This window comes from Coregonus clupeaformis, chromosome 30, assembly GCF_020615455.1.
Source record: "Coregonus clupeaformis isolate EN_2021a chromosome 30, ASM2061545v1, whole genome shotgun sequence".
Lineage (NCBI taxonomy): Eukaryota > Metazoa > Chordata > Actinopteri > Salmoniformes > Salmonidae > Coregonus > Coregonus clupeaformis.
Genome location: NC_059221.1, coordinates 18261461 through 18405639, shown reverse-complemented (window position 1 = coordinate 18405639; position 144179 = coordinate 18261461). Strand labels below are relative to the sequence as shown.

Sequence of the window (144179 nt, the reverse complement as noted above, 5' to 3'; positions counted from 1 at the left end):
TGTGGAGACAGAAACATGAGCACTAAGGCAGTCATAGGCAGGACATGACAGCGCTAGCTCTGATTGTTCTGACAGGGAACTGGGCTCATTACTCTGCTAATACCCCGCCAGAGCTGGAAATTGGTGTCCTGCCGAAGGTGTGAAATTAGATTTTGGGATGGTGGCGGGCATGGAAATAGTATTTTAGTGCCCGCTCCACGCTCCGGGCTGATGCTAATGAGAGAGGTCTCCTGAGAGGTGGACATCTAGACCGTGACAGGACCCCTCAACTCACACACATATTCACAGAAACACACGCGCACACTAACAGGCGTTGAAACACACACAGGCACTGACATAACAAACACACATACCTACATGCGCACGCACATATACACACACACACAGACCCCCCACACACACACACACACTAACCCCCTCTCCTCTCCTGTCTCCCCCTTCAGATCCTGAACTGTGTGAACCCAGACAATGAGAACAGTCCTGAGATCCCAGTGAAGGTGTTAAACTGTGACACCATCACCCAGGTCAAGGAGAAGATACTGGACGCCTGCTATAAGAACATGCCCTACTCACAGAGGCCCCGTGCTGTCGACATGGACCTGGGTAAGACAGAGATACACACACACACACACACACACACACACACACACACACACACACTCACAGGTAGATAGATACACACACATACACCCTCCCTAGTCTGTGGCCTGACTGACTGACTTAGGTAAGAGCTGGTCCACCATGCCAGGCCCACCCCTTCCCAGACAGTCTGACACCCCAGCCCTAGAGAGCCAACACCGCCTCTACCACCTCCTCCTCCTCCAGCCAATGCCTCCTCCTCCTCCTCCTCCTCCTCCTCCTCCAGCCAATGCCACCTCCTCCTCCTCCAGCCAATGCCTCCTCCTCCTCCTCCAGCCAATGCCTCCTCCTCCTCCTCCAGCCAATGCCTCCTCCTCCTCCTCCTCCTCCAGCCAATGCCTCCTCCTCCTCCTCCAGCCAATGCCTCCTCCTCTTCCCCGCCTGGAGCAGTGCCACAAAGTAATAAAGTCCAGTCAACAGAGGAGAAAATCAATGATCACTACCCAGTGATGTCCGACGCTGCCCGTCTATTTCCCCATCAACACCCTTATTATCTTTTCATTATCGGGTCAACGTGCCCCCTCCATCCCTCCTCTTGCCCTTTCCCCTCTCGCTTGAGTCACTTTTCTGGAAAGGATTTTCTCTCTTAGTGCTTCTCCGGCTACGTTTCTCCCACTTCACCATCACCGCGCCGACCGCGGAATGCGTATGGTTATGCAACGACGTATCACTGACACAAGTGCCGATTAAGCCGGCGAGGCTGACTGTGCATACATCTTGAACTTGTTTGTGTGTAATGTTTCATTAAAATGCAAGTCAATCCGGGCGCTGTCTCTCGTCTCCTAACCTAGCGGAGTACACAGAGTGCTCTGTGTGTCTGTAGAACAGAATGGCTGTTGATATAGCTTCATTTGGATAATGTGTTTTCTCAAGAGTCCTTTGGAAGCTCCTGATGTGTGCCTCTTCGCAGTGACACAGAAACACCAATCCAATTAAGTTGCAGTCAGGGAATAGCTTAAGAGTTTGTGACTCATCTTGCCTGAGGAAATAATGGCTGTTATAAACTGGGTGGTTCGAGCCCTGAATGCTGATTGGCTGACAACCGTGGTATATCAGACCATATACCACAGATATGACAAAACATGTATTTTTACTGCTCTAGATATGTTGGTAACCAGTTTATAATAGCAATAAGGCACCTCTGGGGATTGTGGTATATGGCCAATATACCACGGCTAAGGGCTGTGTCTAGGCACTCCGCCTTATTGCTTAATTATAGTACTCATAGAGACAGACAGAAAGACAGACAGACAGACAGGGTTGTGAAGCTCTTTATACTGTAGACCAGTGTTGTTCATTTGAATTGGTTATAGATAACTCAGCTCACACCATATAAAAAGGGCATTACAGTAAGATACAAAGGCTTCAACAGTTAATGGATAACACAGACTAGAGAATACTGTATGTGTGTATGTTCATGTGCACATTATCTGTGTGTGTGCGTTCGTGCATAGATGTGCTTGTGTGTGTGTGCGCGTGGGATTGTGTTTCTGGCAGTGTGACTGACGCCGCATCTCTTCTCTCTGGTTCTGTCAGAATGGCGTCAGGGGCGAATGGCTCGCGTGGTGCTGCAGGACGAGGACATCACCACCAAGATAGAGAATGACTGGAAGAGACTGAACACACTCATGCACTACCAGGTACAGTGAACGGATCTATGTTACGTATATCTAGACTGAACACACTCATTCACTACCAGGTACAGTGAACGGATCTATGTTACGTATATCTAGACTGAACACACTCATGCGCTAACAGGTACAGTGAACGGATCTATGTTACGTATATCTAGACTGAACACACTCATTCACTACCAGGTACAGTGAACGGATCTATGTTACGTATATCTAGACTGAACACACTCATGCGCTACCAGGTACAGTGAACGGATCTATGTTACGTATATCTAGACTGACCACACTCATTCGCTACCAGGTACAGTGAACGGATCTATGTTACGTATATTTAGACTGAACACTCTCATGCGCTACCAGGTACAGTGAACGGATCTATGTTACGTATATCTAGACTGAACACACTCATGCACTACCAGGTACAGTGAACGGATCTATGTTACGTATATCTAGACTGAACACACTCATGCACTACCAGGTAGGGTTACATCACATATACATATATTGCAGTTCTTTGTGTACAGTATCCATATAAGTCTCCACCTGGAGTTGAAGGGATTCAGCTACATTATGAACACCCATTCTAGATAGTAGCATAATGATAGTTTATAGAAATTTAATTACCCAGGCCCACTCAAATGTACTGTAGGTGAACTTTAATGTTGAGCAGCTCCTGACTTTGAGACGTTGAATCCTCCTCCTCCAGACTCTCATTAGAATTCACTCGCCTGGTTTCATCTGATCTGCATGACTCACACAGAATAGAGGGCAATTATTCCTCAGGTGGTGAGAGAGAGAACAGACACCTTCTATAAAGTGTCTTCCCTGGAGAGATACAGTCTCTCGCGCTCTCATTCCCGTCTTTCTCTCTCCCTCTCTCTCTATCTCTCTCTCCTCTGAGGCCCTCTACTCCTGCTATCTATATTTAATCTCCCTCTGCTCAGGGACTAGGCTGTCCTTTACCTGTTACCGTGGCAATTAGCCCTGCCTCGCGCCACACTGAACTTCTCTCTATATCTCAGACGCTCAGACTTGACCTGCAGTTCCCTGCCACCTTCATGGTCAGAGAGAGAGAGAGAGAGAGAGAGAGAGAGAGAGTGAGAGAGAGATGCTAGTCTTCTCCAGAGCACATGAATCTTTCAGCAGTGCAGAGGGTCAGCAGGCTCCCATTACTCAGACAAGGACACCATCTGCCCAGAGCTGCAGCCTTTAGATCTGGAGCCTTCAGCCGTGGTGCTGTGTGTGTTACTGAGGACTGGGTTCCGTCGGTCATGGAGGGGGGCTGGGGCTGCAGCCTTACCATGGGGCCTTTCTCTCTCAGACCTGCTTCCCCAGAGGAGGAGAGAAGAGGTAGAATCATTCACAAGGTGTCAGGGTTATTAGATAGGACATATCATAGTGTCCTTCATAAAGGACTTGGTCCCATGCCGATTTACTGTATGTACCCCCCTCTGTGTCTCCTTCCCTAGTCCTCTCTTTCCTTTTTCTTTCTTCTCTTTTCTCTCTTTTCCTTTTCCCTCCTTCACCCACAGATAGTAAACAACGGTCTCAACCTCTCTCTCTCCCCCCTTAGCACCTGAGAGTGCTCTCTATGGTATCGGTACTACTCTGAGTCTCTATGGTACTACTCTGAGTCTCTATGGTGCTACTCTGAGTCTCTATGGTACTACTCTGAGTCTCTATGGTGCTACTCTGAGTCTCTATGGTACTACTCTGAGTCTCTATGGTGCTACTCTGAGTCTCTATGGTACTACTCTGAGTCTCTATGGTACTACTCTTTGAGTCTCTATGGTGCTACTCTGAGTCTCTATGGTACTACTCTGAGTCTCTATGGTACTACTCTGAGTCTCTATGGTACTACTCTGAGTCTCTATGGTACTACTCTGAGTCTCTATGGTGCTACTCTGAGTCTCTATGGTACTACTCTGAGTCTCTATGGTACTACTCTTTGAGTCTCTATGGTGCTACTCTGAGTCTCTATGGTACTACTCTGAGTCTCTATGGTACTACTCTGAGTCTCTATGGTACTACTCTGTCTCTATGGTACTCTGTAATTGTTGATGGAAGACGTGCAATATGTTAGCTTCCATCCTCTGACAGGTCTCTCTGTTGTTGTTCTGTCGCTTTGTGTCACTCTCTGTCTCCTTCATTTGCCGTGGGAGACGCTGCAGGGTACAACGACACACACACACACACACACACACACACACACACACGCACACATTTGTTACAGTGATAGAGGAGCGTCTCTCAGCGCTCAATAGCACATCTGAAGCCTGCCTATTGATCATGGATCTGATGCCCTAACACAACACCACAACAGAGGAGACGCACACGGGCTGGACACGGGGTGATTGGAGGGAGGGGGGATGAGTAGAGACAAGAAAGCAGGGGAAGAGAGTAGATGGAGAGAGAAGAGGGGAAAGAAGGGGAGCGATGGAGCATCTTGTCTATCATTATGGCTGTGATGAACTAGGTAGCTAGGTGTGTGTGCGTGTGTGTGTGATGCCACTGGCAGCTGCAATGCCACTTCTGGCAAGTGTGCACCTTCTGGCACGAAGAGGGAGCACAACTCATAAAGGCCCAGATTGAGAGAATAGAGAGATGTAGATGGTGTGTGTTTGTGTGTGTGTGTGTGTGTGTGTGTGTGTGTGTGTGTGTGTGTGTGTGTGTGTGTGTGTGTGTGTGTGTGTGTGAAATATTTACATATGCAGAGTTAGTGAACCTCACCCCTGTGACTCTGCTAATTCTCACACGTAGGAGAGGAACCAGACAGAGACACATTCAAATTCATGGTCCTCCTATCAACCTTGGAAGCTCTGCTATTTATTTTCCCTACCACAAAGGAAATGGTCATTTACATACCCTGGATATGGAAATACTCACCTCCTCCTCACCTGCCTCCTCCAGCTGAAATTAAAACTTTAATGCATGCATTTAAAACGAGACAGACTGTACGGAAGCATCTTTATTCAGTAGCTACCTTTGCTACACTCTCAGAAAAAAGGGTACGGTTAGGGTACAGTATTGTTCCTGGGGGTACAAAAAGATTAAAATACAAATAATGTACCTTCAGTTCAGAGGTACGCACATTATCTCACATAGCACAGCGGTCTAAGGCACTGCATCACAGTGCTTGAGGCGTCACTACAGACTCTGGTTCGATCCCAGGCTGTGTCACAACCGCCTGTTACCGGGAGTCCCATAGGGCGGCGCACAATTGGCCCAGCGTCGTCCGGGTTAGGGGAGGGTTTGGCTCGGGGTGGTTTACTTGGCTCATTATGCTCTAGCGACTCCTTGTGGCGGGCCGGGCGCCTGCAGGCTGACTTCGGTCGTCAGTTGAACAGTGTTTCCTCCGACACATTGGTGCTTCCGGGTTAAGCGGGTGGGTGTTAAGAAGCGCGGTTGTTGTGTCCATGTTTCGGAGGACACATGACTCGACCTTCGTCTCTCCTGAACCCGTTGGGGAGTTGCAGCGATGAGACAAGATCAGAATTGGAGAGAAAAAGGGAATAAAATAAAAACCAAAAAAGAAGTGGGATGACAGAGAAGAAGAAGTACATTTTTGCCACTTAGATGGAACAGTGTGGTGGTACCCTAAAAACGCTAATTTTAACCTTTTCTAAAGGTACGGTTTTGTATCTGTGGACTACATGGTACACTATTGGCTCTTTTAAGGTACTAACTGCAAGGGTACAACTATGTACCTATAACTAATGGTACAATGACGTACCTTACAGGGTATCACTACAGTGAGAAAGCGTGTGAATGAATCTCCACAGACACACTTTCTCTCTCACATACACACGGACACACCTGGACTGTCGGGCCGGAGCAGGAGGAGAGCAGATCAAAGATTGATGAGATAGGAGAGTGCCTGGCTGGTTGCTGATTTTGATCTCTCTTTGTTGATTAGTCTTCCTCCTTGTCAAAGGGAGCTTTTCATCAGCCAAGCTCTTACCTTCTCTTTGTGCTCTCTCTATCTCCTACCCTTGCACCTCTTCCTCTCTCTATACCCCTCTCCTTCTCTTTTCATCAGCCCAACTCAACTCTTTGCACTCTCTGTCTCCCTCCGTGTATCTCTCCTCTACCTCTCACAATGTCCCTCTTACCCCCTCTCCCTCTCCCTCTCTCCCTCTCTTTGCCATCCTCCGAGGTGAGATTTTTAACCTTCCATCTTGTGAATAGCAATACTGGTCTAGTAGCTCCCAGGGGAGCAGGGCCTAGAACAGGCTAGACCAGAGGTGACACACTCACATCCAATTACCATATGATGGGTTTGAGTGGCATGAGACATAGGGCAAGATTAACAATTCAAATAAAAAACTGTGTGGGAAGGCTGGTGTTTAGAGCTGTGAATGCTTGCCTGTGTGAGGTGTTGGTGAAATCTTAAGCTGCAAATAGATCACTTCAAATGCATTGCAGTGAGGTGTTTGCAATTAAATTAATTGCATCTTTGGGAAAAGTGTAGTAATATGGTCAGATTTGCTTCATACTTACCTTGGTTTTTCCTTCGTCTGCTGAGCCTACGTGGATGGTAAGGGTTTTTCCAGGGGGAAATGGCTGCAGGAAATTACTTGTTCCCATCCTCCTGCAGTGTAGTGGGCTAAACTGTGCCAAGACATTAAAGCCCTGTCACTGTACCTCCATTTTGTGTTCTGACCTTGTGTTGTCCTACTGGTGTTGTTTTGTGGAGGAACAGACATGACTTCACCAGGAGCTCCAGTTTCTCACCACCCAGACAGAGAACCTGCACTGGGACGTTTTGGGTCTATTTTCGATCAACCCAGACAGACACTACGGATAGTTGGATACTGCAGAAAGGTATCTTTCGATCAATCTGATTCTCTGTGGCGGCTCGTCCCCTGTTGTCATCTGAACAAACAACGCCCCACAGGCAGAGTTTGAGTTTGAAAATATGCTCAGACAGAAAAGGAAATCTAGATCAACATTTTGGCAGGCATAGTGAAAACAGTGTTCCTCTGCTCTCCACAGATTCCTTTATAAGCCAAGAAAGTTGGTAGGGGGTCTGATGACAGCTGGTATTGCTGCAGATTGAGTCATCTTCTCATAGGAAACACAGTGGGACTCAACTCTCATTGCATTGTCCCAGCCAGTATACTTTTAGTAGAAAACTCTGAGTGCCTAGGCCTATTTCTATTTAGTTTGATAAAAACACAATTTAGATTTACCTTCAATGTATGTAGTGTACAAATGACCCAATAACCCTTCCATCTTAATATATTAAAAACTTGTCAGTTAGGAAGTTGTGTGTGGCTAAACTACAGCCCAGCGGAGCTCAGTCCAATCTGTGATAGATAGGCATCCTAAGCTAGGCTGGGGCCAGAGGATCAGGGGATGAGAGATAGGCAGGTGTGGGTGTAGGAGGGAGGACGTCTTATCACAGTGTAGCGCTGGCCCCTTATCACACCCGCAGGCCACTGTCAGGCTCACCTCACCTCCCTGCCTCACACTGTGGATTAGCCCTGAAGGACGAAGCTGCACGCCTTCAATCATCTACACTATCACCACAACCTATCGCTATCTCTAAGCTAACACAGCCCTTCTGTCAGACTCTATAACATAAAGGAAGAGAGGAGAGATGAAGAGAGACAATGCTCAGTGTAGAAAGGAACAGGTGTCACTACTGTCAGAGCTGGAGGAACGAGAGTAGAGGTTTCAGAAAAGATGGAGAGGGAGAGGATAGGTTAGGGTCGGGAGGAAGGAAGGAAGGAAGGAAGAAGAGAGGGCTTCACAATCCATTGCCGACGGCGGAAAGAGGTTCCAAAGAGCGTTTAGTCGTTTCCCTCTAAGAGGGACCCTGGCTGTGACCCCAGCTAATGGCCTGTTAGAAATTAGTGGAGGAGGGGGGTTTGAGGGTTGCTACAACGTGGGGCCACGTCATTAGCCGTGGAGTGCTGAGAGGAGAGAAGAGGGTGAGGAGGAGAGTAGAAAGGAGGTGACAGGAGAGGAGAGAAGAGTGACCAAGCTGAAGCATTAGAGAGGCTAACAGTGAGGAGGGGTCGGGGGAAAGCTTATTTCTCTCTACTCCTATATGACATGAAAATAAGGATTTTTCTTTATTTAAATTGTATCTCTGAGGTTTTCTTTCAGCCTGTGGCTGCTTGGTGATTGCATGTCCTTCTATTTCTCTCACTCTGAAAACTCAAATCCCTTCACTGGGCTGGCTGGAAATGCCAGAGAGGGCTTTGGTTGTTTGGTTCTCAAAAAGGAAACAGTGGTTTTGTATATTTGTGTGCAATATTTTGTTTATCCAGATTGAAAGAGTGCACACCCTCACAGCTGTGATTAGCAATGAAATGTACAGCAAATTACTGTAGAAAGTGGCATGGTTTAGAACACTAACTTTTATGGCTGTTGCTTGCTGAGACTGTGGACAGAGTCAGCAGTGTCTCGTCCATAGACAAAGACAGAGAGGTTGTCAGAGTGGTCCTGGCAGGTACAGAAGGGTAAAGGTGTCCTATAAGGAGGACTATTTCATGTGGAGAGAGCCCAGGTTGAAAGGATTCTCCTCTGGAGTAGAGCTAGATCCATCCTCCCATACCTCAGGGTAGTTGAGATCAATGGGAGAGATCAGACACACCAAAGAAACCTTTGTAAGAATACTGTAGACAATAGAGCTGGATTGGAGGGCTGACTCTTCCACTGTGCCATTCTTCTCTGTCACTCTCAATTGCTCTCTCTCTCTTTCTTATCATCCATTTTCCTTCCTTTTTTGTACAATCCCTCACCCCGTCCTCGTCCCCTCCCCTCTGAACTGCTTAGAGGAAGTGACGCCACCGCTGCTGTGATGACAGTGAGGCGGAGGAGGTTGTTCGCTAGACATGCCAGTGGGAAGCCCTCACTCCGCCGTGCTTTAGCTCCAGCTTTCTACCCACTCCCGCCTTCCCTCTGTCCTCTCCTCTCCTTTTTTCCCTAATGGCTGGGAAGTGATGGGAATGATGATGCGGATAATCGCAAGTACAGTCATCACAGAGGCATTTGAGTCGTTTCTTACAGAGAGATGCTCTTCAGAGAGAGACCACAGGGCTTTAGAGATGAGAGGAAGCTAAATGGAGAGAATGTGACACAGGACAGGGAGGGAGGGAGGGAGGGAGGGATTAATGGAGAAGGAGAGGAAGGAGATGTTGTGTCATGGCGTGTGTGTGAGGATGTGTTCGTATATCTTGGAAAGAGGCGGGGTGTGATAAACCAGCCTTGCAGATCAATGTGTACTGCATACGTACAACATGTTATCTGTGAGCAGTACGCCTGTAGGTGATTGAACATGTTCTCTTATCAACATTTTCTCTGTTGTGTTGTTGCAGGTGTCTGACCGCTGTGTGGTGGCTCTGGTGCCCAAACAGACGTCTTCCTACAACATCCCCCCATCAGCCAGCATCTCCCGGACCTCCATCAGCAGATATGGTGAGTACCATAGAATTACATAGAACATTATACATATATCTCTATGGTAAGTACTGTACTTAGCTCCTCAAACCATGGGACCATTTCAAACAAACATCATCAACATAAATATTAACATAGGAAGAGGAAGTCTGAGATAAAAGTGTTCAGTGTGTAAGCCTATGGGTGTGAGCAGACCTGATATACACATTAGACTTTAGATCAGTTTGTAGACATTTTAGCAGACTCTTTTGTCCAGAGCCACAATGTGAGCAAAAATAAAACCCTCCTAACTAGGACCAGCTCTGTTTGGAGCGTCTATGCTTTGCTGCGGAGGCATTGTTTACCGTACTCTCTCCTCCCGACGGTGTTTTCTGCAGTTTACCTCACAGCCCAGAAACTGCAGGGGTGGTAGAGGGATGGAGAGGAATAGAGGGGGAGAGAAAGAGTGGGGGAGAGTAGAGGGGGCCGATGGGAGACATGGAGAGAGGTGTTTGTTTTTACCATCAAGTATAATAATGAGGATGCCATACTGAGCCTGGAGCCAGGGTGTAATGGTCCGACACACACACACGCACACACGCACACACACACACACACACACACACTGGTGACAGTCACAGGGGTGAGCCACAGGGCATCCCATCTGGTTCCATGCCCAACCCCAACGGCAGTGTGTGATTGGCTAATTATTCACTGTGAATGATACTTCACACCAATAGAAAGTGAAAACGGAACACGGTTGGCCAATTATCAGGGCTGGGATTAGATGAGAACCCCCATAGGTTGTTTTCTGTCACCTGGAGACATGACCAATTGGGCCAGAAACACCATCATCCCTCTCCTTCCACTATTTACTAAGTCCTCATTTACCAATCACAAAACCACCAGTATATTGCAAATTAGCCCTGGACAGTCTCAGACAAACAATGAGGATGGTTTATGTGTAATGTGGAATGTGCAATAAAAGTCCTATAGGACTATTACTAATTCATAAAGATGGTGACGTTTACAATGTCAGAGAGAGCATTACCAACTCCTCATAAACACAGCCGCATTAAGAATGTACTGTAGAATGGAGTTGAAGGATGGGACTAATAACAAATAACAACAAATAATAACAAGATAACTAATAATGTAAGCATACTGTGTCCATAATAAGTATATAGGTTGTGTGTTGGGAGCTTTTGGGAAAGAAAGATATTGCATATAGAAGCCATCCGGATGGACATCATGAAAATGATTGGAGAGGTTGAGAGTAGAAGAAGTTCAGGAGCAAAAACAAAAAAAACAAATAAAATATAATTATTGTAAAATTTACTGTGTCCATAAGGTGTAGATAGTAAGTATAGCCTGGAAGTAGAGGCCTGGGCATTGTTGTTCACTAATTTACCCCAAGTAGGGAAAGGATGGCGGGGTTGAAAAGTAATAAAGGGGAGTATATATATAAAAAAAACATGGGGGATTGGAAGTGATGCAGACAATTACATTGATAGAAGTTACAATCTATCTGCAATATTAAGCTGATCTACCCCCCCAAAAAAAGAAAAAAAATGAATGTACTGTAGAGAGAGTGTGAGATACAGCAGTAATAACTACATAACCAACAAAGTAGTATTATACTCTAATGTAGTAGATAAGTATTACACTGTAATTTCTGAAACAGAGGATCTGAAGATTAATGGCCAACCTAAATGATCTAAAGTAAACTAAACACATTATGTTAGGTGTCTCAGTTTGGTTCAGTGGCTGGTAAAGCATACAGTATTATACAGTGGTTCAGTGGCTCGTAATTCATATAGTATTATACAGTATTCCATCCTGAACAGCATACTGCTTAAATCTGTTTTATTACAAAGAGCTTGGTCAATATTTGACCAAAGTGTGTGTATGTGTGTGTCTGCATCCCTGTGTGTTTGTTTTGTGCATGTGTGTGTTTTGTACGATGCTGCATCAAAAACAGCCTCTCCTCCTCTGGCTCCAGCCCGGTCCCCCATCAATCACAGCCTGGCACAGCGGGCACAGATGTGCCCCGACACCCAGCTGATTGATTCATATCAATTTAACATTCAGCATTTAGCATCTTGCCTCAATTTACCGTTCCAGCGCCCTCCCGGCCCTGAATAACCTGCTACACACTCCCCCCTGATGCCTCACACCCTACCTCACACACACAAACACACACACTCACACCCCTGCTACCCTCACACCCACCTCCGGGAGCGTGAAGCCTGTTGCAGTGGTGACTGAGCTGAAGTTGGGAGGAAGGTAGTCATCTGCCCTCCTGGAGAGGAAGGAGTAGAGAGAGAGAGAGGGGCAGGGACCTGCCAGTGGCTTAAAATGGGATTTGAGACCTCAATCCACCCCACTCTCACACACAGAGAGAGAGACACACACAGGGGCTGACAGACACACCCTCCCCCCCACCAGACTCAAAGGTCCCCAGTGGCCACCCTAGAGACCCTTCTCGCTGCTGCTGGTCTTTAGAAAATTCCACATAGAGCTGTAAGTCGCTGTAGAGCTCTGGGGCTTTGTTGCCCCACACTGCCCTTTGAAGACAGGTGAGAGGGATCTGACAATGATCTAGAACCCCTCAAGACCTCTCACACACTCAGTCAGACACACACACACCGCCACTGGGGAGGAAAGAACTGCTAATTAAGAACACTGGAGAGGAAGAGAGGAGGAGAAGAGGGAAAGTGCCATTCCTTAGTGTCAAAGGAATGAGGGAAAGGAGACGGGAAGGGAAGAGAGGATGGCTGTAGTGCTTTACATTTTAGAGATCTTTTGATGCATTGATTAAGACTCTTTCAACATGGCGACAGCAGGAAAGAGACAATTATGATTCCTTTTAAGAGGAACCCAGGAGAGCCACGTCTCTCTCTCGCTCTCTTTCTCTCTCTCTCTCTCCCAATTCAATTCAAAGGGCTTTATTGGCATGGAATACATATGTTTATATTGCCAAAGCAAGTGAAATAGATAATAAACAAAGGTGAAATAAACAATAAAAAATGAACAGTAAACATTACACTCGAAAAAGTTTCAAAGGAATAGAGACATTTCAAATGTCATATTATGGCTATGTACAGTGTGGTAACGATGTGCAAATAGTTAAAGTACAAAAGGGAAAATAAATAAACATAGATGTGGATCTCTCTCTCTCACACCTCTATTCAGAGAGAGGGATAATATGAAGGAGAGAGAGAAAGGGGAAGAGAGAGAGACAGAGAGAGATGATATGAGAGAGAGAGAGATGGTGGGGGGAGAGAGAGATATGAAAGAGAGAGAGGGGGGGCACTGTGCTGGCAGCTGCCACTCCTCCACTCTCTGGACTTAATGAAATATTAGAGGTGCATGGCTCCTTTCATCTGTTTAAACTAGTGAGAGGGAGCTGCTCCTGCAATCCAGAGGGCCAACAGACACGTATTGACATGGACGGACGGACAGACAGACAGATAGAGACCTAAAGGATTTATTCCCTTCATCACATCTCCGCCGAGCTAATATGAAATGATCCAGCGCTGCAATTTACTTTACGGAAAGGTTAAAGAGGAACAAGGGACCAGGAGTTTTAAGCTTTGTAATGAGACTACAGAGGAGAAGGGCAAATTAGACAGGAGGAGGTTCAGTGTGTATGTGGTGGGGGAATATGCGTGTGTGTTTGCGTGTTACTGAACAGGACAAGGGAATAGAGCACAGAACTAGGAACATAGTGGCTCATTTAAAAGTGTCTAATTTATCTCTCCCCTTCTCTATCTCTCTCCCTCCATCTCTCTCTCCTTCCCTCTTTCCCTCTCTCTCTGTCTAGATTCGTCCTTCCGGTACACAGGTAGTCCAGACAGTCTGCGATCCCGTGCCCCTATGATAACCCCTGACCTTGAGAGTGGGGTCAAAGTGTGGCACCTGGTCAAGAACCACGAGCATGGAGACCAGAAGGAGGGAGACCGTGGCAGCAAGATGGTCTCCGAGATATACCTGACCAGGCTGCTGGCCACCAAGGTAACACCCAGCTTACATATTTCTTTATGTACCAAGCGTTGTCCCTCCATATTTCAATTATACTACAGTATATATTTCAATTATACTACAGTATATATATATATATTTCAGTGGTTTTGGTTTACATAACTGGTGGTACGGTCCTGTATTTTGGATCCCATGGTTAGTGACAGACTTTCATCTGCTTAGGTTATTGCCTATTCATTTAGTAAATCAGTTGTTGTTTAGTGAGTTTATGTATGTCTGACCTGGTGTGTCCATTGTTTTTACCCAGGGTACACTGCAGAAGTTTGTGGATGACCTGTTTGAGACGTTGTTCAGTACCGTCCACCGGGGTAGCGCCCTGCCCCTCGCCATCAAATACATGTTTGACTTCCTGGACGAGCAGGCGGACAAACACGGCATCCACGACCAAGATGTCCGCCACACATGGAAGAGCAACTGGTGAGGAACCTGGAGGATGTAGAATAGGAATGATAGGATGCATCAATAGGCTGTATAATGTATGATGTGATGTGTATCAATCAGAGGATGATACACTGAGTCATCTGTAAGAAACTTTCCAAAATATAACAGTACTGGATTCTACCTGACTAATACTGAGAGGGGATTACTGAGAAAAAATACTGAGAGGGGATTCTGACTGACTAATTTCTGTGCCCTCTCTCTCAGCCTCCCGCTGCGGTTCTGGGTGAACGTGATCAAGAACCCCCAGTTTGTGTTTGACATCCATAAGAGCAGCATCACAGACGCCTGTCTGTCTGTGGTGGCCCAGACCTTCATGGACTCCTGCTCTACATCAGAGCACCGCCTGGGCAAGGACTCCCCCTCCAACAAGCTGCTCTACGCTAAAGACATCCCCAACTACAAGAGCTGGGTAGAAAGGTAAGAGTGAGACAAAATATACACATACAATTCTATTTCCTAGTTTTCTTACCCCTCATGAACAATTTTAGTCCTGGATACACTTGCAGTATGTTTAAGCAATAAGGCATGAGGCGGTGTGGTATATGGCCAATATACCACAGCTAAGGCCTGGTCTTACGCACGACGTAACACGGTGTGCATATATCACAAACCCCTGAGGTGCCTTATTGCTATTATAAACTGGTTACCAACGTAATTAAAAAATAAATGTTTTGTCATACCCGTGGTATACGTTCTGATATACCACGGCTGTCAGTCAATCAGCAGTCAGGGCTCGAACCACCCAGTTTATAATAAGTATTATATATGTACTCCACAGGAGGTTGGTGGCACCTTAATTGGGGAGGATCGTGGTAAGGGTTGGAGCGCAATAAGTGGAATGGCATCAAATACGTGGTTTCCATGTGTTTGATGCCATTCCATTCGCTCCTTTCCCGCCATTATTATGAGCCGTCCTCCCCTCAGCAGCCTCCTGTGATGTACTCGTAAAATGTGAGGAATATGTAGAAGAATGAGGCTCAACTTTCCAGCAAAGAATTCTGGTGTAGATTGTTTCGCCTCTCTGCATCTTGAAACTGAGTGCCGCCCCCTGTGTGTGCCTCCAGGTACTACGCGGACATTAACCGTCTGCCAGCCATCAGTGACCAGGACATGAATGCCTATCTGGCAGAGCAGGCCAGGCTCCACTCCACAGAATTTAACATGCTCAGTGCTCTCAACGAGATCTACTCCTATGTCTCCAAATACAGCGAGGAGGTGAGTCCTAACACACACACATAGACAATAATGGCCATTCTTATAACAGGCTAGGACATGCTACAGTCTTATCGCCTCTCCTCTTCAGTCAAGTCTAGTTCAAGGTCATTCCTAACTAATTTACAGTGTTTCAAACACTTTCAGAGATGCCAAGAGTTTCTCTGATCTGATGGTATTCATCAAAATAACCATACCCCCCTCCGCCACGTCACATAACCCATCCTAAGTGCCATATGCCCTGGGCCAGTGAGAGCTGTGGGTGGATGATATGTGGAGGAGAGACAGGAACAGCGGCTGTACAAGCAGCTCAGCATGCTACTCCATCCCCTGAGTGGTGTGAAGGAACACAGCCCTGTTCTCTCTCTCTCTCTCTCTCTCTCTCTTTCTGTGTGGCTCTCTTGAGCAGAATCAAGACGTGGCAGATGCCTTGTCTCAGATCACAGGGAGAGTGGAGAGGGGGGTTGAGGGAAAGAAAGAACGAGAGAGAGAGAGGGCAAAGAGAGAGAGAGAAAAATGGAGAGAGAAAATTTGGGAGAAAATGAGGGAGAACATTTGAGAGAGGGAGAGGGATGGGAGAGTCTGACAAAGAAGAGACGGAGAGAGAGAGAGCGAAAGAGAAAAGGTTCTGTAATGGAAACGTTCCGGATGTAATGTCAGCACCTCTTCTGAGAGCCATTAGTCTGACCTTTATATGAGACCACATTCACAAGACTAAGAGCCCACTCCCTCTTCTCTCTCCCTTTCTATTCCATTTATCTATCTCTCTTTCACTCTCTCCTCTCTGTTTCTCTCTCTTCTTCCCTATCTGCCCTAAGAGCTTGAAGCTGCTGCCACTAGAGCTAGCGCTCACTTCTACTCTCTCTCATTTTACCTCTCAGAGACCACCTCTCCTACTCTCTCTCGTTTTACCTCTCAGAGACCACCTCTTCTACTCTCTTTTTTTACCTCTCAGAGACCACCTCTCCTACTCTCTCTTGTTTTACCTCTCAGAGACCACCTCTTCTACTCTCTCTCATTTTACCTCTCAGAGACCACCTCTTCTACTCTCTCTCTCATTTTCCCTCTCAGAGACCACCTCTTCTACTCTCTCTCGTTTTACCTCTCAGAGACCACCTCTCCTACTCTCTCTCGTTTTACCTCTCAGAGACCACCTCTTCTACTCTCTCTCATTTTACCTCTCAGAGACCACCTCTTCTACTCTCTCTCTCATTTTCCCTCTCAGAGACCACCTCTTCTACTCTCTCTCGTTTTACCTCTGAGACCACCTCTTCTACTCTCTCTCGTTTTACCTCTCAGAGACCACCTCTTCTACTCTCTCTCATTTTACCTCTCAGAGACCACCTCTTCTACTCTCTCTCATTTTACCTCTCAGAGACCACCTCTTCTATTCTCTCTCATTTTCCCTCTCAGAGACCACCTCTTCTACTCTCTCTCATTTTACGTCTCAGAGACCACCTCTTCTACTCTCTCTCATTTTACCATCTCGCACTTTCTTCCCGCTTTGTTTCCTTCTCTTTTATCTCATGCTCTTCCCCCACCTCTAGCTTTCTTTCTCTCTCTCTCACACACACAGACACACACAAACACACACACACACACACACACACACACAAACAAAGACACACAGACACACACACATACACACACACAGACACACACTCATGCCCTCGCTCTGTCTCTCCTCTTCTCTCTCTCTCTCTCTCTCTCTCCGGGGCACAGTGTGAAAAGGCCCTTATCGTTGGCCGTCGGTTGTTTGTTCCATTCCTGGCTCCTTGTGCGGCCCCTCTAGCAGGCTAGCGCAGTGCTAAATGGATTTGTGGGATGGCGGAGGGAGGGAGGGAAGGAAGGAAGGAGGGAGCTGAACCTGCATACATCACAACAGATTAATAATAGATTGATATGAGGAGGAGAGGAGAGGGGGATGAGGAGGAGAGACTCCGCTGGGCTCTGCTCTGCCAGCTCTAAGAGCACTTAGGCAGATGAGAGGGAGACAACAGGCAGGGAGGCATGCAGTGTACTATGGGACAGGCTGCTGGAGCTATGTACAGACTGCAAACAGACCTTAAGAGAAACTAGTCTTAATTAATGTCCCCACAATGTTTTTAGAACAATGCCTAGTTATGAGAACATTGTGGATTCCTGGGGGTGCATAGAAACCTTTTTCATCCCTTTTTCTTGTCCACGGTTCACAATCACATACAATACATTTCTGTCATATAGAAAATGGAGAGATGTGCTGCATTAGCATTGATCCATACCTTTAATCAGTGTCACTTTATATTGACTCACTGTGTGGCATGGCCCGTACCTGTGATCTTATTGGGTATTATTTCTCCTGTTTGATATGAGCACATGAAAAAGCACCGCCAGCTCCCGCGTTGTCACCCTGGCGTACATACAGCGTGTTCTGACTCTGTGACACCGCAGACAGCAGAGAGGAGACCCTGTTGGTGGATTCCCCTTTGAATAACTTGACAAATGGCACGTTTTTACAGAGGGACAACAGCATAAGATGATACAGAGAAAAGGCATTTCATGAGTTGAATTCCTCGGTTATGTGCTACTCTCTCTGACAGAGACAATTATATTTCCTCTTTAATGTTATATTCAGGAAATAAAAATCCCACATGATCCCACCCATCCAACAAACAGTGAAGTGTGGATATTTTGTATGGTGACTGGCACAGACCAGAGTCATATATGAAGACTATATGAATGTGATCCCTTACTGTTGAGTCAGCGTTGACTATGGAGCTAACTCAGAGTTGTAAATTCAGCATTGCATGAGTTAGCATACTCTAAGCCAGTTGACATACAATGGACATTATGGAGTCCTAATTCAATTTAAGTCAATACAACTTCATTTATTCCCATCAGGGGCATTTAAGAAAAGCAAAGCCAAATTACAAATGTCAACGTCCTCCACATATAACACTGTAACAGACAACAGACATCACATTCCTCAATACATCTGTATGTCTTCCCTGGGTTGAGTATGAAATTGAAGCATATTATTGGCCTGGGTTCACAGTAGGTTGACTTCCTGGTTTGACTGTGTTAGGAGTGACACTAAAGCAAGTTGTTGTCCTGTCTTCCCCCTCCCAGATCACCATGGCCCTAGAGCAGGACGAGCAGGCTAAGAAACAGCGTCTGGCCTACAAGGTGGAGCAGCTCATCTCAGCCATGTCCCTGGAGAGCTGAGACAGACCACGGGATTGGACGACTGGACCGGCCCGGGATGTCTATCAGCCACAGCCACCCAACCAACAGTCCCGATACTCACCGTGGGGGGGACAACCAACCACCACTGACCTGGGACCTTTTAAATCCAGAAATAAAGAGTTTTGTTATTTTAATCAAATTTTCCTCCTATGCCATACTGCCACCAACTCACTAAAAGACTCCATAGGCTCTGGAGACATGGGTGGGGATGATGATAAAAGGTGGGACGACCACAGACCTCCATAAAGGCCACATGGCATCTTTCTTTCCAGCTTATATTATTTTGGGTTTGACGGGCAGTGTTGTGTGTATAGCCCTGAAGGAGAGAGATGTTGAGAGAAGGAACGAACAGAGGGGAGATGTTATAGTCTGCTGAAAATTCATATTAGAGACAGTGAAAGAAAAAGCGATAGCTAGAGCGATAAAGACTTCTCATGATGGATTCCAGAGATATTGTTGTTGAGTTTTGCTTCCAAATATATATGCTTTATTTTTGTATGTGTACATTTTGATCTTATCAGTTGCAGTGGAAACATCTTCCTCTTGTTACATATATGGACATTGTTGTACTGTACAAAGGCATAGGTTGTATTATAACAGGTCTTATAGGGTGCCGTGGCCATCAGAAAGACATGGTTCTATGTCATGTCTTCTCCTGCTCTCTGTTCTCCTCAGACAGTATTACCATTAATTATCGACATGATACTCCAGACAAAGTGGACAGAACCCAGCTCTGACTGTAACCCATCAGCCCACGAACCCACGAAACGCATCCTCATCGTACGAGAGCGAACGGACCTCAGAACGGACCTCCTCTGAAGGGGTCAAAGTTCAACCAGCATGCTTATCGACCCCAAACCCATGTACCCTGTGTGATAAGAGGAGATCCACAGGTCCACAGAGGGTTTAGGTTATAAGGACAACAACAACCAGCACCATACTGGTTTCTGTAAGACTCTCCTCTGCAGTAACGCCATCTGTATGTACTGTGAATATACAAATGCTGATGGTTGTTTTTCTTTTTCATTTGAGTTTGTTTTTTAAACAAAAAGAAGTTAGTTGAACTGAACTTTAATGGCAAGATAGATGACCAACTGAACATCCATCCAAGTCCCTTTACCCCTCTCACCATTATTTACCCTGCTACCAAATCCTCTATCTCTACCATAAGAGGGTGTGTGCTATACAGTCTGTATTGTAGCCGTAGTTGCCGTGGCTACGCTGCTCTTAACGTACAAATACCATAATATACTGGAGACTAGATTCTAGAGACCTGCTAAGCTGGGGACTGAGGCTGGCGGCAGTAGTGAAAACACTCCATTATATAACCGATGTTTGTATCACTTTTGGGGATCTGATCAAATGTGTGTGTAAAACTTGCATGCATCGTATCACATGTCAGAAGAAGTGTTTTCAAGGTCCATCTTTGTTTGTTTTTTAAGTGCCAATGGATCAGGCTAGCTGGAGATGGCCAGCGGCTAAATGCTAGCGAACTTAGTTTCCTACCCAACTATGTACCAACAACGTCTTTCCAAAAGAGAATAAGAAGCCTGTGTAGTGCCAAAAGATCCCGTCGTTTTAAATGATTCACTGACGTGTCAAAATCGGTTAATGCTTTACAGAGGGGGCCAGCCAAGTAGAGAGCCTCTAGAGAGGTGCTCATGTAACTGGAAGCTTGTGAACAGGCAGCAGGTATGAAAGCACGACAATAGCAGGCTCAGGAGAGAGACAGTTCTGTAAAATATATAGTTACTTGTCAAAAGTTGTCCTTTTTTTGTTTTTGGCAAGAAGAAAATATCTGAACCGCTAGCATGGTCAAAAGAGGATATAAACGTCAAAGATAATGTGTGTTACAGTACCAGGTAGATCTTTGGTAAGATTGGATTGTCCTGTATCAAACTGAACCCATTTATGAAAGGATAGATAGAGGGAACCTTCATGTACTCATCCTAGCTGGATGACAACATACTGTAGATTCTCTCTGCTGGATTGGTGACCACCACCATTCTGTTTTCTCCAGACTTCTTTGTTGACTAATTGTTTACATCAAGTACTTGAAACTAGGTAGTATTAAAGGTGTACAGTATAATGACATTATTTATGGAGGGAGAGAGCATAACACCAATGTTAATGAATGAAAGGTGCTTGTTTTCTCTGTGGCCTTAGAACACCAAACTAACCAATCACCCATCAAAGCACTGAGTGCTCCTGATTCTTCTTTACGTTGAACACTAATCCACCGCCTCTGTTGGCACCATTTTGTTGAATTTGACACTGTCCTTTTGATAAGGTACCTGTCCTGCCACGGTGTGTAAAGACCTGTTTGAGAAGGATAGGAAAGGTGAAGAGGGTATGGCCTGGCGGTGCTTCAGCAGTCTCGCCAGAGCTGTTTGAAGAGTAGAGCTCAGTCAGAAATGAGAGAGAGAAACCCCTTTAGCTGTAGTTTCCTGCTCCCTGCTTTGAAGCAGTGCTTTGATCTGAGTGTAGTCGTGTGCAGAGTCTGATCGGAAGATGAAAAAAACACATCAAAAACAGACAAAGAGAAATGCATGGCGATCATATGATTGACATGGTATTAATGTTTCCTGCCGGCGGGGGCTGTTGGTCCCCTGCTACGCAGTAACCGCTCCTGCCCAACACAAATATCTATAGGTACACTCTAAATCCTGCTCAAACACAAATATGAAGCTTCCACCGTTGAACAATGGTGTCCTCCCTTCTATTCTCTTCATCTCATCCAAGAGAACCATGCCCCTCTCATGCCTCATATTGCTTGTCTGTGTTCTGGTGTGATGAAACCTCCTCTACTATGTGTTCCACTATATTCTCCATTTGGCTTAATAGGAATGGTTAAATGAAAGAGGGGCATATATATATATATATTTAATTTTTTTGTGATACAGTCTTGTCCTATCGCTGCAACTCCCGTATGGACTTGGGACAGGTGAAGTTCGAGAGCCATGAGTCCTCTGAAACACGACCGCCAAGCCGCACTGCTTCTTGACACACTGCTCTCTTAACCCGGAAGCCAACCACACCAATGTGTTGGAGGAAACCCCGTACAGCTGGCGACCGATCTCAGCGTGCATGCACCCGGCCGCCACAAGGAGTCGCTAGAGCGCGATGGGACAAGGACATCCCGGCCGGCCAAACCCCCCGGTTGCGGCCGGCTGTGACACAGACCAGGATCAAACCCGGATCTGTAATGACGCCTCTAGCACTGCGATGCAGTGCCTTAGACCGCTGCGCCACTCGGGAGGCCTCTTAGAGGGGCATAGTTTGACTGAAACAAAGTTAGTTTTTCTCTTGAGGGAACATTTATGATTTGTCTTTTATTTCATAAACTGCCATCCACTGATTATTCCATTACAGTTCTTAAAAATCTAAATCCAACATTGTCTTCTGGCCAGCATGTCATAACACCATTACATTACTAGTCAATAGAAAATAAGTTTCCACATCTTATTATTATTATTATTATTATTATTATTATATCTTATTATTAGTCTTAACTCACAGCTGTCTGCACCTTCCGTTTTGTGAAAGAGATTTTAATTCATTTTAACAGATTGATTTCATACTGTACACTCTGGAGATGATGATGACATTCAATGCAAAATGAACGTTTTTATCATTATTTTTTGTTTACTATTCTGCAGCTCAGAATTTAATTTCACAGCCAGTTAGTTGTCTCTGAGACATTTTGCAGTTGATACACGTTGAAGATTATTAAATGGCAACTTAATTTCCACTACAGAAGAGATGGAACCTAGATACAGTATGTTGTGCACTTTTCTACTCTTGGCGTACATTGTGGTGTAGTGGTTTACTGGCATGTTTTATTACTTACAGAAATTCAAGATAATAATTCACCTTTTTTATTTTCTCATGTCATCAGTCTGGGGAATTGAAAAGTCAACTGTTATTCTCAAGGCAAAAATATCACGGAATATGAAATGAATAACCTTCTTCCATTTTAAACACAACACAATGTAGACAACCCTTTGTAGACACTGGAGTTCTGTAATTTGGTAAATACAATGACGATAATGATAATGATAATAATAATAATAATAATAATAATAATAATGGCTGTTCTTGTTGTTTTATAAAAGTGCTGTGAAAATTCTAAGAAAGTTTAAAGTATTTAAAGTTGTTCTCGTTTTTTTATTTGCTTTGGTTTTGTTATGATAATATATTATTGTGTACCTATTGTAAATATGAAGCACACCTATTTTGCAAGCCAGGAATTCACTTTTTACTGTTGTTATATATAAATAAACTTTGCTGGTTAAGAAAATACATAGCCCTGAAATACACTGCCTTGTCTCATTGACATTAGAATAAACTAACTGCCTCAGAGGATCAGACTAGGAGAATCCTTTCAAAGCAGACTGTATGTGTTAGCTACAGTATAACAAATAGAGAGGTAATCAGAAGTAGGTGATATTGGTAAAATTCCTGTCTGGACAGTTGATGTAGCTACTGTGATATATTCCTATAGTAGCCTAGCCACTCCACTGTGTACCCTTTCCCCAGGCTAGCTGGCCCTGCGGCAGCCATCAGCCCCATGGAACAAAGGGCTGCTATCTCATTAATCCCATTTAGCCCGGGTTAATCCTGGGATGCAATCTAAACCCTGCCATCAATGCACACACACACTGAGGCTAGCCGCTTAGCCGCTAACAAAATAACCCATCAATGGACACTCACACCATGGCTCTTAACAAGATAACCCATGCCTCTAATATGGGGAAGTGCAACCGTTTGTCTTCTTCATGCAGCAACATTAGCTCAGGCTGCACGATCCTCCACAACACCGGGGATGGAAGAATCACATTAGAATGGTAATAGATGGCCCCCGGCTAGTCTAAGGCTGAGGTTGCCTACGCTGCTCCAGTCCTGACAGGTTCAGTAGGCTGTTGGTCATTACAACATCATTAGAGGACAAGGTGGGAGACCGGGGTGGAAGGATCTTCATACTCATGAATGAAAGCAGGATGTCTCAAGCTTTGCATAGGTATTTTATTCATTCTGCACATTTTCTGATGACAACAGATTAGAAACAATGCATCTGAATCTGTCTCAAGCACATTACTTGAGATGAAACAGTCCTGGTGGTTTGGTCCCTAACAGTTAGAGATATGGATCTGGCTCATCTGATCCAGCTCTATGTAACTGAGCGCTTTGGCTGAAGGTGAGGTGTCAGTGTCAGCAGCTCTTAGCTGATCCTCAGTGGGATGGGATTCAGACATGCTTTATACCCCATACCCCATACCCCATCCCCATATCCCCCAGCTCCAGCCCCATATCCCCCAGCTCCAGCCCTATCCCCCAGCCACCCAGCCCAACCTTATCCCCCAGCCCCTGGGCCACCCCTGTTCCTGTATTTACTTTAGAGGGCTAATCCTCACATACTGTATCCCCCGTACCCCAGCCCAAACTCCAACCTCTATGCCCCAGGCCCACGGAGGGCTACTCCCATCCCCAGTTCCCTATCCCCCAGGCCCACTGAGGGCTACTCCCATCCCCAGTTCCCTATCCCCCAGGCCCTGGGCCACCCCTGCTCCTGCCTCCTGTATTTACTTCAGGGGAGGGCTAATCCCCACAGCGCCGTAATCCTGTACTGCTAAGACCAATTCAAACCCACATGGGACTTAATACCCTGTAATGCCTTTACAAGGATGTTGCATAAAGCTGACATTCCATTTGTTCTGGGTGGGATTCCCTGCTAGGATTACAAGACAAATTCTGAAATAATTAATGCAAGATGGCAGAAGGGGTAGGCTATGCTATTTCAACCTGGTTTTTCATGCATGGGATATTAACTTGAAAATGAAACCAAACCAGACCCTTCTACTCTTTGTACCTTGTTAGCTATTGTCAAACAACTTCCTTTTGTTGGGGTTGCATTGCCTTGGCATCCTAATTCAAGGATGCCTTGAAGCGTTGTGGCACTGTACTTACCACCTGTCACCTGCCTGCCACCTTACCTTTCAGAACCAGTGTGCACAGTGCTCTGAACACGTGTGTTGTTGATAATTGTATATTCCACTGACACTCGGAATTACTGCTGAAAGTTTCTTGCATTACAGCAAACCGAACAGCTAAGAGTTTCCTGTGTGTATTCCATGGCTTTCTCAGTAAAAGCACTCAGATCGTTGAGGGCTTTTTGGAAGTTGATCTGGCCTGTTTAACTTTGCATAAGACTCCTCCACTCCAATGTCCATGGCTATCAACTCTCACTGTCAGTCAGAAAGGATGATAGGTCCGCTGGGACCTCTAGTAAGGATTTCTTAGAGAAGGAAAGTGATGCTCTTCCTCATGAAGCTCCTCTCTCACCTCCTACCTGTCTGAATGAGTGACAGACTTGGAGAGAGAAGGACATATAGAGAGGAGAGAGGGAGGAAAGGAGAGATGGAGTGAATGGTGTGAAAGGGAAAACCGTCAGAGAGATGAAGAGATAATGATTTGGAAAGTGAGAGGAAGTGCAGTAGGAGAACTTTTGGCACTGGGTCTATTTATAGTGTTGTGTCCCGATGTTTGTCTGTCACTCTGTGTGCTCTCCAGCCCTCTCGCCTGGTACCTGCCAGCCTCTCTCTCTCTCTCTCTCTCTCTCTCGGCTTAGTGCGGGCGGCCAGGAGAGAAACACACGCTGACTACATTTGTGTGCACTCTGCATATTTCACAGGTCAGAGGCTCCTCCAGCAGCACACGCCCACTCCACACACAAACATGCACGAAACACACAAACAGACTCACAGATGCATATAAAAATGAATAAAATTATTGTACTGTAGCCACATAAATAATGCACATGATGTAAACACACACTTATATGCTCAATTTCAAACGTAAACAAACATTTGTATAAGTACACAGACAGACACTCAGGGATAGGCACCACAAGCAGGCCTTATGCAGCAGGACTACTTTTCACATTGTAGGAATGTTGACCAGGTACATGGATGGACTATAGGAAGTGACTGGCTTTGTAGGGGTTACAATTTGTTTCCCTCTCCTTGTCCCTTCTCACCTGTTAGTGTCTCTCTGTGGGTGACTTGTCTCTCCTCTCATTGATGGTGATGAGGAGGTCCTCTCCTTTAGCACTGCACAGGAAAAACAAAGAACGGGTAAGGAGGCACACGACCCAGTCCCCCTGGCCCTTAGTAAACTAAAACTGAAAGTAAAACTAAAACTAACAATGAAAATCTATTTAGTAAACTGAAATAAAATAATTAACAAACCCATTTGAAAAATGAAAACTATACTGAAACTATTATCTTTGACTCCAAAATGAACAAAAATAGAATAAAAACCATCATTAATTATGTTTTTGTCTTCTACATTTTGGGCAAAAATCGAATGTGGTTATCAATGGGGTTTTCAACCTTTTTTTCGAATGGGTTTTCAAGCTTCTGAATCTGGAAGGCCACATTGAGATTTACTTTAATTTAAAGGTAAACTCAGTGAGATGACGTTGCCACAAGCAGTACCTGAGATATTGGTAGCGTTCCCCTGCTCGGAAGTTGCCGATGCATGCCAGTTCTTACAACGCCTGGACAGGTATTTTGCGTATCAGCTAACCACATCATATGGTATAGCAGTCTGGTGCCCGACTGCACAGTCGATGACATGGCACCATGATGTGGTTACCTAATACGTAAAATACCTATCCAGGTGTTGTAAGATCTGGCAGGCGTAAGCAACGTCTGAGCAGAGGATCGTGCCCATTGAGATGAGCGCAATGCAAGACTTTGATCTCACAGAGTCACACAGAGTATCTATCTGCACATGTGCATGGGTGCGCTTCATGCTGCTACAACGTGGTAGCTACGGGACAAGAACAGTGGGACAAAACAGCGTAGAAGTTTAGCCTCACGCTTCCACTACTACTGTTTACTTTGTGCATCTACTTCATCTCGCTTAGTCTATATTTAAAGCTAAGCTAACACATGAACTGACCCATCACCTTATGCATTACTGCCCCACAGTGGCAAGAAGTGACATCCCCAAAAACACACAAACTATGCAACACATACCATGGCTCCTATCCTCCCATAGATAGGCTGTTTTCTGTCCCTAACACTGAAACTGAAACTGAAACTAAATAATATAAAACGAAATATACATTTTAAAAAAACTATAGAAAAACTAGTAAATCAGATCTGAAAACAAACTGAAACTAAACTGAATTTCAAATACAAGTCTTAAAACTATTAGAAATAAAACGTATATAAAAACTCTAAACTATAATAACCTAGCCCTGCCATCTGCACTCGCTGCAGAAAAAACGCCAGCGTAGGTATTTCTCAGCCACGCAAATATGCACAGAGACAGAAACACACACGCATGCATGCATGCACACACTTACACACACACACACACACACACACACACACACCCCCACTGTCAGTCGAGACGCAGGTGAGAAGCGCCTGCCAAATTTCCCCTGCCGGCGCCTCATTTACATATGCAGATTTTAATTACCACTGGAACGTGTCTCGGCCAATCAGCAGCAGGTCGAGCCGCAGGTCGTCGTTTCTACAGTTACTCCCCTGGCTGATAATAAAGATAATCACCTCAGATTTCCTTCATGCCTAATTTCTCCTGTCCCGACCGGTCGCTACAGTGCAGAAAGGTTCTAGTCTAGCCTGCCTCTCTCTGATTCTGATTCTCAACAGCCAGGCCTTATCAGTATACTGCATGACAGGGCCAGGGTAGGGCCACACCATACACAGACACCAGAAGAGACCGTTTAGTCAGCGTCTCAGAGGCGGGGATGCGATTGGCCTCGGATTAGCCCGGATCGTTTGATGTGGTTGTGATGATATTATGTGGGTGAGACACAGGCCAGATGAGATCTGGTACTATGATGGGCTGGCAGCTGGTGTGTAGTTAGTGCCCAGGCTGGGAGAATATTTGCCTGACAACTCATCCTGAATTTAATTCCGCTGCTCTTTCGATCGCTCCATACATTCAGTCTGAAACTGCCATCTTAGAAGTAATTTGTGCTGACGTCATATGAAGAGTGTTGTACACAACAAATTCACCAGCGATTTGATTGACTCTAACAAATCAGAGTATCAAAGCCAATGACGGCTCTGGCCCCGGCTCTGACCCAACCCATCGGGATCTGGGACCAATCAGAATGGTCAGAATGTGTTCGCATTCTACATGATGTCAGGGAGGAAAGCAAATCCAGATTCATTGTGGAGAAGAAATGCTTGGCGTGGCATTTAGCCGGAGCGATGTAGGTGGGTAGTCAGGCTAGGAGAATATGGAGACACTGAAGGAGGTTTGAGGTTCTTTTGGTATGGTGTTGGTCATCACTGTGGTGTCACAAGGTTTGTCTGCCTTTAAATGGCTGCCAGTTGGAACACTACACCTCCCATAACCCCCTGCTCTACAGGTCACCCGACCAATTAAGCATCAGGTGTCTGTGTGATGTGTTAAATTGGCAGCACCTGTGCCGCATAGGGAGCCAGCCACAAGAAGAGCAGTATGGCCTGCTGAAGGCTCTCCAACAGCTCTGTGGAAGGACATTTGATGTTTTGAGTTACATGCTCTGACAGAGCTAGGCCTGTTAATTTTCAGTTTGTCCCATGTCACTAAAAGCCTTTTTGCCCCTGAACTCTTTGTGCTGTTATCATCTTGCCTGTTCATGGTCCTGGTGTCTCTGTGGTCAACCCCTGGCTACACCACAGCCACAATGTAGGTAAATATTCCAGAGCTCTGGACAATTTGTTTTATTATACACTACATGACCAAATGTATGTGGACACCTGCTCGTCGAACATCTCTTTCCAAAATCATTGGCATTAATATGGAGTGTAATATCGGCGTACCAATTCATCCCAAAGGTGTTCGATAGGGTTGAGGTCAGAGCTCTGTGCAGGCCAGTCAAATTCTTCAACACTGATCTCTACAAGCCATTTCTGTATGGACCTCACTTTGTGCATGGGGGCATTGTCATGCTGAAACAGGAAAGGGCCTTCCCCAAACTGTTGCCACAAAGTTGGAAGCACAGAATTGTCTAGAATGTCACTGTATGCTGTAGTGTTAAGATTTCCTTTCACTAGAACTAAGGAGCCTAGCCCGAACCATGAAAAACAGCCCCAGACCATTATTCCTTCATCACTCCAGAGAATGAGTTTCCACTGCTCCAGAGTCCAATGGTGGCAAGCTTTACACCACTCCAGCTGACACTTGGCATTGCGCATGGTGATCTTAGGCTTGTGTGCGGCTGCTCGGCCATGGAAACCCATTTCATGAAGCTCCCGACAAACAGTTATTGTGCTGACGTTGCTTCGAGGCAGTTTGGAACTCAGTAGTGAGTGTTGCAACCGAGGACAGACCATTTTTATATGCTACGTGCTTCAGCACTTGGCGGCCCCATTGTGTGAGCTTGTGTGGCCTACCACTTCGCGGCTGAGTCGTTGTTGCTCGTAGACATTTCCACTTCACAATAATAGCACTTACAGTTGACCGGGGCAGCTGTGGCAGGGCAGAAATTTGACGAACAGACTTGTTGGAAAGGTGGAATCCTATGACGGTGCCACGTTGAATGTCACTGACTTCTTCAGTAAGGCTATTCTACTGCCAATGTTTGTCTATGGAGATTGCATGGCTGTGTGCTCAATTTTGTACACCTGTCAGCAACGGGTGTGGCTGAAATAGCCTAATCCACTAATTTGAAGGGGTGTCCACATACTTTTGTGTATATACAGTGTATCTTGTCCACACTCACTGTTCCTCTCCTACCCTAGATGAGACCTACATGTGTCCTATGCCCATAGATATATTTATTTTTTGTCAGTAGACAACAGGTAGCTAGTTTTGCTTTCAAGCCTTTATTTCAACCATTCACTATTTGATAAACACAGTATGTTGCTCAGTTCCCCCCTCAATTACTGTTCAAAGCAAGCCATCTGTAATATACAATGTGAAGAATACATGTAAACCCAACCCTCCTTCTGTCTGTTTCTCTCCCTCTTTTTCACTTTCTCTCTCTCTCTCGCTCACTTCTCTTTCCTTCTCTTCCTTTCCGTCATTCCCTCTACCGTTTCCCTCTGTGCTCCCTTGGATCCATTGTCCAGACAGTGAATGTGCCTGGGGTAGTAAAGGCTTGCTTTCGGCACACTTCTTTGAGAATTATTTAAGGCTGAGGAGTTTCTGTGAAATGAATATTTGATGTGGAGGACCTGAGCGGCGTGCCTCTCCCCTCTTTACTAGCCCAATGCAACACTTCAGAGATGGGTTGAGGTGAGATGCCACACCCCCTCGCCTCCACCTTCATCCCCACTACAAACACACTCCACCCATACCTTTTTTAGTTAAGGGTAGAGTTACATTCTCAACACATAGGCAGAGCTGTGTATGTATGCTACACATGGATATTCAGTGCCACATAAATGTACTGATCCAGTTCTACTAGATCCAGTTCTACTGCTTTGAGAGCAGTCTATTTTCTTTTGTCGCTCACACTTCTTCCCTTTCCATTCCTCTCCAGTTCTTTGTTCACTACCACCATGTGCACACATATTGTGTTGTCTGTGTCAAGAATATTGATGAGGAACCATGGCATAATGTCAGTGTTTTAACCATTATGCTTTTTATGGACTTTTGATTTCTAGAATGGCCACAAGAGGACAGTAATGAGTCAGACAGAAATGCCTTTGCTTCCTATTAACTGCAGCTTGGTTTTAGAAACCTAGTCTTATAGTGTCATCTTGTGGCCAACTCAATAATTGCCCTTGTTTGTACTCAAATTCTCTATAACGTATCACACGGTTATGAGCAGAAAAAGCCTGAAGCAAAGAAACCAAACCACACAGTGCCTTCAGAAAGTATTCCCACCCCTGGACTTTTTCCACATTTGTTATTACAGCCTGAATTTAAAATGTATTAAATTAAAATGTTTGTCACTGGTCTACACACAATACCCCATAACGTCAAAGTGGAATTATGTTTTTTGATTTAAAAAAACAAACAAATTAATTAAATGAAAAGCTGAAATGTCTTGTGTCATTAAGTATTAAACCTTTTTGTAATGGCCAGCCTGAATAAGTTCAGGAGTACACATTTGCTTAATAAATTGCATGGACTCGCTCTGTGTGCAATAATAGTGTTTAACATGATTTTTTTTAAACTCCTGAACTTATACACATACAATTATCTGTAAGGTCCCTCAGTCGAGCTGTGACTATCAAACACAGATTCAACCACAAAGACCAGAGAGGTTTTCCAATGCCTCGTAAAGATGCACACCTATTGGTAGATGGGTATAAATAATAATAAAAAAGCAGACATTGAAAATCCCTTTGAGCATGGTGAAGTTATTAATTACACTTTGGATGGTGTATCAATACACCCAGTCACAAGGATACAGGTGTCCTTCCTAACTCCGTTGCCGGAGAGGAACGAAACCGCTCAGGGATTTCTCCATGAGGCCAATGGTGACTTCAAATCAGTTAGAGTTTAATGGCTGTGATAGGAGAGAACTGAGGATGGATCAACGTTGTAGTTACTCCACAATACTAACCTAATTGACAGAGTGAAAAGAAGGAAGCCTGTACAGAATACAAATATTCCAAAACATGCATCCTATTTGCAATAAGGCACTAAATTAATATGGCAAAAAATGTGGCAAAGCAAGTCACTCTGTGCTGAATACAAAGTGTTATGTTTGGGGCAAATCCAATACAACACATTACTAAGTACCACTCTCCATATTTTCAAGCATGGTGGTTGCCTCATGTTATGGGTATGCTTGTAATCGTTAAGGACTGGGGAGTTTTTCAGGATAAAAAAGTAAATGGAATGGAGCTAAGCACAGGCAAAATCCAAGAGGAAAACCTGGTTCAGTCTGCTTTCCACCAGACACTGGGCGATGACTTCACCTTTCAGCAGGACCATTACCTAAAACCAACTAGACTGGAGTGGCTTACCAAGAAGACAGTGAATGTTCCTGAGTGGCCAAGTTAGTTTTGACTTAAATCTACTTCAAAATCTATGGCAAGACCTGAAAGTGGAAATCCACTAGACAACTTTGTCTAGCAATGATCATCAACCAATTTGAATAATGGGCAAATGTTGTACAATCCAGGTGTGCAAAGCTCTTAGACTTTCACGGGTGTAATAACAATAATCCATGCCCTTCATGTCTAGGAACACACAGTAATACAAATCAAATTAAGCTTTATACAGCACAATTCAGACATGGAATGCAACGCAATGTGCTTCACAGGAAAAAACAAAACAATGAATATAAAAAGTGAAGTATTTACTACACAACAAACATAATAGGATAAAAAAAACAAAATAAGAACTGAAAGACTAAAAGGCACCCTAAGGCTATTCCAGAGGCTGGGGGCTGTGACGCGTACTGAGCATACGAAGAAGCAGGACGCAGGAATTAACAAGGTCAAGGTTTACTTAACAATGAGCAAGAGAAATAACAAAGATAGAATAAACGACACGAAGCTTAACAATCACACACAACATCATCCAGAACAGTCCAGGGCTAAATAGGGGTGGTGATGAGATGATGAGGTGCAGGTGCGCTGGAGGTGATTAGGGTGCGTTGGGTTTCCATTCCGGTGTTGCCGAGGTGGTGCGCTCAGACCGGTGGCTCAGTAGACTGGCGAATCAGAGCGCCGGAGGGGAGCAACGGGAGGAGACGTGACGGGGCATAATAACTAAAGGCTGCCTCTCCATGCCTCTTGGTCCTAGGCTTTGGGATAGTTAAAAAGCCAGTGCCAGAGGACCTGAGGGTCCTACTGGGTATATAACTTATGTCTGACATGTATTGGGGTACACAATCGTGGATTGATTTAAAAACCAATTGAAGAATCTTAAAATTAATTCTAAAACTCACAGGCAGCCAGTCCAGAGGCCTTAAAATCAGTGTAATGTGTGCTCTCTGCCTAGTCTTGGTCAGTACCCGTACTGCAGCATTCTGTATGTTTAGCAGTTGACCAATAGCTTTCTTGGGTAGACCAGACAGGAGAGCATTACAGTAGTCAAGCCTGCTTGTAATAAAAGCATAGAGGAGTCTATCAGCCTGAGAGAGAAATGGCTGCACCTTGAAACATGAGTCATTCACCAGAGACAAATGACAGCCCTTTGTATTTATTGGGGCTGAAGTCAAACTAAGCAATGACCTAACTGACACAAGGCAAATTATCAGACATTCAAAAAATGTATAAAGTATATACACTGAACCAAAATATAAACGTAACATGTAAAGTGTTGGTCCCATGTTTCATGAGCGGAAATAAAAGATCCCAAAAATATACAAAAAGCTTATTTCTCTCAAATTTTGTGCACAAATTTGGTTACATCCTTGTTAGTGAGCATTTCTTCTTTGCAAAGATAATATCAAGATGCTGATTAAACAGCATGATCATTACACAGGTGCACACAACACAATGCCACAGATGTCTCAAGTTTTGAGGGTGCATGCTGACTGCAGGAATGTCCACCAGAGCTGTTGCCAGAGAATGTAATGTTTATTTCTCTACCATAAGCCGCCTCCAATGTCGTCTTAGAGAATTTGGCAGTACATCCAACTGGCCTCACAACCGCAGACCTCGTGTATGGCATCGTGTGGGCGAGCTGTTTGCTGATGTCAACGTTGTGAACAGAGTATCCCATGGCGGCGGTGGGGTTATGGCGTGGGCAGGCATAAGCTACGGTAGTGATGCGTGGGTTGACTCAGTCCCCGCGGTTATATCTGTGGGGCGGGCGGGTTTAGGGTCATGAAACATTGTGTTGATGAAGGGCAGACGGGTATAATAAAGAGAAACAATTCATTTAAAATATCCATACATGTATAATTCTGGTGCAATTCATAATTATTGTGCCAATCTATATGATACATTGAGTTGTATTTATTTTTTCTTCATAATTTATATCTGGCATTAGTGCCTAACAGTATGCGTGCCAAATACACACACCAATCGCCAAATTATTTTGGGGAACTTTGGCAGAAAAACTTAACGTCAATCAACTGAGGCAAAAAGGAAAATGTCGGAGTTTAAGCCAATAAGAGAAAAGCTGCAGAATGGTGAGATGAAAATAAAGAGAAGGGAGGTGTTTGGGAAAGATTTGGTGAAGTGGTAAAAGAGGATGGTGGCAGTGCCGGCTATGTCATGTGTGATGATTGTGAGACGCTATACAAATTCGACAGTCACAAGACGGGGACTTCAAATATGGCACGTCGTACCTGCAGACAGGGCAAGCTCAACCTGCCAAACCACATACGAGCAAGACAGGTCTCCAGCCCCAAGCTAATCTTACATGTACGCTGATAGCAAAAAGATACCACTGCAGGTGAAATCCAAGTTCGTTGATTGTGTGGACTTTTGTTGTGCGTCCCTTTGACATTGTTTCGGTAAAGGGCTTCACCTCCATGGCTCAGGGACTTATTGACATTTTTCACAGAAGATTGCCAACTGAAAAGTTGTCATCACCACCGTGGAGTTTGACCCAAACCTGAGGAAGACAGCAGAGAACATCCACGAGCAAATCAGCAAGGAACTCAACGACTTTGGAATTCCAGGTGACCGTCTCTCCAGAATGGTCTTTGTGAGTGACCAAGGCGCAAACAAAGGCAGCGCTGCGTAACTACCACTGGATCCCTTGCACAGCTCATGTGCTAAACACAGTCCAAAAACATACAGTCCAAGAAAAGAAGGCACCACAATGTGTTTGTGAAGTTACTGAGCTGATGGAAGCATGCAAGAGCCTTGTGAACTACATGAAGAAGAACAGTGCTGTCACCAACTTACCCTGTGCAGTAATCCAAGAATGCAGGACTCGCTGGAACAGCAAGGCTGACATGCTGGAGTCGGTCAGCAAGCAGTACCCAGAAATACGCAAAATGCTTGAGGACAAAGACCAACTGGATCGAATGAAGGGTATTTACCAGGATGAGCTGAGTACACTCATCGACTTTCTGTCAATCTTCAAGGCAGCATCTGTAGTGCTAGAAGGAGAGAAGTACCCCACTCTCCATTTGGTGATGCTCTGGTTTTACAAACTAAAACACTGTGAGCCAAAATATGGAGATCCACTCTATATGCTACACATCTGCGCACAAGCATCAAAGCTCCTCAGCGAGAAGATTCTGCTCACTCCCACTCAAACTTGCCTTGTTCCTGTGCCCAAAATTCTAAACACTGAAGATGCTCCCCAACGAAGAACGAGTTGCTGTGTAAGACCAAGTCAGGAGACTGAAAGAGCCAGCCCCTCCACCCCCTGTCAAGTTTCAGCACCATGGACCTGTCCAGCCACGGAGCCTTGCGCTGACGCTGATTTCAGCCAGGGTAACATTTATTTTTATTCGGTATTTTTAATGATTTTTAGACTGCTATAGGCCTAAATCATTAGGGAGGCCTATACTAGTAGGTTATAGGATATTCGTAGGCCTATTATTTACTAAGTGGTGTCACCATGCCCCAGGGCGTAATAACTAATTTCTTGAAAAATATTAACATTACAGTTGGAAGCGCAAGCAACTACTCTGCAAAGAGACCAAGATTTAACTTCACGGAGTGGAAGGAAGAGACGGAGGACGAAGAGATCGACAAAATCTACTTTTCCCTGAGGATTATGTGGAGGAAAGTTTGCTTGCTTTCTGGGAGAAGCAGGAGCGTATCTTCCCTCAACTCCGGTCTATTGCAAAGAGAATTCTCTGCATTCTGGCATTAAGCACATCGAATGAACACGTCTTCAGCACTGCCAGTCGCTTTGTTGAATCCGGGCGCAACCGAATGAAACCTGGCACAGTGGACACTATTCTGTTCCTTAACAGCCCAAAAAATTTAAGAACTGTACAGCGCATTTTTGATATTTGCGGGTTAGGGTCTGGTGCGGGCCTTAGATTTTCAGTATGTTACATATAGTCTGCCGGTTGCGGATGGGTTATCAATTGCAGGCGGGTGCGAGTGAACAAACAGCTGACCCGTGCATCACTAAGCTATGGACAATGAACTAAATTGCATTTTATCGATGGCAATTTGAATGCACAGAGATACCGTGACGAGATCCAGAGGTCCATTGTCGTCGATGCCATTCATCGGCCGCCATCACCTCATGTTTCAGCATAATGCAAGGCCCCATGTCGCAAGGATCTGTACACAATTCCTGGAAGCTGAAAATGTCCCAGTTCTCCCATGGCCTGCATACTCACCATACATGTCACCCATTGAGCATGTTTGGGATTCTCTGGATCGACGTGTACGACAGAGTGTTCCAGTTCCCGCCAATATCCAGCAACTTCGCACAGCCATTGAAGAGGAGTGGTACAACATTCCACAGGCCATAATCAACAGACTAATCAACTCTGAGATGTTTCGCACTGCATGAGGCAAATGCATTTCGCTACACCCGCAATAACATCTGCTAAATATGTGTATGTGACAATACAGTTTGATTTGAAATGGTGGTCACACCAGATACTGACTGGTTTTCTGATCCATGCCCCTACTTTTTTTTTTAAAGGTATCTGTGACCAACATGCATATCTGTATTCCCAGTCATGTGAAATCCGTAGATTAGAGCCTAATGAACTTATTTCAATTGACAGATTTTTCCTTTTTATGAACTATATTGTTGAGTTTTTATTTTTGTTCAGTATTGAACAAAACAACCCTGTGGAACGCAAAATAAGTTGTGGTTTATTGGTGACCACTGATCTATAGGCAAAAAATATATAAGATGAGAGAGGACTAGATTCATTTTTGAAGGTCACCTGATGGTCTGGTCGAAGGAGGCACTGAGCAGCTGGCTGCTGTCCTTGCAGGAACTGAGGCAGGTGACACCTTTTTACTGTGGGCGCTCTCAAAGCGCCGCAAGCACTGGCCACTCTGGATCTTCCAGACCTATCAGAGGAGAGACAAGTTAGGGAAGGTAAAGTGAGTTCACTCAACCCAATGTAAGAGTTTGAACAAAGTTGAGGTAAAAGTGACACTTCTATAGCGTCAGTACAGACCTTTTTATTTTCCCATCCTGGGCCCCTGTGGCCAGCATCTGTCCCCTGCTGGAACACACAAACAGCACTGTCATCCATCATCATGAAGTTATCCTGGGTCTCACACGATATGTGTGAGGAAGCGTTCCTTCTCCTCGTCCTTCACGGCAGCCTTGCACCTGAATAAGTCAGTTATTATACCTGGGGGCAGGAGACCCTGGTGCTGCTGCCATTTTAGGGACAGAGAGGGAAGAGGTTAAAATGCTAATCAGTGGTCTCAAATGTGAGAAGTCAAGCTGCTGCAACAGAATAATAACCCTGGTCGCAGATCAGACTGTGCCGAATTAATGTGAAAAGACCCTATGGGTGCCCAGGGGTATAGGAACATGTTACCCACCTTTCCCAGCAGGGCCATGAGATGGGAGGGTGGCACTACGCTGACCTCCCCAGCCAGGGCCTGAGCGATAGCCACGTGATACTTCTCTTTCCTGCTGCCATCTGGGTAGGACTGGAGGACACACACTGAGAAATGACATAAACACAAGACTGCAGGAGCTCGTAAGAGCCCATAACAAACAGACCAAGGTCATTTCTGAGTGACAATGCACCGGGCTGGTGTGGGATATGTCTACTTTTTGTAGGATTTCAAAAACCATTGATTGCAAAGTTAAGCAAACCATATAACTATGCACAAGGACTAATTTTAACAATTTCCACAAAAGTTTACAAAAACACATTTACTTGAACAGTGGTAACGGAATGACATTCTGTTACCAAACTTTGCATCTGCACTGTTCAAGTAAATGTGTTTTTGTCAAAATGATCCTTATGCATAGTTGTATGGTTTGTTTAACTTTTGCAATCATTGGTGTTTGTTTGACATCTACATTTTAATATAAGAAATTATGAGTTTCGGCATCACACTTCACGTGGACTTGCACTTCTAACATGGGGCTGCCTAATTGACTGACTGATGTACAGTATGACTTACGTAATTGTAGTGAAAGGGCTCCAAAGATGAATACATCCAGCAGTAGAATAATCAGAGCCATCTGGGCGTTGCTTAATGAATTAATCCCACAAGCCTGATCTGGCAACACGGCCAAAGTGGAGTCAGTTACAGCCATCTCCCTTTCTTTCTCTAGTAACTCACAGGATGAAACTGAACTGGAAGTATTGTATTCGATACGGTTGCTAGAGTAGTTTCCTCCAAAACCAATCCACACAAAGTATGCCTTTTATACTGCATGTACTCTTATACTACATGTATAATCAAATCTAACTTTATTGGTATATGATATAAAGGTAGATGGACGTGTAGTAATTCAAGACAAAGGGTATGACTAAAACCACATTCTATTGCGCTGACATGGGGGAGGAATCACATACTCAGGTTCGTATCTTTTTCATGTTGCTCTTTCTCATTTTTTTCATCCTTTAGTTCTTTCTTTTTCCATTTTGTTCTCTGCTTTCCTGTTCTTCTGTAGAGTTTAACCCCATAGCTCAAGTCCTCTGTGAGACCAGAGTGAAACCCAGAGCCTTTTTTCAACCCTACACATAAATCACTTCTAGAAGTCGGCCCAGCCACCAAATCACAGCCAATTAGTGGTGGTTATGAGACTCTCAGCTACTCTTTCTCTCTCCCCTGGCTCTGGCCCTGGACTACAGGGAAGGAGGGAGGAAGGGAGGGAGAGAAGTGGAGACAAGATGAGTTATGGAGAAGGATGGATGTAGAGTGAAGGTGAGAGGTCCAAAACGATGATGCAGTCAAACTCACACAGGTTAAAATTGGCCAACTTTCTAGAAGCAATTGAGAGAGCTTAGAGTTCCCAGTAGTAGCATGTTTGTTTTTTATCAAAGTTGATGTGCTTATTTTTCCATGCTTCGTAGAATTAAGCTGTGCAGACGTGTTTGCTGTTTGGTTTATCTTATCTTTGTTGGAGTTATTTTAATTTTGGTGTACGTGCAGGGCTGGGGTGTAACACACTGCCTGTCTGTGTGTGTGTGTACGTACTGGCGGGGCTCTCTGGATTGGTTTTATGAACAATCGCAGTATGCGCTCTCCTGAGACGCAAGTTTTATTAAAGTGGAACATCTGTAAGGAGAGTGAGCGGAGGACAAAGAAGAGAACTTGGCTTTACTCTTCCCTGTTTTGGGAAGAACATTCCAGCAGACTCCAATAGATGCAGATCGAGAGAACAAATCACTTGGACTATATTGCAACATTGACAGGCGCCAGGTCGAGTGGTCAACACTATGTTTGGTTTACAATAATAATATTAAGGTAACATACACTTTGTTTAGAATACATTTAGATTATATTTACATTCAAAAGCAGTGCTGCCTTCCAGGAACATAATGTTATACCATGGTCGTTGCTACAGCGTCTTTTCTAGCTTCCTTTTTGCCTCGGTCTCCCCTCAGAGATAACGCCAGTGTGACATGTCCCTAGTCGTCCCTCTGTGTCAGCAGTGGCATCAGGCCTTGGCAGAACCAGGGTTCCCTCATCGGCCTTCACTAGGGACAGGGCTGGGCTGAACGGGGCCTCATTGGCCAGCTGGACTGTCTGGAGCCTCTCCATTGTCCAGTCCTCATAACAGAGTATTTCTACTGGCCAATACCTTTCAGAGCCTTAGCACACATACAGTGTCCAGCCCCTGAGATGAGTGCACAGACAAACAGCAGAGAGCATTGGACATGCTCAGAGCCTGTCAGTCTTCTGCATCATTGTGTAAGAACCCTAGCTGTGGAGAGTTGAGTCTTAGTGCTTCCATCACCTCCTCCATTTAATTGTCTATCTTTCCACTACATACAGTGCATTCGGAAAGTATTCAGACCCCTTCACTTTTTCCACATTGTTACATTACAGCCTTATTCTAAAATTGCTTAAAAATATATATTTCTCATCAATCTACACATACACCATAATGACAAAGCGAAAACAGGTTTTTAGAAATGTATTTTTTTTTTATTACAAATAAAAAACAAATACCTCATTTACATAAGTATTCAGACCCTTTGCTATGAGACTCGGAATTGAGCTCAGGTGCAGCCTGTTTCCATTGATCTGCCTTGATTGGAGTCCACCTGTGGTAAATTCAATTGATTGGACATGATTTGGAAAGGCAGACAGCTGTCTATATAAGGTCCCACAGTTGACAGTGCATGTCAAAGCAAAAACCAAGCCATGAGGTCGACGGAATTGTCCGTAGAGCTCCGAGACAGGATTGTGTCGAGGCACAGATATAGGGAAGGGTACCAAAACATTTCTGCAGCATAGAAGGTCCCCAAGAACACACTGGCCTCCATCATTCTTAAATGGAAGAAGTTTGGAACCACCAAGACTTCCTAGAGCAGTGTTGTGATGCAAAGATTCTAGCAAAATGTATAACGCATAGAATTAAAAAGGTATTGTCAGATATTACTCATTCTAATCAGACAGGTTTTTTACATGGAAGATACATTGGAGATAATATAAGGCAAGTATTGGAAACAATAGAACATTATGGAAAATCTGAGAAAACAGGCCTGCTATTCATAGCAGACTTCGAAAAGGCATTTGATAAAGTACGACTGGGGTTTATATATAAATGCCTGGAGCATTTCAATTTTGGTGAATCTCTTATAAAATGGGTCAAAATCATGTATAGTAACCCTAGGTGTAAAATAGTAAATAATGGCTATTTCTCCGAAAGTTTTAAACTGTCAAGAGGAGTGAAACAAGGTTGTCCACTATCCGCATATCTACAGTGGGGAAAAAAAGTATTTAGTCAGCCACCAATTGTGCAAGTTCTCCCACTTAAAAAGATGAGAGGCCTGTAATTTTCATCATAAGTACACGTCAACTATGACAGACAAAATGAGAAAAAAAATTCCAGAAAATAACATTGTAGGATTTTTTATGAATTTATTTTCTAATTATGGTGCAAAGTAAGTATTTGGTCAATAACAAAAGTTTCTCAATACTTTGTTATGTACCCTTTGTTGGCAATGACACAGGTCAAACATTTTCTGTAAGTCTTCACAAGGTTTTCACACACTGTTGCTGGTATTTTGGCCCATTCCTCCATGCAGATCTCCTCTAGAGCAGTGATGTTTTGGGGCTGTCGCTGGGCAACACAGACTTTCAACTCCCTCCAAAGATGTTCTATGGGGTTGAGATCTGGAGACTGGCTAGGCCACTCCAGGACCTTGAAATGCTTCTTACGAAGCAACTCCTTCGTTGCCCGGCCGGTGTGTTTGGGATCATTGTCATGCTGAAAGACCCAGCCACGTTTCATCTTCAATGCCCTTGCTGATGGAAGGAGATTTTCACTCAAAATCTCACGATACATGGCCCCATTCATTCTTTCCTTTACACGGATCAGTCGTCCTGGTCCCTTTGCAGAAAAACAGCCCCAAAGCATGATGTTTCCACCCCCATGCTTCACAGTAGGTATGGTGTTCTTTGGATGCAACTCAGCATTCTTTGTCCTCCAAACACGACGAGTTGAGTTTTTACCAAAAAGTTCTATTTTGGTTTCATCTGACCATATGACATTCTCCCAATCCTCTTCTGGATCATCCAAATGCACTCTAGCAAACTTCAGACTGGCCTGGACATGTACTGGCTTAAGCAGGGGGACACGTCTGGCACTGCAGGATTTGAGTCCCTGGCGGCGTAGTGTGTTACTGATGGTAGGCTTTGCTCACCGTTCTTGTGATTATTTTGAACCCACGCGGTGAGATTTTGCGTGGAGCCCCAGATCGAGGGAGATTATCAGTGGTCTTGTATGTCTTCCATTTCCTAATAATTGCTCCCACAGTTGATTTCTTCAAACCAAGCTGCTTACCTATTGCAGATTCAGTCTTCCCAGCCTGGTGCAGGTCTACAATTTTGTTTCTGGTGTCCTTTGACAGCTCTTTGGTCTTGGCCATAGTGGAGTTTGGAGTGTGACTGTTTGAGGTTGTGGACAGGTGTCTTTTATACTGATAACAAGTTCAAACAGGTGCCATTAATACAGGTAACGAGTGGAGGACAGAGGAGCCTTTTAAAGAAGAAGTTACAGGTCTGTGAGAGCCAGAAATCTTGCTTGTTTGTAGGTGACCAAATACTTATTTTCCACCATAATTTGCAAATAAATTCATAAAAAATCCTACAATGTGATTTTCTGGATTTTTTTTCTCAGTTTGTCTGTCATAGTTGATGTGTACCTATGATGAAAATTACAGGCCTCTCTCATCTTTTTAAGTGGGAGAACTTGCACAATTGGTGGCTGACTAAATACTTTTTTCCCCACTGTATTTATTGTGGCCATCGAGATGTTAGCTATTAAAATCAGATCCAACAACAATATCAGGGGATTAGAAATCCAGGGCTTAAAAACAAAGGTGTCATTGTACACTGATGTTTTCTTTTAAATCCACAACTAGAATCACTCCACAGCCTCATAGATGATCTAGATACATTTTCTAACCTCTCTGGATTACAACCAAATTATGACAAATGTACTATATTACGTATTGGATCAATAAAAAAATACAATTTTTACATTGCCATGTAGTTTACCAATAAAATGGTCTGATGGTAATGTGAATATACTCGGAATACATATCCCAAAGGAAATAAATGATCTCACTTCAATAAATTATAATAAAAAGTTAGCAAAAATGGATAAGATCTTGCTACCATGGAAAGGTGGGTGCCTGTCAATTTGTGGAAAAATCACCCTGATTTAACTCTTTTTAGTATTATCCCAGTTTACTTATTTGCTTATGGTCTTGCCTACGCCTAGCGAACAGTTTTTAAATTATATGAGAAAAATATATTCCATTTTATTTGGAACGGCAAGCCAGACAAAATTAAACACGCCTATTTTTATATAATAAATATGAATTCGGAGGACAGAAATTATTAAATATTAAAGCATTATACCTATCACTAAAAGCATCAGTCATACAAAAGTTATACTTAAATCCGAACTGGTTCTCTAGCAAATTAGTAAGATTGTCTCACCCAATGTTCAAGAATGGCCTTTTTCCCTTTTATTCAGATTACAACCACTCACTTTCAGTTATTTGAAAAGGAAATCATCTCCCAGATATCACTATTTCTAAAACAAGCCATAGAAAGTTGGTTGCAATTTCAATTTAATCCTCCAGAAACGACAGAACAAATAATGCAACAAATATTGTGGTTAAACTCAAATATACTAATTGACAAAAAAACTATTTTTTTTGACAAAATGTTTAAAAAAGGTATCTTTTGTAAATTATATCATTGGTAGGACTGGTGGAGTTATGTCGCACATGCAGCTAACTAAAACATATGGAAATGTCTGCTCTACACAAAATTACAACCAAATAATTGCAGCCTTATCGCAAAAATGGAAGAGGAAAGTGGAATGAGGAGAAAGTAAGGAACTTGTCTGTCAGCCTTGCATTAAAGAACATAATTGGTTAAGGAAAACTGTGATAAATAAAAAAGTATATCAGTTTCATTTAAGGACCAAAGGATTGACAGCCGTCCCATATAGATTGCAAAATAGTTGGGAAGAGATTTTTGACGTACCGATCCCATGGCATAGTGTTTATGAACTGATACGCAAAACGACACCGTATTCAAAACTTAGAATCTTTCAATTTAAATTATTATATATAATTTTTGCCACCAATATAATGTTATTTATATGGGGGATACAATCTTCCTAGCTCTGCAGATTTTGCTGCGAAGAGACAATCATTAGATAATTTGTTTAGGTACTGTCCATTTGTAGCTTGTTTTTGGACACAGGTCCAGGAATGGCTAAAGGATTGCAATATTTACCTGGAGCTAACCCTGCAGATAGCACTACTGGGTGATATGAAAAGTCATAATCAATCGATCAATAACATAAACATTTCTGCTAATAGTATTATTATTTTCAATTCACAATCTGTAGAAACAATGAGAATAGAAAGGTTCAGAACTTTTGTAAGACATCACAGTACAGTTGAAATATACAGTGGGGAGAACAAATATTTGATACACTGCCGATTTTGCAGGGTTTCCTACTTACAAAGCATGTAGAGGTCTGTAATTTTTTATCATAGGTACACTTCAACTGTGAGAGACGGAATCTAAAACAAAAATCCAGAAAACCACATTGTATGATTTTTAAGTAATTAATTTGCATTTTATTGCATGACATAAGTATTTGATACATCAGAAAAGCAGAACTTAATATTTGGTACAGAAACCTTTGTTTGCAATTACAGAGATCATACGTTTCCTGTAGGTCTTGACCAGGTTTGCACACACTGCAGCAGGGATTTTGGCCTACTCCTCCATACAGACCTTCTCCAGATCCTTCAGGTTTCGGGGGCTGTCGCTGGGCAATACGGACTTTCAGCTCCCTCCAAAGATTTTCTATTGGGTTCAGGTCTGGAGACTGGCTAGGCCACTCCAGGACCTTGAGATGCTTCTTACGGAGCCACTCCTTAGTTGCCCTGGCTGTGTGTTTCGGGTCATTGTCATGCTGGAAGACCCAGCCACGGCCCATCTTCAATGCTCTTACTGAGGGAAGGAGGTTGTTGGCCAAGATCTCGCGATACATGGCCCCATCCATCCTCCCCTCAATACGGTGCAGTCGTCCTGTCAACTTTGCAGAAAATCATCCCCAAGGAATGATGTTTCCACCTCCATGCTTCACGGTTGGGATGGTGTTCTTGGGGATGTACTCATCCTTCTTCTTCCTCCAAACACGGCGAGTGGAGTTTAGACCAAAAAGCTCTATTTTTGTCTCATCAGACCACATGACCTTCTCCCATTCCTCCTCTGGATCATCCAGATGGTCATTGGCAAACTTCAGACAGGCCTGGACATGCGCTGGCTTGAGCAGGGGGACCTTGCGTGCGCTGCAGGATTTTAATCCATGACGGCGTAGTGTGCTACTAATGGTTTTCTTTGAGACTGTGGTCCCAGCTCTCTTCAGGTCATTGACCAGGTCCTGCCGTGTAGTTCTGGGCTGATCCCTCACCTTCCTCATGATCATTGATGCCCAACGAGGTGAGATCTTGCATGGAGCCCCCAGACCGAGGGTGATTGACCGTCATCTTGAACTTCTTCCATTTTCTAATAATTGCGTCAACAGTTGTTGCCTTCTCACCAAGCTGCTTGCCTATTGTCCTGTAGCCCATCCCAGCCTTGTGCAGGTCTACAATTTTATCCCTGATGTCCTTACACAGCTCTCTGGTCTTGGCCATTGTGGAGAGGTTGGAGTCTGTTTGATTGAGTGTGTGGACAGGTGTCTTTTATACAGGTAACGAGTTCAAACAGGTGCAGTTAATACAGGTAATGAGTGGAGAACAGGAGGGCTTCTTAAAGAAAAACTAACAGGTCTGTGAGAGACGGAATTCTTACTGGTTGGTAGGTGATCAAATACTTATGTCATGCAATAAAATGCAAATGAATTACTTAAAAATCATACAATGTGATTTTCTGGATTTTTGTTTTAGATTCTGTCTCTCACAGTTGAAGTGTACCTATGATAAAAATTACAGACCTCTACATGCTTTGTAAGTAGGAAAACCTGCAAAATCGGCAGTGTATCAAATACTTGTTCTCCCCACTGTATATGGCAAATAGAAATCCTATATGGATGGTGTTAAAAGATAGATGGGGGGTGTTGAATGGAATTGAAGGATGGGACTAATAACAACTAACAATAACAAGATAACTAATAATGTAGGCACGCTGTGTCCATAATAAGTGTATGGGTTGTAGGTTGGGAGCTTTTGTGAAGGAGCACAGTTAGAAAGATATGGCATATAGAAGCAAACCGGATGGACATCATGAAAATGATCGGAGAGGTTGAGAGTAGAAGAAGTTCAGGAGAAAGAACAAACAAAATGTAATTATTGTAAAATTGACTGTGTCCATAAAATGTAGATAGTTGGTATGGGCTGGAAGTAGAGGCCTAGGCGTTGTTGTTCACTAGTTTACTCCAAGTGGGGAAAGGGTGGCGGGGTTGGAAAGTAATAAAGGGGAATATATACACTGCTCAAAAAAATAAAGGGAACACTTAAACAACACAATGTAACTCCAAGTCAATCACACTTCTGTGAAATCAAATTGTCCACTTAGGAAGCAACACTGATTGACAATACATTTCACATGCTGTTGTGCAAATGGAATAGACAACAGGTGGAAATTATAGGCAATTAGCAAGACACCCCCAATAATGGACTGGTTTTGCAGGTGGTGACCACAGACCACTTCTCAGTTCCTATGCTTCCTGGCTGATGTTTTGGTCACTTTTGAATGCTGGCGGTGCTTTCACTCTAGTGGTAGCATGAGACGGAGTCTACAACCCACACAAGTGGCTCAGGTAGTGCAGCTCATCCAGGATGGCACATCAATGCGAGCTGTGGCAAGGTTTGCTGTGTCTGTCAGCGTAGTGTCCAGAGCATGGAGGTGCTACCAGGAGACAGGCCAGTACACCAGGAGACGTGGAGGAGGCCGTAGGAGGGCAACAACCCAGCAGCAGGACTGCTACCTCCGCCTTTGTGCAAGGAGGAGCAGGAGGAGCACTGCCAGAGCCCTGCAAAATGACCTCCAGCAGGCCACAAATGTGCATGTGTCTGCTCAAATGGTCAGAAACAGACTCCATGAGGGTGGTATGAGGGCCCGACGTCCACAGGTGGGGGTTGTGCTTACAGCCCAACACCGTGCAGGACGTTTGGCATTTGCCAGAGAACACCAAGATTGGCAAATTCGCCACTGGCGCCCTGTGCTCTTCACAGATGAAAGCAGGTTCACACTGAGCACGTGACCGACGTGACAGAGTCTGGAGACGCCGTGGAGAACGTTCTGCTGCCTGCAACATCCTCCAGCATGACCGGTTTGGCGGTGGGTCAGTCATGGTGTGGGATGGCATTTCTTTGGGGGGCCGCACAGCCCTCCATGTGCTCGCCAGAGGTAGCCTGACTGCCATTAGGTACCGAGATGAGATCCTCAGACCCCTTGTGAGACCATATGCTGGTGCGGTTGGCCCTGGGTTCCTCCTAATGCAAGACAATGCTAGACCTCCTGTGGCTGGAGTGTGTCAGCAGTTCCTGCAAGAGGAAGGCATTGATGCTATGGACTGGCCCGCCCGTTCCCCAGACCTGAATCCAATTGAGCACATCTGGGACATCATGTCTTGCTCCATCCACCAATGCCACGTTGCACCACAGACTGTCCAGGAGTTGGCGGATGCTTTAGTCCAGGTCTGGGAGGAGATCACTCAGGAGACCATCCGCCACCTCATCAGGAGCATGCCCAGGTGTTATAGGGAGGTCATACAGGCACGTGGAGGCCACACACACTACTGAGCCTCATTTTGACTTGTTTTAAGGACATTACATCAAAGTTGGATCAGCCTGTAGTGTGGTTTTCCACTTGGACGACATGGTTCCAGTAATGCCTTGCGAAAACCAAACTCTGCATTCCACAGTAAGAACATCATAACAAAGGTCAAGCATGGTTGTGGTGGTGTGATGGTTTGGGGATGCTTTGCTGCCTCAGGACCTGGACGACTTGCCTTAATAGAAGGAACCATGACTTCTGCTCTGTATCGGAGAATTCTACAGGAGAATGTCAGACCATCCGTCTGTGAGCTGAAGCTGAAGCGCAGCTGGGTCATGCAGCAAGACAATGATCCAAAACACACAATCAAGTCTACATGAAAATTGCTAAAAAGCAACAAATTGGAAGTTTTGAAATGGCCTAGTCAAAGTCCAGACCTAATCCCAATTGAGATGTTGTGGTAGGACTTGAATCGAGCAGTTCATGCTTGAAAACCCACACGTCACTGAGTTAAAGCAGTTCTGCATGGAAGAGTGGGCCAAAATTCCTCCACAGCGACGTGAGAGACTGATCAACAACTACAGGAAGCATTTGGTTGGAGTCATTGCAGCTAAAGGTGGCACAACCAGTTATTGAGTGTAAGGGGCAATCACTTTTTCACACAGGGGAATTGGGTGTTGCATACCTTTGTTTATAAAATAAATGAAATAAATATGTAATTGTTGTGTTATTTGTTCACTTATGTTCCCTTTATTTAATATTAGGTTTTGGTTGAAGATCTAACATTCAGTATCACAAATATGCAAAAGTAGAGAAAATTAGAAAGGGGGCAAATACTTTTTCATAGCACTGTGTATGTGTGTGTGTGTGTGTGTATGTATGTATATGTATATGTGTGTGTGTGTATATATATATATATATATATATATGGGGGGATTGGAAGTGATTACATTGATGGAAGTTACAATCTATCTGCAATATTAATCTGATCTACCCCCCCCATATACTTCCTAGAGCTGGCCGCCCAGCCAAACAGAGCAATCGAGGGTGAAGGGGCCTTGGTCAGGGAGGTGACCAAGAACCCAACCAGATGGTTCCTCTGTGGAGATGGGAGAACCTTCCAGAAGGACAACCATCTTTGCAGCACTACACAAAACAGGCTTTTATGGTAGAGTGGCCAGACAGAAGCCACTCCTCAGTAAAATGCACCTGACAGCCCGCTTGGAGTTTGCCAAAAGGCACCTAAAGGACTCTGACCATGAGAAACAAGATTATTTGGCCTGAATGCCAAGCGTCACGTCTGGAGGAAACCAGGCACCATCCCTACGGTGAAGCATTGTGGTGGCAGCATCATGCTGTGGGAATGTTTTTCAGCGGCAGGGACTGGGAGACTAGTCAGGATCGAGGGAAGGATGAACAGAGCAAAGTACAGAGAGATCCTTGATAAAAATCTGCTCCAGAGTGCTCAGGACCTCAGACTGGGGCGACAGTTCACCTTCCAACAAGACAACGAACCTAAGCACACAGCTAAGACAATGCAGGAGTGGCTTCGGGACAAGTCTCTGAATGGCCCAGCCAGAGCCCAGACTTGAACCCTATCGAACATCTCTGGAGAGACCTGAAAATAGCTGTGCAGCGACGCTCCCAATCCAACCTGACAGAGCTTGAGAGGATCTGCAGAGAAGAATGGGAGAAACTCCTCATATACAGGTGTGCCAAGCTTGTAGCGTCATACCCAAGAAGACTCGACGCTGTAATCGCTGCCAAAGGTGCTTCAACAAAGTACTGAGTAAAGGGTCTGAATACTTATGTAAATGTGTTATTTCAGTTTTCTATTTTTTAATAAATTTGCAAACATTTCTAAACCTGTTTTTGCTTTGTCATTATGGGTTATTGTGTGTAGATTGATGAAAAAAAATAATGTAATACATTTTAGAATAAAGCTGTAGTGTAACAAAATGTGGAAAAAGTGAAGGGGTCTGAATACTTTCCGAATGCACTGTATGTGGGAGAGGACTAGACTCTATTAGTAACGAGATTTACAGCAGAGAAATTGTCAAGGGCTGATGTAATGTGGTGTGGGAGTCAGGCGCAGGACACCGAAGCTTAGTCCAACAGTCTTTACTAGTGAAACACTAGGCAAAATACAATAACGGCCTCAAACACAAAACAGAGGCGAGCGATTACGCAAACTGTGCGTAAACAACGAAAACAACAAACATAGAGAAACACGCAGCACTAACGGACAGGTGTAACAATAACACACAAACTAACCAACACAAAGCAGGCAACTTATAGGACACATAATCAGACACAAACGGACACAGGTGCAATAGACAGACAAAACCAATCTAACATCGAAACATCTAACGGTGGTAGCTAGTACTCCGGGGACGGCGAACGCCGAAGCCTGCCCGAACAAGGAGGAGGAGCAGCCTCGGCAGAATCCGTGACAGTACCCCCCCCCTTGACGCGCGGCTCCAGCCGTGCGCCGACCCCGGCCTCGGGGACGACCAGGAGGACGCGGAGCCGGGCGCGTGGGATGACCACGGTGGAACTCAGTCAGGAGAGATGGATCTAGGATATCCCTCCTAGGCACCCAGCACCGTTCCTCCGGACCGTACCCCTCCCACTCCACAAGATACTGGAGACCCCCCATCCGACGTCTCGAGTCCAAGATGGTCCTGACCGTGTACGCCGGAGCTCCCTCGATGTCCAGTGGGGGCGGAGGGGTCTCTCCTATCTCACCTTCTTGGAGTGGACCAGCTACCACCGGCCTGAGAAGAGACACATGGAACGAGGGGTTAATATTCTTATAATCAATAGGCAGTTGTAACCTGTAACACACCTCGTTCAATCTCCTCAGGACTTTAAAAGGCCCCACAAACCGCCGACCCAGCTTCCGGCAGGGCAGGCGGAGGGGCAGGTTTCGAGTCGAGAGCCAGACTCGATCTCCCGGTGGGTACACCGGACCCTCACTGCGGTGGCGATCGGCGCTCGCCTTCTGTCGACGGATGGCCCGCTGCAGATGGACATGAGCAGCGTTCCACGTCCCCTCCGAGCGCCGAATCCACTCGTCCACCGCAGGAGCCTCGATCTGGCTCTCGTGCCATGGTGCCAGAACCGGCTGATACCCTAACACACACTGGAAAGGGGTTAGATTGGTGGAGGAGTGGCGGAGAGAGTTCTGTGCCATCTCTGCCCAGGGGATATACCTTGACCACTCCTCCGGCCGGCCCTGGCAATAGGACCTCAGAAACCTACCCACATCCTGGTTGACTCGTTCTACCTGCCCATTGCTCTCCGGGTGGTAACCCAAGGTAAGGCTCACCGAGACCCCCCAAGCGTTCCATGAACGCCCCCAGACTCTGGAGGTGAACTGGGGACCTCGGTCAGACACTATATCCTCGGGAACCCCATAGTGCCGGAAAACGTGGGTAAATAGGGCCTCAGCGGTCTGTAGGGCAGTAGGGAGACCCGGCATTGGGAGGAGACGACAGGCCTTGGAAAACCGATCCACAACGACCAAAATGGTGGTATTCCCCTGGGAGGGGAGAAGGTCGGTCACAAAATCCACCGAAAGGTGGGACCATGGTCGTTGTTGAACGGGCAGGGGATGTAACTTTCCCCTGGGCAGGTGTCTAGGCGCCTTACACTGGGCGCACACCGAGCAGGAGGAGACATAAACCCTCACATCCCTAGCTAACGTTGGCCACCAGTATTTCACGCTAAGGCAGTGCACTGTCCGGCCAATACCGGGATGTCCAGAGGAGGGTGATGTATGAGCCCAATAAATAAGGCGATCACGAACCTCGAGCGGAACGTATGTCCGCCCCACAGGACACTCTGGGGGAGTAGGGTCGGTACGCAATGCCAGCTCGATCTCCGCATCGACCTCCCACACCACCGGAGCCACCAGACAAGACTCCGGCAGTATGGGAGTAGGCTCAATGGACCTCTCCTCTGTGTCATACCGCCGGGACAGGGCGTCTGCCTTACCGTTCTGGGACCCTGGGATGTATGTGATCTTAAAAACAAACCGGGTCAGGAACATGTTCCACCTAGCCTGACGAGGGTTCAATCTCCTAGCTGCCCGGATGTACTCCAGGTTACGGTGGTCAGTCAGAATGAGGAAAGGGTGTTGAGCCCCCTCAAGCCAATGCCTCCACACCTTTAGGGCCTGAACCACAGCTAACAGCTCCATGTCCCCTACGTCATAATTACGCTCCGCCGGGCTGAGCTTCTTAGAATAGAACGCACAGGGGCGGAGTTTGGGTGGCGTACCGGACCGTTGCGACAGGACTGCCCCAATACCGGCCTCGGACGTGTCTACCTCAACTTGGAATGGTAAAGCGGGGTCCGGATGCGCCAGCACCGGAGCCGAAGTGAACAGGTTCTTCAGTTTAACAAATGCCCTGTCCGCTTCAGCTGACCACTGCAAACGCACCGACCCCCCTTTAGCAGGGACGAATGGGAGCTGCCACCTGTCCAAAGCCCCGGATAAACCTCCGGTAGTAATTAGCAAAACCCAAAAACTGCTGCACCTCTTTTACAGTGGTTGGAGTTTGCCAATTACGCACGGCCGACACTACGGTCAACCTCTATCTTCGCACCAGACGCGGACAACCGATAACCCAAAAAGGAGATGGACTCCTGGAAAAACAAGCATTTCTCTGCCTTGACATACAAGTCATGCTCCAACAGCCTCCTCAACACTCGCGCACCAGGGCTACATGCTCGGCTCGTGTAGAAGAGTACACTAGGATGTCGTCGATGTATACTACCACACCCTGCCCATGCATGTCCCGGAAAATCTCGTCCACAAAGGATTGGAAGACTGAAGGAGCATTCATTAACCCGTATGGCATGACGAGATACTCGTAATGACCCGAGGTGGTGCTAAATGCTTTTTTCCATTCATCCCCCTCCCTAATGCGCACCAGATTGTACGCGCTCCTGAGATCCAACTTTGTGAAGAACCGCGCTCCGCGTAATGACTCCGTCATAGTCGCAATCAGAGGAAGAGGGTAACTGTACTTAACCGTGATCTGATTGAGACTACGGTAATCAATACACGGGCGCAAACCCCCGTCCTTCTTCACAAAGAAGAAACTTGAGGAAACCGGGGAAGTGGAGGACCGTATGTATCCCTGTTCCAAGGACTCGGCTATGTAAGTCTCCATAGCCGCTGTCTCCTCTTGAGACAGGGGATACACACGGCTCCGCGGAAGTGCCGCTCCTGTTTGGAGATCTATCGCACAATCCCCCTGTCTATGAGGTGGCAGCCGTGTTGCCCTAGTTTTGCTGAACACAAGTGCTAAATCCTCATATTCAGGGGGAATGCGCATTGCGGGCACTTGGTTCGAACTCTCCACCGAAGTCGCCCCTAAGGAAACACCTAAACATCTCCCTACACACTGGGCAGACCACTCCATAAGAGCCCTCTGTTGCAACGCAATGGTAGGATCATGGGCGCTTAACCAGGGAAGCCCCAGCACCACGGGATACGCAGGAGAGTCGATCAGATAAAACTGAATGATCTCCTCATGACCCCCCTGCGTAGTCATCTTAAGTGGTGCTGTGACTTCTTTGATCAACCCCGACCCCAGCGGCCAGCTGTCTAGGGCATGAACATGAAAGGGGGCTTCCACCGGCCGAAGGGGAATTCCTAACCTAGAACAAAATTCACGATCAACAAAATTCCCAGCTGCGCCTGAATCTACTAGCGCCTTATGCTGGGAATGAGGTGCCACCTGTGGAAATCTTACAGGTATACACAGGTGACCAACAGAGAGCTCTGGGTAAGTGGGGCGCCTACTCACCTGAAATGACTCCCCAGTGCGTGGCCTGTTGTCCCCTCTCTCAGGAGACCCTCCCCAGCACCTAGCCGCAGTGTGCCCTCCACGGCCACAGTTTGTGCAGGGGACGGCCCCCCTCGGGTTCTCTCTCCTCCTCTCTCTAGCGCCAGCACCCCCGAGCTCCATGGGAATCTGCTCGGAGGTGCTGGAGGGCGGAATGGACGACCCCCATTCGGAACGTCCGCGGGTAGCCAGCAGGGTGTCGAGACGGATGGAAATGTCCACCAACTGGTCGAAGGATAGGTTGGTGTCCCTGCAGGCCAGCTCACGACGAACGTCCTCTCGTAGGCTACACCGATAATGGTCGATGAGGGCCCTCTCATTCCACCCCGCATCAGCCGCTAAAGTCCGGAACTCCAGGGCGAACTCCTGTGCACTCCTCTTCCCCTGTCGGAGGTGGAACAGACGCTCCCCCGCCGCCTTCCCCTCAGGTGGATGATCGAACACAGCCCGAAAGCGGCGGGAGAACTCTGCGTAGGTGATGGTGGCGGCGTCTATTCCCCTCCATTCGGCGTTGGCCCACTCCAACGCCTTGCCGGATAGACAGGAGATGAGGGCGGAGACGCTCTCGTATCCCGAGGGCACCGGGTGTATGGTGGCCAGGTAGAGTTCCACCTGCAGGAGGAACCCCTGACACCCGGCTGCAGTACCATCATATGCCCTCGGGAGCGAGAGCCGAATGCCACTGGGTTCCGGTGCTGGGAGAGTAGGACTGGCCGATGGTGATGGGAAGGTGTGCGACGGCGTGGGCACCTCTCCAGTAACCAAACGGCGCAGAGTGTTGGACACCTCGTTCATGGCGGCCCCAAGTTGCCGGATCATGGTGTCTTGATCGCTGATCCGATCTTCCAGCGACTTGGGTGCCGCCGCTGCTCCTGCTGACTCCATTTGGTGGTGTGTTATTCTGTCAAGGGCTGATGTAATGTGGTGTGGGAGTCAGGCGCAGGACACCGAAGCTTAGTCCAACAGTCTTTACTAGTGAAACACTAGGCAAAATACAATAACGGCCTCAAACACAAAACAGAGGCGAGCGATTACGCAAACTGTGCGTAAACAACAAAAACAACAAACATAGAGAAACACGCAGCACTAACGGACAGGCGTAACAATAACACACAAACTAACCAACACAAAGCAGGCAACTTATAGGACACATAATCAGACACAAACGGACACAGGTGCAATAGACAGACAAAACCAATCTAACATCGAAACATCTAACGGTGGTAGCTAGTACTCCGGGGACGGCGAACGCCGAAGCCTGCCCGAGCAAGGAGGAGGAGCAGCCTCGGCAGAATCCGTGACAGAAATCCCCATAACCCACTGCCCCTCTCAGCAGCCACACTCACAAGGTCAGGAAAGCCTTTGCTTTGATTCTGACTGCTATGAAAGCTACCCTGCCTGCTGCCACAGTGATGGGTGCTCCTGGCTGGGGGCAGGGTTGTGTGTGTGTGTGTGTGTGTGTGTGTGTGTGTGCTCGCTTGGGAGTGTGCGTGTACTACGACCTAGTCTGCTCAGCATTTAGAAAGGAGGGGAGGGGAGGAGGAGGGGGGCTTGAGGAAAGGGTCAGTAAAGGGATCGGATTACCACACCCCAGTCAGTCCCTAAAGAAAGTGAACATACACAGGGAGTAGTAGGAGTGTCCCAGTCCCCGACAATCGCCTGCTCTTGCCTTGATTCAGCCCCATTTGGTCCGATTGTTTGACCAGCAATTTTGCAGGCAAGACAACTCCAGTCTGGCTGCATTTACAAAGAGAGGGAGAAAATAAACTGCTTGATCCCAATCGTTGCTAGGATAGAGTGTGAGATTGTGAAACACAATGTGTGTTTGCCTATGGCATGGGTGTATAGGGCGATTTTGTGTGTGTGGTGATTTCTGTGGGTGTGAGCAGCAGCACCGGACATGTGTGTGTGCGGTGGGGGGGTTCAGCGGATGACCCATCCCAGTATAACTGACTCACCAGTCCAGGGACAAACTAAAGCCTTGGCAGAGGAGAGTGGAGTGATGTGGAGAGATGTGATGTGTGTGACGCCATGCACTGTTACAGGCCTCTGAGCTATGCTGCACAATATTAAGCAGGCAGGCAGACCAGACCAAGGGAGAGGGCTTCCTGTTTATCTAGTGCATCTTCAAAGCAGAACCTATCAGACAAGTCCCTCCATAGCCAGAGTAAACAGGCTGCCTGGGTCTGGGATGTCTCAGTTAGGTGTAGATACTCGGGGTGGACAGCGAGTCATGGTTGTGGTCAACTCCAAATATACAGCAGAGGTGCTAGTTCACTGGTATCGTAGAGCTTGATTTTAGGGATCATTAAAAGAATGCACAGTACAGTTTTAGATGGCATACCACTCTGTCTCTCTCACACAACTCAGCAATAGCTTTCCAGGTTTGGGGAAATAGCTGGATAGGTTTGCTGATCTGAAAAGACAGATGTGATGAAGCACACCAGGATTATATTACCATTCCACTCACACAAACCTACTACGCCCTGCTCACGCCCTGAATCACTTTCTACACACACACACACACACACACACGAAAAAGACCAGCTGCATGAGAAGAGTTCAACTCAGCCAGTAAGAAAAGGGGTGTGGCGAAGGAGGGATAGAGAGAGGGGGCAAAGGAGAGGCCATATGAAACCAGCCACGCTTTATCCTGCCAGTCTGTCCCGCTCTGCGAGCACAGGAAACACACACTACTCCCCCAGCCCTCACTCACTCATTCATCACTCCCTTTCACACACATCTACAGACACACACCGGCTACGCTCACAAAGGACTGGAGGATGGCTGTGTCCATGAGAAGAATGAATGGGTCCTGGAGAGGGATGGCTCTAGCCCTGGTTCTCTGTGCTCTGCTCCTACACAGTGAGTACTACACCTCTTTAAGCCTCTCCAACTCGTGGCTCTGAAGAAATCTGTGTGTCTTACATGCTCAGTCTTAAACTATGGTTAAGTCAGTAAGCGAACTCCGTAAGCATGGTACCTCAAACTTAACCTTGTAGTCCTTTTGTCATCTCTCTGAATCTGAGAAAAGCTAGGAGAGTTAGAATATGACCAAGGCATAGAAAGGGAGAGAGTTTGTGAGCAAGTAGCATGTGCAACATGAAGTCCTAACTTAAACTTTATGCCAAGAGGTGAACATGCCAATCAAATGTACCATGATGTAATTTCAAGCATCTTAAATTACATGTGGGGTTTTTCACAAGTGTGTTCTGTAATGCTTGTGTTATTATGTGACATTAAGCAGTTTGTAGCTTTAGAGTTTGGGGCTGGTAAAAAGTTGTAGGGGTGGCCAGCTGACAGAGGGGCCGCATGCAACTGCTCTGGAGTGGAAAGTTGCCGTTGAGAATAATTAGACAACATCCTGAGAAGGGTGGGTGTGTTTGTGACCATAAAGATGTTTTATTGTCACATACACCGGATAGGTGCAGTGAAATATGTTGTTTTACAGGGTCAGCCATAGTAGTACGGCACCCCTAGAGCAAATTAGGGATAAATACCTTGCTCAAGTGCACATTGACAGGTTTTTCACCTTTTCGGCTGGGGTATTCGAACCAGCAACCTTTCTGTTACTGGCCCAATGCGCTAACCGCTGGACTACCTGCCGCCTGTGTGTGTGTGGAGAGCACGCTCTTTCCAAAACAGGCTCGCTCATTTCTGAAACATGGAGCTCCATTAAGCATATTTTATTCAGATGTAATCTTTTTAAATGGGGAAATATACTTCTGGTATAAGTTCAATCGGCGTCTCTGCAGTGTGTTTGGGCGTCTTTCCATCTAATAGGAGAAGGAAGCTTATCCTGTGTATGATTCCTGCTTGTCCTGTGAAGATGCACCATGTTTATCTAATTAATTAGCCAGCAGGTGTGTGTGTGATGGGGAATTGACCATACATTATCTGTTGATTTCAGCAGGGAGTAAAAATAGGTCCCTTAAGGGATGCGCCTTAGGTTGTGGCAACCGTCAAACTGTATGTGTGGTGGGAATTTCTGTTGGGAAGGTGTGAGGGGAAGGTTCAGCAGTCCGGTCCAAACCACACTGTTAAGTCTGTTAATATAGATAATTGCATAGTGTTACGGCGGTGGGATTGGTGTTGGTTCGGTCTGTATAATGGCTTCTCCAGAGCTCAGTAGTGGCTCATCTGGGCACTGGGACAGTAAAACATTAGCTCTCTGGCACATTGTGAACTGGGGGAACAGTATGCCAGACTAACCAGGAGGAGGAAAATAAACGGTGAAGGGCTTAATGTTACTTTAAAGGGGAAAAGGTCCTTACTCTAAAGTGGAAAGGAACATGCCCTAAGAACATGCTCTATACATACGCACAACACATTAGAAAGGCATATGCCAATTGCAGCAGTCTGGTTATTAGATTAACAAGATTTTAATGGGAATCTACAGTAATTAAAGTTCATTAAGTGACTGCCCCCCCCATAGGTCATGAAGGATGTGGTTTACTTTTGGCATTAAACAGCTATACTGTGCTTTTTCCTTTTGATTGTATCATTGGAGAGTACCCTAACAAATGGTTATAGATGTTCAACTAACTATTAACTATTTAGGTTTATATTGTGAAATTGTTAGAATCAGAACATTACTATACATCAGTAAAATGTTACCATTCCCGTTTCAGGTTAACAGCTTTTTCAGCTCTTGCATTTCACTTAGAGAATCATTAGCACAGGGGTGTTGCTACAAGTCCTCCCTACCTCCTCCCCCATTCCAGACACAGGCCACAATCACCTGCAACATAGTTGACACTTGTGCCACAGGCACCGCTATTTGAATTTGCCAAGGAATGTTCAGCATAAGGTTTTGGAACACATTTGAAAAAATCTCTGCCAAACCCAGAACATAAACGACTGTAGATTGTTGCCAGGGTGATTCAGTTCTGTATGTATGGCCTAGATCACTGGCATGTTTTGTAGAAGCTGGTGGTACTGATTTTGAAATGTAAAGCTATTCACGCCCCTGATGAGTCTATAGAGAGGCCCTGTGTGCCATATCAGCCCCCGTTATTGACACTTTTCTGTCCCTTTTCCAGTGGCAATTTTAGCATGTAAATCTTGGTGAGGCAAACAAAAAAAATATGTTTTAGATGCATGCCAGCAAGCCACTACGCAACACTAAACAATACATTCATTGCACTATAACGGTGACAAACGGTGCCCACAAACTGTTAGGGCCTACATAAAGCTGTCCCAACAGCAGTCCCAAAACCTTACCACTGCTACACATTGCTATCAGCGGCGCCTTGTCTGGTAGCGAAACAGTTCATTCAGCCTCCTTTACTGCCTTAAAAAAATGAACATATCTGAAATGGCTGACTTGCTTAAACAAATGTGGTTTCTACTGACAATTGAGATGTACAAACTATGGCATAAGGGCACGACGAGCGGATAAGAGGCAATCCATTATTTCGATTAAGACATTTAATGAGCGAGCTAGGACGGGATGTAGTCAATATAACTATTTGTTCAGCACTTTTGAAATGTACAGCGACAGAATTCAGAACATGGGCCATTCTTACCATATTCTCCCTGTACACCAAGTCAGAACCGTAGGATAAATAAAGGGGGCATATAAGCAGACAATGAAAGCTCTTACAATATTTGATGATGACATTTCTCTAAAATATAAATAATAATTGTGTCCTTCAAACTTTGCTTTCGTAAAAGAATCCTCCATTTGCAGCAATTACAGCCTTGCAGACCTTTGGCATTCTAGTTGTCAATTTGTTGAGGTAATCTGAAGAGATTTCACCCTATGCTTCCTGAAGTGACTGTGCTGGCCACTCCATCACTCTAAATAGTTATTACATAGTTTGGAGCTGTGCTTTGGGTCATTGTCCTGTTGTAGGAGGAAATTGGCTCCAATCAAGCGCCGTCCACAGGGTATGGCATGGTGTTGCAAAATGGAGTGATAGCCTTCCTTCTTCAAGATCCCTTTTACGCTGTACAAATCTCCCACTTTACCACCACCGAAGCACCCCCAGACCATCACATTGCCTCCACCATGCTTGATAGATGACATCAAGCACTCCTCCAGCATCTTTTAATTTGGTCTGCGTCTCACAATGTTCTTCTTTGTGATCCGAACACCTCAAACTTCCATTTGTCTGTCCATAACACTTTTTTCCAATCTTCCTCTGTCCAGTGTCTGTGTTATTTTGCCCATCTTAATCTTTTATTTTTATTGGCCAGTCTGAGATATGGCTTTTTCTTTGCAACTCTGCCTAGAAGGTCAGCATCCCGGAGTCGCCTCTTCACTGTTGACATTGAGACTGGTGTTTTGCGGGTACTATTTAATGAGCTGCCAGTTGAGGACCTGTGAGGTGCCTGTTTCTCAAACTAGACACTGTAATGTATTTGTCCTCTTGCTCAGTTGTGCACCGGAGCCTCCCACTCCTCTTTCTGTTCTGGTTAGAGCCAGTTTGCGCTGTTCTGTGGGAGTAGTACACAGCGTTGTACGAGATCTTCAGTTTCTTGGCAATTTCTCACATGGAATAGCCTTCATTTCTCAGAACAAGAATAGACTGACGGGTTTCAGAAGAAAGTTATTTGTTTCTGGCCACTTTGAGCCTGTAATCGAACACACAATTGTTAATGCTCCAGATACTCAACTAGTCTCAAGAAGGCCAGTTTTATTGCTTCTTTAATCAGCACAACAGTTTTCAGCTGTGCTAGCATAATTGCAAAAGGGTTTTCTAATGATCAATTAGCCTTTTAAAAATGATAAACTTGAATTAGCAAACACCGCACCATTGGAACACAGGACTGATGGTTGCTGATAATGGGCCTCTGTACGCATATGTAGATATTCCATTAAAAATCAGCTGTTTCCAGTTACAATAGCCATTTACAACAAACAATGTCTACACTGATTGATGTTATTTTAATGGTAATTTTTTTTGTTTTCTTTCGAAAACAAGGACGTTTCTAAGTGACCCCAAACTTTTGAACGGTAGTGTACACTTAGTATTACTTTCTTAGCTACAGTATACATATTTCCCTGGCATATTACATCATTTATGCAGCAGCATAAAATACATTTTTGGACTCACCTTGTTGTGCTGTGCTCACTTGAACAGGAAGGTGGCACGGCAGTCCTTCATGGGCAAATTTTGTCATCAAAGAAAGGGAATGAGGCTGGATTTACAATTTCGAGTTGGATGACCGTTCAAAACTAATTTTTCCAGTCGGAGCTCATTTATTCCCGACTTCCCAGCTGCAATGCTTGCAGTTAGCCACTGTCACCGATTCCTTCCAAACCACTCATTGTTGAATTTGCGATTTCTAACTTGTTGTGTAATGTTGATGGCCGATGAGCACCAATACGTTTTATCTATGATTTATCTTCATTATTTATCTTCATATGACAAGGTTTAAAAAGGATTTGCCAGTAGATTGTTGACTTGATTCATGATGATGACTGCTAGGTAAGATTTTGACATGATCAGTCCAATCAAAGCTACTGTACATATAACGTGATTTGACGTCATTTTATCTGTGGCCAATGACCTTGAGCCTTCTTGGAAGGGCACTTCTAATGTAAACCCTATAGCAGAACCCAAGGGCCTTGAATCTTCCAAGTCTACCCTTAGACTTGGCGGTGACATAGTGTCCCCATGAGTGACAGAACACTGAGCCAATCACGGCACAATGCTGCTGGCTTGCCCCACCCCCACAGCACTGAGCTAGGCTGAAACCTGCATTTTGGAGATGTCTTACTCAAGAAAACAAAAAAGAGACCATGTTTGTATGCGACTTTATTAACTCAATGATTATACAGTTGAAGTCGAATGTTTACAAACACCTTAGCCAAATACATTTAAACTCAGTTTTTCATAATTCCTGACATTTAATCCTAGTAAAAATTCCCTGTTTTAGGTTAGTTAGGATCACCACTTTATTTTAAGAATGTGAAATGTCAGAATAATAGTTGAGAATGATTTATTTCAGCTTTTATTTATTTCATCACATTCCCAGTGAGTCAGAAGTTTACATACACTCAGTTAGTATTTGGTAGCATTGCCTTTAAAAAATGTTACTTGGGTCAAACGTTTCGTGTAGCCTTCCACAAGCTTCCCACAATAAGTTGGGTGAATTTTGGCCCATTCCTCCTGACAGAGCTGGTGTAACTGAGTCAGGTTTGTAGGCTTCCTTGCTCGCACACGCTTTTTCAGTTCTGTCCACAAATGTTCTATAGGATTGAGGTCAGGGCTTTGTGATGGCCACTCCAATACCTTGACTTTGTAGTCCTTAAGCCATTTTGCCACGACTTTGGAAGTATGCCTAGGGTCATTGTCCATTTGGACGACCCATTTGCGACCAAGCTTTAACTTCCTGAATGATGTCTTGAGATGTTGCTTCAATATATCCACATAATTTTCCTTCCTCATGATGCCATCTATTTTGTGAAGTGCACCAGTCCCTCCTGCAGCAAAGCACCCCCACAGCATGATGCTGCCACCCCCGTGCTTCACGGTTGGGATGGTGTTCTTCGGCTTGCAAGCTCCCCCTTTTTCCTCCAAACATAACGATGGTCATTATGGCCAAACAGTTCTATTTTTGTTTCATCAGACCAGAGGACATTTCTCCAAAAAGTACGATCTTTGTCCCCATGTGCAGTTGCAAACCGTAGTCTGGCTTTTTTATACCGGTTTTGGAGCAGTGGCTTCTTCCTTGCTGAGCGGCCTTTCAGGTTATGTCGATATAGGACTCGTTTTACTGTGGATATAGATACTTTTGCACTTGTTTCCTCCAGCATCTTCACAAGGTCCTTTGCTGTTGTTCTGGGATTGATTTGCACTTTTCGCACCAAAGTACGTTAATCTCTAGGAGACAGAACGCGTCTCCTTCCTGAGTGGTATGATGGCTGCGTGGTCCCATGGTGTTTATACTTGCATACTATTGTCTGTACAGGTGAACGTGGTACCTTCAGGCATTTGGAAATTGCTCCCAAGGATAAACCAGACTTGTGGCGGTCTACCATTTTTTTTCTGAGGTCTTTGCTGATTTCTTTTGATTTTCCCATGATGTCAAGCAAAGAGGCACTGAGTTTGAAGGTAGGCCTTGAAATACATCCACAGGTACACCTCCAATTGACTCAAATGATGTCAATTAGCCTATCAGAAGCTTCTAAAGCCATGACATCATTTTCTGGAACTTTCCAAGCTGTTTAAAGGCACAGTCAACTTAGTGTATATAAACTTCTGACCCACTGGAATTGTGATACAGTGAATTATAAGTGAAATAATCTGTCTTTAAACAATTGTTGGAAAAATTACTTGTGTCATATACAAAGTAGATGTCCTAACCGACTTGCCAAAACTATACTTTGTTAACAAGAAATGTGTGGAGTGGTTGAAAAACTAGTTTTAATGACTCCAACCTGAGTGTATGTAAACTTTCGACTTCAACTGTATATTTTTTTAACGTTGTTTTCAAACTGATATGTGACACTTATTAATGCCAAAATAACATGCTATTAATTATTTATTTATTTATTTTTGCTAAGAATGTGGGGCTCCAAACAGGTGGGGCTCTGCCCTACCTGCCCTAAATGACGGGTCGCCACTGCCCTTTTTTAAACTACAGCTGTCTGGCCCTATTTTAAACTACAGCTGTCTGGCTGTAAAGACATGAAGAGGTTGGATGTCAAGTTCCATGACGTCAAAATTCAATATTCTCAAAGAGAAATACTATTTTAATGTTTCACAGTGAATGAACATTGTCTCTATAATGGGGAGGGGGTTTTATCATGTCTTGGTAAGTTGATGAATCCAGCATCAGTCCAGAGGACAGTTGTGGTCTTGTTCTTGAAGGGTAATTGTTGTGGATAAGGTTTAATCAATGACACAGTGAATTTAGGGCCAGTAATATCATTAACCCGGGTAGGAGAGGCAGCTGATTCCAGGGTTTTATTAAAGAACCTTCTTTGTGCTTCTATTCAAAAGAGCCAAACATGAGCCATTACAGTACAGGCCTCTGGATATATCTGGAAACCAATAAACCCATTTCCCAGGGGCCACTGGGCTTATCTTTCATACAAACATGCATGTTTGTGGATAGTCTGATGGCAGCATAGCATGCAAAGCCTGCCTCTGGGGAGAGAACTTTGAGACCAACCACATGACCCCCCCCCCAGACACTGGAGCTCCACTGTGGTGAGTTACAGTTGGAGGCTACCGTTAGTTGGGTCGTCATCTATAGCAGTTGCAGCATGGCTATGGTGACTCAAGGTTTACTGTGGGTAACTGAGATGGGAGTCCTCTGTAACTGTAGCCATTAGGGCTCCTAAGCACCTGACCACGGAAGGCCATGCATTCCAGTGGTAGATGTAGGTCTCAGATGTTGCAGCAGGATTGCCAGTGCAAACCTTTTTAGAGGTGTCAGCCACTGAGACCAACAACCCAGCAAACCAAAATTGTTTGTGTGAAAGTTCCCACAACATTCATTAGGTTGCGGCAAATGTTTCTCGTAACACAAAAACTGTCCAGTCGTGCTGATGATTATAGAATTTTTGTATAAAACATTTGCCTGATGTTCTAAGAACGTTCCTAGAAAACATTCAATCTGTTCTTTTAAGGTTCCCAGAATGTTTCATTAGGTTGTGGGAACAGTCTGGTGAGAACATTGTTGGGACATCACAAAAGATATGTTCCCGAAACACAAACTGTCCAGATGTGCGGATGATTCTACAATGTTTCTTTTAGGGTGCAAAAACCATTGAACCACCTGATGTTACAAGAACGTCCGCAGAACACATTTCAGCTGTTCTTTAAAGGTTCCCAGAATATTTTCATTAGGTTGTCTCCTGAGTGGCGCAGTGGTCTAAGGCCACTAGAGATCCTGGTTCGAATCCAGGCTCTGTCGTAGCCGGCCGTGACCGGGAGACCCATGGGGCGGCGCGTAATTGGCCCAGCGTCGTCCAGGGTAGGGGAGGGAATGGCCGGCAGGGATGTAGCTCAGTTGATAGAGCATGGTGTTTGCAATGCCAGGGTTGTGGGTTCGATTCCCACAGGGGGTATGAAAAATAAATAATGTAAGTCGCTCTGGATAAGAGCGTCTGCTAAATGACGTAAATGTAAATGTTGTGGGAACAGTGTGGGTACATTACAAGACATGGGTTCCCAAACACACAAAATATGCTCAGTTGTGGTGACATTAATATATTTTTAAGTTTGGTTGCACAGGACATTCCTAGAATGTAAGAATGTTGACGGAACACCTGGTCTAAGTTCTATAAAGGTTCCCAGAACATTTAATTAAGTTATGGGAGTTGTCTGGGATGTTCCAAGAATATTCTCACAATGTTGCAGAATGTTCCACAATTTCCAAATAAGTCTGTTTTTATGACGTTCATAGCATATTTGTTTTAGGTTGAACATAATATTCCATTGATGTTCATGCAATATACAGTCGTGATCAAATGTTTTGAGAATGACACAAGTATTGGTCTTCACAAAGTTTGCTGCTTCATTGTTATGAGATATTTTTGTCAGATGTTACTATGGTATACTGAAGTATAATTACAAGCATTCCATAAGTGTCAAAGGCTTTGATTGACAATTACATTAAGTTTATGCAAAGAGTCAATATTTGCAGTGTTGACCCTTCTTTTTCAAGACCTCTGCAATCCGCCCTGGCATGCTGTCAATTAACTTCTGGGCCACATCCTGACTGATGGCAGCACATTCTTGCATAATCAATGCTTGGAGTTCTCAATGGGATTAAGGATGACACTACCGTTCAAAAGTTTGGGGTCACTTAGAAATGGACCCTAAATGTTGATGTTTTGTTCCCCGAGCCACTTAGTTATCACTTTGCCTTATGGCAAGGTTATCCATCATGCTGGAAAAGGCATTGGTCATCACCAAACTGTTCTTGGATGGTTGGGAGAAGTTGCTCTCTGAGGATGTGTTGGTACCATTCTTTATTCATGGCTGTGTTCTTAGGCAAAAATGTGAGTGAACCCACTCCCTTGGCTGAGAAGCAACCCCACACATGAATGATCTCAGGATGCTTTACTGTTGGCATGACACAGGACTGATGGTAGCGCTCACCTTGTCTTCTCCGGACAAGGTGTTTTCTGGATGCCCCAAACAATCGGAAAGGGGATTCATCAGAGAAAATGACGTTCTGTGGCTTCTTTGCTGTCCTTCTTGACACCAGGCCATCCTCCAAAAGTATTCGTCTCACTGTGCGTGCAGATGCACTCACACCTGCCTGTTGCCATTCCTGAGCAAGCTCTGCACTGGTGGTGCCCCGATCCCGCAGCTGAATCAACTTTAGGAGACAATCCTGGCACTTGCTGGACTTTCTTGGGCGCCCTGATGCCTTCTTCACAACAATTGAACCTCTCTCCTTGAAGTTCTTGATGATCCGATAAATGGTGGATTTAGGTGCAATCTTCCTAGCATCAATATCCTTGCCTGTGAAGCCTTTTTGTGCAAAGCAATGATGACGGCACCTGTTTCCTTGCAGGTAACCATGGTTAACAGAGGAAGAACAATGATTTCAAGCACCACCCTCCTTTTAAAGCTTCCAGTCTGTTATTCTAACTCAATCAGCATGACAGAGTGATCTCCATCCTTGTCCTCGTCAACACTCTCACCTGTGTTAACGAGAGAATCACTGACATGATGGCAGCTTGTCCTTTTGTGGCAGGGCTGAAATGCAGTGGAAATATTTTTGGGGGATTAAGTTCATTTTCATGGCAAAGAGGGACTTTGCAATTAATTGCAATTCATCTGATCACTCTTCATGACATTCTGGAGTATATGCAAATTGCCATCATCAAAACTGAGGCAGCAGACTTTGAGAAAATTAGTATTTGTGTCATTCTCAAAACGTTTGACCACGACTGTACATTTTACCTTGCCTTGGAGGTCCTCAGAACATTTCAGATCCCCGGGACCACCCATACACAAAAAAATAAATAAATTTATGCACGCATGACTGTAAGTCGCTTTGGATAAAAGCGTCTGCTAAATGGCATATTATTTTTATTATTATTATTATTTAGAAAAAAGTTTATATTGAAGTTTTAACTAATATTACCACCACATTCTTAGTGTAGCTCCTTAAAGCAAAAAAAGCAGATTGGAAAACATCTGTTAGATAAAACCCTAACTAGAACTTAATGGGAATCTTGGCTAATGTTCTGGGAATGTGTATCGGTTTGCTGGGAAGGAGAGAGCTTTCTATGCACACTAATAATTAGATAATCGGTGTAAGGTCATAATCGAAGAAAACATACGTTGATTAAAACACCTGGTTTTCTGAGCAATCTTTCAAATTGTTAGGACATGTAAACGGCTTAATCGGCGTTCCAGCTGTGTATTTGATCTGCGCAGGTGCCAGCGTGTGGTAGCGCAAGCCTCCCTCTTATGCACGAGTGAAGTGAGTTCTGAAAAACTGAAAGTATGCATCTTAGAAATAGTTTTCACATACAAACTTTATACAGTACCAGTCAAAAGTTTGGACACACCTACTCATTCCAGGGTTTTTCTTAATTTTTACTATTTTCTACATTGTAGAATAATAGTGAAGACATCAAAACTATGAAATAACACATATGGAATCATGTAGTAACCAAAAAAGTGTTAAACAAATCAAAATATATTAAAGTAGCCACCCTTTGCCTTGATGACAGCTTTGCACACTCTTAGCATTCTCTCAACCAGCTTCATGAGGAATGCTTTTCCAACAGTCTTGAAGGAGTTCCCACATGTACTGAGCACTTGTTGGCTGCTTTTCCTTCACTCTGCGTTCCAACTCATCCCAAACATCTCAATTTGGTTGAGGTCGGGTGATTATGGAAGCCAGGTCATCTGATGCAGCACTCCAGCACTCTCCTTCTTGGTCAAATAGCCCTTACACAGCCTGGAGGTGTGTTTTGGGTCATTGTCCTGTTGAAAAACAAATGATAGTCCCACTAAGCGCAAAACAGATGGGATGGCGTATCGCTGCAGAATGCTGTGGTAGCCATGCTGGTTAAGTGTGCCTTGAATGCTAAATAAATCACTGACAGTGTCACCAGCAAAGCACCCCCACACCATCACACCTCCTCCATGCTTCACGGTGGGAACCAGACATGCGGAGATCATCCATTCACCAACTCTGCATCTCACAAAGACAGTTGGAACCAAAAATCTCATTTGGATTCATCGACCAAAGGACAGATTTCCACCGGTCTAATGTCCATTGCTCGTGTCTCTTGGTCCAAGCAAGTCTCTTCTTATTATTATTGGTGTCCTTTAGTAGTGGTTTCTTTGCAGCACTTTGACCATGAAGGCCTGATTTCACGCAGTCTCCTCTGGACAGTTGATGTTGATGTGTCTGTTACTTGAACTGTGAAGCATTTATTTGGGCTGCAATCTGAGGTGCAGTTAACTCTAATGAATCTATCCTCTGCAGCAGAGGTAACTCTGGGTCTTCCTTTCCTGTGGCGGTCCTCATGAGAGCCAGTTTTATCATAGCACTTGATGGTTTTTGCCACTGCACTTGAAGAAACTTTCAAAGTTCTTGAAGTTTTTCGGATTGACTGACCTTCATGTCTTAAAGTAATGATGGACTGTCGTTTCTTTGCTTATTTTAGCTGTTCTTTACATAATATGGACTTGGTCTTTTACCAAATTGGGCTATCCTCTGTATACCACCCCTACCTTGTCACCACAACTGATTGGCTCAAACGCATTAAGAAGGAAATAAATTCCACAAATTAACTTTTTTGTTAATTGAAATGCATTCCAGGTGGCTACCTCATGAAGCTGGTTGAGAGAATGCCAAGAGTGTGCAAAGCTGTCATCAAGGCAAAGGGTGGCTACTTTGAAGAATCTCAAATATAAAATATATTTTGATTTGTTTAACACTTTTTGGTTACTACATGATTCCATATGTGTTATTTCATAGTTCTGATGTCTTCACTATTATTCTACAGTGTAGAAAATAGTAAAAATAAAGAAAAACCCTGGAATGAGTAGGTGTGTCCAAACTTTTGACTGGTACTGTATGTCCGTTATTTGGGGGAATAGGCTTCTCAAAAATAGCATGGTCGCTGTGGTAGAATGTTTATTTTGATTGTCGATTTCCTGCATTTATCAGTCTTATCAGGTAGTCTGATTTCAGATGTGTCCATGTAAACAGGGTTATCAGGTAAATCGTTCTTCTTGCAAAGCATGTAAACATTTAAATCAAACTATTATATTAATCTGAATATTCACAATTATCATATTATTGTGTGCATGTAACTGTACTCTGAATAAACTCAATGATGAAGTGTGTTAAGCTGATCTAACATTCTCTTCATATCCAAGCCTGCTGTTTAAACTACGCACTTTCATCACAAACACTGATTGTGTTTATGTTTCCGTTTCCCATGGCTTTGATTCAGCATCTAGATGCACTAAAATGGACTGGGTCATAAATGCTGCATGATGTCATACCAACGCCTCTTGGAATACATGAATGTGAGGAGCCCTAGCTTTCTGTGGAGAGGGGGGAAACTAGCTCTACCTTTACAGCAATATGGAGAAGAGAAAATACACTTGAATGTGTATAATTTCACGGTTGGGCTGGTATTCCAGTAGCTGCTAAATGTGTCACTAATTCAGTGCTTGTGGCACGGTAGAGTGAGCCATTGTGATGAAGTATTCCAAAGTATTTGCACCCATTACAAACTTGGGTGAAGGCGGGACAGACACAATGTGCATTCCTATCATTTGGGGGAATTCCAATCCTTCCAATCACACCACATCCTTTACATGTCTGAGTATTTTGTCTCTATGACAACTGCTTGATTGACGTTTTGATAGCCCGGCTAGACACACAGTCATTCAGGGTGGCGTGAACCATAAAGTCTGAAAAAATATGGACACCCAAAGCAGCACAGTAAAGACCGACACAAAGAGGAGTGATGGCCAGTAGTGGGAGTGAGATGGGTTCTGAATCTCTTTTCTGTGATATAAACTAACGGACAAAATACAAAGTTCAGTTCAAGGAGAGGCATTCCATTACCAATGGGGAGATAAGATTGTGCCCTTCAAATCTCCATGCTTTGACTCTGTAATGCCCTCCGAGATCTCCGGCATGCACATAAACAAGGGCAGAATATTGCCACTTTTTTTTCTCATGGCCCTCTGCTATTGACTCGCATTCCATCAGTCCCAAGTCAGAATGGTTAACGTTGGACTCGCATCATCCAGAGGTGGGTGTGGGGCTTTTTATGTAACCGGCTGGCAGATAACTGTCTTATGACAGAGTGAGAGCAGGGTGTTGGGGGTGTGTCCTCTTTGGGCCTAAAGTCACAGTCCAAAGACCCTAAGAGTTAAAGAATTAGAGCTGGATTACAGTTAACTGGCAGTTTCCTCAATGGTTTTGTAAAAACGAATATGTACTAGTCAAAATAAAGTTGAAATCATCTTGTTTGTCAGTGTCATTTCTGGCTAGAGGGTTCGACAGGAAATGTTCTCACAAACAAACACAACAGCTCCCCTTTGTCCATTCGATTAACTTGCAGTCGCACTCTGGACTATAACATAACATAACAAAGAGCCTTTCTCTTCAACAGAAGATCTTCATTTGGGCATTAGCTTCTATCAACTCTATTCCCAAAACAAATTTAAGAAACGAAGGCAACAAACCCAAGGATAAGCACAATCACTACTGCTGATAATAATTACTTTTCTAGGACAAAAGACTGTAGACTCTCTAGCAACTATTTACCCAGCTAACTGTCTCCCGAGTGGCGCAGTGGTCTAAGGCTGAAGTGCTAGCCACTAGAGATCCTGGTTCGAATCCAGGCTCTGTCGTAGCCGGCAGCGTCGTCCAGGGTAGGGGAGGGAATGGCCAGCAGGGATGTAGCTCAGTTGGTAGAGCATGGCGTTTGCAACGCCAGGGTTGTGGGTTCGATTCCCACGAGGGGCCAGTATGGAAAATATAAAAAATAATGTATGCACTCACTAACTGTAAGTCGCTCTGGATAAGAGCGTCTGCTAAATCACTAAAAAGTAAATGTTAATGATTATAGAGGGTGTGTTACCATTAAAATATTCCTCTCCTCATTTTGACTGTTTCTAGCAATCTTTTTGTTCCCTATTCCCCTGGCACCCTGGTGCAGTTTTACAGCTGTTATGGCTATAACAAAAGTTGCATCCCAAATACCACCCTATTCCCAACATGGTGCACTACATTTGAACAGAGCCCTATGGGCCCTGGTCAAAATTATTGCACTACATAGGCAATTATGGTGCTATTTGGGATAATGCCAAGGCACAAAAACATTCTCCTCTCCGCCTAGTTCTCTTTCATGTCAACACACCACTGCAACCTGCTAGAGAGCAGAAACACTTTGGGAGCTTCTAGACAACACTCCTCCAGACTAAAGTCACACAGTTAATCTAATGAACAACCATGAGATTAGGGGAAATTTTAAAACATCGTTTTGGACTCACGCTGAGTCTGTTTTTTAAAACAATTTATTTTAACCTTTATTTAACTAGGCAAGTCAGTTAAGAACAAATTCTTATTTACAATGATGGCCTACCCTGGCCAAACCCTCTCCTAACCCGGATGACGCTGGACCAATTGTGCACCTCCCTATGGGACTCCCGATCATGTCCGGTTGTGATACAGCCCGGGTTCGAACCCGGGTCTGTAGTGACGCCTCTAGCACTGCGATGCAGTGCCTTAGACCGCTGCGCCACTCAGGATCCACTCAGGTCTTTTCCAATGCTTACATAAGCTCAGCCTCTGTGTTGAAACCTTATCACAAACTTTGCTCATGTTTGGAAGTTCACAGCTCATGGTAATTTTGATGTCACATATTGTCAGAATATAAGACCACAGTGGGTTTACAATAACAGTACGTATATGGCAAGTGTACGTCGTCTAAGGCAAGACATGCTTGTCAAGAGAAGGCAGAGTTAGGCATGGCTCTCAAGGGTGTTTAGTTTAGCCTGGGGTATAAAGGATATTTAATGAGGGTTGGCTGAGGCCCTTTCACTGCTAGAGTAATTGCTCCTGGTAATTAATGTTCAGCTAGAAACTCGTTGGTCGTTAGGGCCCTTCTTATGCTGCTGGCTAATTTGAAAACATAAGATTACATCCTGTTCCTGCTTTCACTGGGACCTTCTCTGTGTGTGTGGTGTGTGGGGGGCTTGGTAGGTCTCTATGTGAGGGGAAATCAGGGAGTTTAACCAGTCAGTCTTTTACTCTTCCCTCCTTAATCTAAACCATTGTATAAAGCCAGCCATTGGAGGAGGACTATACATTTAGATATCATCTAACACAGCCTCTCCCCACTCTGATGTCAAAAAGCAGTGGGAACTCATCCAGCAAAATCTGCACTCAGCAACAGTAACAATCTAGGCAGCTTTGGTTCTGACAGTGGGAGCTGTGAGGCGAGGAACAAGCCTGTCAGAGCAGCTGGTATTTGGTCTGTGTCCCAAATAGCACCCTATTCCCTACATGATGCACTACCTTTGACTGGAGCCCTATGGGCTTTGGTAAAAAGTAGTACACTATGTAGGGAATAGGTTGCCACCTGGATGCAGCTTTGGTGTATAGGAGCGAGGAGCCAGCCTGGCCCTATCCTTCAGTAATGAGATTAATGGACTATTTAGGAAACAGAGGCTTAAGTTACGGCAGGGCTTCCTGCCCAAACTATTTTGATGAGTGGTGTTAGTGCTGAAAAAATGCCCCATGCCCTTTTATTAAGCCTATAACAAAGCCTCATCTACATTTGGCCCTTTTTGCTCTAGAAGAATGGATTTTAAAAGCAGATTTATGGAAATCGATTCTTTGCATAGTCCACAACAAAGTTGTGACAGTCACAATATATAGAAATATGCCCGTGGCAGTATATAACCTTAGTACATGTAGCCTATGAGTGATGGCTCTCTCTCTGTCGTTATGTGGGAATTGGTGAACCTGCTGTGTGTGTCTCTATGGGAAGCCTGCTGGGTATTCTGCTAAACACGTGTATGTGACGAATAAAATTTGATTTGATTTATTCTGGGTATTATCGTTGGCCCCAGCATACTCACCTCTGAGGCTTAGTGAAGTCGCAGCATGCCGCGTGCCGTGAGAGCCATATCCTGTCCAAGGATGTGCATGGATGCTAAGATGTTGCTGCAGTGGAGAGCAGCTGTTTTACAGGCTGCTGACAAATTCTGCTATTTTTCTTTCTTTCTTTTTATGCATATTTTTACCTTTTTTTAAAAAATTTTTACATGTTTCCGCCATTTCCTATGACCGAAAACAGCTTATGGAGATCAGAACTGCGATCACTAACTCGATTTGGATGACAATTTCTACTTCAACGAGTCGGCAGCTCTGGACGTACTGCCTACTCCGGGCCAGGCCCTAATCCCCGGAACTCTGAAAGAGCAAGCGACGGTGCCAAAGAGGCAGACGAGCCGGCATCCTACCCTCCATTCTGTTGGCGAACGTACAGTCACTAGAGAACAAACTGGACGAGCTCCATTCGAGACTCTCCTATCAACAGGACTTGAAGACCTGTAATATTCTATGTTTAAAGGAGTCATGGCTGAACAAGGACATGGTTAATATACATCTCGCTGGCTTTTCCATGCTTCGTCAAGACTGGTTGGCAGCCTCTGGTAAGATGTCAACAGCTGGTGCGCGATCGCTAATGTTAAGGAAGTCTCAAGTTTTTGCTCGCCTGAGTTAGAATACCTCATGATAAGCTGCAGACCATACTATTTACCACTTTTTTGTAGCGGTCTATTTACCACCACAAACCAATGGTGGCACTAAGACTGCACTCAACGAGCAGTATAGGGCCATAAGCAAACAAGAAAATGCTCACCCAGAGGTGGCGCTTCTCATGGCCGGTGATTGTAATGCAGGGAAACTGAAAACAGTTTTACCAAAATGTTGCCAGCATGTCACCTGTGCAACTAGAGGCAACAAAATTTGAGATCACCTTTACTCCCCACAAAGAAACGCATACAAGGCCCTTCCTCACCCTCCCTTGGGCAAATCTGACCGTAATTCTATCCTCCTGATTCCTGCTTACAAGCAAAAACTCAAACAGGAAGTACCAGTGACTCCCTCAATACGGAAGTGGTCCGATGAAGCGGATGCTAAGATACAGGACTGTTTCGCTAGCACAGACTGGAACATGTTCCGGGATTCATCCGATAACATTTGAGGAGTTTACCGCATTAGTCACCGGCGTCATTAATAAGTGCATCGACGACGTCGTCCCCACATTGACCGTACGTACATATCCCAACCAGAAGCCATGGATTACAGGCAACGTCCGCACTGAGCTAAAGGCTAGAGCTTCCGCTTTCAAGGAGCGGGACACTAATCCCGACGCTTATAATAAATCCCACTATGATCTCCGAGCCATCAAACAGGCAGTGCCAATACAGGACTAAGATCAAATGCTACTTCGCTGGCTCGTTAGTTTGCAAGCCCTGCCACATCCATCATGGATTACAAAACGAAACCCAGCCGCGAACTGCCCAGTGACACAAGCTTACCAGACAAGCTAAATCCCTTCTATGCTCGCTTCGAGGGAAGCAACATTGAACCATGCATGAATGCACCAGCTGTTCTGGACAACTGTGTGATCTCACTCTCCATAGCTGATGTAAGACCTTTAAACAGGTTAACATTCACAAGGCTGCGTAGCCAGCTGAATAACCAGGACACGTACTCAGAGCATGCGCTGACCAGCTGGCAAGTGTCTTCACTGACATTTTCAACCTCTCCCTGATCCAGTCTGTAATACCTACATGTTTCAAGTGGTCCACCATAGTCCCTGTGCCCAAGAACGCCAAGGTAACCTGTCTAATTGACTGTCGCTCTGTAGCAGTCACATCTGTAGCCATGAAATGCTTTGAAAGGCTGGTTATGGCTCACATGAACGCCATCCTCCCAAATACCCTGGACCCACTCGAGTTTGCATACCGCCCCAACACATCCAGATCACGCAATCTCTACAGAACTCCACACTGCCCTCTCCCACCTGAACAAGAGGAACACCTATGTGAGAATGCTGTTCATTGACTACAGCTCAGTGTTCAACACCAGCTCAGCTTTCAAGCTCATCATTAAGTTCAGGACCCTGGGACTGAACACCTCCATCTGCAACTGGATCCTGGACATCCTGACGGGCTGCCTTCAGGTGGTGAGGGTAGGCAACAACACATCCACCATGTTGATGCGCAACACTTGGGCCCCTCGGGTGCATGATTAGTCCCCTCCTGTACTCCCTGTTCACTCACGACCGCATGGCCGCACAGGACTCCAACACCATCATTAAGTTTGCTGATGACACGACGGTGGTAGGCCTGATCACCGACTGATTATTAATAATTTTTTTGTCATTTAGCAGGCGCTCTTATCCAGAGTGACTTGCAGTTAGTGAGTGCATACATTTTCATACTGGCCCCCCGTGGGAAACGAACCCACAACCCTGGCGTTGCAAGCGCCATGCTCTACTGAGCTACACAGGGCCTTATAGGGACAGCCTATAGGGAGGCGGTCAGTGACCTGGCAGTGTGGTGCCAGGACAACAACCTCCTCCTCAACGTCAGCAAGACAAAGGAGCTGATCGTGGACTACAGGAAACGGAGGGCCAAGCACGCCCCCATTCACATTGACGAGGCTGTAGTGAAGCGGGTCGAGAGCTTCAAGTTCCTCAGTGTCTACATCACTAAGGAATTAACATGGGCCATACAAACCAACACAGTCGTGAGAAGGCACGACAATGCCTCTTTCCCCTCAGGAGGCTGAAAAGATTTGGCATGGGCCCTCAGATCCTCAAAGTTATACAGCTGCACCATTGATCATCTTGACTGGCTGCATCACTGCTTGGTATGGCAACTGCTTGGCATCCAACCGCATGGCGCTACAGAGGGTAGTGCGTACGGCCCAGTACACCAGGCAGTGTTAGGAAGGTCCTAAAAATGGTCAGACTCCAGTCATCCAAGTCATAGACTGTTCTCTGCTACCGCACGGCAAGCGGTACAGATGCATCAAGTCTGGAACCAACAGGACTCTGAACAGCTTCTACTCCAAAGCCATAAGACTAAATAGTTAGTCTGGGTAGCTATTGGTTATCTGCATTGACCCTTTTTGCACTAACTATTTTGACTCGCCACATACGCTGCTGCTACTGTTTATTATCTATCCTGTTGCCTAGTCACTTTACCCTTACCTATTGGTACACATCTACCTCAATTACCTCATACCCCTGCACATCGACTCGGTACTGGTACCAGGCGATATATAGCCAAGTTATCGTTACTCATTGTGTATTTATTCCTTGTGTTCTATTGTTCTCTCTGCATTGTTGGGAAGGGCCCATAAGTAAGCATTTCACTGTTAGTCTACACCTGTGGTTTACAAAGCATGTGACAAATAAAATTAGATTTGAATTCAGTTACATTATTTCAGTGTTGTTTAAAAAGGTGGATTTCAAAAGGCAACTTTCAAAACCAGCCTGATTTCAGAAACATAACATTCTCACGTTATTTTCGTGGAGCGAGAGATGGAAAGTGTGGTGGCTGGTACAATCCAGGGTTTTCCAGATTGTGTTTTGGTCTTTTGGACTGGCCGTCTGTTCACAGAAGAGAGAACTCTGTAAACTGTATTTGGTTACCAGGGAAACCGTTAATCTGCCCAGCATTGCAAAGCCTGTGGCTGTCTAGTAGCTACAGGTTGGCAGAACAGGACAAGGGTTGTGGGGTGCCCACAGTGTTCTACTACAGGCTACATGGACACCTAATGGAAGGTGTCCCAGTACAGAGGGACTCTGTTGACTTGCTGACTAGTAGGAATGGGATCCCTTTTCAGCCTCCCTGGGGGTGGCTCTCTATTAGGAGAAGACATGAGACTTCAGCGTTATAGCGCAATTTAAATTTAAAGGTAATTTCCAATTGAGCCGACATATGCGCAGCATTTACCGTGAATGCAGTCTCCGCTAATGCAGGAACATTGCCTTTTAAATGTCTACCGCACTGTAGCGCAGAGATACAGGTGTCCTTCCTAACCCAGTTGCCGGAGAGGAAGGAAACCATGAGGACAACGGTGACTTTAAAACAGTTTGTTTAATGGCTGTGATAGGAGAAAAATAAGGATGGATCAACAACATTATAGTTACTCCACAGTAATAACCTAATTGACAGAGTGAAAAGGAAGCATGTACAGAATAAAAAATATTCCAAATGATGCATGTCCTGTTTGCAACAAGGCACTAAAGTAATACTACAAAAAAGTGTTATGTTTGGGGCAAATCCAACACAAAACATATTACTGAGGACTGATCTCCATATTTTCAAGCATAGTGGTAGCTGCATCATGTTATGGGTATGCATGTTATTTTTTTTTTACAAATGTTAGAATTTTTCTTCCACTTTGACATTAGAGTATTTTGTGTAGATTGTTGACAAAAAATGACAATTAAATCCATTAATGTGGGAAAAGTCAAGAGGTGTGAATACTTTCTGAAGGCACTGTATATGTTTGTAGTTAATAAAATGTACCTATTAGCGTGCATCAAGGCACATCTACCGAGGGAGGGGGAAGTACAGTACCAGTCAGAATATACAGTACCAGCCCAGAATATACAGTACCAGTCAAAAGTTTGGACACACCTACTCATTCAAGGGTTTTTCTTAATTTTTACTATTTTCTACATTGTAGAATAGTAGTGAAGACATCAAAACTATGAAATAACACATATGGAATCATGTAGTAACCCAAAAAGTGTTAAACAAATCACCCAAAGTAGCCAAACTTTTCCTTGACGACAGCTTTGCACACTTTTGGCATTATCTCAACCAGCTTCATGAGGTTAACAGGTGTGTCTTGTTAAAAGTTAATTTGTGGAATTTCTTTCCTTCTTAATGCGTTTGAGCCAATCAGTTGTGTTGTGACAAGGTAGGGGTGGTATACAGAAGATAGCCCTATTTGATAAAAGACCAAGTCTATATTATGGCAAGAACAGCTCAAATAAGCAAAGAGAAATGACAGTCTATCATTACTTTAAGACATGGTCAGTCATTATGGAAAATTTGAATAACTTTGAACTTTTTTTTGAAGCGCAGTCGCAAAAACCATCAAGCGCTATGATGAAACCGGCTCCCATGAGGACCGGCACAGGAAAGGAAGATCCAGAGTTACCTCTGCTGCAGAGGATAAGTTCATTAGTTTCCAGCCTCAGATTGCAACCCAAATAAATTCTTCACAGTTCAAGTAACAGACACATCTCAACATCAACTGTTCAGAGGAGACTGCGTGAAATCAGGCCTTCATGGTCAAATTGCTGCAAAGAAACCACTACTAAAGGACACCAATAAGAGGAAGAAGAGACTTGCTTGGGACAAGAGACACGAGCAATGGACATTAGACCGGTGGAAATCTGTCCTTTGGTTGATGAGTCCAAATGAGATATTTGGTTCCAACTGCCGTGTCTTTGTGAGACGCGGTGTGGGTGAACGGATGATCTCCACATGTGTGGTTCCCACTGTGAAGCATGGAGGAGGTGTGATGGTGCTTTGCTGGTGACACTGTCGTGATTTATTTAGCATTCAAGGCACACTTAACCAGCATGGCTACCACAGCATTCTGCAGCGATACGCCATCCCATCTGGTTTGGGCTTAGTGGGACGATGCATTGACAAACAAATTCCGTCTTTAAGAAGTATGCGAAGTATTGATGAACTAATACTGCACTGTATTGACGAAGTAACTGCTGTGTTAATGAAGAGCTGCTTAATAAAGTCTTGCCGTCCTAAGGAAGTTATGTTTGTGTATTATTTGAGTCCGCCTGCCCTTCAGTTCGGAGGTGAGCCCCAGGGTGTAGACATACACTTAGTATTACTTTCTTCTGACGTCAAGGGGCTCCTGATCTTCTCCCTGAGACTAGGCAGGGCCAGAAAGAGAGACAGACAGGGGTACCCCAGGGAGACTGACATCTGCTGGGCTGAACCCCACCCTGTTGGAGGCCCCAAGGACCCCACCCTGCTACAGGCCAGACCACATACACAGCCCTCCCCAGAGAAAAACCAGGCCCTAATTACAGAGAGGTTAGAGAGGCCATGCTCTCTGTCTGCCCCTTTCATTTAGTGTGGAGATGTTTGTTTTGGTTCAGTCTCTATCCTCCTTCCCCATCCTGCATCCCTTACACAAGGATAACAAGAAGGGTGAGAGTTGGCTATCACAATGGGAAAAGGTTTCAGAAGGAAGGGTAGAGGGAACGAGGAAGAGACTGGGACACGTGAGTGCGAATAGCAGACGTCTTCACAATAAATCATCAAAAACGTCACAATATTTACATGACATTTTAGTCATTTCTCATACGCGCTTATCCCAAAAGCAAGCATCTACAAAAGAGCCCAGTAAATCAGGGTTCAATGGTCTGTAATTGCGGCATTGTGGTGGGCGATGAATGCAGACAGATACGTGGCACGGCCAGTGGTACAGAGTAAACATGATGCCACACAGCTTGTTGATCTCTCCACACGACATTCCTCCTGGCTGGGCTGGGGAGTCGGCTGAGTTCAGCCAGATCGTTTACAGCAGCCAAATGGCAAAAGATACTCAAACCTCAGTCGTGTGCTCCTTCGACCCTCCTGGGGATATGGGGACACAATGGGTCATTTTCTAGTGCAAGGTCACACACACAGATGATGAACGCACACATGAAGATTCACTGGGGCTTGAGGTGAGTGGCATGTTCCACCGTTCTCCAGGACCTCTTCTATTAGGTGAGCTTTTCAAGACATCTCTCTGTTTCCGTTCAAATCAAATCAAAGTTTATTGGTCGCGTACACAGTTTAGCAAATGTTATAGCGGGTGCAGCGAAATGCTTGTGTTACTAGCTCCTAACAGTGCAGTAAAATGTCAAACAAGTACACAAATAATCAAACAAATCAAGAAATGTCAGAATGAATCCAGTTAACAACCCAAATAACACTATCAGTAATCCAAATGCAATATATACTTATATACACCAAATATATATACTAAGAATGGCCCTTGGATGTACACAGAGAGCTAACATTACTAATATGCATGTCAATCTCTCCTGGCTCAAAGTGGAGGAGAGATTGACTTCATCACTACTTGTATTTGTGAGAGGTATTGACGTTGAATGCACCGAGCTGTCTGTTTTGAAGTACTGGCGCACACAGCTTGGACACCCATGCATACCCCACAAGACATGCCACCAGAGGTCTCTTCACAGTCCCCAAGTCCAGAACAGACTATGGGAGGCACAAAATCCATATGTTCGTGTGTGTATGCATGTGTCTGTGCCTACTACATAGAGCCATGACCACATGGAACTCTATTCCACATCAAGTAACTCATGCAAGCAGTAAAATTAGATTTTAAAAAACCCAGATAAAAATACACATTATGGAACAGCGGGGACTGTGAAGCAACACATAAACATGCATACACGATAACATGGATTTTGTGTTATAGATATGTGGTAGTAGAGTAGAGGCCTGAGGGCACACACTTAATGTTGTGAAATCTGTTGTGAATGTATTGTAATGTAATAAAAAATGTAGAACTGCCTTAATTTTGCTGGACCCATAATAAATACAAATACACTGAGTCTACAAAACATTATGAAAACCTGCTCTTTCATGACAGACTGACCAGGTGAAAGCTATGATCCCTTATTGATGTCACCTGTTAAATCCACTTCAATCAGTATAGATGAAGGGGAGGAGACAGGTTAAATAATCATTTTTAAGCCTTGAGACATGGATTGTGTATGTGTGCCATTCAGAGGGTGAATGGGCAAGACAAAATATTTAAGTGCCTTTTGAACGGGGTATGGTAGTAGGTGCCAGACGCACTGGTTTGAGTGTGTCAAGAACTGCAACGCTGCTGGGTTTTTCACGCTCAACAGTTTCCCGTGTGTATCAAGAATCGTCCACCACCCAAAGGACATCCAGCTAACTTGACACAATTGTGGCATTGGAGTCAACATGGGCCAGCACCCCTGTGAAATGCTTTCGACACCTTGTAGAGTCCATACCCTGACTGAATGGAGGCTGTTCTGAGGACAAAAGGGGGTGCTACTCAATATTAGGAAGGCGTTCCTAATGTTTTGTACACTCAGTGTATATACAGCAGTAGATTTATTATAGTGAGCTATGTCAAGTATATAAATACTTAGTGTGTATAAACAGTGTAGCAAAAATGCAATGTACAGTAGTAGATCTATTAGAATGAGCAATGTGAAGAAAACAGTTATGAATACACAGTGTGAAAACAGTAAAAGAAACGGTCCAATGTTTAATGTCTCTATATACAGTGCCTTCGGAAAGTATTCAGACCCCTTTACTTTTTCCACATTTTGTTACGTTACAGCCTTATTCTAAAATTGATATGATAACATATTCTTCAGCAATCTACACACAATATCCCATAATGACAAAGTGAAAACAGGTTTTTAGACATTTTTGCAAATGTATAAAAATAAATAAATAAATACCTTATTTACATAAGTATTCAGAACCTTTGCTATGAGACTCGAAATTGAGCTCAGGTGCAGCCTGTTTCCATTAAGCATCCTTGAGATGCGTCTTCAACTTGATTAGAGTCCACCTGTGGTAAATTCAATTGATTGGACATGATTTGGAAAGGCACACACCTGTCTATGTAAGGTCCCACACTTGACAGTGCATGTCAGAGCAAAAACCAAGCCATGAGGTTGAAGGAATTGTCCGTAGAGCTCAGAGACAGAGACATTGTGTCGAGGCACAGATCTGGGGGAAGGGTACCAAAACATTTCTGCAGCATTGAAGGTCCCCAAGAACACAATGACCACCAAGACTCTTCCTAGAGCTGGCTGCCCGGTCAAACTGAGCAATCGTGGGAGAAGGGCCTTGGTAAGGGAGGAGAACAAGAACCCGATGGTCACTCTGACAGAGCTCTAGAGTTCCTCTGTGGAGATGGGACTCTAGAGTGACAACCATCTCTGCAGCACTCCACCAATCAGGCCTTTATGGTAGAGTGGTCAGACGGAAGCCACTCCTCAGTAAAATGTACATGACAGCCCGCTTGGAGTTTGCCAAAAGGCACCTAAAGACTCTCAGACCATGAGAAACAAGAATCTCTGGTCTGATGAAACCAAGATTGAACTATTTTGTCTGAATGCCAAGCGTCATGTCTGGTGGAAACCTGGCACGATCCCTACAGTGAAGGGTGGTGGTGGCAGCATCATGCTGTGGGGATGTTTTTCAGCTGCAGGGACTGGGAGGCTAGTCAGGATCGAGGCAAAGTTGAACGGAGCAAAGTACAGAGAGCTCCTTGATGAAAACCTGCTCCAGAGCGCTCAGGACCTCAGACTGGGGCGAAGGTTCACCTTCCAACAGGACAACGACCCTAAGCACACAGCCAAGACAACGCAGTAGTGGCTTCGGGACAAGTCTCTGAATGTCCTTGAGTGGCCCAGCCAGAGCCTGGACTTGAACCCGATCGAACATCTCTGGAGAGACCTGAAATTAGCTGCACAGCAACACTCCCCATCCAACCTGACAGAGCTTGAGAGAATCTGCAGAGAAGAATGGGAGAAACTCCCCAAATACAGGTGTGCCAAGCTTGTAGCGTCATACACAAGAAGACTCAAGGCTGTAATCGCTGCCAAAGGTGCTTCAACAAAGTACTGCGTAAAGGGTCTGAATACTTATGTAAATGTGATATGAAGTCTTTTTTTTTTCTTTGTCATTGTGGGGTATTGTGTGTCAATTGATGAGGGGGAAAAAACGATTCAATCAAGCTTAGAATAAGGCTGTAACGTAACAAAATGTGGAAAAAGTCAAGGGGTCTGAATACTGTCCAAATGCACTGTACATGGGACGTGTGTGTGTGTGTGTGCGCGTGCGCATGCAGGAGTCTGTGAGTTTGTGTGTATTTTGTGTGACTAAGTGTTTGCTAAGGTGCAGGACAGAGTACCAGGTCCGGTAGACGGCTTGTGATTGCTGTTCAACAGTCTGATGGCCTGTTGCTGGAAGCTATTTCCAAGCCTCTTGGTCACAGCTCTGATGCACCTGTACAGTCTGCCAGACTGTTGCAGAGTGAACAGTCCGTGGCCCGGGTGGCTGAGGTCCTTAATGATCTTCTTGGCCTTCCTTCGACACTGAGTGCTGTAAATATCCTGGAGGGCAGGCAGCGTGCCCCGATAGTGCGCCAGGCTGACCGTACCACCCTCTGAAGAGCCATGCGGTTCAGGACTGTGCTGTTGTCATACCAGGCGTTGATGCAGCCCGACAGAATGCTCTCAATGGTGCATCCGTAGACGTTTGAGGGTCTTGGGGGCCATGCCAAATTTCTTCAACTGCCTGAGGTTGAGGCGCTGTTGTGCCTTCTTCACCACAGTGTCGATGTGATGGGACCATCGACCACCGTTGGTCCTTCTGTGATCAAACAGTTTTTACTCTGAGCTGTCATCTCACCTGGCATGGGTCCTGTCACATCTGCTCCCTGTGTGTGTGTGTGTTTTCCCAGTGGGTTAGGGATACTGGCTGCCCCGTTCCTGATCCACAGCTAGCCACAGCCTCACTACACTGCTCTGCCACGTGCTCTAGCAGTGCGGAACAAACAAATTATCCTCTTGCAATCTTTCCCATCTGTACTCGTAAAAATCTGGCAACCAAAGGTTATGCGTTTCGTTTGGAGACCCGAACTGCTCAGGAGCACAATGAGACAATCTGTTCCGTTGGTACCACGATGACATCAGAGTGAGGGGCCAGGAAACACTCTCCACAGATGGATAGGGCCTGGACCCTGTCTGAGAGGAGCTGGACACACACACACACACACACTCTGGGCTCCTCTCTGCACAGACCCACACCCAAAGTCACATCTCAAACTTGCACTGTAAGAATCTCTCCTCATGTTCAACAAGTAATAAGACAATGGGTGTGCCTGGATTGATGGATGTTTTGGTTAAGTTCAACTAATAGTTTACTTTAATTGTCAGTGTATATGTGCAATGAATTGATCCGTAAAAACAGCAGCCATCAACTATTATGGTCGAATAGATGAATGTGTATAACTCTCAATAGTCCAGACACAATCCCCCAAACTCGTTCAGTGTATGCGTGTCAGGATTAGGGTTAGGGGGAGGTATAGAGGGCCCCTCTATCTCCGATTTCGCTAGAGGGGCCAAAGGGAGGTTGCCTGGCTTGTTGGGAAGCAAAAACAAATGTGGAATCTGGCTTTCATACAGACATCAATGATAAGAGACACCTCCCCTCTTCCCTCCCACTTATAATCCCGCTCTCTCCGCTCCCCCACTCCTCCACGGTTGGTTTGCCCCGAGCAGCGATGGGAGGACTTGGTCTCTCTCCAGGCCAGGAGCAGAGCCCATGGGGCCTCTAACATCTGCTATGGTAACCTTGTTTGCTATGGCAACAGGGCCAATAAAGAGAACTACTCTCACTGGTTTTCAGTGAGTGTTGTGTCAGCTCTAACAGGGGAGTTTCATGGGAGAAGAACCTATTATGTGTTTGTGGGGCTTTTGAATGTACCATACGTTTTCAGGTCTGCACATTAAGGGTGTGTGCATTAATAATGATAGTGGCTCATCGTTAAAGTGACCTCCCTTGAACTCTCGATATAAAAACGATTGTGTACGGTCGTGAAATACACACTCAGGGATAGTACATACTTATTTATGTATATGTAGATACAATAGACAGTCACACTGTACATATATCAGTGACCTCATCCAGTGACATACACCGCTCCCCTAAGCCAATATAACCATGAAGTCAACCTCCTCACCATAGATCAACCCAACAGAAATATCTACTGACACGTCTCTGCGGTGAGTCAGGCAGATCCATGGCTGTCCTCTCCTCTTATTTGGCCATAGAACCTTACTACTGGCGATTTTGGCATGTAAATCTTGGTGGGGCAAACCAAACAAAAAAAGTGGGATGCATGCCAGCAAAGCCACAACACAACACTAAACAATACATTAATTGTACTAGAACGGTGACAAACAGTGCCCACAAACTGTTAGGGCCTACATAAAGCTGTCCCAACAGCAGTCCCAACATTCTACCACTGCTACAGCTGGCTATCAGCAGAGTCTTGTCTGGCAGCGAAACAGTTCATTCAGCCTCATTTACTGCCTTTAAAAAAAACATGGCTGGCTTAAACAAATGTGGTTTCCAATGACAATTGAGATGTACAAACTATGGCATAAGGGGACGGCAAGCGGATAAGAGGCAATCCGTAATTTCGATTAAGACATGAGCGAGCTAGGACAGACGTAGTCAATATAACTATTTGTTTAGCACTTTTGAAATGTACATTAACAGAATTCAGAACGTGGGCCGTTCTTAGTGTTCTCCCTGTAAACCAAGTCAGAACCATGGGGTAAATAAAGGGGGCATTTAAGCAGACAATGAAAGCTCTTACAATATTTGATGATTACATTTCTCTAAAACAGGTTATAGGCTACATGTGCACCACCAAGTCAGAACAGTAGGTGAAATTAAGAGGGGTAAATGGAGAAAAGTATTAGGGTGAGGCACATGGGCTACTAACCGCTTACTACACAACATACACTTAGTATTACTTTCTTAGCTACAGTATACATATCTCCCTGGCATACTACATCATTTATGCAGCAGCATCCAAGACATTAATCATTTGGACTCACCTTGTTGTGCTGTGCTCACTTGAACAGGAAGGTGGTGCGGCGGTCCTTCGTGGGCAAATTTGGTCATCAAAGTCTGGCATTCTCTGGATTTATGGTGCTTTCAAGCCAACTGGGAACTCTGGAAAAAAAACAAGGTCGAATCATGATGACGTCATTGATCTTCAGGTCGTAGCTCTAAAAGAGGCCCGGGTTCCGGATTTACAATTCCGAGTTGGATGACCGTTAAAAACGTATTTTCCCAGTCGGAGCTCGTTTTTTCCCGACTTCCCAGTTGTCTAGAACTCACTGAAGTAAAGTTTTCGCAGTTCCGAGTTAACAGTTGTTTTGAGCGTGGCACAAATCATGCTTCATTGACAGCATGGCCAATGTTGAATGTTTATCATTTTAAACTTGGAAAAGAGACCCTTAATCCCAGATTTGGGACCACACAGCCACTCCACTGAATAGCAGGCTAGTGATTGCTTTGCAATGCTTGCTTCCAAACCACTCATTGAATTTGCGAATTCGAACTTGTTGTGTAATGTTTATGTCCAAAGCTCTACCCTTGGACTTGGCTGTGACGTACTGTCCCCACGAGTGAACACTGAGCTAATCATGGCGCAACTAGAGAACATTACCAACACCTACGCTCCGTATTTTCCGCTGGCTGCCCCACCACCACAGAAAGTACTGAGCTAGGCTGAAACATCTGCAATTTGGAGCTGCCTTACTCAAGAAAGATAAAAAGAGACCATGTTTGTATGCGGCTTTATTAACTCAATGATTATTTTATTTATTTTTACATTGTTTGCAAACTGACATGTGACACGTATTAATGCCAAAATAACATGCAAAATAATATTTTTTAGCTAAGAATGTGGGGCTCAAAACAGGTTGGGCTCTGCCTTGAATGACTGGTCGCCACTGCTACTAACCACAGTATCATGGGCCCACAGTGTAATTGCGGTTGATGGGTCAGGCCACAGCAAGGCAGAAGAGGCAGACCACAGCCAAGCTGCAGTGACAGGGGCCAGGCCCCTGTCACAGCCACACTGCAACCCATGATTTAGTGGCCTATGGCGGCCCACGGCCGTGCCTTCTCGCCACACTGTGATATGTGCTAAAAGCCCGGAGCAGACAGGGTAGCATTGACTGTGGATGGCTGAGTATATTGAGGGGATTGTGGCCACTGTCTCACACAAGGTCAGTGGTGTGACTTTCACTGGTTTTCAGGCTCAATGCTCCAAGACCTCCAAAACAAAACACACTCCTACAGGAAAGAATAAAAGGTGTGTGTTTATGTGGAGTGGAAGTTTTTGTGTGTTTGTGGGGGTGGGGGGGGGGGGAGCAAGCTCGTGTGGTGGTCTGACACAGTAGTGGAGTGAGGGGCTAATGGAGGGGCTTGGCTTGGCTGGGGGGGTAGGTATGATTTCTCACTCAGCCCTCAGCTGTGTGGTGCCCACTGAAGCCTCCCTCCCAGACGAGCTTAACACATTCTATGCTTGCTTCGAGGCAGACAATACCGAGCCATCCAGGAAGGCTCCGGACGACCAGGTGCTTTCGCTCTCCAAAGCTGACTTGAGGAAAACTCTCAAAATAATAAATACTCACAAAGCCGCCGGACCAGACGGCACCCTTGTGTGTGCTCTGACCAGCTGGTGGGCGTCTTCTCAGACCTTTTCAACTTGCCCCTGTCCCAGGTTGTAGTCCCCACTTTCTTCAAGGAGACGACCATCGTCCCGTCGCACTCACTCCGGTCATCATGAAGTGTTTTAAGAGGCTGGTCATGGCCCATGTCAAGGCCAGAATGGCACACTGGACACTCCAATTTGCCTACCGCTCCAATAGATCCACGGGAGATTCCATTTCCATTGCTATTCACACGGCCCTAACACATCTGGACAAGAGGAACACCTATTTGAGAATGCTGTTCATTGACTACAGTTCATTATTCCAAAACTCCATCCCACCAAAACAGGCTTTAATTTCAGGCAGTCTTTTCAAACGGCTCTTACACTAAAAGGGCATTATCAATTTCACAGTATTATTCCAACCTCATAGTGTGGAAATGTGTATATAAAACATAGGACATTCACATTTTTGACTGCACTGGGCCTTTAAACATTGAATTCATGCCCAGCTAAGCCAATTAAAATGTATACCCTGCTCTGCACAATGTCAATTGTAGCACATTTTACAGGGCTTAGTGTGCAGCTCTGGACACACACTATCACTGCGGCCAGTTGGCAGCTATTAATCACGGAAAATATTGAGGTAACGCTTTAAACTCGTTGACGATTCTAGCTAACTAGAACTAGCTAACTTTCTAATCCTTACAAAGAGGTTGGCTAACATCCTCATCTGTGGTTGGCAGAATGTTCAAATCTTAAATTCATCATCGCAATAGAAGAAAAAGGAAGTTATTTAGATAAATAATGTGTTGTGGTGTGTTCACAAGCTCCGATTATGCCATAGCGTTGGGTAGATGATAATTGTTCCAGTTATAGGGCTTTACAAACCACACTCGTTGCCACCCACATCAGACAGTGTTTAAACTGTTAACTTGCAGTGTAAAGTCAGTGACTGTTAGCCATACACAGATTTCTTTATATGTGTGTTTTGCAAAACAGTGTTTTGACAACTTTTTAAGGGTTGTGGCCATAGAAATGTACACGACATAGGCTAAGTTTACATCTTTGAGCCAGTGTCCAAAAACAGTGGTTATCTTCAGGTACTGTACCATATCTCAGTAAACCTGCTTTTAACAACTTGTACACCATGAGACAAGCACAGGGCTTCCGCTTGTGTCAGAGTAGAAGAATACATGTGTCTTTGTCAGTGAAACTAGATAACCCAGCTGAGGGGTATTGACGGTTGTGGAGGACGGCCAGTCCTATCAGATGGAGCATTAGCCTGCATTCTGGAGCCTGGGTGACAATGAGTTTGGACTCTAGAATGCCAGCTCACACACTAGCTCATCTGCCCATGGGAACAATGCTGGAAATACTCCACATTTGGATAGATAAATCATATCAAATGATGTTCAAAATGTACTTACTCGTTGTGAATCAGCATTCTAGGGTAGGCGTAAAGCAACATTTATCAGTTATCTTAAAAATGTCCACTCTGGCACCAACATATTGCTACACAATAGCAAGTGTAGATCCAATAAGCCTATAGCAACCGTAGACTCCAACAATAACAAAACATGATAAAATAGGCCTATAACCCATTGACCTCATATAAACTCACATGGATAAACATTTTCCTACAGTTTCACTTGACTTTACCAACATCCAGGCTTGCCTGCAACAGCTAACCAATTTTATTTTTCTTAAAACTGCATTGTTGGTTAAGGGCTAAAAGAGTGCCGAGCTACTTTATGAAAAGAAAGTAACACTAAATAAAGAAGTGTTTAAGCTCTCCATTCTGTGTATACAAAGTATACAAAGGCCTTGGATCAAGGCTACATCCACTATATAAACAAAAGTATGTGGACACTCCTTCAAATTAGTGGATTCGGCTATTTCAGCCACACCAGTTGATGACAGGTTTATAAAATCGAGAACACAACAATGCAATCTCCATAGACAAACATTGGCAGTAGAATGGCCTTACTGAAGAGCTCTGTGACTTTCAACGTGGCACCGTCATAGGATGCCACCTTTCCAACAAGTCAGTTCGTCAAATTTCTGCCCTGCTAGAGCTGTCCCAGTCAACTGTAAGTGCTGTTATTGTGAAGTGGAAACTTCTAGGACCAACAAAGGCTCAGCCGCAAGGTGGTAGGCCACACAAGCTCACAGAACGGGACCGGCGAGTTCTGAAGCGCGTAGTGCGTAAAAATGGTCTGTCCTCGGATGCAACACTCACTACCGAGTTCCAAACTGCCTCTGGAAGCAACGTCAGCACAAGAACTGTTCGTCGGAAGCTTCATGAAATGGGTTTCCATGGCCGAGCAGCCGCACACAAGCCTAAGATCACCATGCGCAATGCCAAGCGTCACTGGAGTGGTGTAAAGCTCGCCGCCATTGGACTCTGGAGCAGTGGAAACGCGTTCTCTGGAGTGATGAATCACGCTACCAGCCCCAATGCATAATGCCAACTGTAAAGTTTGGTGGAGGAGGAATAATGGCCTGGGGCTGTTTGTCATGGTTCGGGCTAGGCCCCTTGGTTCCAGTAAAGGAAAATCTTAACGCTACAGCATACAATGACATTCTAGACGATTCTGTGCTTCTAACTTTGTGGCAACAGTTTGGGAAAGGCCCTTTCCTGTTTCAGCATGACAATGCCCCCATGCACAAAGCGAGGTCCATACAGAAATGGTTTGTCGAGATCGGTGTGGAAGAACTTGACTGGCCTGCACAGAGCCCCGACCTTAACCCCATCGAACATCTTTGGGATGAATTGGAATGCCGGCAGCGAGCCAGGCCTAATCGCCCAACATCAGTGCCCGACCTCACTAATGCTCTTGTGGCTGAATGGAAGCAAGTCCCCGCCGCAATGTTCCAACATCTAGCGGAAAGCCTTCCCAGAAGAGTGGACACTGTTATAGCAGCAAAGAGGGGACCAACTCCATATTAATGCCCATGATTTTGGAATGAGATGTTCGACAAGCAGGTGTCCACATACTTTTGGTAATGTAGTGTATCTTAGCAATAGTAGCAGGTCTACATGTTGATTCATGTTTGTTTCTCTCACTCAGATGAAGTTCACTGTCAAGATGCCACTTATGCAACTGATACACCTTATACTGATGCCCCAGGTGCTGCACCCACAGATGCAACCGGTAAGATCTTAATAAGATCCCTGACCCTGACCAAAGTCCACATCAAAGCTTTGAAGTCAGTAGTTAGGCCTATATGATATGGAGGATCAAAGGAGATGACAATGGATCATCATGATTTTAAGATTGGCTCTCATTACACTATTACAATTATAGGAACATAATATTGATAGAAGTAGAGATTGCGTATAGCTCTGGATAATGAATATAAGGTAGAGTAATGAGTATAATACCTTTTCATTAACCATTGATCAATCATCTATAAGTGAATTACATTCCACCCATTGGTAATGCATAACATTTAGAACCTCAGCAGATCCAGTAGGTCTAGTGCTCAGAGTTCTAACTATCACACTTCTGCCGGTTTAGGAGTCACAGCCCTCGCAGACGACACCCAAGGTACTGATGCTTATTATTATTTTATCTGATAGTCCAATTACTTTTTGTTCTTCATCTCCTTCTCTCTATTTAAACAAAATCTAACTAGATACTAATTATGTTGATAGAAAAAGATGTTGATAAATCCGAACACGACCCGTCCCCAATAACAATCTTACTCCCAAACTAACGTTTTTTTTTTATGTCATTTTTTTAGTCATTTAGCAGACGCTCTTATCCAGAGCGACTTACAGTTAGTGAGTGCCTACATTTTCATACTGGTCCCCCGTGGGAATCGAACCCACAACCCTGGCATTGCGCCATGCTCTACCAGCTGAGCTACACGGGACTTCAATGCACTTGACCATAAGTTTGGTCACTTCCTTTTCACAACTGTCGGTTTGTTATTATAAGTTGTCCTGTCTACCTGTCCAGTCTGTTCATCTCTACCAGTACCTGTTGCATGTTTGTCTTGTATGTTTGTTTTCTCCGTCACTTCTATTGTCTTCCATCAGGTGACTGGGTTAGGATAGGTCAAAAACAAGGGTTGTGGGTGGGCATGTGGGTGGGATTGTGAGGATTCCGGAGGGTGGTCAAGGGGACTGGGTATTCGGAGCTGCTTCACTTGCGTATAAAATGTATATTTTCAATAAACATGTTTTTAAAAACAGGTACTGATGCCACCGTCAAACCCCAAGCCCCTGTAGACGACACAGCCACTACCGTCGCTGACTCCACAGCTGACGACACTCCTGGGACCAGTGCTCCAGTATCAGACCAGGACACTGCCTTCACGTCCACGGTGCCAGAGAATGACCTCTTAGCAAGAGGTGACACCTCTGGAACCACAGCTGGACCTGGTGTCGACACACAGGGCACTGAAGCTACTGATTCCCCGGTTGCACTTGTTGTACCTGAGAAAGAGGCCGCTCTTGTTCTTGTGAGTAATACCTAACTACATTATGGTGGGGAATGCCTACAATGCATTTAGATGCTGTATCATATTGAAATGCTAAAAGAAGGCTCAAGACAGTAAATGTATTTTCTTTCAATTCCCTGTATCATAAGTCAATGTAAAGGGAATGTAGCAGATTATTAGTGAATGGAGAGGTAAACTTACAAATCTGATGTCAATTTTTGAGTGAAAGCTTTAGGCTGTCTCTGTTTCTGCAGCCCATTGTTGAGTGTGTGGACAAGGAGGCAGTGAAGGACAAGGACACAGTCAAGGTGGAGCTTTCTTCAGAAACTAGCTGTGTGAGTATCAACATGTTTTGTTGTTATTATGAAATACATCCTTATGGACTTTCCCCATGCCCTATTAGCCTATGTGGTGTACCACCCGACCCAGCTCTCATCTGTCACAGTACAGTACCGTATGGTTTAAGCCATTAACAAGGGTATCTCTGGTACAGTTGCCCTCCCCAGCCTCTACCAGTGTGTACCGTGCAGGGGTCGCTGGCAACTGACTAGGCATCCCCCTTTCCCTTTCCATAAACCGAGATCTACTCCAAATAATTGAAAAATCTCTCAATGAGAAAAGTCTGGTAATGTGGTTTGTGGTTTCCCAAGAGAAACAGCCCCTTTTTCTGAAGTACCAGTCAACACTCCCTATAAATGGCAGCAGCTAATAATAACACAATTATTATAAAGAACACACATTAGTCTCACTAGAGGCTTCAAATGTCAATCACAAACAGACCTAGAAATAGAAATAGAAATGCCGTGGTTGCCAAGAGTGAGTCGTGGTTGCCAAGAGTGAGTCGTGGTTGCCAAGAGTGAGGCGCGACGAAGAAAGGTGACACCTTACGAGTTCCAACCCGACTTTGCTATTTATTGACTTTTTTCGTATTTATCTATACTTTTTTATACAGAAAGTTCATACTATTATTACATATGACCAAGCACTTCTGGACATCAGATCGGCAGTTACTAACATCGATTTCGACTTCAAATCCGACTTAATCTCCGACTAAGCTGTTCCCTTGTTCATGTATGGCCTTAGCCCAAATTACAGATGATTGGCTACAGAGTTTGGATGTCAGGAAGTTAGTGGGTGCAGTGTTGTTAGACATTAGTGTTTCTTTCGATGTAATTGATCATGAACTATTGATAGGTAAACTCAAGTGTTATGGATTCACATCCACTGCTCTATCCTGGATGGAAAGCTACCTATCCAGGAGAAGACAGAGTTTTCTTTCATTAATGGACGTTTCTCAGACAGTATACATCTAAGCTGTGGGATTCCGCAAGGCAGCTGTCTAGGCCCCCTCTACTACATTTGTACTAATGATTTACCATCTGTAATTGAAAAAGCAAGTGTGGTAATGTATGCTGATGACTACAATGTATAGTGCTGCATCAGCACATAATGAGTTAACTGATGTACTGAACAGTGAATTAAGAACTGTGAGTGGGTTGCTAAGAACAAATTGGTGTTAAACATTTCTAAGACCATTAGTATTGTGTTTAGCCCTAGAAATATGCTTGCTGCTGATGCGCAATTAAACTTGTCAATGGCTGGGGTGCCTGTAGAACAATAGAAAAATACCAAACTACTTGCCATCACATTGGACGCACCTCTCATTGCTTTCTGTTGAAAGTAAATTACTCTCTAGTCTTTAGATTTTTCTCAAATGCAATCCTGTTCAAGAAACCCCATTTATTTCTCTAACCAATTAGTGTATACCGGCAATAGACATAATCACCAAACCAGACAGGCGAGATTGGGGCATCTGATACCCCCCAGACCTAGGACAAATCTCCTCAAAGCAACAGTTACTGTACATACAGAGTCATAACTGAATGGAACTCCCTACCAACTAATATTTCCCAAGTGAAAAATGTATTCACATTGAAGAAAACATTTAAAAGTACATCTACTAAGATTGACCATATGACTGGACAGATACTGACCGCTGAATATACGTATTGACTGTTAAATGTTACCTTTCAGGTATTTTAAATGTCTTTAATGTCTACTTGTTATTGTTTTTTAAATGTATGTAAATTGTAAAGTATTTTTGTCTGTAATGTTTTTTTCGTTATGTGTCGGACCCCAGGACGTCTAGCTGTCATCATGGCATCAGCTAATGGGGATCCAAATCAAATCCAAATCAAATCATACTGGACCCCATTCCTTTGTTTCATGGGCTACCAAAACGATGCAGGCGTAGATGCGGTAGATGGGCCGACATCCTGGTGAGACTGAAACGAAGAGAAAACCGACTGGCACTCCCCTCCGTTCTATTGGCTAATGTCCAGTCACTTGAGAATAAAATGGATGAGCTTCGTTTGAGAGTCTCCTATCAGAGAGATTTGAAAAGCTGCAATATTATATGCCTTGCAGAGACATGGCTGGATGACTCTATGTACGTAGAACTTGGTGGTTTCTCCATGCAGCAGCATCAATTGAATGATGGCTGCCTTGGGCAAGTCCAAAGGCGGAGGGATGTGCCTCTTCATAAACAACAACTGGTGCGCTGCTTCCAGTGTGAAGGAAATCTTGAGCTTTTGCTCACCTGATATAGAATACCTCATGGTAAGCTGCAGACCCTTTTGTCTACCAACAGTTCTCATCTGTAATTATCACAGCTGTCTACATCCCTCCACAAGCCAAAACCACTTTGGCACTCAAATAACTATATGGGGCCATAAACAAAGAAGAACTGTAAGAAACCACTCATCCAGAGGTAGCTCTTCTGGTGGACGGAGACTTTAACGCAGGGAGACTTAAAACCGTTCTACCTCGCTTCTACCAACATGTCTCATGCGCCACTAGGGGCGTAAAACTCTCTACCACTTTTATTCTACCCACAGAAATGCATACAATGCCCTCCCTCATCCTCCCTTCGACCAATTTGACCACGACTATATTCTCCTGCTTCCTGTTAACAAACAAAAGCTCAAACAGGAAGTACTAGTGACACGCTCAATACGGAAGTGGTCCGATGAAGCAGACGCGAAACTACAAGACTGTTTTGCTACAACAAACTGGGATATGTTCCAGGATTCATCTGATAGCATTGAGGATTTGACCACATCAGTCACGCGCTTCATCAATAAGTGAATAGACGACGTAGTCCCCACAGTGACTATACGAACATATCCAAACCATGGATTACAGGCAATATCAGCGGTGGGCTAAAGGCTAGAGGAACGGGACACGGATATGGACGCACACAAGAGAGCCCGGTACGACCTCCAAGACATTAAACATGCAAAAGGACAAAATAGGAGGAAAGTGGAATTCTATTACACCATCTCCGACGCTCGTCTTATGTGGCAGGGCTTGCAGACGATAACGGATTACAAAGGGAAACCCAGCCGTGAGATGCCCAGCGATGCAGAACTCCCAAACAAGCCAAATGCCTTTTATGCTCGCTTCGAGGAGTACAACACTGAGTCTTGGGTGAAAGTCCCGGTTCTTCCGGATGACTTTGTGATCTCGCTCTCCGTGGACGACGTGAGTAAAACTTTTAAACATGTTAAAACTCACATACCTTCTCAAAGCATGCGCAGACCAGCTGGCAATTGTTTTCACAGACAATTTCAAGCTGACCACCATTGTCCCTGTTCCCAAGAACTCCAAGGTAACCTTTCTAAATGACTATTGCACTGTAGCACTCATCTGTAATTATGAAGTGCTTTGAAATGCTGTTCATGGCACACATCAACACCATCATCCAAGACACCCTGGACCCACTCCAATTCGCATACCGCCCCAACAGATCCACAGATGACGCAATCTCAATTGCACTTCACAATGCCCTCTCCCACCTGGACAAGAGTGGAAATAACTATGTGAGAATGCTATTCATAGACTACATTTAAGCGTTCAACGCCATTGTCCCCTCCAAGCTCATCACCAAGCTGAGGACCCTGGGACTGAACACCTCCCTCTGCAACTGGATCCTGGACTTCCTGACAGGTGGTGAGGTAGGCAACAACACCTTCGCCACACTGACCCTCAACACGGGGGGCCCTCAGGCGTGTGTGCTTAGTCCCCTCCTGTAGTCCCTGTTCACCCATGACTGCGTGGCCACACACGACTAGTGCTGTGACGGTCATGACATTTTGTTAGCCGGTGATTGTCAAGCAAATATCTGCCGGTCTCACGGTAATTGACCATTTAATAAACATAAACACGTTTAGCATCTCCTGGCTTCCACGCATAGCCTACAAGCCACTGATGCAGACCTTTGGAACATCTACATTTTAAAAAGTATATCTAAATCCATTTAGTATGGCCTACACCATCACAATAAATCCATTATTTATTTTAGACAGGTCTAAAGAAACATGATATGAAGAAAATGTAGTCTATTTCAGAAGAACAGAATAGCATACTCTGAGTTGTCCTTCATGATATAGCTATGCATTATGGCTGTGGGCTACACTAGTTCATTTAACAGACAAGCTTTGCTTAGAATTCCGTGACATAATTTTTTATTATTTTAAGGTATGAAGAATACAATTGAACATATCTTTAAAAAATAAATAGGATATTTTCTCCAAACGACTTCAAAGGAAGTGCACACATGTGGCTATTCTGTGTTGAGTGGTTAACAAAGAAACTGGTCCTCATATATGCTTAATTTAGAGTTATTTATGCAACTTTAGTTGTGATACAAACGTTGGGCTATATGTTTAGATTTTTAATACATTTTAAGGCTGCATGATGGGACTAATGATGATGTGAAAAAAGTAACTTGAAAGGCATGAGCTTTGATTTTATTTATTATGCAAGTTGCACACACTTCATCAGTCTCTCGTTCACAATTTGACAAGCACTTGATAATATTCTCACCAGGCCTCGAATTTCCTGACAGCATCCCCCTTGCGTGGCCGTAATGCCCCCTAAAAAATCGATGTATTTTGCAGCCAAAGTTGCCGTTGTGCACTTGGGTTGAATATAATAATTATAATTCCCTTCTCCCAGCTGCCGTGCTCCAAAGCACCTCTCACTCACATGGCTCTCCAAGATATCTCAATTCTTATTAGCAAATGCCTGTCACGTGATCATGTCCCTCTCACAGGCATTTCAGCTAAGAAGTAGGCTACAAGTGAATGAAGACCAACACATCGGGGACCCAACTGCGCGCGTCCCTCTTATCGAATTCCGAGGCACATATTGAAGATGTTAGAACTGTCCACATTTAGCCTACTTTTAAATCAGCCAACAAGATGAGTAGGCCTAACGAACAGCAAAAGCACTAGCCTATGTCAATCTACCTCAACTAGCCGGTGCCCCCGCACATTGACTCTGCAACGGTACCCCCCTGTATATATAGCCTCCCTACTGTCACTTTATTTTACTTCTGCTCTTTTTTTTCTCAACACTTTTTTTTGTTGTTGTTTTATTTTTACTTTTTTTGTTTAAAATAAATGCACTGTTGGTTAAGGGCTGTAAGTAAGCATTTCACTGTAATGTCTGCACCTGTTGTATTCGGCGCATGTGACCAATAAAATTTGATTTGATTTGATCTACAATCCCCCATAGTATAAAAGTTGACCTATTCTATTGGTCAACTTGTCCTTCTGTGCAATTAATAAATGTTCCAAACATACTCTGGGACAGTTGTGGGATGTGATAGATCACAAATTAATACAACCACTCGCATCAAAACAATTTTTAAAAGCAATGAGGCTGATGCAACAGATCAGAACGTGTAGCTTAAAATGTTGATAAACTATTTGGCTATTTCTTCACATTATAAGCGCAGCAATGCGCACACGGCAGTAGGCTATAAGCGTTAATGCTCCGAAATGCAAACAATTAGCGCGAAAACACTGTTCTCGAAAGTGATGGCAAATGTGATTATGCATGTAATGCTTTATTATAAAGGTGCATTTTTATGGTGAAAATTATCTTCCCCCAAACTGACAAAGACATGATCAGTCTATAATTTTAATGGTAGGTTTATTTGAACAGTGAGAAACAGAAATTACAAAAAAATCCAGAAAAACGCATGTCAAAAATGTTATACATTTATTTGCATTTTAAGGAGGGAAATAAGTATTTGACCCCTCTGCAAAACATGACTTAGTACTTGGTGGAAAAACCCTTGTTGGCAATCACAGAGGTCAGATGTTTCTTGCAGTTGGCCACCAGGTTTGCACACATCTCACGAGGGATTTTGTCCCACTCCTCTTTGCAGATCTTCTCCAAGTCATTAAGGTTTTGAGGCTGACGTTTGGCAACTCGAACCTTCAGCTCCCTCCACAGATTTTCTATGGGATTACGGCCTGGAGACTGGCTAGGCCACTCATTTTACATTTACATTTTAGTCATTTAGCAGACGCTCTTATTCAGTTAGTGAGTGCATACATTCTTTTTTTACTTTTTCATACCCCCCGTGGGAATCGAACCCACAACCCTGGCGTTGCAAACGCCATGCTCTACCAACTGAGCTACATCCCTGCCGGCCATTCCCTCCCCTACCCTGGGCCAATTGTGCGCCGCCCCTTGGTCTCCCGGTCGCGGCCAGCTACGACAGATTCGAACCAGGATCTCTAGTGGCACAGCTATCACTGCAATGCAGTGCAATAGACCACTGCGCCACTCGGGAGGCCCACTCCAGGACCTAAATGTGCTTCTTCTTGAGCCACTCCTTTGTTGCCTTGGCCGTGTGTTTTGGGTCATTGTCATGCTGGAATACCCATCTACGACCCATTTTCAATGCCCTGGCTGAGGGAAGGAGGTTCTCACCCAAGATGTGACGGTACATGGCCCCGTCCATCGTCCGTTTGATGCGGTGAAGTTGTCCTGTCCCCTTAGCAGAAAAACACCCCCAAAGCATAATGTTTCCACCTCCATGTTTGACGGTGGGGATGGTGTTCTTGGGGTCATAGGCAGCATTCCTCCTCCTCCAAACACGGCGAGTTGAGTTGATGCCAAAGAGCTCGATTTTGGTCTCATCTGACCACAACACTTTCACCCTGTTATCCTCTGAATCATTCAGATGTTCATTGGCAAACTTCAGACGGGCCTGTATATGTGCTTTCTTGAGAAGGGGGACCTTGCGGGCGCTGCAGGATTACAGTCCTTCACGGCGTAATGTGTTACCAATTGTTTTCTTTGTGACTATGGTCCCAGCTGCCTTGAGATCATTGACAAGATCCTCCCGTGTAGTTCTGGGCTGATTCCTCACCGTTCTCATGATCATTGTAACTCCACGAAGTGAGATCTTGCATGGAGCCCCAGGCCGAGGGAGATTGACAGTTATTTTGTGTTTCTTCCATTTGCGAATAATCGCACCAACTGCTGTCACCTTCTCACCAAGCTGCTTGGCGATGGTCTTTTAGCCCATTCCAGCCTTGTGCAGGTCTACAATCTTGTCCCTGACATCCTTTGGTCTTGGCCATGGTGGAGAGTTTGGAATCTGATTGATTGATTGCTTCTGTGGACAGGTGTCTTTTATACAGGTAACAAGCTGAGATTAGGAGGACTCCCTTTAGGAGTGTGCTCCTAATCTCAGCTCGTTACCTGTATAAAAGACACCTGGGAGCCAGAAATCTTTCTGATTGAGAGGGGGTCAAATATTTATTTCCCTCATTAAAATGCAAATAAATTTAGAACATTTTTGACATGCTTTTTTCTGGATTTTTTGGTTGTTATTCTGTCTCTCACTGTTCAAATAAACCTACCATTAAAATTATAGACTGATCATTTCTTTGTCAGTGGGCAAACGTACAAAATCAGCAGGGGATCAAATACTTTTTTCCCTCACTATGTGTGCCAGTTAAGCTCTACACCGGTTATAAAGTTGATTAATGTGCTTAATTTTAAGAAGTTACTTGGCCACTTTAGTTGTGATACAAACCTTATCAAAATATATACAGTTGAAGTCGGAAGTTTACATACACTTAGGTTGGAGTCATTAAAACCACTCCACACATTTCCTGTAAACAAACTATAGTTTTGGCAAGTCGGTTAGGACATCTACTTTGACACAAGTAATTTTTCCAACAATTGTTTACAGACAGATTATTTAACTTATAATTCACTGTATCACAATTCCAGTGGGTCAGAAGTTTACATACACTAAATTGACTGTGCCTTTAAACAGCTTGAAAAATTCCAGAAAATGATGTCATGGCTTTAGAAGCTTCTAATAGGCTAATTGACATCATTTGAGTCAATTGGAGGTGTACCTGTGGATGTATTTCAAAGCCTACCTCCAAACGCAGTGCCTCTTTGCTTAGCATCATGGGAAAATCAAAAGAAATCAGCCAAGACCTCAGAAAAAGAATGTAGACCTCCACAAGTCTGGTTCATCCTTGGGAGCAATTTACAAACGCCTGAAGGTACCATGTTCATCTGTACAAACAATTGTACGCAAGTATAAACACCATGGGACCACGCAGCCGTCATACTGCTCAGGAAGGAGACGCGTTCTGTCTCCTAGAGATGAACGTACTTTGGTGCAAAAAGTGCAAATCAATCCCAGAACCACAGCAAAGGACCTTGTGAAGATGCTGGAGGAAACAGGTACAAAAGGATCTATATCCACAGTAAAACGAGTCCTATATCGACATAACCTGAAAGGCCGCTCAGCAAGGAAGAAGCCACTGCTCAAAAACCGCCATAGAAAAGCCAGACTACGGTTTGCAACTGCACATGGGGACAAAGATCGTACTTTTTGGAAAAATGTCCTCTGGTCTGATGAAACAAAAATAGAACTGTTTGGCCATAATGACCATCGTTATGTTTGGAGGAAAAAGGGGAACGCTTGCAAGCCGAAGAACACCATCCCAACCGTGAAGCACGGGGGTGGCAGCATCATGCTGTGGGGGTGCTTTGCTGCAGGAGGGACTGGTGCACTTCACAAAATAGATGGCATCATAAGGAAGGAAAATTATGTGGATATATTGAAGCAACATCTCAAGACATCAGTCAGGAAGTTAAAGCTTGGTTGCAAATGGTCTTCCAAATGGACAATGACCCCAAGCATACTTCCAAAGTTATGGCTTAAGGACAACAAAGTCAAGGTATTGGAGTGGCCATCACAAAGCCCTGACCTCAAAATGTGTGGGCAGAACTGAAAAAGCATTTGCGAGCAAGGAGGCCTAAAAACCTGACTCAGTTACATCAGCTCTGTCAGGAGGAATGGGCCAAAATTCACCCAACTTATTGTGGGAAGCTTGTGGAAGGCTACCCGAAACGTTTGACCCAAGTTAAACAATTTAAAGGCAATGCTACCAAATACTAATTGAGTGTATGTAAACTTCTGACCCACTGGGAATGTGATGAAAGAAATAAAAGCTGAAATAAATCCTTCTCTCTACAATTTTTCTGACATTTCACATTCTTAAAATAAAGTGGTGACCCTAACTGACCTAAGACAGGGAATTTTTACTAGGATTAAATGTCAGGAATTATGAAAAACTGAGTTTAAATGTATTTGGCTAAGGTGTATGTAAACTTCCGACTTCAACTGTAGGTGTATGGGCTAGGCTACATGAGGTGTGTGACTATGATTTGAAAAAGTCGCAAAAAATAGGCATGCACTGTTTCTTGCCTTACTGCACAAGCTGGGTATCATTCACAAGTGATAACACATCATTCACAAGTTATAGGCTAATATTATCACCCATCTGACTATTCTTAATTTAATGTTGTCTTTACATATGCTAAATAATATGTGTGAAATTAATTTTGATTTAGAATGAACCATTATCATGCACCTGTCTCGGAACAGGGGCATGGGGGAAAAAATAAATGTAATCTATCTGTCACAGTTCCCTCAGCCAGAACCCAGAAGCAGACCAGGACAAGGAGAGTTGAACGAAGGTGAGGGTTTATTTAGATACAACCAAAGGTGCAGAATAATCCAGGGACAGAGCGGGCGACGTGGATGAGTAGTTGGGTGTGCAGCACAAGGTCCAGTGATGGCTCGGCAGCCGCCGACCATCAGGCAGAGGTGGGGTGAAGGTTCCGGACGTGTGACTGCAGGTGGAACAAAAACGGAGGTAAGGACACAAAAACTCAACAAAGTACAAAACAACAAAACTCACGCAAGAAACTCTAAACTGATACACAGAACACCTACTGTTCATGGCTAACGATCCGGCAGGAACTGGATGTTTGGCCAGAACCTAAAAAGGGTGATGATGAGGGCCAGGTGTGCAGATTGCTGACGGGATGCAGGTGCGGAAAACCAGAGAGCTCCCCGGAGCGTTCCCCGAACCCTCGGGAAACAGGAGACTACGAACCCAAAACACTGGTCACCAGACAGGACCCGACTCAGACTGCCGGGATCGTTACAGTACCCCCCTCCGACGAACGCCACCGGGCGGACCTCCCGGAGCGCCAGGATGGAGGCGGTAGAAATCCCTGATGAGGTCAGCATCTAGGACCTGTCGCCGCGGAATCCAACTCCTCTCTTCAGGACCATACCCCTCCCAGTCCACGAGATACTGGAAACCCCGGCCCCGCCGTCTGGAATCCATGATGCGACGCACCGTGTAGGCAGGACCACCTCCGATCATCCGAGGAGGAGGAGGAGGAGGCGGAGGAGGCAACAGGGGACTGAGGAAGACAGGCTTGAGGCAGGAGACATGAAAGGTGGGATGGACTCTGAGCGTCCTCGGTAGTTTGAGTCGAACTGCCACCGGATTGATCACCTTCTCCACCACAAACGGACCAATGAACTCGGTAACAACTTCCTAGACTCAGTCCGTAACGGAAGATCCCGTGTGGCCAACCAAACCCTATCTCCGATGGTATAGGTGGGAGCGGGGATCCGGCGACGATTCGCCTGGAGCTGATACCGATCCGAACCCCCTAAGGAGTGCCTTTCTGGCCCGATGCCAGGTCCGGTGGCAACGACGAATATGAGCCTGAACAGAAGGCACTGATAGCTCCCTCTCCTGAGAAGGGAACAGGGGAGGTTGGTAGCCATACAGGCACTGGAAGGGAGACATCCCAGTGGCAGATGTAGGGAGAGTATTGTGGGCATACTCAACCCAAGGCAACTGAGAGGCCCAGGAGGTGGGGTTGGAAGAGACCAGACAGCGTAGCGTGGATTCCATCTTCTGGTTAGCTCTCTCCGCCTGACCGTTGGATTGGGGGTGAAAACCAGATGTGAGACTGACTGTAGCTCCAATGGCCACACAGAAGGACTTCCAGACAGCAGAGGTAAACTGAGGGCCACGGTCGGAAACGATATCACTGGGCAACCCGTGGACCCTGAAAACCTCCCTAACCAGGATCTCGGACGTCTCCGAGGCAGAGGGAAGCTTGGCAATAGGCACAAAGTGGGCGAACTTGCTGAATCTGTCCACGATAGTCAGAACGACCGTGTTCCCCTCAGAAGCGGGCAACCCCGTGACGAAGTCCAGGGCCAGATGCGACCATGGACGCCGGGGAATAGGAAGGGGGTGAAGTAGTCCAGAGCTGGGCCGATTGGTACTCTTATTCTGCGCACACACTGGACAGGCAGCAACAAAACCCCGAGTATCCTCGGCCATGGCAGGCCACCAAAAAGCGTCTGCGAAGAAACGCCATTGTCCGAGCCACGCCAGGGTGACAAGCCATCTTGCTGGCGTGGGACCATTTGAGGACAGCAGGACGAACCGACTCAGGCACAAACAACCGACCGGGTGGACCGTTACCGGGACCGGGCTGAGTCCGAAGGGCCGCCAGCACCTCCTCCTCAATCTTCCACATCACTGCTCCCACGACGCAGTTCCGGGGGAGAATAGTCTCGGTCTTGGACCCACTCTCCTCCGTCTTGGAGAACATCCGGGACAAGGCGTCCGCCTTGCCGTTCTTAGATCCAGGTCGGAACGTCAGGGCAAACTTGAATCGTCCGAAAAACAACGCCCACCTGGCCTGGACGGGAGTTGAGACGTTTAGCCGATTGCACGTAAGCAAGATTCTTGTGGTCAGTCCAGACAATAAACGGTTGCTCCGCCCCCTCCAACCAGTGGCGCCACTCCTCCAAGGCAAGTTTCACCGCGAGAAGCTCCCGGTTACCCACATCGTAATTCCTCTCTGCAGGCGAAAGGCGACGAGAGTAGTAGGCGCAGGGATGGAGTTTACTGTCCGTGGAGCATCGCTGCGACAGGATGGCGCCAACTCCCACATCAGACGCGTCCACTTCAACGAGCGAACTGACGGGCCGTGTCCGGTTGAGAGAGAATCGGTGCGTTGGTGAATCGCCTCTTCAAATCCAGAAACGCTCGATCCGCCTCCGGATTCCACTTGAAGGTCCTGATACTGGAAGTCAAGGCAGTTAATGGAGCGGCCACACGGCTGTAATCCCCGGATGAATCTGCGGTAGAAATTCGCAAACCCCAAAAAATCTCTGGAGTTGCAATCTCGTACCGGGCTGGGCCCATTCCAGAACCGCTCTAACCTTCTCCTGATCCATCCTAATCTCACCCCTGGAGATGATGTACCCGAGAAAGGATGTAGTGTGGGCGTGAAACTCGCACTTCTCGGCCTTCACGAACAGGCGATTCTCCAACAATCGCTGCAGAACCTGCCGGACATGCTGGACGTGGTCGGAAGGTTCCTTCGAGAAGATCAGAATGTCATCCAGGTAAACAAACACGAAGAGACCGATCATATCTCTCAGGACGTCGTTCACCATACTCTGGAATACCGCTGGAGCATTGGTCAGTCCAAACGGCATCACCTGATACTCGAAGTGACCCATCGGTGTATTGAAACCCGTCAACCACTCGTCCCCCTCTCTGATCCGGACCAGGTGATACGCATTGCGTAGGTCTAGCTTGGTGAACACCGTAGCACCCTGTAAGGAGTCGAAGGCAGAACTCATCAAGGGCAGGGGATACTTGTTCTTGACCGTGATGTCATTCAACCCCCGATAATCAATACACGGTCGAAGAGAGCCATCCTTCTTTCCCACAAAGAAGAATCCTGCCCCCAGGGGTGATGACGAGGGACGAACGAGACCAGCAGCTAGGGACTCCTTGATGTAGGTCTCCAACGCCTCACGTTCAGGTCGGGAGATACTGTATAACCTTCCCTTGGGGTAGACAGCTCCAGGAACCAGGTTGATGGCACAATCATATGGTCGGTGGGGGAGGAAGTGACAGAGCCTTCTGCTTACTGAAAACTTTCCCCAAATCGTGATATGTCTCGGGAACCAGGGACAAATCTGGGGGTTTAGCCTCAATCACCTGACTGGGAACCGAATGGGGGCAGGCAGTCTTGAGACAGTTAGCATGACAATCAAGGCTCCAACTCGTTACCTTGCCCGTCACCCAATCGAACGTGGGATTGTGTTCCTTCAGCCAGGGGTATCCAAGGACCAGAGGAACATGGGAAGACGGCAGAATGAAAAAATGAAATCATCTCAGAATGATTCCCCGACAACCGCATCTTAACCGGGTTCAGTCCTCATCGTGATACGTGCCAGACTACTGCCGTTCAGAGTGGTCGCTTCAATGGCTTCCGGCAATTGCTCCTTGGAAAGCCCCAGCTGTTCCACCAACTCGGCATCGGAAAGCTTCCATCGGCACCTGAATCGATAAAAGCGTTAAGCGCTAAGCTCTGATTCCTGTTCACAAGGGTAGCCGGGAAGCGGGGTCTGACAGAGGTACTGAGAGGTTGAAACTGGCTCGCTAAAAGTCCTCCCAACTTTAGCGAGCCGGGCAGTTTGACGACCGCCGGGAACAAGTGGAGATGTAATGTCCCGAGCGACCACCGTAGAGGCAGCAGTTGGTCTTACGTCTATGTTGACGCTCCTCCTTGGTTAACCCGTGCCGCCCCACTTGCATGGGTTCAGAATCGGGAGAGAGGTCCTCCCCACTAATCCTTAGTGGTGGAGAATGATCGACGTGTTCTGGTCCACCACCCGACCCGACTGGGAACTGAGAAGCTGATCGATTGGACGGACCCCATTGCTTCTCCCTCCTTCGCTCTCGGACTCGATTATCCACCCGAATAGACAAGGCTACCAAGCTGTCCAGGTCACTAGGCTCCGGATAGGAGATCAACTCATCCTTGAGCTGCTCCGACAGGCCCTGGTAAAAGGCCGCTTGCAAAGACTCCTCGTTCCATCCACTCTCCACAGCCAACGTCTTGAACTCGATCACGAAGTCGGCCACGCTGCGAGTTCCTTGGTGAAGAGAAAACAGACGCCTAGCTGCGTCCCTCCCTCGGACGGAATGGTCGAAGAGCTTCCTCATCTCGGCCGTGAACCCCTGGTATGAAGCCATGCAGGGATCCTGTCGTTCCCAAACGGCTGAAGCCCACTCCAGCGCTCGACCACGCAGCAACTCAATCAAAAAGGCTATCCTAGCCTTGTCAGTGGCATAAGAGTAGGGCTGTAGATCGAACACTAATCCACACTGCATAAGGAAGGAACGGCATCTTCCCAGCTCCCCCTCATATTTATCCGGCGTCGGAACCTTGGGCTCACGGAGGGACACAACTTCAGAAGCGGCAGGCGAGATGGGTGAAACCGGTAGTGGGTCCTCCACCGGACACTGGCGTTGGTTCTGGACCTCCGTCAGGCCGGTAGAAAGGTTCCGAACTGACAACGCGATCTCCTGTAGTATCATGCCATGATGGCCCAACATCTTCTCCTGCTGGGTAATGGCATGGCGAACAGAGTCCAGGTCCGCTGGGTTCATATTTGGCCGGATCGTTCTGTCACAGTTCCCTCAGCCAGAACCCAGAAGCAGACCAGGACAAGGAGAGTTGAACGAAGGTGAGGGTTTATTTAGATACAACCAAAGGTGCAGAATAATCCAGGGACAGAGCGGGCGACGTGGATGAGTAGTTGGGTGTGCAGCACAAGGTCCAGTGATGGCTCGGCAGCCGCCGACCATCAGGCAGAGGTGGGGTGAAGGTTCCGGACGTGTGACTGCAGGTGGAACAAAAACGGAGGTAAGGACACAAAAACTCAACAAAGTACAAAACAACAAAACTCACGCAAGAAACTCTAAACTGATACACAGAACACCTACTGTTCATGGCTAACGATCCGGCAGGAACTGGATGTTTGGCCAGAACCTAAAAAGGGTGATGATGAGGGCCAGGTGTGCAGATTGCTGACGGGATGCAGGTGCGGAAAACCAGAGAGCTCCCCGGAGCGTTCCCGAACCCTCGGGAAACAGGAGACTACGAACCCAAAACACTGGTCACCAGACAGGACCCGACTCAGACTGCCGGGATCGTTACACTATCCACTTAAATATCGAATGGAGGACGCTTTTCCGGTGATTTAATTTTCATGACAGCCAGATAGGCTATGCTGCTGTTGTAAAGCGAAGCAATGTGCTTAATATTAGGAAAGTAGAGAAATAAATATAGAAGGCCTAGCCTATAGAAAGCTGATGTGCTCCTTCTCTTTTTAATAGAGACCATCAAAACTGCATAGCCTATAGAAATGTTGCGCAACATGAGCTCTCATTAAGTGTTTGATTAGATTTTCGATTTACATTTGCGTTGATGGCAGAGTGATTAGAGGGACAATGGAGTGCTGAGTACCAGACAGGTAGCAAGTTTGGTAGGCTGCTAATGACCATCAGCAGCATCAGAGCTTGGAGAAGCCTAATTACCGTGACTAAACGGTCACATGGAATTTGACTGCCGTCATGACTCGTGACCGCCAGTGTGGCGGTAATACGGTCACTGTGACAACCCTACGCACGACTCCAACACCATCAAGTTTGCTGATGACACGAAGGTGGTAGGCCTGATCACTGACGGCGATAAGACTGCCTACAGGGAGGAGGTGATCATGGACTACAGGAGAAAGAGGGCAGAGCACGCCCCCATCCACATCGACAGGGCTGTAGTGGAGCGGGTCGAGAGCTTAAAATTCCTTGGCGTCCACATCACTAAGGACTTAACATGGTCCACACACACCCGCACAGTCATGAAGAGGGCAAGACCGCACGTCTTCCCAATCAGGAGGATGAAAAGATTTGACATGGGCCCTAAGATCCTCAAAAAGTTATACACTTGCACCAGGGCATCTTGACTGGCTGCGTCACCGCTTGGTATGTGAAATGCACCGCCCTCGACCGCAAAGCGCTACAGAGGGTGGTACGGACAGCCCAGTACATCACTGGGGCCAAACTCCCTGCCATCCAGGACCTCTATATCAGGCGGTGTCAGAGGAAGGCCTGAAATATTGCCAAAGACCAAAGCCACCCAAACCATTGACTGTTCACTCTGCTACCATCCGGCAAACGTTACCGGAACATTGGCTTCCGGACCAACAGGTTCCAAGACAGCTTCTACCCCCAAGCCATAAAACTGCTTAATAGCTGGTCTGGGTAACCATTTAATTATCTGCACTAACCCTATTTTGCACTGACTCTATGCACAATCATAAGACTATATATACAGTTGTGGTCAAAAGTATTGGTCTTCACAAAGTTCGCTGCTTCATTGTTATGAGATATTTTTGTCAGATGTTACTATGGTATACTGAAGTATAATTACAAGCATTCCATAAGTGTCAAAGGCTTTGATTGACAATTACATTAAGTTTATGCAAAGAGTCAATATTTGCAGTGTTGACCCTTCTTTTTCAAGACCTCTGCAATCCGCCCTGGCATGCTGTCAATCAACTTCTGGGCCACATCCTGACTGATGGCAGCCCATTCTTGCATAATCAATGCTTGGAGTTTGTCAGAATTTGTGGGGTTTTGGTTGTCCACCCGCCTCTTGAGGATCGACCACAAGTTCTCAATGGGATTAAGGTCTGGGGAGTTTCCTGGCCATGGACCCAAAATGTTGATGTTTTCTTCCCAAAGCCACTTAGTTATCACTTTTGCCTTATGGCAAGGTGCTCCATCATGCTGGAAAAGGCATTGGTCGTCACCAAACTGTTCTTGGATGGTTGGGAGAAGTTGCTCTCGGAGGATGTGTTGGTACCATTCTTTATTCATGGCTGTGTTCTTAGGCAAAATTGTGAGTGAGCCCACTCCCTTGGTTGAGAAGCAACCCCACACATGAAGGGTCTCAGGATGCTTTACTGTTGGCATGACACAGGACTGATGGTAGCGCTCACCTTTTCTTCTCCGGACAAGGTGTTTTTCTGGATGCCCCAAACAATCGGAAAGGGGATTCATCAGAGAAAATGACTTTACCCCAGTCCTCAGCAGTCCAATCACTGTACCTTTTGCAGAATATCAGTCTGTCCCTTATGTTTTTCCTGGAGAGAAGTGGCTTCATTGCTGCCCTTCTTGACACCAGGCCATCCTCAAAGTCTTCGCTTCACTGTGCATGCAGATGCACTCACACCTGCCTGCTGCCATTCCTGAGCAAGCTCTGCACTGGTGGTGCTCCGATCCTGCAGCTGAATCAACTTTAGGAGACGGTCCTGGCGCTTGCGGGACTGTCTTGGGCGCCCTGATGCCTTCTTCACAACAATTGAACCTCTCTCCTTGAAGTTCTTGATGATCCAATAAATGGTTGATTTAGGTGCAATCTTAGTAGCAGCAATATCCTTGCCTGTGAATACCTTTTGGGCAAAGCAATGATGACAGCACATGTTTCCTTGCAGGTAACCATGGTTAACAGAGGAAGAACAATGATTTCAAGCACCACCCTCCTTTTAAAGCTTCCAGTCTGTTATTCTAACTCAATCAGCATGACAGAGTGATCTCCATCCTTGTCCTCGTCAACACTCTAACCTGTGTTAATGAAAGAATCACTTACATGATGGCAGCTGGTCCTTTGGTGGCAGGGCTGAAATGCAGTGGAAATGTTTTTTGGGGATGAAGTTCATTTTCATGGCAAAAAGGGACTTTGCAATTAATTGCAATTCATCTGATCACTCTTCATGACATTCTGGAGTATATGCAAATTGCCATCATCGAAACTGAGGCAGCAGACTTTGTGAAAATTAGTATTTGTGTCAGGACAAATAAATTAATAATGAGCATGGCCTTATTTCTATTACAGCATGTTGGATGACTGTCATTCCTATTCCATTCACCCAGTTCAATGTAACATCGATAGGTTTAGGCTACTACATGATACTTACATTTTTCCTGTACCCATCATGACGTTGCTACAACCTAACCTATGAATCAAAGTTTACAACGTAGGTGCACACAGGTTGAGAGAGAAATTTGAGATGACAGACAGTGACACATGGACAGACAGTGACACATTCAATACCGCCTTGCACACTCTTGCCTGCATCTAGCATTTCTAGGGTGTAATCATTAGTCCAACAGTTGCAAACGAGAGTTTCTATTGGAAGAATTCAGGTATTTTCATCCCAGTTTTGTTTGCTTCCGTTTAAGAAACGTTTTTTAACAGAATCTGCAGAATGAATACACTCCTGATCACGCATTAACACAGTTCACTTTCATAGCAACCACATTGTATTCCCTCTCACCTTTTCCCATCGTTTGTGGACTTCAATGAACAACACATCAGCTGTATGTGACCAGGCGAAAAACCTTTCCAAGCCAAACCATGTCATAACCGCTAACGTTACACATAGCCTACATCGTTGTCCCCATATTTGTTAAAGTAACGTCCTAGTCAACATAGCTAATAGAACTAATGCGTTAGTACAATCATGCAGTAACGTTACAGTGTATAGTCAGTAAGCAGTTACACCGGTGGTCCCCGGTGGCAATAAATTAATAAAACCAAAACTTGGAAGAGTTCCAGTGTTGTGTTGGATAGTCATAGCCAGCTAGCTAACATATAGCATCCCTCTGTTTGAGCGCAGAGTGTTTGAGTAACTAAACTAGCAAGCTGCATTTGCTAGCTGAGTAAGTGAAACTGAAAGTGAAAAGAAATGACCATCTCTCTCTCTCTCGCTTCTCTTTCATTTTGGAAGAAATTCATTTGTTGAAAACTGTTAAACTATTGTCTTTCTCTCTCTTTGAGTCAACTACTCACCACATTTTATACACTGCAGTGCTAGCTAGCTGTAGCTTATGCTTTTAGTACTAGATTCATTCTCTGATCCTTTGATTGGGTGGACAACATGTCAGTTCATGCTACAAGAGCTCTGATAGGTTGGAGGACATCCTCCGGAAGTTGTCATAATTACTGTGTAAGTCTATGGAAGGGGGGAGAACCATGAGCCTCTTAGGTTTTGAATTGAAGTCAATGTACCAAGAGGAGGACGGAAGCTAGCTGTCCTCCGGCTACACCATGGTGCTACCGTACAGAGTGCTGTTGAGGCTACTGTAGACCTTCATTGCAAAACAGTGTGTTTTAATCAATTATTTGGTGGCATGTGAATATATTTAGTATAGTTTTATCTAAAAAGGATAACTATTTCAATGTTTTACCATTTTTATTTTTATGAAATTCACTGAGGATGGTCCCCCCTTCCTCCTCTGAGGAACATCCACTGATACACACTCACACAAAACCCACTCTCCACTGACCACTCTCACACAAAACCCACAACACACTTTCACATACACTACATACGCACGCACACACACATACGTATACCGACACAACACATACACACACACACACACACACACACACTTTTATACTCATCAAATACTTAAAGAGACAGGAGAGGGAGCACGCCCCCATCCACATCAATGGGACCGCAGTGGAGAAGGTGAAAAGCTTCAAGTTCCTCGGCGTACACATCACTGACAATCTGAAATGGTCCACCAACAAAGACAGTGTGGTGAAGAAGGCGCAACAGCGCCTCTTCAACCTCAGGAGGCTGAAGAAATGTGGCTTGGCCCCTAAGACCCTCACAAACTTTTACAGATGCACAATTGAGAGCATCCTGTCGGGCTGTATCACCGCCTGGTACGGCAACTGCACCGCCCGCAACCGCAAGGCTCTCCAGAGGGTGGTGCGGTCTGCCCAATGCATCACCGGGGGCACACTGCCTGCCCTCCAGGACACCTACAGCACCCGATGTCACAGGAAGGTCAAAAAGATCATCAAGGACCTCAACCACCTGAGCCACGGCCTGTTCACCCCGCTGTCATCCAGAAGGCAAGGTCAGTACAGGTGCATCAAAGCTGGGACCGAAAGACTGAAAAACAGCTAATATCTCAAGGCCATCAGACTGTTAAATAGCCATCATTAGCCGGCCTTCACCCAGTACCCTCCCCTGAACTTAGTCACTGTCACTAGCCAGCTACCACTCGGTTACTCAACCCTTAGAGGCTGCTTCCCTATGTAAATAGACATGGAATCACTAGTCACTTTAATAATGTTTACATACTGTTTTACTCATTTCATATGTATATAATGTATTCTACTGTATTCTAGTCAATGCCATTCCGACATTTGTTCGTCCTAATATTGATATATTTCTTAACCCATTATTTTACTTTGATATTTGTGTGTATTGTTGTGAACTGTTAGATACTACTGCACTGTTGGAGCTAGGAACACAAGCATTTCCAACAATTGTTTACAGACAGATTATTTCACTTATAATTCACTGTATCACAATTCCAGTGGGTCAGAAGTTTACATACACTAAGTTGACTGTGCCTTTTAAACAGCTTGGAAAATTCCAGAAAATGATGTCATGGCTTTAGAAGCATCTGATAGGCTAATTGACATAATTTGAGTCAATTGGAGGTGTACCTGTTGATGTATTTCAAGGCCTACCTTCAAACTCAGTGCCTCTTTGCTTGACATCATGGGAAAATCTAAATAAATCAGCCAAGACCTCAGAAAACAAATTGTAGACCTCCACAAGTCTGGTTCATCCTTGGGAGCAATTTCCAAACACCTGAAGGTACCACGTTCATCTGTACAAACAATAGTACGCAAGTATAAACACCATGGGACCACGCAGCTGTCATACCACTCAGGAAGGAGACGCGTTCGGTCTCCTAGAGATGAACGTACTTTGGTGCGAAAAGTGCAAATCAATCCCAGAACAACAGCAAAGGACCTTGTGAAGATCCTGGAGGAAAAGTATCTATATCCACAGTAAAATGAGTCCTATATCGACATAACCTGAAAGGCCGCTCAGCAAGGAAGAAGCCACTGCTCCAAACCCACCATAAAAAAAGCCAGACTACGGTTTGCAACTGCACATGGGGACAAAGATCGTACTTTTTGGAGAAATGTTCTCTGGTCTGATGAAACAAAAATAGAACTGTTTGGCGATAATGACCATCGTTATGTTTGTAGGAAAAAGGGGAATGCTTGCAAGCCGAAGAACACCATCCCAAACGTGAAGCACGGGGGTGGCAGCATCATGCTGTGGGGGTGCTTTGCTGCAGGAGGGACTGGTGCACTTCACAAAATAGATGGCATCATAAGGAAGGAAAATTATGTGGATATATTGAAGCAACATCTCAAGACATCAGTCAGGAAGATATAGCTTGGTCGCAAATGGGTCTTCCAACTGGACAATGACCCCAAGCATGCTTCCAAAGTTGTGGCAAAATGGCTTAAGGACAACAAAGTAAAGGTATTGGAGTGGCCATCACAAAGCCCTGACCTCAATCCTATAGAACATTTGTGGGCAGAACTGAAAAAGCGTATGCGAGCAAGGAGGCCTAAAAACCTGACTCAGTTACACCAGCTCTGTCAGGAGGAATGGGCCGAAATTCACCCAACTTATTGTGGGAAGCTTGTGGAAGGCTACCCGAAACGTTTGACCCAAGTTAAACAATTTAACGGCAATGCTACCAAATACTAATTGAGTGTATGTAAACTTATGACCCACTGAGAATGTGATGAAAGAAATAAAAGCTGAAAGAAATCCTTCTCTCTACTATTATTCTGACATTTCACATTCTTAAAATAAAGTGGTGATCCTAACTGACCTAAGACAGGGAATTTTTACTAGGATTAAATGTCAGGAATTTTGAAAAACTGAGTTTAATTTTATTTGGCTAAGGTGTATGTAAACTTCTGACTTAAACTGTACATATCTACCTCAAATACCTCCTACCCCTGCACATTGAACTGGTACTGGTACTCGCTTAAATCTTGTGTATTTTATTACCCTTGTTACTATTTGTATTATTTATTTTGTACTCTGCATTGTTGGGAAGGGTTTGTAAGCAAGCATTTCACGGTAAAGTCTACACCCGTTGTATTCGGCGCATGTGACAAATACAATTTTATTTGAGAGAGGCCCACTGTGATGAACATAGAGATCATGAACCCTGCTTTAATGAGTCACTGGTGAGTGAGTGAGTGAGTGAGTGAGTCTCTTCCATTACACAAAGGCATATGGCGTGGTGAACGCACAGACATAACAGCCTAACCTTTAACACTGCAAGTCTACTCTGAAGCATCTGAAAGGTATCAACTCTACAGAGAGGGAGAGAATGCTGAAAGAGCGCATAGTGTAAGTGTGGGAAAGCAGCAAACGGCTCAAACACCGGCGTCATTGTGTGTTTGGTGTGGTGATGTTCAGATGAGGATTGACATGCCCTGCTTAGGGCACAACACAGTCTGAGCAGCCAAGTCCCATCGGGTCACTGTACAACAGGGCGTGCCAAAAGACTGTAGCGATCTCAGCCTGTCTGTGAGAACAAACAGATTAGAAATCACATTGTCATCGTCAGAGTGCTGTGGTTTTAACACATTATAAATCATTGTATGTTTATAGTTCAAATTGTGAGCAAAACAATATGATCGTTAAACTGAAATGTTTTTCCCTTAGTCGGAGACCAAGAGAATCTTGGAGGATTCAGCCTGGTGCACAGGGGACTGCAACCTTCAACTGTTCCAGGAGGAGAACTCTAACACACTGGTTTTGACACGCGCTAATGGTAGGTTTACCTGGATTGTTTTATGTACTATAATGATGTGTTAGAGTTTTTTTCTTTTCGTTTTTGGGACTTTGAATATTTGAATGATAAGAGTATTCGATTATTAGAAATGTGAAAAAGGCACTTTTCAAACTGCTATTTGTCTCTCCCCTAACAGGTGGAGTCAAAGAATTGTCGGAGAGCCTGAACAGTCAAGGCATCAAGGGCCAGGTATGATCCCTGTTAACGCTAGAGATGGAGGAGAGTTCCATACCGTATTTATTCATGTTGTGCTATCTTTTATACACGACTCTGAATGTACTGTGACACGAGTGCCATGACTGCTTTAGTTAGCTGTGTCACAGCAGGCGTGATAGCAATTTGTTTATAGGAGAGACACGGAGGGTATAGGGAAACAAACAGGGAATGGAAAAACAAGGCCCCACTTATAAATCACTATGTGATTTAATACAGTTGAAGTTGGAAGTTTATATACAGTGGGGAGAACAAGTATTTGATACACTGCCGATTTTGCAGGTTTTCCTACTTACAAAGCATGTAGAGGTCTGTAATTTTTATCATAGGTACACTTCAACTGTGAGAGACGGAATCTAAAACAAAAATCCAGAAAATCACATTGTATGATTTTTAAGTAATTAATTTGCATTTTATTGCATGACATAAGTATTTGATACATCAGAAAAGCAGAACTTAATATTTGGTACAGAAACCTTTGTTTGCAATTACAGAGATCATACGTTTCCTGTAGGTCTTGACCAGGTTTGCACACACTGCAGCAGGGATTTTGGCCCACTCCTCCATACAGACCTTCTCCAGATCCTTCAGGTTTCGGGGCTGTCGCTGGGCAATACGGACTTTCAGCTCCCTCCAAAGATTTTCTGGGTTCAGGTCTGGAGACTGGCTAGGCCACTCCAGGACCTTGAGATGCTTCTTACGGAGCCACTCCTTAGTTGCCCTGGCTGTGTGTTTCGGGTCATTGTCATGCTGGAAGACCCAGCCACGGCCCATCTTCAATGCTCTTACTGAGGGAAGGAGGTTGTTGGCCAAGATCTCGCGATACATGGCCCCATCCATCCTCCCCTCAATACGGTGCAGTCGTCCTGTCCCCTTTGCAGAAAATCATCCCCAAAGAATGATGTTTCCACCTCCAAACACGTTGAGTGGAGTTTAGACCAAAAAGCTCAATTTTTGTCTCATCAGACCACATGACCTTCTCCCATTCCTCCTCTGGATCATCCAGATGGTCATTGGGAAACTTCAGACGGGCCTGGACATGCGCTGGCTTGAGCAGGGGGACCTTGCGTGCGCTGCAGGATTTTAATCCATGACGGCGTAGTGTGTTACTAATGGTTTTCTTTGAGACTGTGGTGTCAGCTCTCTTCAGGTCATTGACCAGGTCCTGCCGTGTAGTTCTGGGCTGATCCCTCACCTTCCTCATGATCATTGATGCCCGACGAGGTGAGATCTTGCATGGAGCCCCAGACCGAGGGTGATTGACCGTCATCTTGAACTTCTTCCATTTTCTAATAATTGCGCCAACAGTTGTTGCCTTCTCACCAAGCTGCTTGCCTATTGTCCTGTAGCCCATCCCAGCTTTGTGCAGGTCTACAATTTTATCCCTGATGTCCTTACACAGCTCTCTGGTCTTGGCCATTGTGGAGAGGTTGGAGTCTGTTTGATTGAGTGTGTGGACAGGTGTCTTTTATACAGGTAACGAGTTCAAACAGGTGCAGTTAATACAGGTAATGAGTGGAGAACAGGAGGGCTTCTTAAAGAAAAACTAACAGGTCTGTGAGAGCCGGAATTCTTACTGGTTGGTAGGTGATCAAATACTTATGTAATGCAATAAAATGCAAATTAATAGCTTAAAAATCATACAATGTGATTATCTGGATTTTTTTTTTAGATTCTGTCTCTCACAGTTGAAGTGTACCGTTGATAAAAATGACAGACCTCTACATGCTTTGTAAGTAGGAAAACCTGCAAAATCGGCAGTGTATCAAATACTTGTTCTCCCCACTGTACACCTTAGCCAAATACAATTAAACTCTGTTTTTCACAATTCCTGACATTTAATCAGAGTAGAAATTCCCTGTCTTAGGTCAGTTAGGATCACCACTTCATTTTAAGAACGTGAAATGTCAGAATAATAGTAGAGAGAAGGATTTATTTCAGCTTTTATTTCTTTCATCACATTCCCAGTGGGTCAGAAGTTTACATACACTTAATTAGTATTTGGTAGCATTGCCTTTAAATTGTTTAACTTGGAGGTCTACAATTTTTTTTCTGAGGTCTTGGCTGATTTCTTTTGATTTTCCCATGAAAATCAAGCAAAGACGCACTGAGTTTGAAGGTAGGCCTTGAAATACATCCACAGGTACACCTCCAATTGACTCAAATGATGTAAATTAGCCTATCAGAAGCTTCTAAAGCCATTACATCATTTTCTGGAATTTTTCAAGCTGTTTAAAAGGCACAGTCAACTTAGTGTATGTAAACTTCTGACCCACTGGAATTGTGATACAGTGAATTATAAGTGAAATAATCTGTCTGTAAACAATTGTTGGAAAAATTACTTGTGTCATGCACAAAGTAGATGTCCTAACCGACTTGCCAAAACTATAGTTTGTTAACAAGACATTTGTGGAGTGGTTGAAAAACGAGTTTTAATGACTCCAACCTAAGTGTATGTAAACTTCCGACTTCAACTGTATAAAACCTGGGAGTGAATTCATCATGATGTGAACAGTCCCCTGTCACCAGGGTGAGGAATCTCCTACAGCTTCCCAGAGCCCCCTCCAGCCCAGGCCCTGTCAATGACGTCTCTACCAGCTGACAAAGCCCTGTGATCACAACACTGGCGAGAGTCATATTGAAATTAGCGTGAACTAATCATGTCAACTTCTAGTCACTCACTGTCAAAGAAGGTTAAGACTGCAGATTGGTAGTGCAGAGTGCCAGTCTGTTTGTGCTATCATGATTGTCTCTTATTGTCATGCCATGTTTCCAATTGGCTTATTCATCCCCCTCCTCTCCCCTGTAAACTATTCTCCAGGTCAATGCTGTAAATGAGAATTTGTTCTCAGTCAACTTACCTGGTAAAATAAGGGTAAAAAAAATAAAAAAATACAAAAAGGTTTGGCTTGACAATCAGTTGGCAAGAGCACTTCGATCTGGTGGGACCTAGGTTAGAACATTGGCTAGCTAGCAAGCAAACCTAGATTCCTGAGCAGAGTAGCTAGCTGCATTTCTTTTAGGGTTTTTTGTTGTTGAAAATTTTTTTTTTTGCATTGCTGCTGGCTAGCAAGGTCACCAATTCAGTATTTGAAAACTGTCCATGTCTTCATAATTTACACATTTCTGAATTCACAATTAGTTTAGCTTTTCATCTTCACTGCTGATGACAAGATCGTGTACTAAGCTAACATCCCTGCAAGCAAGCAAGCAAACAATCTGACACGTCATCTTACCTTCTATGTTGTAAATGTCTCCTTCCTTGACTGCTTTCAGCACCCGTCTTCATCTGCCCATCTTTTTTAGTTAGCTAGCTAACTTGTTGGTGTCACATTTTCACGTATCTACCCACCATTCTTTGAAAGGCAACTTCCGGATTTTCCCTGGGAAATCCAATATGGCAGCCAACTTTTCACTTCTTTAGATGTTTTGTGGTTTTTGTGTGTTTGAAAATCTAATCACCTGAAAAACAAGTTAAATATAACAGATTTGCAGTAGGGTCACTATGATTACATGACTCCCTGTATTAACTAAAGTAATCTCTCTCTTTCTTTCTCTCTCTATTTATTTATTTATCTTGTTTGTTCGTTCCCTCTCTTGTTTGTTCGTTCTCTCTCTCTTTCTCTCTCTCTTGTTTGTTCGTTCTCTCTTTCTTTCTTTCTTTCTTTGTAGCTGGGTGTGGTGGAGGCAGCTCCTCAGTGGGGTAAACATTCTTCCACCGTGCTGGTATCTCTGCTCATCACTGGCCTGCTGCTGGCTGCTGCCCTCATCGGAGGCTACTGTCTGAGGAAACACCGCAGACATAACGCCAAGGGCATGAGGCTGGTCAGTCATCGTTATTAGGCTATTTACTTATATAAGGCTATTCACCTGTTTACTGTTGCGGTTGACCGTTGTCTCAATGCATCAAGATTCTAGTTGCAATATGTAGGCTACTCTAGATCTCATTCGTGTATGACCTTAGGGTGGTACCCATTACTTGTATTGTATTGCAGCACTGGTTAACCTTGAGTATAGGCCAGATGTGCCCTATCCCGTTAGCTCCAGTTCCCCAGGGTTAAGTTATCAGTGATTCGATGTAGATGGTTCACTGTACAGCATATGGTGTAATGGAGTCTTTAGCGTTGTGTGATTTCAAACAATGTTCTCACTGGCCTGTGTTCCATTAATTCAACATGCAAAGCTTGGTGCTTTCAATAAAATTGTACATTCCCCAAAAATATAATATACACATTTTTGCAAGTTTTTCTGTTTCATTATATTTCTAACACTGTTAAAAATCAAAATGGGAAAATCATCCAAACTTATTTTAGAGGAATTGTTGCCAGCCTTGTAATTAGGAAAGTTCTGGCAAACTGTCACAGAGGAACTTACAGCAACACTGTGAGTTCCAGCAGCACACGCCCTGTATAATGACATCTATACAGCTGTGTGTGTGTGTGTGTGTGTGTGTGTGTGTGTGTGTGTGTGTGTGTGTGTGTGTGTGTGTGTGTGTGTGTGTGTGTGTGTGTGTGTGTGTGTGTGTGTGTGTGTGTGTGTGTGTGTGTGTGTGTGTGTGTGTGTGTGTGTGTGTGTGCGCAAAGGTTTCATCTCCTTGCCAAAGAGCCCACAGCTGTTTTTTTCTAAGACCAGTCAGTACTGACGTCACTTGATAAAGACCCTCCATCGGGTATGTGCCTCAGAGAGAAACCCAGAGTGCTGCTAGTGAGGTAGAGCCATATCGTGGAAATAACTGCTTTAGTTCAGTCACTTCTGTAGCTCAAACCCAACTGCAGCTCAACCTCTAAGGGTTTTTTGATACTCACATTCTATTCCAGTGATTTATTAGATTCTAACATTCAGAATTGTTGGTGTGTACTGTATACTCTAGCATATTGTGAAGTTAAATATATCCATCCAGGTTTGTTTGTAATAGTCGAGCAGCATGTTGATGTTATGTTGACCGTGTGTATATGTTTGCCCAGGCTGAGGAGGCGTACCCAGTGGATGAGGAGAACCAGGGGAACACCCTGTTGTCGGTGGCTCCTCTCAACCCCCTTGAGACCGTGGAGAAGCCTGCTAATGGGGATTCCCAAGAGGCCGCCAAGACCCAGCCCCCTCCCACCAACGGCCACTCCTCCACCAAGACGGCAGACACAGAGCTGTGAAGACCCCTCTAGAACTCCTGGAGAAGAATGAAACATACCCCCCACCCCTCCAACACCAACCCTTCCCCTCAGAACACCCCAGAACTCCAGAGACCCCATCCTACAGTGGACATCAGGGACTAAAACTGCCCCTCATAACCCCAATAACCCCCACATAAACACTCCTTCTGACTCTCCATGTCCCCCACTTCGGCTACATACAACCCTATGACAACCCCATGGTAAAGTCCGATAAGATTATGATGGTGTTGATGATGACGGAATGATGATAATAGTCTTGATGATAATGTGGATGATGATGGTAATAATGATGCCGAGGGCTGTGTCCCTGTCCCTGGGCTGCTGACGTCATTCAGGGCTGGAGGCTGGGCCAGGGCAGGACTGGGTGGGGAGGGAGGATTTTACGTTGTTAATCACCACTGGCTCCAAGACTGCAGCTGGGGTCACATCAACCATGTCATGTGCCCTGCCTGCACGTCATCAGGTTTAAAGCTTCCTTCCAAAAATCCTTTAACCATAAATTGAAGCAAAGCTTCACTATCAATTCAAATTGATCCTTGGACCTTAGTTGATAATAGAAAATAGCAAGAAAACAACAACACATCCTTAAATTTGTTTACAAAGTTCTCAGAGTAGAATAGATGAGCACTCTGAGCTTGTTTGGTCATCTTTGTGTGTGTTCTGTGTGTAATGGTGTGTCAGTATAGTAGGTGTGCAGGTGTGCATGCTTGTGTGTTGGTGCTTGTTTTCTGTGTATGGGTGTATGGGTGTGTGTGTGTGTGTGTGTGTGTGTGTGTGTGTGTGCTAGCGATTTTATATGTGTGCGAGACTGTCTGCGTGCGTGTTTTTATATGTGTGCGTTTTTTTTTTTAACAATTTTGTAAAATGAGTAGACAAGGTGATGGCTTAGGGAGTTAGGTCCCCAGTAGTGGTGAGGAGAGGGGGTCCTCTTTTGGTGCTTAATCTCACTGCCAATCTGTAGGAGACGAAGCAGGAAATAATTCTCCCCTTCATTACTGCAAGCTGAACCCAGATAAGCCAATGGCCTGACAGGAGGTAGAATAAAAGGATCCACACAGTGTCACCATGGCGACTGCTGAAAACCATACCAGACTGATTTGTATAATGTCTGGGGCACAGTGTAGTGTATAAAGAGGTCAGGTGTGCCAATCAGTATTATGATATTTTTAATACCTTTGAAATGGTATAGAATTAAACACTTAATACATACAGTATTATATTGAACAATGTTGTATAATATGCTTCTGTTTTATCATGTTTTTGTTAATCTTGTGTACTCACACTTGCTTTGTTCTAAGCCACATAAATCATTTTCACCAGCTTGCCATGCAGACATACTGTATAGGAAGGAGTGATCATGCGCAGAAAGTACTTGTTGCTTCTTTTTGTTACATTTTCATTTTATGTCATGAATTCTGAGATTTCAAGGTATTGTTTGGGTCTCTTTTAGTGTGTTTGAAACATGTCTTTAGCCTAGTTCCCCAAATACATGTTGCTCAATGCTTGGCAATACTACATTTTAGCAGAACTGCATTTTAAACCACAGCCCAATCTATTGTTAAAAAGTACACTCAGCATGCACAGCAGGGTGATTTCTTGTTTATAGACATCTACAAGTAGGGCATCGCCCCACTGTGTATGATTTTAATTAATATTGCTGAGTCTACCCTTAATCAGGAACTAAGGAGAATATTATGATTTCCATTATGCACCACATTACATCACTGTTTCTTTTTTCTTTGTTTTTAATAACCAACAGTATTCACTGTTTTGTTGATCTAACTGGAGGAAATTGCCATTTTAAGAAAACATTTGAGCACATAAGTGTTACCTTACTTTCATTTCTACTTTTCATTAATTTTCTGTATTTTTAACATTCCAGAATGACTGTTTTAATTCTACTAGCATCCTAAAATTCAAGATAGGAATCAAGTTTGGAAAATAAAATACCTTTTTAAATATAAATCATGAAATGTTCATCTAATTCCCAGTGTAAAGAAAAGTTGTGGACCTCTTAACCATAACTACATGTATCCATTGGATACCCTCAGTTTACTTCACTCGGTCTGTCATCTGCTGTGTTGGAGGGAAGATATACAGGCAAGGTTATGGCTGGGGGAAAAAAAATGTAAGCTAAATATTGCACACACACCGCTGATATGTAAATCCCAAACAGCCAATAACGTCACACAGCTGGTTTGCATAAGCAGTAGTAATGACATTACTTCACACAGTTTTGTCTTTCACTGTTTGGGTGGGGCAAAGAAAACATCCCACAGCTGTCTCTGTGTTGATCAGTACCGATCGTATTTCGTGATAACCAAGTGCCAGACGGGTTAAGATTGATAGGGAAACCGACAAGTTTATAATTTGCAGTCTCTTTATAGATAGTTTGTAAGATAAGCTACAGTAAAGTATTGCTCAGCCCATCGTGATCTCTGCACGCCCAGCCTGCGTTTTTTGGATATAGCACTATCTGTCACTTTATCTACATGGTTGGTGAACAGATATCTGTCACTTTATCTACATGGTTGGTGAACAGATATCTGTCACTTTATCTACATGGTTGGTGAACAGATACAGTGGGGAAAAAAAGTATTTAGTCAGCCACCAATTGTGCAAGTTCTCCCACTTAAAAAGATGAGAGAGGCCTGTAATTTTCATCATAGGTACATGTCAACTATGACAGACAAAATGAGAAAATAAATTCCAGAAAATCACATTGTAGGATTTTTTATGAATTTATTTGCAAATTATGGTGGAAAATAAGTATTTGGTCAATAACAAAAGATTCTCAATACTTTGTTATATACCCCTTGTTGGCAATGACACAGGTCAAACGTTTTCTGTAAGTCTTCACAAGGTTTTCACACACTGTTGCTGGTATTTTGGCCCATTCCTCCATGCAGATCTCCTCTAGAGCAGTGATGATTTGGGGCTGTCGCTGGGCAACACGGACTTTCAACTCCCTCTAAAGATTTTCTATGGGGTTGAGATCTGGAGACTGGCTAGGCCACTCCAGGACCTTGAAATGCTTCTTACGAAGCCACTCCTTCGTTGCCCGGGAGGTGTGTTTGGGATCATTGTCATGCTAAAAGACCCAGCCAAGTTTCATCTTCAATGCCCTTGCTGATGGAAGGAGGTTTTCACTCAAAATCTCACGGTACATGGCCCCATTCATTCTTTCCTTTACACGGATCAGTCGTCCTGGTCCCTTTGCAGAAAAACAGCCCCAAAGCATGAAGTTTCCACCCCCATGCTTCACAGTAGGTATGGTGTTCTTTGGATGCAACTCAGCATTCTTTGTCCTCCAAACACGATGAGTTGAGTTTTTACCAAAAAGTTATATTTTGGTTTCATCTGACCATATGACATTCTCCCAATCCTCTTCTGGATCATCCAAATGCACTCTAGCAAACTTCAGACGGGCCTGGACATGTACTGGCTTAAGCAGGGGGACACGTCTGGCAATGCAGGATTTGAGTCCCTAGCGGAGTAGTGTGTTACTGATGGTAGGCTTTGTTACTTTGGTCCCAGCTCTCTGCAGGTCATTCACTAGGTCCCCCCGTGTGGTTCTGGGATTTTTGCTCACCGTTCTTGTGATCATTTTGACCCCACGGGGTGAGATCTTGCGTGGAGCCCCAGATCGAGGGAGATTATCAGTGGTCTTGTATGTCTTCCATTTCCTAATAATTGCTCCCACAGTTGATTTCTTCAAACCAAGCTGCTTACCTATTGCAGATTCAGTCTTCCCAGCCTGGTGCAGGTCTACAATTTTGTTTCTGGTGTCCTTTGACAGCTCTTTGGTCTTGACCATAGTGGAGTTTGGAGTGTGACTGTTTGAGGTTGTGGACAGGTGTCTTTTATACTGATAACAAGTTCAAACAGGTGCCATTAATACAGGTAACGAGTGGAGGACACAGGAGCATCTTAAAGAAGAAGTTACAGGTCTGTGAGAGCCAGAAATCTTGCTTGTTTGTAGGTGACCAAATAATTATTTTCCACCATAATTTGCAAATAGATTCATTAAAAATCCTACAATGTGATTTTCTGGAAAAAAAATTCTCAATTTGTCTGTCATAGTTGACGTGTACCTATGATGAAACTGACAGGCCTCTCTCATCTTTTTAAGTGGGAGAACTTGCACAATTGGTGGCTGACTAAATACTTTTTTTCCCCACTGTATCTGCCACCATTTACACACCCCTCCCAGTAATCACAAGACACCCATGTGACCCCACCCGAAAGGAAAATATCCATCCAAGGCCTTTAGTAAGATCTGCAATATGAATGTGCCCTCATACCGAGCGCCACAATGTGTCCCAGACACTAGATAAGAGCAAGGCCATGCCTGGGGACAGTCTAGTCAACAACTCTGACTTTATACAGATATGTCTTTGTCCAGAAGAGGAGTATAAACAGTATATGACAGTAGAGAAGCAGTATTACAATCACAGTAAACAATAGAGTCATAGCTTATTAGAATGACAGTATTATCTGGCTCCATAGCTTAGAGCACAGAGAACTTTAGTGAAAAGGGCTTTAAATAAAAACACAAAAGCATAATCAGAAAAGCAAATCAGTTGCTCTACTGTTAACTTTTGTATCATAAATGAAATAAATATGGGCAGGAATCTTGCTCCATATTGAGAAATGTCATTATTTCACCAGGACAGTGTCGTATATGATGAATGGTGGTCATTATTGCTGTCAACAAAAGGAGTCTGCTCATACTGAACATTGATCATAAGGTTTATTCAGATCACAAGCTTCAGCATGGGTGACAGACTCGCGAGGTCTGGAGAGCAGTGTCCTCCCATTCTAGGGGCTGCTCTGACGTCTCATCGTTTAACCCCCCTTTATATAGCCTTCCAAGAGTTGAATGGCTCCCTCTACTGTTCAATCCCCGTATCTTACAACCCACTTCCTGTCTGTCATATGTGGCGTCACGCTAAAACCTTCCTTCTTGATACCAAAAATCAACCTTCTTTCAGTTCCATTTAAACAACATTTAACACCATCATATTGTCAATACACTACATTTCCCCCTTTCGAGACGAACTAAACGTCTCGAAAACAAACAGAATAGGATTATGACTAGTAACAATTTATCTTATTGAGTATCTTTAACCTTAAACCAAACACATTCTCCTCTAGAGTGTAAATACCTTTCTATGAAATACCTGTTTATGAAGTGTGAATACATTACTATGACATATGAAGTGTGAATACATTACTATCTTTAACTGTTTATGAAGTGTGAATACATTACTATGACATATGAAGAAATCTCTATGGAGTGTAAGAGCGAAAAACTGTCTGACAGCCATCCATCCATATCAATCAAGACAGTAAAATTCTCTCACGGTCCCTCTGCCCCAGGCAACCACCGTCGGTACTCCAGATAACCTCATAACTCATGTAAATGCATTTGAAACTATGATGCAATTAAATACACATGTAAGCCCCTGCAAACAAAATCCTATCCATAAACATCCATTGCACGGCTGGTCAACCCATCGAATCGTACAATGAATCTCTCCCCTTCCTAGCCTCTCTGTCCCTAAACATTCACCGAAATAACCAAAAACATCTAAGATCCTCACATGTATTCAATAACATCAAACATCATTCTACAAAATTAATACCTGAGACTATTACACAATTATGTATTACACATGTCTATATTTCATTGCAGACACTGGAATGTAGTCCACTACACTTCATCTCCCCGTAGTGTCCTCTTCCAATGGACTTGTTGATGATGAAATCAGCCACACCCTCCTTGTTTCATCTCCTCCAGTCATATTGTCCCTTCATATTGTCTTTGTTTGAGTATTTCAATCTCCACATGTTCTCCCAAATGCTTCTGGAATGAAAAGAAAAACGACCAAACAGTATCTTTTGCAAAACAAACACTTTCAAATTAAACATCAATATCACCTAAGAATATAAACTGATATATAAATGATGCATGAATCACATAAACCTATTCCCCCCTTTGATTCATAAATCATACCAACATCACCCAAATATTGAAAAAAAAAAAAAAAAAAATTTTTAAATGATCAAATTATCGAAAATGATATTTATCCATCAGTTCCACTGGTCCATCTTTATCCAGATCAGGAACAGTCAACACCGGCATCTGAGTGTTGTCTCCAGGCATCATTCTCCAACCTATCTCAATATCATAACTTTCTCAAAGATCAGTAACAAATTACAAACATCACAGTGTTATCAAAGCTGAAACTAAAATCTGACCCATCACTGCCCCTACTGGCCTAATTGATCTTGCAACCAAAAATTCTCAGATCTCCCAAACACATCCCTTATAATGCATCTATAACCCCAGTGATCTTTTCTGAACTATCTGGACTCAAAGTATAACTAATATTTATCAATATGATCTTCCCAAATGTTACACCATACCATGAATAAAGTCCCCCCTTCTCCCTGACCTTATCCTTCAATGATAGGCTTGAAGACTATGACATGTCGCCATGTCACCCTTTTAACCCTAGATTTAGCTGTGTCCAATGCTATCCCTCTTATAATGGTAAAACCTCATATGGAAGCTTCAACGTTGACATGTAACCAAATCCTTTCCATCCATAATGTAAGAATATATATTTTATCATCACAAACCCACCAAATATCTCTAAAATTCTCCATAGTTACATTGTCAGTCAAAAGCTAATCATTCCACCATCAAAGTCCTGCTTTTCTTACTACCTGCTACCTAAAAAGTAACATATTTCTCATTACTACCCTTAAGGTCATGCTTATCCAAAGTTATCATATAACATCCCAATCTGATCTTCCCATAAACACACCCCTTACCTCATATGTTTTATTAGAATAAACCAACTTTTAGCCCTCAATGTTTCACCTGAATACTTCAGGATTCTGTTGTTACCCGCTTTTCCTTTCCCATTTAACAATTCCCATATTAATTCACTTAACCCAATTCCACCTAACCCTAGGCTTAAACCACTGTTCTGACAACGACATTATTCTATCTGTCAATGACTGTTGCTGATACCACAGTCATGACAAATCATAAGACTGAACCACACCTGATAGAGGCCGCAGCGACCGCCTAACATGTCTGGTGCTGGAATCCTCAACAGACATGGACCTTCAAGATTCCTCACTGATCTTACAGAATGAGTTAATCTATCTCTAATTTCCACAACAGAAGAACGAGCGGTACTGATCAGATACCTCTCCCTGTCTGTCATCAAAATCAAAGATCTCATCCTGTCCTCCATGATGAATCTATATTCTCTCTACTACTATCTGTTCTCCTATTTTAACCCTATTCGTACTATCATTGACAGCACTCTCCATCCGTAACATAACCCATGAGTCTAAAATTCCCCATTTAATTTCAGAAAAGTTGTTGTCGATGTCATACTCCCTCTTTTGCTATTGCCATCGTATCACTAATCCCTTCCAAAGTTACCATTAAAGTAGTTGATTTAGCTGCTGTATCAACCCTAATTACTTCTAGTGCAAAAGTTCCCATTCCCATTATCCTCTGTGTCTTATCTACTGTTGGAGTGACTGTAATCTACTCTTCCTGAACTCCTTTGGTGACTGCGGAAGCTTCAACAGATTTCAAATCTTCCATTATAGGCATCACTTTACGAATTACATAGCCCTTTAACCCATAATTCTTAACCGGAACAACTTCTAATGCTTGCACTAGATAAGTACACATATATTCTCCCTAACCTTTCTCTATAACATTACGCAACATAAGTGAACAGTCACTCCTAACCCTCTTCTAAACTATACCTCCTTTTACTCCTGGTCCTGATAACAATACTTATTCTCCATAATTATCTCTCCATATGGGAGAAACGTCCCCATCCTAAACCCTAATAAGTATTATTTCCCTAACATTGGTGCTGTATTGATTCCCTTATAATCAAATGCAATATATTTATGACTTTAATAACTATCAATGTTGAAAGAGTTAAATTGCTTCTCCCTGTTGTTCTAATAAACTGAAGTGTTAATGTCCTTATTTACTCCTAATTTTCCCAAGTTTTCCCCTAAGACTTTGAACTCTTTACTTGTACTTCCATCTATCCCCACTAGTGTCACTTTTTCCCCAAATCTCAGTCCTTTCTCTAAATCCCTGACTTTCAAACCTTTGATTACACAAAATACACCTATAATGACCTTGATCTCCCTGCTGAAAACTGTAAATATAGATACTCAATCACCCTCAATCTTCTCTTATCATTCAGCAACACATACTTTCTCAATGCATTTGCCCCTATCAGATCTAAACTCCTACCATATCTTCCCACCAAACTTTAAAATGTCCTTCCTCACTGTTCTCTCTCTGTCTTACTACTAACTTTGAAACTTAGCTTACTGTCTCAGAGTTCTTTCAACCCTAATCTACTCCTAACTTATTTTAATCTAATCTTTTCTCTCATAACATTTAAAACCTTTTCCCCTGATTTTCACAAAATCCCTTGCCACCAAATTTGTAGAATATGTGATTGGAAAGTTCCCCACCTGCTTCTGACTCATTACACACAGACTTGGCAAAACGACTAAACACCTTTTTAGCCTAGCCTGAAATCCCTTAGTGTAAGAATGTAACCCGAATAAACAGTCACCCCTTTTAACTTTTCAGACAGATTGTCTTAGACAGTCTAGTGTACATCTTATTGTACAATTCAATTCTCTTCCCAACACTGCAATAACAGTATCTTCTAATATTAGTACCTTAAGAGTAATTAACTGTTTTACTACCTCAAATCCCTATCCTAATTAGTTATCAATTAGTGAGATGTTTAACCTCTTTAGGCTGAACACAGATAAGTTTTTACACTATTCACCATTATTTCTCATAGTCCTCTGGTCGGTGGTTTCAACTGTTAGCTATTTTCTCTTCTTCTCTAATCAATTCTCTCAGCGAACATAACCCCTTCGTCTCTTCTAGGCACTAACAGGTGATCTTGAATTGCCCCTGTATCTTCCTTAAAAATGTTCTCTGTTCTTCCTCCTCCTCCAATTCTGTGTCTGTCCAGAAACTGGCGATCGATATGGAACATCTGGTCCCCCCTTGACTGGTACAATTGCCTTTGATATTGTTCAGTTGAAGCTGTAACAGTGATTGTTGATTTGGTTCACCCTGATTCTTCATCACACAAGCTTCTCTTCTCCACCAGTTGTATGATTGACTTCTCAGAGTTTCTTCGTCCTGTTCTTTGTTGTTGACATATCAGGATTCTTCAAAAGCTTATATTTTAAGTTCTGTCCTCGAAATATCGTCTTCCATCATCTTCTTACTTTTCTTCAGCATCTTTGCCTCAATGTATTCTTCTTCTCCTCCAATTCTTGGGATTAAAAATGTTCTCCTTGTCTCTTCTGTATCTTCAGCGTCTCGAGCTGTTCCTCTAGCTCCCTTACCTCTCCCAAAGTCGTCTCTTCCTCCAGGCCTGATACGCCTCGGTCTATATCTCCTATTTCTTCTTTGCCAGTCATTGGAGGATAAAATCCTCTTGAACATAAAACACCTTTAATCTCCAAATCTTCATCGCTTTCTTCATCTGAACTCGAATCTCTGGTCTCCTTCGTTTCTCTCTTGCCAACTTCCTTCTGATCACAGTCATATCCACCCATGCATAACCTCTTCATCATCACTCATCTTCATCATCACTCATCTTCTTTAACTTCCCAGACATCTCGGTTTTTCTTCCTTCTGGAGTTTTGGATTCATCTTTATCGTTGTTTCTGCTTGTATTCGTCTTCATCTCTGATGCCATAATCACCCTCCTAGATGATCACTGAAAGCTTCCTTCTCATAAGGTGGGTGTCTTTTTGCTGAATCCGTATGTGAGAAAGGTGTACTAACTTCTGCCATTAGTTTCTCCTAACACATCAACCCTTTTATATTCCTTTATTGTGAACTATCTTATTTTAGACTGTATAGCCTAAGGCTTCCCCCCTTAAATTATTAATATAACCCTAACCTCCCCAAAAAAAATCAAATAAAATCAAATATGAATATTAAAAAATTCAATTAACTGCCTTATTCAAAAACCCTTTAATTAAAAATAAAAACAAATTAAAACCTCAATCAAAAATTAGGAATAATTTAAAACCAATTTTTTATTCCTATATTCTATGTCACCAATTTATCAATGAGTGTTGGCTATCTTACCACAACCCATCAACTGCAAGTAAATGCAAGTTAGTCATCTTCAGACTAAAATACCCATAAACAAAGCCTTCTAACCTTACAACCCTTCAATACTCCAATTCCCATCAAACCCCAGTGATACACAGAGCCTCCAAAATGCAATTTTTAATGAAATAGTATTTGCCAAGCCTATGTGAAATTATCATAACATCACATATTTTGTTAGGATGATTTTGTGTACTAGCCTGATCTGATCCTCTCGTCTGCCTCGTCACACCTTGTCACGTGACACACACGTCAGCCACACGTTAACCCCTTCTCTCTCCTGTCGTATCGTATCGCTCCACTCATATGACAGGAAAAAACAGAGACACAGAATCACATTTTAGTAGTTAATGCCATCACTGAGTATTTCCAACCATTCAATATTCATTCGTTCTACATTATTCACTCTAAGACTAAACTCAGAATTAAATAGATCGCTCAAAAACATTTTATTTTTATTTTATTTTAACAAAACATTTTTATTTTAATCCGTCTTTAATTTAATTCACTTTATTATTCTTCGCCAACATATATTTAATTTATCAATTCAATAGGACACACCACAAGTTTCATCTTTAACCAATCTTTAAACTAGAATACTCGTGCTAAAATCTCTCTGTCTGTGTGTTTCTCCGTCTCCCTGCAGCCCCCAGATGGGACCTATGACCCTAACCAACCATTTTGTTTTGTAGGCTGAGCACAACCGCATGTGCCGTAAACCAAAACGTGTCCTAATCTCGTGTCATAAACTCCCCCTTTCTGTAGGGTAGTATCGCAAAATTAAACGCATGCGCACAACCATTCAAAAATCCCTTCTCACCGTGGAAGGAAGATTTTCTATTCTCTCTCCCCAAACAGACAGAATAACAGCCCAGCTGTAACTTCCCTTTTCCCCTTATAGTCAAACAACATTTAACAGCGCTCACAAAACATATAACCTGACTTAAACACAGAGACAAATTTAAGAGACTTTAATCCATCGCAATGGAATCTCTAAGGATACGTTAGCATGTAGCACGCAACACAATTAGCCTTAGCCACGATGTACCATGTAGCATGGAACACACTCCCATTTAGCCTTGACATTAGCATTAGCCTCTAGCTAACTGCGGCTTACTACACAATCCCCCACCCTGCACTGGCCTAATTATTTTAAACCTATTTCTCCTACCGTTTTTTGTTGCCGAGAATTAATGACAATTACACCGAGAAATCAGACCTAATCAAACACCCCGTCGAATGAGAGTCAAATCCGGATCACAATCAGATAAATTCCACCAACCCGAGTTCTCTTCAAAAACTCACCGAATATACCTTCTAACGTACACACGGGTTTGCCAGCCCATTATCTAAAATGGCCCCCTCGGGGTCTTCAAGCGGTCCAGTGCCCTAAAGAATGCGCATATCTGAATTTACCAACCATTGTCACCCGTTACCAATGACATAACCTTATCATTGCTCATAGTTACCAATGAAATATAAATGTCTCCTACCGTTTTCCTAAATTTGTCATTGCCCATAGTTACCAATGAAATATAAATTTATGCTCTAAATCCTCATTGCCATCCGTTACCAATGAAATATAAACTTATCACTCTAAATTATCATTGTCTATAGTTACCAATGAAATAACATTTTAGCAGACTCCAGTCGACCAGCAACAACGCCACCGAGGCCAGGTCGAAATGGAACATCTCTTCAGTGTACACAAGTCATATCCAATCTAACAAACTCCGAAGCGGTAAGAACACTCACCCTTTTTTTTTTCGGCCATGCTTCAGAGAGAGAGTTAGGCCGGCGGTTGACTGAAACAAGGAAGAGACGCAAACCCAGCCCCACGTTGGGCGCCATTATGTCGTATATGATGAATGGTGGTCATTATTGCTGTCAACAAAAGGAGTCTGCTCATACTGAACATTGATCATAAGGTTTATTCAGATCACAAGCTTCAGCATGGGTGACAGACTCGCGAGGTCTGGAGAGCAGTGTCCTCCCATTCTAGGGGCTGCTCTGACGTCTCATCGTTTAACCCCCCTTTATATAGCCTTCCAAGAGTTGAATGGCTCCCTCTACTGTTCAATCCCCGTATCTTACAACCCACTTCCTGTCTGTCATATGTGGCGTCACGCTAAAACCTTCCTTCTTGATACCAAAAATCAACCTTCTTTCAGTTCCATTTAAACAACATTTAACACCATCATATTGTCAATACACTACAACAGCATTCGGCGAGAGAGGCCATCTGTATTTTATTGAACAAATGTGTCTGGGCTGGGTTGGAGGTGAGGTTTGTATTTACTGTGAGGGAGGACCAGAGGACCCCACCCATGTGAGACAAAGGAACGACTGCCCCCTCTCGGAAGTTCAATGCCGATCGCGGTACTGCAGGCATTGTTGACAGAAAACAGGATCCCCATTACAGTAAATGGAAAAAAGTCGATCTTCATTGTCAATCTTCGTGTGAATAAATAAAACATTCAAAGACAATCATTGTACCAATAATGTATTCTAATAAACCAGATGTATGTCCTTGAACCAATTATTTAAACATTACACACAGAAGAAGTTATAAGGATAATTTAGTTGCTAATGGCAGCCTGTAGTACCACGGTCTGCCTTCAACGTGTGTTACTCAATGAGAGGGGGCAGCACTGAGCTAGCCTGCAACGTTACGTCCACTCTTCAATCCCTTCACTCCTCCATTCCACCTCTATACCCCTCCATCCCCGCCCTGTGTGTGACTAGCGTAGTCAGAGATTATGAACACATCTCAACTGTCTGTTTTCATGGCGGGCGGGTCTCCCTTAGTGTAGACACAGCTGTGCGGCACGTCATGTTTTTCCTCTCCCTGCCAAGACGCGTCCATAACACCCCATCTCCCCTCACTGATGGTAAGATAATATCAGGCAGGAATGAAGGGAGAGGGAGGAGGGGAGAGGAGGACAGGACCGTAGCAGGTAAATCTGTCCCATAGTATTACAGTGTCGCCAAAATTTAATGGGAGAGACAAGACTGATTATCCAAACTGTCAAGTAAAAATGAACTAAGCAATTCCCTAATCCCACTGATATTTTTTTTTAGGACTGTGTAATGTTAAAGTAGTTACATACTACTAGTTTCTCAATGAATAGTGTGGCAGCCAGTGGCGGCTGGTGAAAAATATTCTCGGTGGGGCTGTGCCATACTTTTTTTTCCCTGTAACCATCGCGATATATTTTAACACAAACTGCAGGACAGCAGTGCTCAGTGAAACATTCAGTAATTATTTAATGCCAATATTAAAAAGTTGAGCCATTCTTACACAAAAACATATTACACAAACCCAAGCCTTTCATTTGCATTTAAAGTGAACTTTTCACCATTGGTAGTAAACAGGCAACGCAACAGGCATGCTGTCAGAACAGAGTGGAAAGTGGACAATAACATGAAATTATTATAAAGTTTATAGGAAATCTTACACTGTATAAAAGGATGTATAATATAGAAATGGATATCAAGTGGATGAACTCAAACCTTTGACTGGAAGAATAGCATACAGTATTTTATGATCATACTAAATGTGACTAATTGTTAATGTGCTCCAGAACTGCAACAATTAATTGATACAAAACAACATATATACAGTAATATTAGCAAAGACACTATTAAGACTTTCTAGAGTACCATATATAACTGGATTTTTTATGCTAAGGTCAACTATATACAAAGAAACATGCGGCCAGAGCTGCTCTGTGTGTGTGTGTCTGTCATCTTATTTGTACAGGAATTTTGCCCGTCTGTCCTTCTGAGTGGCAAACCTCTCAATGACCCTTTGATTAAAGTCAGGAATGTCCCTGACAAGTTTCTTCTCCATGGAGAGCATGGCCAGAGCGTTCAGGCGATCCTGTGTCATGCTGTTTCTCAGGAAGGTCTTGATCCTTTTCAGTGTAGAGAAGCACCTTTCTGACTCAGCAGTTGTCATGGGTGTGGTGATGAGGATCTTGAGGAGGCTGGCAGTCTCTGTGAAAGTGCTCTGAAGGTTGTTCTCCATGAAGAACTGGTACAGGGGCACTGCACCACTACAAGCCTTGAACTCACTGTTCTCATAGATGAGGGACAGTTCGGTTTTGAGCTTGGCCTTGTTCAACATGGGGTACGCCTCCACGGTTGTTTCAAGCGCTGTATCGGGGAACTTCACACTGTGTTGTGGGAACAACTCTCCGTGCAATAGTGTTGCGCTGATGAGGTGCTGGGTGAAGGAGAACCTCTCTTTGGCATGACTCAGGATGGTATCACATACCTGTAAAAGATACATCATCAGCTTTAATTTGCAATTAAGCTATTTTGATGCAAGTGATCCTGACTGACACATGCCTATGTCCAACTCAAGTATATGATTACCAAGGTGCTGATTGTTCAGGGTTTTGGCTACATACTACCAGGCCTGAAAAAAAGTTCTAGGGGGAAACACTGACAATTACATCACAACTTACCTCTATAGCCAACCTCTGTTGTTCTCCTGGTCCCAGCATCCTCCGTCGCTTGATGGGCTGTTGCTGCTCGTCAGATGCGCTGTCCCCACACAAAGAGGGGAATTGAGGCCCTGGGTCCAAAAAATAAAGTTTAATTTGATAACTTGCAATCAGACTTCTTAACTCACTGTAATTCCCCCTCAACACACAACCAGTGACTTTTATATATATATATATATATAGACAGACAGACAGACAGACAGACAGACAGACAGACAGATAGTGTGTATATACACACAAACTATGTCTAGTAACTGCTTTTAACCTGTGATGTACATAATTAACTGATGTTATTACGTTTTAAAGCCTTTTTCTATTACATTTGTGAGAGGGATGCAACATCATTTTGTTCTGCTGTGCACTTAGCAATAAAGTTAATCTTCAATAACAACTAGGCCTCTTCTAGAAATTGACCTGGTGGACACCTGAATAATTATTACAAACTGTGTAGTACTTTCCTGCATTATTATCAACGTCTGATTGTGTCTTCTCTTTCCTTTTAAAATACTAAAACAAATATAATTGTGACGGCTCTATGATAATCACTCACTTTGATGACCAGACACATTTAGGCTTTTAAACTGTTGTAAGTGAACTATTCATCTTTCTAACAACATCTTTATCAGCCAATAGTAAATATAGTTATTTACCTGATTGTTAGCATGCTGTCTGTGAACCTCTGGACAAGTGCTTTAATGAAGACAGGGTCGATGTTCCTCTTCTGCAGCTGGCTGAAAAGCATGTCCACATTTGGCATGATCTTGTGGAACAGTGCCAGGAAAAAACAGAAAGCCTCGTCTTCGAGCATCCTCACAAAGCCCCCGCCTCTCTGACAGTCGGGCATCAAAGTTCCCAGAGTCTCTGATGGTCTGGAAACACGTTAGGAGGTCATCCCTGTACTCGTACACAGTGTTTACAGCGCGACTGTGGAAGTTCCACCGTGTTGTAGAGGCTCTGGGAGTCTATGCGCAACCACTTCGTCAAGCACGGTGGTTCGCTTGGGAGACCTGGAGAAGAAAGCAGAAAATCCTGCAAGGTCGGAAAAGAAAGTGCCGATCCTGGGGATGCGTGAAGTAGCCTGCTGCATGATGAGGTTCAGCTGATGTGCATAGCAGTGGACGTAGTGCGCATTTTCGTACACATCCACTATTTTACGCTGCACTCCGCCGGTGGCTCCCCTCATCACACTTGCTCCGTCGTAAGCCTGGGCAATAAGTTTGGCCTTTTGTCCATGTGAGAGTATGGTGCTGAGCCTCTCCAGCAGCGCTGTAGCGATGGTGTCGGCGGCAGTGGCGGCTCCTGAAAAAATTCTCAGGAGGGGCAATTTTTCTGATGATTTAGGTGACCTACACACATTTAAAAAAAGATATGTCCAGCAACAACATGAAGACAGGGGCAGCATATAAGTCAATACCAGAAGCATTTATTGACTGATCTCAAAAGTGTTGGCTTACCAGGGTTGGTGGAGCCCTCAGTTTCATCTTTGCCTCGCAAAGCTAACTCAAACACTCCGCAAAACTTCACACACTGGATTAGCCGGCTGAGGATGTGGGCGGTTCTTGCTAATGTCGTAGTAAATATATTTGTTATAGTGAATATGGAATATGATATGTTGAGTAAAATGTTGTGCTAAGATCTATTTAGGTCAGGAGCTGGTTATAAGTTATGTTCCTATCCAATAACAATGGACAAAAGGGGTCCTATCTTGTCAGCCTTGTCAGCAGGTGGCCAAGGACAACACCCACGCCATAGGCCTCTCAGTTCTTCCAACTCACGAGTTCTTGCTCTGAGGACACACACACACACAAACACACACACACACACACATCATCACTGTTAAACACACACACACACACACATCATCACTGTTAAACACACACACACACACACACACACACACACAAAAATCCCCCTCTCTTAGGCTGAACATTTGAAGACAGAGAACCCGACTCAGAGCCAATGCAACAGTGACAGTAGCCTGGAGGGGACCTCGCCCAACTCATCAGGACCAATCAGAAGATCAGAACTACTAGATTGAACCTACTTCATTTATTGCATAAAATGTCTGCACACAATGTTTCGGGCTCTCTTCAGATAATAATAATAATAATAATAATAATGCCATTTAGCAGACGCTTTTATCCAAAGCGACTTACAGTCATGCGTGCATACATTTTTGTGTATGGGTGGTCCCGGGGATCGAACCCACTACCTTGGCGTTACAAGCACCATGCTCTACCAGCTGAGCTACAGAAAGTGGATACTCATGGATGCGCATTGCAATTGTAAAATGTCAACACAATTGGAGACACCACGTCATTTTTGGAGACATGTTATTGACAGTAAACTATTGTAGATGCGACTGCTAACTAAATAAAACATTTTAGCTGGCTAGCTAATCATCTTAGCTAAATGTGGGGCAAACAATTCAGTTATTTACCGTTAATTTGAGGGATTGGGGTGAAAGAAATCGAGTTACATAGTGATACTTTACGATATACTGTATTGACAATATCGCAATATTTTAGCGCTAGTTGGCTGTACCTGCACCAAAACACCATTATTGTTCCTTCATAGCTTGTTCTCAATCTTTTCACATTGGGAGCCAATTTGTTTTCAGCACTTTTATTTCCATGACTGATCAAAACTCGTTCTCATGGCTTTCTGATCCCTCTGCAACAGACATATGAGTGCGCAATAAAATCACAGTATCGAATCGCAATACGTATAGAATCATGAGACTCGCAATGCTGATGCATATATCTTATCGTGAGGTTCCTGGCAATTCCCAGCCCAAGTTCATTTGCCACAACAAATCTCTTCGCTAGCAAACGCAATGTGTCTCCAGCAATGTTTACTTTTTTGACGTTCTATGGCATCTCCACTTTCCAAGCATATATGACCACATGTAATATTTTGGTAAGTGATGCAAATAGTGAACTATGTAGGGCCAGGATGTAAAATATATGTAGCTGCAGCAATTTCTCTTATCTGATATGGTAAGTAATGGGGCTTGATTTATAGCTCCCTAAGAGTTTGACGAACGGGTCCGTGAACGCGATTGCAGATATCTTTACCTCTGAATAAACTGCCTTATATTATACAATTATCCACCTTGTCCAAAAGTCTCTACTTTTTCTCCGTTCTCCAGTAAACTTGTTTTATCAACAATAGTAAGGTTCAATGACACAGAAAGCAGTTCAATGTCGGGGTACAGTCGCTCTCTTACCAGGATCGCGGTCCGCTCTGACCAGGGTGAAGGTGGCCGGCTCCACCTCTCTGCCAGCAGCGTTTTCATTATTTAGTCCGTTCGTAGCGGGTATGTACCACGATCAACAAGATCAGTCCAAAACCGAAGATCAGTCCAAAGCAGAATGTTTGCAGAATGTTTGTAAACTAAGTCTACAAATTAAAAACATAAAATAACGCCACACTGCAGGTCGCAACATAGACGCTGATAGCCGCCATTGTCTTAGTTACGTTTCAACGTTACGCCACGTATGACGAAAGCGCGTAAGTGCATGCACACAGACACCCATAGAGAATGTATTGAAAGCTTTGAAATGTGAAAAAAATAGATTTTACATGACAGGCTATGAGAGACTTCTGGGCGATTTTCAACCTGACTGAAATCGCCCAAAAAACGGGCGGGGCCATTTGAAGCACGACTTTAGCCTGATTTGACATTTAGTGGCTGGCAGATCAGACGTGAACACTGATAACTGCTGTTGCCGTGATATAATTTTTTATAAATTTATTTAAAAAAATTATTATTATTATTATTTTTTTATTTTTTATAATTGATTAGAAAAAAAATCCCTTCCTTTTCCCGTTTGGCAGTGCGTCGCCCATATCGCCCTATTGAACAAGCCGTCCCTGGTCGGCGGTTGCGTTCTCGATCAAAATGAACTCGAAAAAACGCTCTTGGACGTTACTTTTAGCATCGATGTAGCGTATCACAAGCACCAACTGGCAGTGGGTGGAAACGTCAGTCGTCTCGTCAGCTTGAATGGCGATAAAATCAGCACTCTTTACTTCCTCCAGGATGTAATCCTTAAGCACTGACAGCATACAGTCCAACAGCTCGTTCTGTATCGTCTTTGACGTGCCCCTTAAAAACGGTAGCTGTCTTCAGGTGCTCCTCCAGCACACTGTCGAGGGAGGCAACAAAATCCACTAAGCCCCGGAAAATGCCGGGGTTGTCCGAGAGTCAGTCTCCTCGTGCCCACGTAAGGCCAACTCAAAAGCCCCACAGAACTTCACACAATCAATAATTTTGGATAGAATGTGCCTGTTTTTATCCACCTCCTCATTGTGTTTCCTCACCGCAATCCTGTGGCCGTCATCCAGCTGCGTAGCAATGTTCACCCCTTCCTAATACAGCTAGCTTTACAGAGTTGTCCATGTGTGCCCTGGTGTTCTCATGTTTCTTTACCTTCTCTGACAGGTGCTTCATATCCCCTCACTCCGGTACCTGTCCATGCTGAATCTGACCCCGTCGTTTTAAAAAGCAAGCACGGAAAGCAAAATAAAGCATTAGCATCAGTGCACCCAGCTAGCCAAGCCTTCCTGGTGTACCAGCTACGGGAGAAGCCGCGCATATACTGCTTCCCTTTCTCGCTAGCCTGCTGTCTGATTGAGAGGTCAGGTTGATCTGGGCCCAGCTCTTTCACCCGAACTTTCTCTGACAAAGTTCTCCTCTCAAACGGATCTTGGAGGAGAGATTTCACCGAGTTAGGGTTGGGTCTTGGAGGAGTAACGTTTGCGCTCGCCATTGTCGTCTAGTAAAAATGGCGCCACTGGAGCCCGGTCCTTATTTTATCAGGGGGCGAGCTTGGGGCGATAAAATAATCGCCCTCCTTGGATTCAATTAAAATCGCTGATTAGCTACATTTTATGTCATACATTCATATCTTAAATTAGCAATTGGCTTAACTGCTACGTAGACCCACCTCCTCGGGGCACTTTCTGTATCGCCCAGAGCTGACGAGGCGTTTGACAGGCAGAGGAAAGGTTGCGAATATGATTTTCTATCATATCTTACACATATTACTGTGTGCATTCCATATTTCAAACACACAAATATTGACATACTGATGTTTTTATTATTATTATTATTATTTTTATTTATTTTTTATTTTATTTTTTTAAATAATTTTATTTAAAGGGGCGGCGCCCTAGCGCCCTCTATCGGCCAGCCGCCACTGGTGGCAGCACAATGACATATCATCGTTCAATACTCACCACTAGTCATTGAAGGTGGAGTCATGGCAACAACTAAAAAAAGAATCAAAATAGTTAATATTTTAGATGAGACTTCTTGAAGTTTATCTCAGCATCAAACCCCCTCTTCATGTGACGGGTTTATTGCGTTACATCCAGTGCTTAATTTGCGGAACAGGATCCGGCACCTCTCAGTTTTCGATTGTTTCGTTACTGAACCAATTTGCCAGGATCTGGTACCTCTCCTGGCATGAAACATAATTTTCACTGTTTGCAATGTAAACATTGGAATAAAAGTGATCAGGGTTAATTCGAATTGGCTCCTCTGTAATTCTCCTGCCCCTTAAAAAAAACGTAGCCTAATGTGAAAACGTAGATTTTCAGCCCGCGCCTGATATTCTAAAAATTGATTTGGGTTGGGCCAGCCCGGGTTTATGATTTGCGCAACATTGTATCTTAGAGACCAACTCGTGGCAGTTGTTGTGTTGCGCGAGAGAAGCGTGCCTGGATCTCTCACAGAACTAGAATGAGATTCACTTTCTATGGTCTCTCTCCCACTCTCTACTCTGATAGACATGAACCTGCAACTCTCATCTCTCCAACGTTGCACTTCATCATTTATTTCATTAAAGAATCATAGCCATGGGAAGGGTACTGGTGGTGCTGCAGCACCCCTGATAAATTGAAATAAATTTGCCAAAGTTATAGAATTACTGCTGTGCTGTCTATTCAGAAATAAATGAAATAACTCAAAATACAACACCAGTAGTAGGCCTATAATTTAGCCACAGAGGATCAATAGTTTATTTGTTTTAAAATAGCCTGGCTGTGGATTGAGTGTAGCCCAATTACAAGGCATTGCCTACAGTCGGGAATGCTTGGAAAATCTGTCAGTGAACAGCATGCAGCCAAAACAGGCTTTTTGCAATATTTCAAATACAATCGTTTGGAAAGCAAATGGCTCCTGCTGAAACAAAAATACTTATCTTTCTGTAGGCTACCAACATATTTTATCAACTTCCAAAATAGAACTACCTTTCTAAGTGTTCTGATACATCTAACTTGGAGTTGTATTTGTATGATAACATAGTTACAGTATTTCACTTTTTAATGTGTATAGTATTGCTTACTAGGTGTGTCCAATCAACTTTGTAACCACTCCCTCTTCAAATTAGGGCTAATTGGAAAAGCTGTTCAAAAGAGGACATTGTATTATTTCTTTGTACCCCCTGACAAAGGCCATGCAGCCGAAACGCGTCAGATTTTTCAAAAACCTTGTTTCTATTGAACATGCCATACTAATAAAGGGATTTTAATTAATTATATGAAGAGTGCCTTGGTCCTCCTTTCTTTTTGAATTCCAAATAGGCCTATTGAGCGAACAGCATTGTTTTTACAAACTAAAACGAGAGAGATAGGCATTTGGCACATCGGCCATCGCTGGTGAGTGAGTCATCATTGGGTGAGTCATTGAAACAGGAAAGCTTTTTTAGGACTATAATTTCCTCCTCATATTGTACAATATGTGTGTCTCCTCCACACACCTAAGAACTAGGTTATTGATGGATTCAAGATGAGGTCGTTTTTAATGATCTCTCATTCTCAGTTTGTCAGTGTCAAAGTAGCCTGACATTTCAATAATTTGTGCGGTAATAAAAAAGATTCTGCGAAAGTCTCCAGTCATGTAAAATGACATAGAATTGCATGAAATTCGTTAATAAAAGGCCCAATTTTTCCCGGACCCTAGGCTACAAATAAAATTCTGCAAGCGCCTCAACTCTACTGCTCTAGTCTAGACCACTATGCACATGGGATGATATGCATGCAATGCTTTATAATAAAGGTGATTTTCCGATACCTCAGAGCTCCCAGGTCACCCCGCTCTCACGCTCACTTTTTGTTCTGGCACCTCCCGATTTACAAATTAAAAGCACTAGTTACATCATGGCCATCCATGCTCAGGAGTTTCCCATTAGGAAGAAATGGACCAAGGAATGTTTACCAACTTCCTTTTTCCCTGGAACTGTGGAGTTTATCTCTCGGCAGGGTAGACTCAACATCTGGCATGACAGAGCAGGGCAGGATAACCTCTGGCAAGAACCCTTTCCACAGCTACAGAACAGATGTCCATGTAGTGTCTATCTGAGACCCTCCCCTGGCATTTTGCTGGTTATTGGATAGTTGTAATGTAGTACAACAGATAAGGATATGTATTATCCTTTATGAACATTTTAGTTGATACATGGCACTGCTTTATGGTAGCTTACGGCAGGTAGCTTAGTGGTTAAGAGCGTTGTGCCAGTAACCGAAAGGTCTCTGGTTCTAATCCCCGAGACGACTAGGTGAAAAATCTGTCGATGTGCCCTTGAGCAAGGCACTTAACCCTAATTGCTCCTGTAAGTCGCTCTGGATAAGAGCGTCTGCTAAATGACTAATTATTATATTATTAATTATTATTAATTATTATCAGGAGACAAATATGAAATCATTTAAATGGCAATGTCATTCACTCCCTTGACTATACAATAACAATTACCATATGGACACATCTGAACCTTTAACGACAGTAGAGCTGCATATAATGATTGAAATCAATGGAGAAATCCATAGAGTACTAAGTGGAATCTCTTGAGCTCCAAAAATGTGACACTGTAGTCATGAGGCCAAACAATAAGGCGTAGGACGAGTGCAACTCAATATTAGGAAGGTGTTCCTAATGTTTTGTACACTCAGTGTATATTTATATTTCAGACTCTGACTTTGCTCGTTCTGATATTTCTATATTTCCTTTCTTTTTAATTTGGGGATTTGTGTTTATTGTTTTGTATTGTATTGTTAGTTATTACTGCACTGGTGGAGCTAAAAACAAAAGCATTTCGCTGCACCTGCGATAACATTTGCAAAATAACTGTCCAATGTCTAGGTGGGTGCAGGAGGTGGGGGGCTGAGCTGGACACATTGATCCCCATTCCCCACTAAAGGTTAACCATGTCTGGGTAGTGGTCAGATTAAGTTCCATATATATTAGGCATCATGGCATGTATTATCAGACATCTATTTGCTGCAGTTATTTTGTCCTTAGCTGACCTTCCGGTTAAGATGTATGCCTACTTTCATCGAGATCTACTTTACCACCTCTCTGAAATTATAACTTTATATGCTTTTCTAATCTCAATGGCCCGCTGATACAAGCATTCCTACAGCTCTATGCGGATGTTGATTCATATTGTAGCTCATTACAGTAAAACTCGCTGTGCCAATTTGTAATGGTATTTTCCCAAAAAAGAAAGGCCTTGTCAAAATGATATATTTCCTTCATTGAGAAAAAGCACCTGATCCTAGGCTAGCAAACTGACAGCCTATATTGTGTTTCTGATGAAAGATCTCTTTTCTAATCTGTTCTATTCTCCACCCTCCACACCGCAACTACAGATTTGTAGAAACAAACTGAGGGTCTGGGAGGTTGCTTTCTCAGGGCTAAACAGAGTGAGAACACAGCCAGCCAGTTCTAGAATGAATCCCCTGACTCTGCAGATATCCCGCCTGCACTTCAGCAGCCATTGTTCCGGCTCATTGACTCCGTGCTTTAGAAAACTGAGATTGGCCAATTGGGATTCCCTTTTGCCCTCAGAACAGCCTCAATTCATCGGGGCATGGACTACAAGGTGTTGAAAGCGTTCTACAGGGATGCTGGCCCATGTTGACTCCAATGCTTCCCACGGTTGTGTCAAGTTGGCTGGATGTCCTTTGGGTGGTGGACTATTCTTGATACACACGGGAAACTGTTGAGCGTGAAAAACCCAGCAGCGTTGCAGTTCTTGACACACTCAAACCGGTGCGTCAGGCACATACTACCATACCCCGTTCAAAGACACTTAAATCTTTTGTCTTGCCCATTCACCCTCGGAATGGCACACAATCCATGTCTCAATTGTCTCAAGGCTTAAAAATCCTTTATTTGACCTGTCTCCTCCCCTTTATCTACACTGATTGAGGTGGATTTAACAAGTGATATCAATAAAGGATCATAGCTTTCACCTGGATTCACCTGGTCAGTCTATGTCGTGAAAAGAGCAGGTGTATATGATGGTGTGTATAGACAGTATGGACAGTATATGAATAGAAAAGGTGTGTACAGCAGTAGTTATATAGGATGAGCCTTGACTAGATACAGTGCCTTCAGAAAGGATTGACTTTATCCACATTTTGTTGTTACAGCTTGAATTTCAAATGTATTAAATTGAGATTTTGTGTCACAGATCTACACACAATACCCCATAATGTCAAAATGGAATTTTGTTAGTAGAACATTTTAGAAAGTGGTCTAAGGCACTGCATCGCAGTGCTAACTGTGCCACTAGAGATCCTGGTTCGAATCCAGGCTCTGTCGTAGCCGGCCGCGACCGGGAGACTCATGGGCGGCGCACAATTGGCCCAGCGTCGTCCAGGGTAGGGGAGGGAATGGCCGGCAGGGATGTAGCTCAGTTGATAGAGCATGGCGTTTGCAACGCCAGGGTTGTGTGTTCGATTCCCACGGGGGGCCAGTATAAAAAAATATGTATTCACTAACTGTAAGTCGCTCTGGATAAGAGCGTCTGCTAAAAAGACTAAAATGTAAATGTAAATGTCTTGAGTCAATAAGTATTCAACATCTTTGTTATGGCAAGCCTAAATAAGTTCAGGAGTAAAAGTGTGTTTAACAAATCGCATAATAGTTAGCATGGACTCATTCCGTGTTCAATAATAGTAGTTAAAATGATTTTTGAATGACTAGCCCATCTCTGTACCCCACACACAATTACTGTATGTGTAAGGTCCCTCAATCGAGTAGTACATTTCAAGCACAGATTCAACCACAAAGACCAGGGAGGTTTTTTAATGCCTTGAAAAGCGGTGCACCAATTGGTAATGTAAAAATAAAAAAAGCAGACGCGGAATATCCCTTTGAGCATGGTGATGTTATTAATTAGGCTTTGGATGGTGTAGCAATACACCCAGTCACTACAAAGATGCAGGCGTCCTTCCTTACTCAGTTGCCGGAGAAGAAGGAAACTGCTCAGGGATTTCACAATGAGGCCAATGGTTATTTTAAAACAGTTACAGAGTTGAATGGTTGTGATATGAGAACTGAGGCTAATCAATAACAGTGACCACATTTACATGCGCACAGTATTCCGGATAGTAGCTCATATCCCGTTTAAGGTCTTATTCGGGATAAGCTGTTTACATGCACCTTTGATATCCCACTCATGAGTATCTCTGTTCCATGAATAAACTGAATATTCCTAATTTGGTTAAATGGAATAGTAACTGAAATATGGACACTGACTGTCGGCCTATAACCTCTCACATGTAGCGTAGTATAATATTAACTCCTGCAGAATTAGGCTATTAATTTCTTGCAGAAACGAGTTTCTTCGTTTTCTCAGCTTTTCATTTTCTTAAAACCGGCCAAACTGATGACGTTTGGACATTTTGCACAGGACCAATCTTTCCACTGTTTAGGAGTTATTGCATTTTCTCCCCAGTCCCTAAACGACACAAACAACTTTACAGGTGTTAACTAGATGACTAATGCATTCATTCTATCGAT

At 44.2% G+C, this 144179-nt stretch overlaps 2 protein-coding genes across 4 annotated transcripts in view; both read left to right on the top strand.

The window, feature by feature from the left end:
* The window catches only part of LOC121545737 (plexin-A2-like), a 294265-nt gene extending 274258 nt beyond the window's left edge, over positions 1–20007 (top strand). Inside the window, exons 25-32 of the mRNA XM_041856524.1 lie at positions 444–603; positions 2176–2279; positions 9602–9701; positions 13489–13679; positions 13954–14123; positions 14352–14564; positions 15212–15362; positions 18468–20007. Coding sequence (XP_041712458.1) covers positions 444–603; positions 2176–2279; positions 9602–9701; positions 13489–13679; positions 13954–14123; positions 14352–14564; positions 15212–15362; positions 18468–18563 — 1185 coding nt within the window. The 3' untranslated portion in view covers positions 18564–20007. The remainder of the gene's footprint in view (positions 1–443; positions 604–2175; positions 2280–9601; positions 9702–13488; positions 13680–13953; positions 14124–14351; positions 14565–15211; positions 15363–18467) is intronic.
* A 35348-nt stretch (positions 20008–55355) lies between these two features.
* LOC121545738 lies at positions 55356–120601 on the top strand. Of its 3 annotated transcripts, XM_041856525.2 has the most exons (9): positions 55356–55593; positions 89088–89171; positions 89538–89567; positions 90218–90486; positions 90720–90800; positions 113126–113234; positions 113392–113444; positions 117141–117293; positions 118433–120601. In XM_041856525.2, the coding sequence occupies exons 1-9, from the start codon at positions 55512–55514 to the stop codon at positions 118613–118615; spliced, it is 1044 nt and encodes a 347-aa protein (XP_041712459.1). In that variant the 5' UTR covers positions 55356–55511; the 3' UTR covers positions 118616–120601. The 3 variants fall into 3 exon arrangements, with proteins under 3 accessions (XP_041712459.1, XP_041712460.1, XP_041712461.1); XM_041856526.2 differs by lacking the exon at positions 89538–89567; XM_041856527.2 differs by lacking the exons at positions 89088–89171; positions 89538–89567.
* Positions 120602–144179: the final 23578 nt, after the last annotated feature.

Excerpts from the sequence above, each read along its gene's own strand:
- LOC121545738 (XM_041856525.2), top strand. The coding sequence starts at position 55,512 with ATGGCTGTGTCCATGAGAAGAATGAATGGGTCCTGGAGAGGGATGGCT. Across the intron at positions 90,801-113,125 it reads TTTCTTCAGAAACTAGCTGT|TCGGAGACCAAGAGAATCTT; the intron begins GTGAGTATCAAC and ends TTTTTCCCTTAG. Across the intron at positions 117,294-118,432 it reads ACGCCAAGGGCATGAGGCTG|GCTGAGGAGGCGTACCCAGT; the intron begins GTCAGTCATCGT and ends ATGTTTGCCCAG.